This window comes from Rhinoderma darwinii, chromosome 4 (genome assembly GCF_050947455.1).
Source record: "Rhinoderma darwinii isolate aRhiDar2 chromosome 4, aRhiDar2.hap1, whole genome shotgun sequence".
Taxonomy (NCBI): domain Eukaryota; kingdom Metazoa; phylum Chordata; class Amphibia; order Anura; family Rhinodermatidae; genus Rhinoderma; species Rhinoderma darwinii.
In genome coordinates this window covers 42140523-42284701 of record NC_134690.1, presented here as the reverse complement: position 1 = coordinate 42284701, position 144179 = coordinate 42140523, and the positions used below count along the sequence as shown (strand labels likewise).

The following is a 144179-nucleotide window of genomic DNA, read 5'->3' as shown; positions in this document are numbered from 1 at the left end:
TCTCCTCCCTTCTTTCACCTCTCTCTGTGACTCCTCCTCCTCATAAGATAATGTAGTAGGTTTGCCGGCAGTCCAATGAGAAGGCACAAAAACACATTTTAATATTACAACACAAAAGACAAACTTGGCCTTCTTCCTGCGATTTAATCAGCTCTGCTACATCTGTACCACCCCCTCTCATGTGTTACGATCACTAGTCAGACATGTTTTTGTAAAGAAATAGGACGTCTTTCTTCTCGCCATCTGCGAGCGGTATATACATACCAGCTACAGGCGTATCTGTTGTTGGGATGTTTGTGTTGGCTCCATATTTTGTGTATACCGCAGAGAGGCTGGTAAGAGGCAAAATGAGATGACTTTATCATGTTAATAATAATAATCCAGGTAACCTTAGAGGGAGCCAAGGATAAGTCCAGGGTGAGGTTTCTTTCCACCGTGCCTCCCTGCTTCACATTGAATCATTGGGTCGTAAATATAATAAATTCAGAATTACAAACATTTCAGGCAGTGGTTGCTTTTGCACACAATTCTTATTCGCTTTCCATAGGGTTAGTGGGATTTCCAGATGCCCTGCCCGGGGGCAAGTGTCCCATCTGCACCATATTTGGTTTCAAGGCTGGAGAACGGCCCGACTCGAGGAGCAATGCCCAGAATAATCCAATTCAAACTAATGTTAAGTCGTTAAAGTTAGAAAACCACAATCCTGAAACATTACATATTTAGCTATTTAGTGTGACTGCCATGGATATTGTTTTCAAGTTACGAGACCACATCTGTCGTAACTTTTCTACCATAAATAGTAAGTGAAGCCTGGAGCACAAGGAATGTACTTCTTGTTAATCTGCTTTCTGTGTACTGGGCTCCCACCTCAGCTCTACACAGATTTTTGGAGGCTTCTGCAACAGCTGCCTAATACTACATTTATTAACCACCTCACTGCCAGGCGTATACTGATTGGTTGGTTAAAGGGGTTTATGGGACATATCCAAATTTTTTTATTTTATTTTTCAAAAAATTGCATAAAATAAAAAAGAAGATACCAGTATGATCCCGGCAGGGATTCTCCCCTGCTTCCCAGTTAAGGTGCACTTTAGCAAAGGCCCATCAAACTAAGGCCTAATGCACTGCGGTCTGCAAAACCACAGATTTGCTGCGGTCCATTTGTCCATAGTGCTTCCGTGTGCCATCAGTATTCATGGATTCGCAAAAAAAAACGCAGAGACGGCCATGCTCGACGGGCGAGTCCATGCCGCAAATACAGACCATAGAATTACTTGTCCTGATTTTTTGCAGCCCGGATTCGTGGCACTCAAACGGATTGGTGAACATTACCGTCGTGAGCATGGAGCCACATAAATTAATAGGCCCGTGTGCTATCTGCAAAATTTTGGATAGCACACGGATAAAAAAACACAGTCGCTTGCATTAGGTCTAATTGTAAAATGTCCTTTTCGAGAAACAGAGACACTCTTGTCTATAGACTATGCCTGGTATTGTAACTCCATTGACTGAATGTGGATGAGCTGCAATACCAGACACAGCCCATGGACATGAGTGGCGCTGTTTCTGGCAAAAATGAAAACCTTTTTTGTTCTTTTTATGGACAACTTCTTTAAAGCCGAGCATCCATCAACCTTCCTTCCGCTTCCACCTGCTCCTTTATGCAACACTATGGCGGTAATCTCCCCTGTATTATGGGAAAGTTGTAGCCACGAGAACGCCTGTGAAATAATGTACATGCTCGAACACAACACCCAGTGTCTCGGCTGCCATGAGAACAGGGGTCTTGTTGGCAGAAGTAACAGGGAATGAAAATCAGAGCATGAACTTGTGCCAGAGCCCAGGACTGATTCTCTATACAATATACAAACCTCGGCTGTGTTCTGTGTTATGTCAGGCCGCAGACAAGACTGTGGGAAGATTCTTGTAGGTACAATGTTATGACTGGAAAATCACACGTAGAAAATCTGCATTGTGTGATCGGGAGGTGCAGCCAAATTTACTGACATAATATTTTTCTATAAAGTCTTATCTAATACTTGCATTAAAATGATGCTGCAGGCAATCGAAGCCTCGCTCACCTGACCTGATCCTCCGCTCGCTCTGGATTATCCCACACTATATTGTTTATGTGACTTCAATCCAGGCACAGAAGACTGCGGAGACAAAGTCGCTGACCTCCAGAATGAAGGAGAGATCTGAGAAGCCTCCTACTGTATTGTATCAATATATATGGCAATATGATCAGCGCCTCTTGTCATGGGGGACTAGACCAGAGACCAGATATCGTATAATAACAATATTATATAACAAGAAAGAAAGGCGGGCACCACAATTACATGAAAGTGCCTGTTCACATCAGCGTTGGGCTTCCGTTTGGCTTTCCGTTCATCTGTTCCGTCAGAGGAACAGATGGACGGAATGTATTGTTTCCATTTGCATTACCATTGATTTCAATGGTATTTTTTTGGTTTCAGTTAGCCTACGTTCCGCTAGCTTTTTTTTTTACACGGAAACAATAGCGCAGCTGATGTGAACAGGTCCTTATGGAGTGCACATCTATGTGTAAGGGTATGCTCACACGCAGTGTTTTCAGATGTAATTCGGACGTTTTACGCCTCCAATCACGCCTGAAAAAACGGCTCCATTACGCCTACAAACATCTGCCCATTGCTTGCAATGGGAATTACGATGTTCTGCTCCCACGAGCCTTTATTTTACGCGTCGCTGTCAGATTACGGAGTGTAAAATGACGGCTCGTCAAAAGAAGTGCAGGACACTTCTTGGGACGTTTTCGGAGGCGTTTTTCTTTGACTCCATTGAAAAACCACTCTAGAAACGGCCGTAAAAAACGCAGCGAAAAACGCGAGTTGTTAAAAAAACCTCTGAAAATCAGTAGCTGTTTTCGCCTGAAAACAGCTCCGTATTTTCAGACTTTTTGGTCACTACGTGTGAACATACCCTAACACATCACAGCATCCTACACTAAAGAAAAGGAATCATGTATCTAAGGGTCAGTCCACACAGTTTTTTTACAAAAAACGGCCGAAAATGCCCCCCATTGATATCAATGGGAGGCCGAGGCATTTTTTCCCGCGAGCGGAAAAAAACGGCTTACGGGAGAGAGAAGTGACATGCCCTATCTTCGGGCGTTTACGTCTCTGTTCTCCTATTGACATCAATGGGTGGCAGAGAAAGCGTATTTCGCAGCGTTTTTTGCCCATCGGCGCTCAATGGCCGTGTACGAAAAACGCTGCGAAAAACTCTGTGTGAACCCAGCCAAGACTGTCCTCCAATATAGTAAAATATCTTTATCCAAATCAAAACAAACAGACAAATTCAAAAACAATAAAAAAAAACAAAAGACAAACACGTACAAAGATGAGGTTCCCCCCCCCCCCTGGTTAAGTCAAGGAACCAGACACACTTGGATAAGTATAATATAACCAAAGAACACACTATAAATGTATTAAAAAAAATATAAAATACACATTTGATGTGAAAAATGTATAATCCTGTCTACTACATAAAGTGCAAATATGGAAAAAAAAACTCAAATAATACATTATCAAATCAAAAGTTACATGAATAATACGTTTCATAGTATCCATAGGAAAAAAATAGCTATACAAAGTGCTCCTGCGCTAACCATGTGGGTGTCATAGACCGACACGTGTTGCCGTACGTATAACTTTATTAGGGGTATTATTTGAATTTTTGCACATTTTGTAGAATTTTGGATTATACAAATAATTTTTGCATCATATGAGCTGACAATTATGGGGGGACGACGACGTGGGTGACAATTATAAGGGGAAATGTGGGTGACAATTATTGGGGGACAGTGGGTGACTTTTATAGGGGGGAACTTTGGGTGACTATTATAGGGGGGAAGTGTGGGTAACAATTATAGGGGGAACTGTTGGTGACAATTATACGGGGAGCTTCGGCTGACAATTATAGGGGGAGCTGTGGCTGACAATTATGGGGGGAACTGTGGGTGACAATTATGGGGGGAGCTGTGGGTGACAATTATAGGGGGAGCTGTGGGTGATAATTATAGGGGGAACTGTGTCTCACAATTATAGGGGAACTGTGTCTCACAATTATAGGGGGGATCTGTAGGTGACAATTATAGGGGAAACTGTGTCTCACAATTATAGGGGGAACTGTTCCTGACAATTATAGGGGGAACTGTGTCTCACAATTATAGGGGGAACTGTGTCTCACAATTATAGGGGGAACTGTGTCTCCCAATTATAGGGGGATCTGTGTCTCCCAATTATAGGGGGAACTGTGTCTCACAATTATAGGGGGAACTGTGTCTCACAATTATAGGGGGATCTGTGTCTCACAATTATAGGGGGAACTGTGGCTGACAATTATAGGGGGAACTGTGTCTCACAATTATAGGGGGAACTCTGGGTAACAATTATAGGGGGGAAATGTGTCTCACAATTATAGGGGGGAACTGTGTCTGACAATTATCTTGGGAACTGTGGGTGACGATTGTATTGGGAACTGTGGCTGACAATTATAGGGGAACTGTGGCTGACAATTATAGGGGGAACTGTGGATGGTAAATATAGGGGAACTGCGTCTAACAATTATAGTGGGAACTGTGGCTGACAATTATAGAGGGAACTGTGGCTAAGGGCTTATTCAGACGAACGTATAATACGTCCGTGCAACGCGCGTGATTTTCACGCGCGTCGCACGGACCTATGTTAGTCAATGGGGCCGTTCAGACTGTCCGTGATTTTCACGCAGCGTGTGTCCGCTGCGTAAAACTCACAACATGTCCTATCTTTGCCCGTTTTTCGCGCATCACGCAACCATTGAAGTCAATGGGTGCGTGAAAACCGCGCACGGCACACGGACGCACTTGCGTGTGCTGTGCGTGATGCGCGCTACAGTAGTCAAAACTACGAATGAAAACAGAAAAGCACCATGTGCTTTTCTGTTTACAAGCATAAAAACAGAGTGTCATAATGATGGCGGCTGTGCGAAAATCACACAGCCACACACCATACGCTGATGACACACAGAGCTTTTATGGATTTTTTGCGCGCGCAAAACGCACACGCTCGTGTGAATCCCCCCTAACAATTATATGGTGAATTATGGTGAACTGATGCAAAATATAGGAGGATCTGTGGATCTTAACCCCTTCCCCCTACTTGCATTCTGGGCCCTAATGACCAAGCCATTTTTTACGTTTTTCCATTGTCACATTCGAAGAGCTATAACTTTTTTATTTTTTGCGTCGACATAGCTGTATAAGGTCTTGTTTTTTGCGGGACAAGTTGTACTTTTTAATAGCACCATTTTGGGGTACATATAATTTATTCATGAACGTTTATTAACTTTTTTTGGGGGGATAGAAGAAAACCTGAAATTTCGCCACTCTTTTGTTGCACCCTAAATCTACACCGTTTACCGTGTGCTATAAATAACACAATAACTTTATTCAGCGGGTTGTTACGATTGACAAGATACCAAATTTGTATAGATTTTGTATGTTTTACTACTTTTACACAGTAAAAACACTTTTTTTTCAAAATTGCGGGACGACTTGTAGTTTTTATTGGTACCATGTTGGAGTTGTTGCAGTAGATGCGACTTTTTGATCGCTTTTTATCACATTTTTTTAAAGTCAGGATTAACAGAAAACAGCAATTTTTCCATTCTTTTTTATTTTATTTTTTACGGCGTTCGACGTGCGGGTTAAATAATGTAACAGCTTTATAGTCAGGGTCGTTACGGACTCAGCGATACAAAATATGTGTAACTTTTTTGCTTTATTGTGGGTTTTTTTAATAGTAAAGCATTTGGTAAGGGGAAAAAGTGGGTTTTTCATTTTTTTTTTTCTCACATTTTTTTTTATTAACTTTATTCAACTTTTTTTTACTTTTTTACTAGTCCCACTAGGGGACTTCACTATGCGATCCTCCGATCGCTTTTATAATACACTGCAATACTTCTGTACCTTTATTAGGCCCCCGGCTGCCAAGAGAGACACTGACACTCGGTGATCTTATCACCGGGTGTCAGTGGGATGAGAGGGAGCTCCCTCCCTCTCTCCAAAACCACTCAGATGCGGTGCTCGCTATTGAGCACCGCATCTGAGGGGTTAAAAGGGTGAGAACGAGCAGGGATGCCCCCAGCCCTCTGCTACCTCTGGCAGCTGAGAGCAGGGAGATTTGACAGCTCCCTGCTCTGTTTACTTTATTCTAATGCAGCGCCGTGAAAAGGCTAATCGGCGGTCATTAAGGGGTTAATTATAGGGGAGAATTGTGGCTGACAATTATAGGGAGAACCATTGGTGACAATTATACGAATAACTGTGGGTGGTAAATATAGGGGGAACTGTGGATGTTAATTATAGGGCTACCTATGGCTTAACCCGTTAGTGACCGGCCCATCGTGTTTCTACGTCGGTCACTAACGGGCCTTATTCCGATGCCATAGACTTTTTACGTCGCGGCATCGGAATAACTAAACAGAGCAGGGAGCTGTCAAATCTCCCTGCTCTTAGCTGCCAGAGGCAGCTGAGGGCTGGGGGCGTCCCTGCTCTGCCGGGTGAGATCGATATTAGTATCGATCTCACCCGTTTAACCCCTCAGATGCGGTGCTCAATAGCGAGCACCGCATCTGAGTTGTTTTGGAGAGAGGGAGGGAGCTCCCTCTCTCTCTCACCGACACCCGGCGATAAGATCGCCGAGTGTCTGTGTCTCTAATGGCAGCCGGGGGCCTAATAAAGGTCCCCAGGTCTGCCAGTGATGAATGCCTGCTAGATCATGCCGCAGGCATGACCTAGCAGATGCCTGTCCGTTTTAAACGGACAGGCATAATACACTGCAATACAGAAGTATTGCAGTGTATTATAATAGCGATCGGAAGATCGCATAGTGAAGTCCCTTAGTGGGACTAGTAAAAAAGTTAAAAAAAAAGTTTAATAAAGTTAATAAAAAAAAATGTGAAAAAAAAAATTAAAAACCCACTTTTCCCCTTACAAACTGCTTTACTATTAAAAAACCAAAATACAGTTAAAAAGTTACACATATTTGGTATCGCCGCGTCCGTAACGACCCCGATTATAAATCTATTACATTACTTAACCCACACGGTGAACGTCGTAAAAAATTAAGTTAAAAACAACGGAAAAATTGCTGTTTTCTGTGAATCCTGACTTTAAAAAAATGTGATTAAAAAGTGATCAAAAAGTCGCATCTACTCCAAAATGGTACCAATAAAAACTACAAGTCTTCCTGCAAAAAAAAAGCCCTCATACAACTGCATCGGCGAAAAAATAAAAACGTTACGGCTCTTCAAATATGGAGACACAAAAACAAATAATTTTGAAAAAAAAGCGTTTTTACTGTGTAAAAGTAGTAAAACATACAAAAACGATACAAATTTGGTATCGTTGCAATCGTAACAACCCGCTGAATAAACTTATTGTGTTATTTATACTACACGGTAAACGGCGCAGATTTAGGATGCAAAAAAGAGTGGCGAAATGTCAGATTTTTTTCTATTCCCTCCCCCAAAAAAGTTAATAAAAGTTAATCAATAAATTCTATGTACCTCAAAATGGTGCTATAAAAAAGTACAACTTGTCCCGCAAAAAACAAGACCTTATACAGCTATGTCGACGCAAAAATAAAAACGTTATAGCTCTTGGAATGCGACGATGGAAAAACGTAAAAAATAGCTTGGTCATTAGGGTCTAAAATAGGCTGGTCATTAAGGGGTTAAAGGCTATGTAAACGTTTGAGAGTGTTTTTTGTTTTTATAAAAATGTGTATTAGTGTGTGTGATTACAATTTGTAAATACATTTTATTAAAAATTATTTTTATTTTTTAAGATAGAGCTGTATTCCCTATAGCAGCTGTATTATTCGCTAAATCCTGTTCCTATCAGGTCCACGGGACTGACGGGTTCAGTGACAGCGGGTCCTGCATGTCTCCAACATGCAGGATCCAACTGTGATCTATTACATTTATAGGGGTTGTCCACTACCGGACAACTGATGACGTATCCACCGCATAGGTCATCAGTACATGATCTGTGGGGATCCGACACCCGGACGCTGCACCGTTAAGCCGCTCTAGCTGCCTCCGGGCACCGGATGTACATGCCGGAAGCAGCAGGCTCTGACCATAGTGCCACGCAGCCCCCCCCCCCTTGTATATAGTGCCACACAGCCCTCTCCCCTGTATAGTGCAACACAGCCCGCCATAGTAGATAGTGCCACACAGCCCGCCCCCTTGTATATAGTGCTATGCAGCCCCCACCCTTGCATATAGTGCCATACAGCCCCCCTTAGTAGATAGTGCCACACAGCCCTCAGCTTGTATATAGTGCCAAACAGCCCCCCCATGTATATAGTGCCACACAGCCCCCCTTGTATATAGTGCCACACAGCCCCCCCTTGTATATGGTGCCACACCTAGTCCCGTTCCCACGTGGGATGGAGCGCTTCACAGCCTCCAGGCGGGACTCTTGCGTAGGCTAGCGAGGTGTCATCACGCCGGCCTGCGCAGGGATTCCTCCCGAGGCCTTATAGGCTGCAGTCCTAACATGGCCTGCAGCCTATAGTATTCAATTTTATCTGCGTCCAGAGGATGCAGATACAATTGAATGTGACAGTCACTAGCACTGTCCCCCCCCCCTGGTGGTAGCGATGCCACCGGCACAAGGAGGCCCGTGCCACCCAGCCCATAAATGTTATGTGCTGGGCGGTGTGGGCCCCCTCATGCCTCGGTCCCCGTAGCAGCCGCTATAGCTGCTATAGTGGGCAGGGGGTCCTGAAAGTATGGGGGCCCTGGGCAATTGCCCAGTTTGCCCCCCACCCCCTAACGCCAGCCTTGTATGTTTTTTAAAAGTACACCTCTGCTGTATGGTCTGAGCATGCTTTGTCATTGTATCCCCTCTCTCCAGTGGTAAAAAGGTGATTCTGATAACACCCCCTGGCCTGCTCAGCACAGGTAAAAACTGAGCTAGCTAACAGTTTGTGCATTGTGAATGCTCTAGTGGCCAGAGTGAAAACTACAATATTTAAAAAATGTTTGTGTATAGGTAGTGACATGAAAAAAAATAAATGGGAAAGATTTAAAAAAAATGTTTCACCTAAAAACGTGGCTCAATTAATATGGAATTTTCTGATGATACATTAACTTTAACCCCTTACCGATATTTGATGTAAATATGTCATATTCGATTGGTGGGGAGTAAGTAGATTCCTATGAAATTAACCGTAGTATTTTGTTTGTTGTGTCTGTAATAGGGAAATTTGATTGGGAGATCCATTGGGGACAGGGACTGGTGCGAGTGATAAAAATCTCTGTACAGCATATAAAAAAAATCCACAACACTCCAATGCAAAAATAAGTTGTGAGTGTTTATTCACCCCATGGTCTTTATCAAGCAATAATAAAGTGCACAATGCCAAGTATATGCTGCACAGTCAAACATGTAGTGACAACACTTACTCAAATAACACATCCATAATAAATATGACAAGTGATTTTATATATAGGCAAATCATTACATTGGTAACAGTATATCAAATCATATATATATTTGGCAAGGACGTGGTGTCCGAGGCAGAGTTAGCTCCGCCCACAGACCGACCTGCAAGAAGCCTGTGAGGAAGGAGACGTGAGTGCTCAGTCTATCTGTTGTTTGTGATTGTGCCCCTATTTGTCTGTCACTGTGTTTATGTGCATAAGTTCCAGTATGTATGTCTTTGTGTGGGTATTTGTGTCTAAGTGCCAATATATGTCTCTGTACAATGGCGTAGCTATAGGGGTCGCAACGGTCGCAGTCATTTGCGCTATTGATTCCGTCCAAAATGACAGAACCCTGTCACAACTGTGACAGACGGAAAACATTAGCTAGGTTTCCGTCACCATTGAGTTCAATGGTGAGAGAAACGGAAGCTGAGGTTTCCGTTTGACTTTTCGCTGAGGGGTTAACTCGACGGAAACCTCCGGTGGAACCTCTCAGTGGAAACTAACGCTGATGTGAACAGGCCCTTACATCTACTACATTATCTGTACTCAGAGAGTTATCACTGTGTTATCTGTGGTATTACATAGGACTGCAGGTAACATCTACATTATCTGTACTCAGAGAGTTATCACTGTGTTATCTGTGGTATTACATAGGACTACAGGTAACATCTACTACAGTATCTGTACTCAGAGAGTTATCACTGTGTTATCTGTGGTGTTACATAGGACTGCAGGTAACACTACTACATTATCTGTACTCAGAAAGTTATCACTGTGTTATCCGTGGTGTTACATAGGACTGCAGGTAACATCTACATTATCTGTACTCAGAGCGTTATCACTGTGTTATCCGTGGTGTTACATAGGACTGCAGGTGACATCTACTACATTATCTGTACTCAGAGAGTTATCACTGCGTTATCTGTGGTGTTACATAGGACTGCAGGTAACACTACTACATTATCTGTAATCAGAGAGTTACCACTGCGTTATCTGTGGTGTTACATAGGACTGCAGGTAACATCTACATTATCTGTACTCAGAGAGTTATCACTGTGTTATCCGTGGTGTTACATAGGACTGCAGGTAACACTACTACATTATCTGTAATCAGAGAGTTACCACTGCGTTATCTGTGGTGTTACATAGGACTGCAGGTAACACTACTACATTATCTGTACTCAGAGAGTTATCACTGTGTTATCTGTGGTGTTACATAGGACTGCAGGTAAGGCCGGATTTACACGAGCGTGTGCTTTTTGCGTGCGCAAAAAGCGCAGCGTTTTGCGCACACAAAAGGCACTTAACAGCTCCGTGTGTCAGCAGCGTATGATTTGTGGCTGCGTGATTTTCGTGCAGCCGCCATCATTAGGACACTGTTATGTTTGTAAACAGAAAAGCACGTGGTGCTTTTCTGTTTTCATTCATAGTTTTTACTGCTATTGCGCGAATCACGCGCGTCACACGGAAGTGCTTCCGTGTGCTGCGTGTGATTTTCACGTACCCATTGACTTCAATGGGTGCGTGATGCGCGAACAACACACAAATATAGGACATGTGCGTTTCACGCAGCGGACACACGCTGCGTGAAAATCAGGGACGGTCTGCATGGTCCCATAGACTAACATAGGTCCGTGCGACGCCCTTGAAAATCACGCGCGTTGCACGGACGTATTACACGCTCGTGTAAATCCGCCCTACATCTACATTATCTGTACTCAGAGAGTTATATCTGTCTTATCTGTGGTATTACATAGGACTGCAGGTAACATCTACTACATTATCTGTACTCAGAGAGTTATCACTGTGTGTGATCTGTGGTGTTACATAGGACTGCAGGTAAAGCTACTACATTATCTGTACTTAGATCACTGTGTGTAGGGCTGGGCAATTTAGCAAAAAAAAAATCTCGATTTTTCTCAATTCTATGGATGATTTTTGATTTGATTCGCGATTTTCTTATTTTTAGGAGTAATTAAGGAATTACTATGCATACAATTCCCTTATCTCAAAAAAATACCAAGACACAATTATTTTGCATTAGAGAATTGCAGGCAGAGTTATCCAAGAATATATATTGATTATCAGGATTGTCCCTCAGCTGCTACGTGTGATCATGCTCACTTATAAAAGGCACAATGCTGATAATCATCATATATATATATATATTTGGCTCAGAGAATAAGAAGAGCAACTATGAGTGCAGAGGAACGCCAGGAACAACGAGAAACCACTTCCCAAAACAAGGCGTTAAGAAGGCAAAACCCTGAAGTAAGACGACCCTGTAATGAAGAACGTCGTTCTCAAAGAGCACAATTATAAATACTTATCATTCCTTTTACTAGCAAACCCGTGTAACGAGCTTTCTATACTAGTATATATATATAATGATTATAAGAATGCTAATATTAGGCTTCTAACATAGCGGCATCGCAATCCTGCACTAGAGTACTCACAATGTCTGGTGTCTGGAAATCCTATACTGCGCATGTCAAATAATAAACTAGCGTACTGGTCTTCAAGCGACCGCCGTTGCTATTATAAACTTACTGTACAGCTGTGCAGCGCTATGGAATATGTTGGCGCTATGAATAACAGTTCTGCTTTTATAGATTTTGGACAGCTGGAGCTACATTTTTGTGAGGGTATGTTCACACGGCCTATTTTCAGCTGCTTAAAGTCCAACTGGGCGTGTATTGTGTGTGTAACATCTGGGCGTTTTTACTTCTTTTACTAGCTGGGCGTGGTGAATAGAAGTGTATGATGCTGACGAATCAGCATCATCCACTTCTCTTCGTTAACCCCCAGCTTCTGGCAGTGCACAGACACAGCGTGTTCTCGAGAGATCACACTGTGACGTCACTTCCTGCCCCAGGTCCTGCATCGTGTCGGACGAGCGAGGACACATCGGCACCAGAGGCTACAGATGATTCTGCAGCAGCATCGGCGTTTGCAGGTAAGTCGATGTAGCTACTTACCTGCAAACGCTGATGCTGCTGCAGAATCAACTGTAGCCTCTGGTGCCGATGTGTCCTCGCTCGTTCGACATGATGCAGGACCTGGGGCAGGAAGTGAGTGACGTCACAGCGTGATCTCTCGAGAACACGCTGTGTCTGTGCACTGCCAGAAGCTGGGTGTTAACGAAGAGAAGTGGATGATGCTGATTCGTCAGCATCATACACTTCTAGTCACAACGCCCAGCTAGTAAAAGAAGTAAAAACGCCCAGATGTACACACATAATACACGCCCACTTGTACTTAACTTTAAACACGCCCAGTTGGACTTTTGCAAGCCTCATTTGCATAAATATAAAAATGGTCATAACTTGGCCAAAAATGCTCGTTTTTAAAAAAAAAACACGTTACTCTTATCTACATTGCAGCGCCGATCTGCTGCAATAGGAGATAGGGGATGCAAAATCTGGTGACAGAGCCTCTTTAAAGAGGTAGTCCACGCATAGACAACTAATGACCTATCCACAGGATAGGTCATCAGTATACGATCGGTGGGGGTCAGACACCTGGGCCCCACACCGATCAGCTGCTTCAGCTGTCTCCGGACACCGGATGTCCATGCCAGAAGCAGATGGCTCTGTTCATAGAATAGCGGCCGGGCCGGTTTCCACAATCAGTGCATGACCCAGGAGCCTGGACCACAGAAAGACTGGACATGTCTTAATACGGCCGTGTTCTGCGGTCCAGGCTCGTAGGAAATAATGGACGCGGCCATGTGCACGGCCCGCGATTTGACACTCCGCGGCCGTCTGACCTGAAAATCACGGCCGTGCACATGGCTACGGTCGTGTGCATGAGGCCTTAATATCAACTGGATTGAAAAACGACTGCAAGGATATTTCACCAATCTTAAATTTTTGCCCAGGATCTCAAAACCATTAACTATAATTACAAAGACGACTCAGACACCTTTTATGGAAAAATGGAAGTGGCCACAGCTTTATTATTTACATATATCTTAAAACTCAGAACGTCGGTATGAAGACTTTATTATCTCTTTCCCCCTCTTATTCCTGTGATGCCAACGGACGCGGTTATCCAGCAGGCATGTAGGGTTCACAACCCGGCCTTCATAACCGCAAACAACCGCCAGCTGTGACAGCTGCAAAAGAAAACCAAGAAAAAAACGTGGAGAAACCGAGCAGAAAAAACACATCAATCCCAGCAAAAATAAAAAAGGGGGAAAAGAGCGGGTGTACCTCACGCTGGAGCTGAAAGTAAGAGGGCGTTCAGCCCAAGACCCCTTACTTTTATCAACTTTACTACGCCCCCTACGATGAAAATAGGCCGTGTGAACATACCCTTACAGTCCCTGACACTTTCCCTAATCGGTGCAGTGTCTACAAAATCTCATGTGGGAGCTGCTGACTGTCTCCCAACAACAGATGCACAGTCCCTGCAGAAGATAAGCAACTACCAGAGGGGTCTGACAGCAGCTTATTCACCTCTCGCTCTGCCGAGTTTAGTAAGCATTTGGTTCTTACCATTAACCAGTTTGGGATCAGGTAAGAAACGAGAAGATGGACACCAAATTCAAGTGTAAATAAAGGACACAGAAGAAAACCTTTGCTGTACATTAAAAATATTTTACTTCTACTCGGAGGATCATTTGAATTTACTGGCCCCAAGCTGGAGGCTGAACTACTACGAGATTCTGATGGCCACGGACGCTGTTGAGCTCCACTTTTAATGATCAGGCAGAGCGGTCCTAGAAAGCTCTGCCCGATCACAGGGAGATCACATCCTCTCTATCACCTCCTCGCACTCATCTCTATGATCAGTGCAGGAAGAGAACAGGAAACTGAACGATCAATGATCAGCTTCCTCTTACAGCCTGGACAATGCTGGAGGGGTGAGGTTCCAATGTACCCCCCCTATGAAAGATTAACCCCTTCACTGTCCTCCACCAGGGATCCCAAAATTAACCCCTTCACTGCCTTAGACCAGCACGAATACTGACATTAACCCCTACACAGCCCTATACCACCAGGGATTCTGATATGAACAAATTTACTACCCTAGACCACCAGTTATATTGACATTAATCCCCTCACTACCATAGATCAACAAATAAAACCCCTTTACTGCTACAGACCAGCTAATTCTTAGGGTATGTTCACATGGCCTATTTTCAGACGTAATTCGGGCATTTTACGCCTCGAATTACGCCTGAAAAGATGGCTCTATTACACCAGCAAACATCTGCCCATTGTTTGCAATGGGTTTTACGATGTTCTGTGCAGACGAGGTCTAATTTTACGCGTCACTGTCAAAAGACGGCGCGTTAAAACATGCCCGCATCAAAGAAGTGCATGTCACTTCTTGGGACGTTTTTGGAGCCGTTTTTCATTTACTCCATTGAAAAACAGCTCCAATAACGTCCATAAAAGACGCCGCGAAAAACACGAGTACTTGCAAAAACATCTGAAATTCAGGAGCTGTTTTAGCCTGAAAGTAGCTCCGTAATTTCACATGTATTTTGCTACTGCGTGTGAACATACCCTTAGGGTGCTGTGAATTAATATTTATTTGATGTTGTTCTGTGTCGCCTGGCTTAAGCTCGGTTCACATCACATCACAGCCTTCCCTTAGAGGTACACGTCAGGAATATTTCCAGACATTTACCTCCAATGGTAAGTCTCCAACATATGCCAGTGTATAGTCATCCTAAGGCCCCTTTGTGAAAAAACGTATACCGCTTGGTATACATTTTTTACTGGATGCCTCTGCGAAAAATAGACAAATCTAGTACGCTACTCCATACAGTTAAGAAAAAACGTTTCCAAGGGTCCCAAAGCAGCTGCATGGTCTGCCCCTATGGTATGTATGCCCTTGATCTATGCGGGTTCTCCGTTGTGCTGAAGATCTGATATACAACACTACCATCCATGAGGCTCAATGAATTCTAGCTCCGCTGCTGGGTGTGATCTGAATTTTAGGGGAGTGGTCAATAAACATTTTGGACACCGCGCTACATGCGACACTAAGGCCCGTCACATTAAAAAAAATGCCTACATTTGATATATAAGTCGGGAAAAGCTTCCAACATATATGATAAACATAGACTGACAAATGCCTAACAGTGGCAACCGTCACCATAGGCGATAATAGTGTGAGTTTAATGGATACGTCATGAACTCTCATGATCGTTTTCATGACGTATCCATTAAATGGATACCATTATTGTCTATGGGTGATGGATGCCATTATAATCTATAGGTGAATGATACCACTATTAGGCATCCGTTTAACGCATCCGTCACCCTAGACTATAAAGTTTAACAGATTCGTCAAGAAAAGCTATTCATAAGCACATGGCGTATCCATTGAACGGATGCCTGTGGTGGATGCCACAGATAATATTTAAAAAAATGTATACATTTTATTGCTGGACACTGCGGGATGGAATAGAGGAGTCTACTACACTATCCCGTACCTCTATTTTTGCGGCATACTGACATATATACCGGCCGGATAATTTTTGGTCTTCCATCTGACAATTAAGCCTTATGGACACATTTAGTACGTATGTCGGAAGCTTTCTTACACGCTAAACGTGAACACAAAATGTGATGTAATCAGGGCCAAATAAGCATCTCTGATTACTGGAAGTCGTAACGGCGTTTTACCTATAAAAGCATAACTTAACTTTTTAGCTATAGATACGCGTTTCAAGAAATGCTATGTCTAAGGCTGAAACGCGTCTGCTGCAGTAGTCTGATGTTATATTGTAAAAGGAATATCGGACCGTCACAGATTTGCAGAGAGGATTTTTTTTCCCCCATCATACGAGGAAAATCTCCCCCTATTCACATACACCGTATCCTATCTCGCTGCGTTTGATTGATTTGTTAACTACTCTGGATATTAACTGGCAGATACAAAAAAAAAGTCATTATCTAGGAGTACATCTCAGGAACACTTGTTTCTATCTTTACCACAACAATTCTACGAGGCTATAATCATTACATATTTCCTCATGTCCCTGACATCCCGCAACTTCTCAGTCTGTTCCTGATATATCGCCGTCATTGCGAAACACACAGCGCGGTTCAGTTTTCCACGTTCAGAAGAGTAATGGTCCGACTGAGAAAAATGCAGAAAAAAATTACAAGCCTTTCATCTTCCCTGCCAAGGGAGCTTCTTCCCCACTGCTGGCCGGCAGCCATTTTGTATGTCGTTGTGAGCATACCACAAACGAGGCCACTTTCCTACAGACCTTTACATGTCGCTATAAATGAGCTTGAAAAACCACAAGACAACAGATGTTCGCATTCATTGGCTGCGGTGACCGCAGAGGTAATAGATGTTGTTAGACATGCCTATCCGAGACCACAAGGATCACGTTGCTGGATGTGAAGAAAGCTGTGCAATGTTTCCCAGACATGAGAAGTCAAAATAAAGGTAAGGACATTCGGACTGCGTTATCTGCAGGGACTACTTTCTTCTCGACAACATAGTTTATGGACTTGACTTATTTCTGTCTACTGGGGGTTTCCAGGCCTTTCTGATTCCGGCCCCCTCCAATAAATAATATGGGGAACATAAATATTGCAGCTGTGCTTGAGTTGCAGTATAGAGGCCTGACACCGGCTGGAGCCTTGCCACCATGTGTAGTAGATATTGTGAGAAGTTTCTCATGTCAATAAGACCATAGGGGAGAACCCACCCTGGAAAAAGTGAGATAACTCAGCGCTGACATGATCAAATCCATACATTAAAAACATAACATTTGGGGGTATCGCATTTTTTGTAAAAAAAAAAAAGTTTTATCAATGTATAACGAAAAGATCTGCAACTTTCTATAATACCTTGTCTTTCGGTTCCTCCATGTTGGCAGTCAGTGAATAGAAACATACTTGTTTACATCCAGAGTCTGAAAGACTGTCCTGAACAAGTCCAAGATAAACAGCTGCAGATAGTGGAGTAAGGCTGGGTTCACACGAGCATGTTCGGTCTGTAAAGGACGGAACGTATTTCGGCCGCAAGTCCCGGACCGAACACAGTGCAGAGAGCCGGGCTCCTAGAATCATAGTTATGTACGGTGCTAGGAGTCCCTGCCTCTCCGTGGAACTACTGTCCCGTACTGAAAACATGATTACAGTACGGGACAGTTGTCCCGCAGAGAGGCAGGGACTCCTAGCGTCGTACATAACTATGATGCTAGGAGCCCGGCTCCCTGCACTGTGTTCGGTCCGGGCCTTGCAAGCGAAATACGTTCCGTCCTTTACGGACCGAACATGCTCGTGTGAACCCAGCCTTACTCATTTTTGCAGGAGCAGACTACAAAGGTTTTGTTTGTTGTCTGTAACCATGGAAACAAATACACTATATGGACAAAAGTATTGGGACATACCACTTAATCACTGCATCCAGGTGTTTCATTCAGTCCCATTACCACAGGTGTATAAAATCCAGCACTAGCCCTGCAGTCGTCTCTACAATCATTTGTGATAGAATGGGTCGGTGTAAGGCCGGATTTACACGAGCGTGTGCGTTTTGCCTACGCAAAAAACGCGGCGTTTTGCATGTGCAAAAGGCACTTGACAGCTCCGTGTGTCAGCCCCGTATAATGCGCGGCTGCGTGCTTTTCGTGCAGCCGCCATCATTATGACACTCTGTTTGGATGTTTGTAAACAGAAAAGCACGTGGTGATTTTCTGTTTTCATTCATCCTTTTCACAGCTGTTGCGCGAATCACATACGTCACACGGAAGTGCTTCCGTGTGGTGCGCGTGATTTTCACGCACCCATTGACTTCAATGAGTGCGTGATGCGCGAAATATGCCCAAAGAATGGACATGTCGTGACTTTTTCGCAGCGGACTCACGCAGCGTAAAAATCACGGACAGTCTGCACGGGCCCATAGACTAATATAGGTCCGTGCGTTGCACGGACGTATATCCCGTTCGTCTGAATAAGCCCTCAGGGTAAGGTTATGTTCACACGCCTTATTTTCGGCTGTTTTTCGGGCTGTAAACTGCCGAAAAACGGCTGAAAAATCGGAAGCAGAATGCCTCCAAACATCTGCCCATTGAATTCAATGGGAAAAACGACGCTCTGTTCCGACGGCCTTTTTTTTACGGTGGCGAAAAAGAAGTGCAGGTCACTTGGGACGTTTTTGGAGCCATAGACTCTATTGAAAACAGCTCCAAAAACGGCCGTAAAAAAACGCTGCGAAAAACGCGAGTTGCTTAAAAAACGTCCGAAAATCAGGAGCTGTTTTCCCTTGAAAACAGCTCCGTATTTTCAGACGTTTTTGACTCAGCGTGTGAACATACCCTAAGGTCTCACGGTGCAGTCACGGTGAGTTTATGTTGCATTTTTAAACTGCAGCAAGTAATTTTTCAATAGAAGTCAATGGGGAAATGTTTGTTATGGACAGACTGTTGCTATTATAGTACAATGTGTTTTTTGTGCGGTTGACTGCATCTTCATAACGTCTGACCGCATGCAGTTAATGACCGCGCTGCCAAAGATGTTGCTGAACTGCTTGCGTTTTTGCTAACAGTTCTGCAATGCATTGTAATGAACTATACGCAGGAAGCACGGGTGAAAACCATGTCCATCAATTATTTCCTTTAAAAACGCAACAGAACTGCAGCATTACAGAGACTAAAAACGCATGCAATTGACCGCATGCGGTTTTCAAACGCAACAAAACCGCGTCAACGACGCACCATGTGGCCTTACCCTAAAGAGATCACTGAATCCCAGCGTGGTCCTGTAATAGGACGCCACCGGTGTAAGGGTAGGGCCACACGGAGTGGCCATGACACGGTCGCAACGCGGCTAACAACCGCGCCGGCACCATGTTCTGTGCGGCTGTCAAACAGCCTGTTAGTGGCCACATGTTAACGCGGGTAAACCGTCCCATAATCTGAAAAATCGTGCGGCCATGAATTAATAAAAATACACCCTTTATGACTGCACGATTCTGCAAATTACAACAACTTACCCCCTATTCATTCTCTATGGCAGCGCCGGAAAAAGCTGAACACTGCACTCGTCTATCTCCGGCGCTCCCATAGAGAATGAATGGAGCGGCAGTGCGCATGTAACTGGAATACCCCTTAACGAGTTATTTGTCAGCCGCTCCTACATGGTGCCTGCGCGGTTGTTAGCCGCGTTGCGACCGTGTCAGAGCCGCTCCGTGTGGCAGTACCCTAATAAGTCAGTGCGTGAGTGGTATTTTTGCAGTGTTAAGGAACCAAAGCAACTCGGCCACAAAGTGCAGACCACGTAAGGTTTCAACGCGGGGTCGCCGAGTGCTGTGGCGCATTGTGCATAAAAGTAGCCAACGCTCTGCTGACTCAATAACTGCAGAATGACAAACCTCCTCTGGCATTACTATCACTATATTATATATAACTGTGAGTGATATTATTGAAAATGGAAGCGTTTAGGAACCAAAGCAACTCAGCCACGAAGTGACACCACGTAAAGTTACAGAGCGGGGTCGCAAAGTGCTGAGGCGCATAGTACATAAAAGTCGCCAACGCTCTGCTGACTCAATAACTGCAGAGTATAAACCTCCTCTGGTATTAACATCTGCACAAAAATTGTGCCCCGGGAGCTTCATGGCATGGGGGCTGAGCGGCTGCATGCCAGCCTTACATCACCAAGCACAATGCCAAGCATCGGTTGGTGTGGTGTAAAGCCACCGCCACTGAACTCTGGAGCAGTGGAAACATGTTCTGCGGAGTGATGAATCACGCTTCTCTATCTGGCAGTCTGATGGATGAGTCTGGGTTTGGTGAATGCCAGGAGAACGTTACCTGCCTGACTGCATTGTGCCAACTGTAAAGTTTGATGGAGGAGGGATAATACTATGGGGTTGTCTTTCAGGGTTCGGCCCCTTGGTTCCAGTGAAGAAGAATCTTAAAGCTTCAGCATACCAAGAGATTTTGGTCAATTATCGCTTCCAACTTTGTGGGAACAGTTTGGGGTTCGGCACTTTTCTCTTCCAGCCTGACTGCGCCCCAGTGCACAAGGTACATGAAGATATATATGGGTGAGTTTGGTGTGGAAGAACTTGGAAGAAAATATAGTTTGTAATTGGATTGAGAATTGGCTCAAGGACCGTATCCAGAGGGTTGTGGTCAATGATTCCTTCTCTGAATGGTCACCGGTTATAAGTGGTGTACCCCAGGGTTCAGTGCTGGGACCACTATTATTCAACTTATTTATTAATGATATAGAGGAAGGGATTAATAGCACTATTTCTATTTTTGCAGATGACACCAAGCTATGTAATATAGTTCAGACTATGGAAGATGTTCATGAATTACAGGCAGATTTAAACAAACTAAGTGTTTGGGTGTCCACTTGGCAAATGAAGTTTAATGTAGATAAATGTAAAGTTATGCATCTTGGTACCAACAACCTGCATGCATCATATGTCCTAGGGGGCGCTACACTGGCGGATTCACTTGTTGAGAAGGATCTGGGTGTACTTGTAAATCATAAACTCAATAACAGCATGCAGTGTCAATCAGCTGCTTCAAAGGCCAGCAGGATATTGTCGTGTATTAAAAGAGGCATGGACTCGCGGGACAGGGATGTAATAATGCCACTTTACAAAGCATTAGTGAGGCCTCATCTAGAATATGCAGTTGAGTTCTGGGCTCCAGTTCATAGAAAGGATGCCCTGGAGTTGGAAAAAATACAAAGAAGAGCAACGAAGCTAATTAGGGGCATGGAGAATTTAAGTTATGAGGAAAGATTGAAAGAATTAAACCTATTTAGCCTTGAAAAAAGAAGACTAAGGGGGGACATGATTAACCTATATAAATATATTAATGGCACATACAAAAAATATGGTGAAATCCTGTTCCTTGTAAAACCCCCTCAAAAAACAAGGGGGCACTCCCTCCGTCTGGAGAAAAAAAGGTTCAAGCTGCAGAGGCGACAAGGCTTCTTTACAGTGAGAACTGTGAATTTATGGAATAGCCTACCGCAGGAGCTGGTCACAGCAGGGACAGTAGATGGCTTTAAAAAAGGGTTAGATAATTTCCTAGAACCAAAAAATATTAGCTCCTATGTGTAGAAATTTTTCCTTCCCTTTTCCCTTCCCTTGGTTGAACTTGATGGACATGTGTCTTTTTTCAGCCGTACTAACTATGTACTATGTAACTATGTAACTTGACTGGCCGCACAGAGCCCTGATCTCAACCCCATCCAACACCTTTGGGATGAAGTAGAACGGAGATTACGAGCCAGACCCCCTCCTCCAACATCCGCGTCTGACCTCACAATTGCTCTTCTGGATGAATGGGCAAAAATTCCCACAGACGCTCCAAAATCTTGTATAAAGTCTTCCCAGAAGAGTGGAAGCTGTTTTAGCTGCAAAGGGGGAACCAGCGCCATATTAATGCCTATGGATTTAGAATGGGACGGCATAAAAGCTCCTGTAGGTGTAATGTGTAGCTGTCCCAATACTTTTGTCCATATAGTGCAGATCTGCATATGTGCTATACACACAAAACAGTTGGATACATTTAAGCAAAACCATTTGCCGAGCTACTTCTTTTTCTATTTTATATGCATTGGAGCAATGGAAAAACTTTTGCAACAGCTCACATCCCCTTATGTGGAAACTTTTTTTCAATTTCTGTTGGTCTCTTCATCGAACAAACAAGGACTCGGAGGCCGATGACAAACGTTCTATCATTGGGCTGTTACTGACAGGGAGCCTGCACTTTCTATAAGTAAAAAGAACTTTATCTCAACTTTTATGAAACTTTTCCTGGAATGATAGGACGGTAAGAACGCTCCAAAACAGGCTGAACGCACTTTCTGCCAATTTTTCCGAGGCGTTTATCAGATACTCCCAGCGTCCCACGCTGATCAGCACAACTTCATAGTGAAGGCTCACACTTGTACTTACTGTATGATGAAAGTCTATTCCCTATACATCTTTTGTGTTCTATAATAAATCATATCATTTATCCGGTATACCTGAATGCATACTAAAGTTTAGCACAACTGTTGTCTTCCAATGTCACCAAGTTCTGATCTTTTCTTACCCCTGTAATTGGATCCATAAAATAGCTAAGTTACAACCAATTTTAGCAGCTATGGAACTACGTATCGTTTAATCACATAGTCACTTAGTCACCCAGGCTTCATAGAAATGCATAGACCCTGCTCTCTCCTTTTCTTTTTGCACTAAATCAGAAAGAGTGTCTAATCTTCAGCATCTAGAAAAATCAGGTAAAGCTGGCCACAAATAGATTTTAGATATGATCTTTTCTTTCTCCCTGAAATAAGTGGTACTTGAGGTGGTGATATCTTATATTATTGTAATATTAAAATAACATGCTAGGGGTAACATGCATGAGTTGGGGGTTACTTCAGTCTAAACCCCTACTAATCCAGCAGCTGTTTATCATTTATTGCCAGCTGAAAGTTTATTTTTCCTGAGACTGAAGTATTGATGGACTATTCTTAGGATAGGCCAAAAATATTTGATCAGTGAGGATTTGACCCCTGGGACCTTCGTTGATTAAGTGGTCTACTTTATTGTTTACAAACTCACAGCGCCATACATAAGGTTGTGGCTGTGCCTGGTACTGCAGCTCAGTGCTATTACCTTGAACTGGACTGAGCCGCTGTGTCTGTGTAAACAATGAATGGGAAATGGCACCTTCATTCTGCTGATCGGCGTGGGGATCCATGGTCTGGACCCACTCCAATATAATATTGATAAGGATAAGCCATAAATATTGAAGTCCCAGAAAATTCCTTTAAAATGTATTTAAGCTTGATAGGCTGCATTTACACACACAGATTTCTGACCAATTTGTTTCCAATCAAACCAATATAAGTTTCAATTATAGGTAGTGAGTGGGGGCAATAATTATAGGTAGTGAGTGGGGGCAATAATTATAGGTAGTGAGTGGGGGCAATAATTATAGGTAGTGAGTGGGGGCAATAATTATAGGTAGTGAGTGGGGGCAATAATTATAGGTAGTGAGTGGGGGCAATAATTATAGGTAGTGAGTGGGGGCAATAATTTTTCTGATCTGGGAAAAGATGGGAATTATCCTAATCTGATATATCTGTAATCTGTATGTGTAAACCTGGTCATATATTTTGGGGAGATCTTACTTGGAGGTGAGACAGGAGGGTTTGTTCCACCCCCTTGGTGTTAATCTATAGATGGTCATCCTTGACTTTTTTTTGCGCACTTTGCGGTTTCTTTGGAGGTGGAGAGCCCTGTGGTGGTTCACGCTACCAATGGGAAAAGGGCATGGGCCAACGGGACCTGGGGTCTCCACTTGGACCTCATAGCAGCTACAGGGGCTCACTCTTTTGGACATATACGTTTTGGCAATTAGCACTGGTCTCTTTAACGTCTATTCATTTCAATGGAGAGTTGACCACGTCTGTATCCAGGTCTCCATGACCTCCTCATTCATAATAACTATGGTCAACCCTGCATTTAAGGACTATTTCTGACCTGCAGAACTTTGTGTGTCCACTTTTTATTATTTCTTTATTGGTCTTTAAATGTCCTGTTATAATATTCGTGTTTAATAATGACATCATGTTATGTTCTGGCCTTGCTGGTAATTGTGTAAGTGGCACACGTCTCTTCTACTTGTGAAGAATACACACAATACACAAATTCTCACTTTGTTTTTCAGCTTTTTTTCATTTATATTATTTCAATCAATACATTGTGCTCTGCTGCCACCTAGTGGCCAGATTTGTTGCCAGTTGTAACAGACCGTTTTACAGTATGTCATGCTTTAAGCTATGGCTCTAGTTGCAGTCATATTGCTGCAGCAGAGGGACAGTCTTCTGGTGTTTCAGCTACTCTAAAGCTTTATCATTGTATAATAAAAGCTTATGCAACTTTGTAACATATTTTGCACTTTAATTCCTCAACAGTGTCAAGTTCTCTGTTAACTGTCAGTGAATAGAGCCCTCAGGGGATAAGAATCCATACAGACCTAATATGTCTCATAGCCGAGTAGAAGATACATTTGTATCCAGTCTAGACAATCCTCTGTGAACAGCCTGGACTCCATACTGATACACTGCACTGATACACTGTAGCAAATTATCAGAGCAGGAGAGAGATTCGTGTGGCTGATGTAAATAGCTCACAGAGGATTGCATAGACTGGATACATGGTTTAGCTGTGAGAAGCATTTGGACCAGGTTTTAAGGTCCACATATGAAGGCATATTAGGGTATATAATGTCTCTTTTATATCCAAGCCACTGAGCACTCATGTATTCTAATCTGGTGAGGTCTCGGGTACCAATTTATAGCGCAATGGTCCCTGACCTTGAGTTGTCCTTGGCCACCATTACTGTTTTCTTGTTTTCAACAGTTCCAAGTTGTTGTTTGTCCAATTTCCAGCTCCTTTTCCATATCAGCCCTTTACTTGTTACCCAAACCTTGACAAGTGACCAAATTGTGCTCTAGTACCCAAATCCCTGATCTTGACAAGCGACCCAACTATGCTCTAATGCCCATGTCTCTGATCTCGGCTGGTGACCCAACCATACTTTAGTGCCCATGACCTTGATTTTGGCTAATGAACCAGCTATATTCCAGTGACCATGACCCTGATTTTTGACAAGAGAACCAACAATGCTCTGGTGTCCATTGTCCTTATTTCGAGAAATGACCTTAACTATGCTCCAGTGCCTTTGACCCTACTATGCTCTTTTATTAAAGAGGACCTGTCAACTCTCCTAACACATGTTTTATTAAGTCATTTTATCCCCCATAAAATAACAATTCTGGGGCATCTTTTCTTAGAATTCTACATTGTGCCGTTCCTCTGTTATTCTTCCTAGAAATTTATGAATAAATTGTCAACCGGGTGTTACTAATTGGGGATGCGTCCCTATATAGACTGACAATGTCCAATCAGTGCTGACAGAGTGAGACTGTGTAGGGATACGCCCCTTTGAAGAGGGGAATGGTAACACCCCTTGTCAAAAATTCTAGGAGGAATAACAGAGGAACGGCATAACGCAGAGTTCTAAGAAAAGATGCTCCAGAATTGTGATTTCATGGGGAATACAAGTATTTCGTAAAATAGACATGTCAGGAGAGGTGGCAGGTACTTCTTAATTGTACTATTCCTCAGTCACCAGAGACGTGATCAATTGCTTCATTGTCATCTCCAGCCACAACCTTGAGAAGTAGCCTAGGGGGCCACAAACTGGGGGGATAACCCGTACCCAAACATATTCCCATGCGTGAAAACCGGCTGCCCACCAAACTAGATTATGCCTTATGGTTACTGATCAATATGACAGGTAGGACGCGCAGTTCAACAGCGGTGAGCGTCGTGACAATGTGCATACAGCGCCTGCCTAATATTTCATGTAATATTTGGAAAAAGCTGTCGGAGCATGTGAGGAGTTGTAGTTTCGCAACAGCTAAAGAGCCACACGTCGCAGACACTGATGTAAGAAATACAAAGGCCGCCAAAAAAAAAGAATACAAAGAGACGCACAATACAGCAACGCTTCCTGATGGGACTTTCTAAGAGGATAAAATAAATTGTGTTATTCCAGTGATACGGTAATCCCGACCTCAAGACGCTGCATAAGAACTGCCAGCGATGGGGATTTCACTTATATTAAGAGCCGCTTTCCATAGCTCCTACATATTCTCCGTGTTGAGAGCATTTTTGGTGACGATTCAGTAAAGCCAATGTGTTTCTAATCTGCATGAAGCAAAGAGGAAAAAAAAAATCCTCAGCAAATACGGAATAAGTTAGTGGCTGACATGCAAAATGGCGGAGATCACATTTGTGGCGGCTGCTTCATTTCTCTTTTGACACAATTATCTGTGAACGTTTTATTGATTGTGTCACTAAATTCTGCCCTTGGATCGTCCCGCAGATTATGTTTTCAGTCTTGAACGGGATTGTTAGCGGACAATGCCAAAATGGCTCCGGTTGGGGATATCTGATGTATGACGCAATGCTAGAAACATATCAAGAACAGCTTAAACATTGTGTTTAATAACCTCGCAGTGATGCCAGCACCTCAGATCCACACGCTGAAGTCATCCCTGCTGCTTACAATCTATGTGTCAGGCTGAAACACTGACTAGAATAAAAATATATTAAATATACGCCTTATAATGTATCTGGATCACAATAGACGCTTGTGTATTTATTTTCTTAATGTGGTAACGCTTTTCTTCCTAATGGTCGGTGTATGTGTAATGTTCGGAGCGTGCGAGGTGCCAAGCTTGTGCCTGGATCATCAGACTACACGTAATGTTGACTGGCAGATGCCATGTAATCTGCTGTGACCCCAGTGTAACAGGGCAGACACAATGTTTGCCCTATTAATCTAGATTTTCTTAAAGGGTTTGTCTTTTGATAGGTGCCCTGACGACTAGCTGATTTTGAGGGTTGGAAGGGGTTCCCCTGCTCATGCCCATATTTGGCTGTTTAGACGTTGCAGGGGTACCCAGTACTTAGGTTTAGGGCTGGCAGGGGTACCTGGTGATTAGCGCTCATTTCCCATGCAGTATCCCATTGAAATCAATCGATTTCAGGGGATGCACCATGTGCTCCAGAGCAAGATCCACTATTTGCAGTGGCTCTCCCATTGTTACCGGTAATTTTACAAGGGGTTATTGGATCACAAATGTACGTGAACAGACAAACCCTTTGATTTTAGGGCATCTATTAAATACCCCAGTAAAGAGAAGCTAGCGGTTTTGATATGCAGTTTTCGCCCACATTGCAAAACCATTGAAACCATGTGCTTCACCTGTAGAGGCCGAGTGGCAGAAAACCGCACCCTAACTGGACTAATCCTTTTTTGTTTTCCAGTTATAGAAATCCCAATAAGTCCAGTTGCAGACAGCAGTAATACAGACTTATTTCACCATCCGTATTACAGCCACAACACCCGGCTGTAGTACGGATGATGCTTAATGTCTGTATTACAACCAAAATTATTTGACATGTCCGGCGGTTCTACTGAACTGAACTTAGATCACCATGGGGTTGTATGGTGATATCGGTCCGTTTCAGTAGAACTGCGGTGGCTCCAGTACTTTTGTAATACAAACATTAAACATCATCCGTTTTACAGCCAGGTGCAACAACGTAACAGGGATCAACGAGTGAATAGGGAATTTAGGGTGGTCCTGGGGAAGGCAACTCACCAATATAGAAAAATTCAAGTTCACTTTAATAATTATATAAAAGTGGAAAAAACTAAAACAAAACTTTGATCATGTCACTCGGACAGTGTTCTAATAAAGCTAAGATAAAGTTAATATTCTGGACAAAAGTGCCTGGAGTAGGGCTTCTCTCCTCACCAGACATGGCAGCCGCCTCCTATACGGTCTTCTCCATGTGGCCTGACCTGGCGCCTCACCGCATAGTGCTTAGGGCTGGTTGAAAGGCATTGTGTCGTGCTCTCCTCTTCTTGCTCTGTATGCGGCGCATGAAACAGTTACTTGGTAAGGTTGCATATAGATCTTCATACTTGAGCCACCAATAAGAAAGATGGTGAGGGGAGAACCACTACCCAAATTTGTTTTCTTAATTTATGCTTTGGTTGTCACTAATGATCATGTCCTTAAAATGTAGAGTTCACAACGCTCGGCTAGTCAAAGCACGAAGAGCCCTCATGGCCAACACATGATCACAAAACTAATAGGCAACCTTGGAGTTATGGAGCCTGATCCAGCCATTAACGGTGTGGTGAGCTTTAGATGATTCACTGCAGTCAATTGATGTTCACTATGGTCAAAGAAGCCAATGTCATGTAACATAGTTTGGTACAAAGAGGATCACATGCTGACAAGTGCCATTATAAACCTCTACTATACACAGATACAAAGTCACTTAAGAAACATCACGTTCATCTAGTGTCAACACGGAATACCCACCGGCTGGTCCTACATCAACTCTTTGCTACTCACAAAGCCAGTAGTTGCCTTTTATTGACATGAACGATTATAATACCTAATAACAATACTGCCACCGAAAATCTAGAGTTATCAACGTGAAGCCCTGAGGTTCCTAAAGTCTTAGAATCACAACGTATTTTGGTCGATGGATTCTACACTGTGCCTACAGAAGACCTTCGTCTCTTTCAATGGGACCTGAAGGTCTCCCCAATTCGACTACCACTGTAGTGGAGATTATACATAGAAGCAAGATAGGAAAAAAACACAGCATGGCACAAAGAGTCACACTCCAAATACAACTATTGTTTAGGTACTCGGAGATCCACAATGTCATTCATCATGGAGTCCTTCAAGCCCTAATGTAGGACATTTTCAAGAATTCAGTATCCAAGGTGGAGATCTCAAATGATACCAGTAGGAGCCATGGCCTGTAGGTTCCTCCATCTATGGAGACCTGCATAGATAGCCACGATGCTTGAAACAGGCTCATGGTACATACTGATGATTCATCATCAACACTTCTGACGGCCACCAGAGGAAAATACAGAAGTCTCCAACAAAAATTGGATTCCTATAGGATGCAACAGATTAAAGCCTATCTGATCTTGTAATAGTTGAATATAGATGAAGTATCCCTTTAACAAGATGTTTCCAGCTACAGAACCCGGATGTTGTGTTCATGAGTCCCATGGAAGAACGCATAGAAAAGAGCAGTCCCTTTTATTGTAAACTGATCTCATCCTGTAGAAGCGGGCAGTGTAGTCACCATATCGCAGCTGTAAAATGTCAGAAATGGGTTTCTCCACGCTGCGCTTCTTTGAAGTGGGGTAGTAGCAGGTGTTCAAAAATGGGATGAAATTGGAAAGTACTGAATAGACTTTCTTTATCTGTGGGGTCAATGAAGAGAGAGAAAGAGGACAGGCCACACGGCATATCTTATACTGCACTGAAAGAAAAATTTATTTCTTAAAAGGCATTTGGTGGGTCAGATGCAATGGGGACTTCACCTTAGTAGGGTATTTCCTAGATGCCCCAACAACGAGCACTCTTTCTTCTAATATTATACACCCCTGGAAGTTGGGTGTAGACATGAGATATTAGTTGGCAGATCCAGCTATTTGTACAGGGATCTGCAATCTAATGTCTATGGTGGGCAGTATAGATTACTGCTGACATGTCCACGGGGTTGGAATTGCACTATCCACGTCTCCGGACATAATCACGACAACCAGAATGAAACCATCTATTGCCTGCATGGCCAGCTGCATTCAGAGAACTAGACAAGGTTGCATGAAGACAACCAGAGACCGCAGTGTTATATGTAGCCGTTTCCCAGACCAACTGCGGGTGTAATGCCCGGAACTAACAGCATAGCAGGGATCTACGACGTATTGTCGGGATTTGCAGCCGTAATATAGGTGATAATTCCGATAATTGCATGCAATACGCTCGTGTCAAACCGGCCTATGTAACTTTGGGGTTGCACCTCTCAATCCCACCGGTTTTCCTGTAGGACAGACGACCAGTCTATAGGTTGCTCTACCCAGACCTGAATTTCATTTTTTTTTTTAGTTGCCTTATATTTAATGTAAATCTCTAATGAACAAGTCGAACTTAGGACGGGGATTAGTATAACAGGAGAACAGATCTACCATGAAAATGTGTATTTACCTGAATTAAAAATATATTAATTTGCAATAAATGAATAGTTGTTATCATTTTTCTTTACTTATGTAAAACAAGGCAGACATGAGCAGACCGCAGAAGCCAAGATCATACAGACATCTGTGCCGAAAATCTTCTGGTGGTAACTATACAGTTGGACATGGATATAACATGTGCTAAAAAAGCTGGGGCTGTTCACTAATACTAAAGAGTTAAACAATGTATACAACGGGGCACATTTATAAAACCTAGAAGTGTTTTTTGTGTACACCTGGAGCTATATTATATGGAATCAAATTTAAAAAACAACATTTTATTTTGTGTATACAGCTCCTATGCAGACCTATGTTTCCATGGTTACAGACTATAAATAAACCCTGTCAAGTCTTATCCTGAAGTCCTACTCCATTCCACTCGTTCCCTAAGGGTATGCTCACACGGCTTCTTTTCAGACGTTTTTCGGGCCGTAAACGCCCCCGAAAAACGTCTGAAAAGACGGAAGCTGAACGCCTCCAAACATCTGCCCATTGATTTCAATGGGAAAAACGTTGTTTCGTTCAGATGGGGCAGTTTGTCACGCAGCCGTTTGAAAACACGGCGCATAAAAAAAGGTGCGGAAAAAGAAGTGCATGTTACTTCTTGAGCTGTTTTTCATTGTCTCAATAGAAAAAACAGCTCCAAAAACGTCTGTAAAAAACACATAAAAAAAAGTTTGATGCTTAAAAAGCGGCTGAAAATTAGAGGTCGTTTTCCCTTGAATACAGCGCCGTATTCTACAGCTGTTTTTTTGCATAGTGTGTAGTCTTGGTAACATCCCAAATATACGTTACCCAGAAGTGGGGGACAGATGGCAGTGCAATTACAAAAGCAGACTCCACAGGGTTTGTTTATAGTCTGTAACCATGGAAACCAACAGAACGCCGGCCCCTGCGCCAATCTGGGCGGCCTGTGCCAACCTAGTGTCGCTCACATCGAGCAACATCTTAAAAAGGGGTAGGCACTTGTCAGCTGGCTGGTGCTTTGATTAATTAAAGGGGCTAATTTAAAATATGGCCACTTTTTAGTCATACTTCTAAATACCCCCATTGCCTAGCCCTGCGATTCATAGCCCCTGCTCCGCCTGGATCAGCTGTGTAAACCGTGGACGGTGGCAGTGATCCGGTCTATAGCTCTCCAGATGGCGGTCACGTTCTTTACCCACGTGACCACCTGCCCCATTGCCTGCTCCTCGGCAACGTCGTTGAATGTGTTCAGCGCAAAACGCCCGTTATAATCAGTCAGGTCTCCTGCAGGTACGTCCTATGCAGGTCTATCTATAGCGGAATTAGGTGGCACTTCCTCAGTACTGGCAAGAATGGCTGATACCAGCGAATGATCCCAGTAATTGAGGTAATAGTATGGAGAAGTGTGAACAACGCGGCTTCTCAGAAATAATCACAGCTCTGGGTCTCAAATGTCAATTGTCCTCAATTCACACCTGATTCAGAGATCTTCCCCCTCTCTTCCTTGTCCACAACACTTTGTTGTAAGCTGATCTTGGCGTCTTCAAATTTAGGGTTCAGCTGTAACACTTTTTGGAAATCCTTAATTGCGTCGTCAAAGAACCCTGTGGTAGAAATATGTTTTATATAAGAACAGCGCTACTATGTAAGAGACGCATCATGTATTGTATGTATATATATATATATATATATATATATATAGGTGTAGCAGTGATGAATTTCTCATTTAACACACTACGCTATTGAAAAACAAAAATTGGCCTTCTATCCATTACAGGCTTAAAGGCTTGACATTCACATTTACAATCATTTTTATTTTTGCTCAAATGCATCTTAAAGAGGCTCTGTCACCAGATTTTGCAACCCCTATCTGTTATTGCAGCAGATCGGCGCTGCAATGTAGATAAGAGTAACGTTTTTGTTTTTTCAAAAACGAGCATTTTTGGCCAAGTTATGACCATTTTTATATTTATGCAAATGAGCCTTTCTTAAGTACAACTGGGCGTGTTTAAAGTTATGTCCAACTGGGCGTGTATTGTGTGTGTACATCTGGTCGTTTTTACTTGTTTTACTAGCTGGGCGTTGTGAATGGAAGTGTATGATGCTGACGAATCAGCATCATCCACTTCTCTTCGTTACCACCCAGCTTCTGGCAGTGCACAGACACAGCGTGTCCTCGCTCGTCCGACGCGATGAAGTTCCTGTGGGAAGAAGTGAGTGACGTCACAGCGTGATCTCTGGAGAACACGCTGTGTGTCTGTGCACTGCCAGAAGCTGGGTGGTAACGAAGAGAAGTGGATGATGCTGATTCGTCAGCATCATACACTTCCATTCACAACGCCCAGCTAGTAAAACAAGTAAAAACGCCCAGATGTACACACACAATACACGCCCAGTTGGACATAACTTTAAACACGCCCAGTTGTACTTAAGAAAGGCTCATTTGCATAAATATAAAAATGCTCATAACTTGGCCAAAAATGCTCGTTTTTGAAAAAAAAAAAAACGTTACTGTAATCTACATTGCAGCGCCTATCTGCTGCAATACGAGATAGGGGTTTGAAAATCTGGTGACAGAGCCTCTTTAAATAAAAAATGAAGCAAAAAATCTCTTAGGCGATGTTCACACACTGTGTTTTCAGGCGTTTTTCAGGGCGTAAACGCCTCTAAAAACTCCTGAAAAAAAACAGAAGCTGAACGCCTCCAAACATCTGCCCATTGATTTCAATGGGAAAAACTGCGTTTCGTTCAGACAGGGCGTTTTTTTACATGGCCATTTGAAAAAAAATGCCCCGTAAAAAGGAGCATGTCACTTCTTGAGCCGTTTTTCAAAAAAACGCTTAAAAAAACGTTTGATGCTTTAAAAACGGCTGAAAATCCGAGGCGGTTTTTAATTGAAAGCAGCTCCGTATTTTACAGCCGTTTTTACTTTAGCGTGTGAACATAGCCTTACGTTTTGTCTATAGTTCCAATGAAAACCTGTGTCTCCATGGTTACAGACTACAAACAAATCCTGTGTAGTCTGATCCTGCAGTCATACTTACTGGCATGTATCCTTTACTTCTGGCTAACTCACCAAATGTATGTTCTTAATTAGAAGAGAGTATGACTGCAGGATCAGGTTACACAGGGCTTGTTTAATTTGTAACTTTGGAGACACATAGCTCTGCATAGGAGCTGTAGACGTGAAAATATAAGTCAAGATTATTTTAAAACTTGCTTAATTTTTTTGTATTTTAGATGTATTGGAGCAAAAATAAATTAATGGATATTTGATCTGTCACTATAATATGTCTCTTATTCCTGCTTACCTTCACACAAGCTAACATTCTGCCTGCCCATAGGGAGAGCTTCGAAGCGAACTGATGGAATTATTTTTGAGTTTAATGGTAGCTATATAAATCTGTACGCAATGAGCTCCCCCTAGTGGCAGCTGAAGGTAGCGAAAATATTATAATTAAACTGTGGCTGCGTGAAAGAAACGGGATTTGGACATCTGGATCGGAAATATAGACCCTTTAGGACTCTAAATTCCTATAGTATCTTTATTAAAATACAAGGACAGGAGCACTCACCAAGTCGATACAAGATCAAGCCTCTGTTGTAATATGGAACCTCAAAAATTGGGTTTACTCGTATGGCCTCTGTGTAGTCAGCCATCGCCTCATAGAAGTCAACTCGGAAATATTTAATCTGTCCCCTGTTATTGTAGGCGACGGAGAGCTCTTCTGTGCTGCATTTTCTTCAGGACACAAGGACACGGCATTATCTTATTTTATTATTCAGTATTAGATTTCTGGTTTTATTCATCGGCGACAGATACAAATATACAGAAGATGAAGAATGCGACGAGTCACAGAGGTCTTTCATGTTGACGATTACGGAGGGAGAGAGCGATGAATAAAGGATTAGGCAGATTTATAACAGTGTGAAAAATGTGCCGTCCTCCCACCCGCCATAAATCTGCGCATATCATGTCAGCAGGGCGACGCTGCGAGGATATTGGCCTTACATGACTGGACATACGTTAAATATGTAACCGCAGATAAGAAAACAGCCGACGTTCTCACAGATAACACTGCGCGGTCTGTAAGTTTACATCGGCGCGGACCTCAGGAGAGAATGACAGAATTGATATATAATGATTCCCTTATATACCTGAATAACCGTAATGGCCTCTGGATCTATGGCTGGGTTCTCACTGTGCGAACCGTGGCAAAATGGAACCATTTTACGAAAATCGTGGGAAAATAGTGCGGTTTAGCTGCCATTCGCAAAAAAAACACATTTATGTCAAATTCGCACGATGCCTATTACACGCGTATTTTTGTGCGGCAAATCCGCAGCGTAATGCAGTACCAGCAAAGTAAATGAGATTTCAAGAAATCTTATGTACGCGCTGCGGGGTTTTTTTCTGCGCGTAAATTGACCTGCGGTGCGTAATTTTAATAAATGAACTATTAGGTGCGGATTTTACCTGCGGAACTACCGGTGGTTTACCTGCAGTATTTCTGCACCAAATTCCACAACGTGTGTATTTAGCCTGAACCGGTGATGTGAGAACCAGCCTAAAGAGGAACTACTTTCAAAAAAACGTTTGATATGTCATAGAGACATATCAGAAGTTTCGATCAGTGGGGGCACGGCTGCTGAAACTCCTGCCATCACAGAAAAGAAGGGGCAGAAGGACTCGGCTGAGCACCCTGCACTTTCGGCTGTGATTTGCGCACCTTCTCGGGCTGAAGACGGCTCACATAGAACGTCTATGAGCCAATCAAAGCTGAAGGGGTGGAGCGCTTCTGCACCTTCGTTTCAGCGACGTTGGGGGTCTCAGCACCCGGACCCACCCACCAATCAAAACTTCTGATATGTCTCTAGGAGATCTCCACAGGGATCACCAGGCAGGGTATATGATAACACCAGGCAATGTTTGCTGCCAGTTTATGGGCAATGGGACACACTTGGAAGAGGTTGAAGACATGACAATGTGGTTTGTATGTACTGTACATATCACCTCATCTTTCACATTGATGTATAACAGCGCTGTACGGAAAGTTTAGAAGCCCGTACACCTAGTACTCGGCTTTCCAAGAAAAGCTGATCAGAAACTAAGCGGCACAGCGCTCACCCGTTTCTGCCTCTTTGTTATAGCGATCGGTGGAGGTCTCCGTGCTCAGGACCCCACCGATCAAAACTTCTGACGTCATCGTTTTTTGAAAGTTTAGTTACCCTTTAAAGAGAGAATCCCGGTGTCATGCTCCGCCCACTCAGGACCTGCTCTAGGCATCAGAGCATCAGTTTTGCCCAGTGTGCTCCTTTAACTTCCAATCCTTCCAGATATATCACGGTACCCGACAACAGCCTGGTGACATCCATAGCCCTAACACTGCTGGCTGTCATGCCATATGGCCTTCATAGATGATACAAAAATAAAGTAGAAAACCCACTCGGGGGCTTTCAGGCAGCCGGCAAAGAGCAATCCTAGTAATAACTAGACTTCACTGACCCCCTCCCATATAAGTAGATAGCAAGTTATTAAGAAGCCTGGTCCCTGACAGTAAGGACAAGGCTGGAGCGGGGACACTCTTCCTGTGCAATGTAGGCGTGTGCCGTATATTTCCACAGACAGGGAAGGAGGGGGAGGGGCACCATGTACGGCCTTAAGTGCCACTGCAATGTTTACATGCAGCGCTGTTCAGTTCTGTAGGGAATTTTTTTTATTTTTTTTATTAAGTCCTCTTATAATGATCTAAAAAAAAAAAAACGGAAAGGCCATTTTGGATGTTTTTACAGGGTACTTTTGCCACAATTTGTGCAAAAATGTGACAAATAGAAACACATAGCAGACGTGTAAAAATGCACCCATGAGCTGGGCATAGAAGGGAGGGTTTCCGCTTTGCCAATATCTACTTGATAGAAGGGTCCCGTGACAATAAGCTTGTTACAAAGTGTCCCCCTGCTAGGCCTGACAGTAAGGCCTTATTCACACGAGCGCATTTCACGTCAGTGTGCATCCTTTTTTTTCCCAGGCACCACATGGACCTATGGAAATCCATGGGGATATTCAGACATTCCGTGTTCTTCACGCAGGGCGTGTCCGTTGCGTGAAACTCACTGCATGTCCTATTTTGGTGCGTTTTTTTAAAGTCAATGGGTGCGTGAAAAAAATGAACAGCACACGGACGTCATCTGCGTGGTGTCCGTGTTTTTCACTCACCAGTTGCTAAAGAAATGATGAGAAAAAAATAAAACACCTCCTTCAGTTTTTTGCTGACGTGAAAAACGCGTGACACACGGAACTGCAACGCAGAAAAACCGCTGCGATTTTTACACGTGCAAAACAAACACGCTCGTGTTCAATTTTCCTGCAGCGCCACCACAGCAGAAATTAAGTATTACACAGTGCCCCTTCATATCAGAGGGTGCAGGACAGGACAGGTCCTCCAGAGAGAGAGACGCTCTTTGTAATCGCTCTCCACTCTCGCCAAGAGATGTGGATCCTGTACAGGGGACCTCCTCTATTAACTCAGAATTCCCTAGTAGGGTGTAAGAAAATTGTGTTCCTAAATTAGACAACCCCTTTAAGTGTAGGTTAACAACTCGTATATGAAAGATCTATGAGACATTTTTTTTTTTTTACGTGACCAGCTCCTCTATATCTCTGGAGCAGACTTTGGACATTCTTGAAGCGAACATATAACACTAACCTCATGATGATCCCACTAACCAGCACCCTATAGCACATTCAGGTGAGCCCCAATAATGTATGATGATGGGGTCATATGGCTGCTCCCCCCTCATTTGTGATTCCTTTAAGTCAATCAGAGAAGAGATCACATGACATGCCTCCTGGAATTCCCGTACAACTTCTAAGAAATTACAAAGGGTGTCAGGTGATCTCTGTCAGAGCTTCTTATTGGCTGAGGAAGATCCCCAAGAAGGAAGAAGCAGCCATAGTCATCATTAAACGTGCCGCGCCTTATAGCAGAAGTCATCATTTTAGGGATGTTCTGCGGATCAAAGTGTATTATCAAGTGGGTTCTCCGGGCATTTTAGATTTATGGTTTGACCTTAGGATAGTTTATCAATATCAGATCGGTGGGGGTCCAACTATCGTTACACCTACCGATCAGCTGATTAAAGTGGCCGCGCTCTTCAATGTTTACCACACATAGCACCGTAAATATCCGTAGTGGCTGTGCCCGGGATTGCAGCTCAGTCCCATTCTATTGAATGCTGCAATACCAGTCACAGCCTATGGACAAGAGTGGCGCCGTTTCTAGAAAGTGAGCAGTTTTACCTAAACTCATATGACATTTCAACTGCAGCTGCGAAGTAACAGGTGCCATTCATCTATATTAGAGTGGGACTAAAATGCGTCTGTGAAATGGGAGCGAGTGTTGTGATGTAGCCCTGTCCTAACAATGAGGCCTTATTCACACGGACATGTCCGTTTTGCACGCGCAAGAAAAGCGGCATTTTGTGCGCGCAAAAGGTCCATGTATCATCATGAAAGAGGTGCGCGGCTGCGTGATTTTCGCGCAGCCGGCATCATGATGACACTCTGGTTTTATGTTTACAAACAGAAAAGCACGAGGTGCTTTTCTGTTTTCATTCATTTATTTATTTTACTACTGTAGCGCGCATCACGCGCGGCACCCGGAAGTGCTTCGGTGTGCCGTGCGCGATTTGCACGCACCCATTGACTTCAATGGGTGCGTGCTGCGCGAAACACGGGCAAGTATAGGACATGTCGTGAGTTTTACGCAGCGCACATATGCTGCGTGAAATATACTGACAGTCTGAACGGCCCCATTCACTGACATAGGTCCCTGCGACGCGCGTGAAAATCACGGACGTATAACACGTTCGTGTGAATAAGGCCTGAGGGACAGGAGTGGAGTGGGAAGGTTTGGTAGCAGGTCCAGCAGTCGTTCTCACCTGTTCTGCTCACATCTCTCTATAATCTTCCCGTAAAGCTCCTCAGCCGCCTCCAGGTGGCGCTTCTCCAGCTCAGTATTAGCGGCGTGCAGCAGGGAGCGCTCCATCCTACAACTAGAGGACAACGAACAGGATAAACACAACGCAAACACCACAAATATCCTCATCATTAGGCCCCACACACACGACCGTATATTTCATCAGTAATTAGAGACCCATTCGTTTCTATTGGCCACGGACACCCAGTATTTTTACTGATCCGTGTCCGTGCAGAACAAATGATAGGACCGGTCCTATTCTTGTCAGTAATTACGGCAAGGACTCTCCCATTGAAGTGTATGGGAGCTTCTGTATATACGGAAGGCTACGGATGTGCATCAGTAAACCGTCTGTATTTACGGAAGCGTTGCTAGGCAACATGCTGATGACATCATTTGCATCTTCCATCTGTTTTTACAAATCCGTATATACTGATGGAATACGGACAGTATTTCGGGATAGACGAAAAGACGGTCATGTGCATGGGGCCTTACTCTGCGCTCATCAGTTCTACAAGACGGCTGACACCGAGACTAATGGCAGCTGAAACTGATGATTTGATGTTTTTTGGTCACCTTGCCTCCCACAAAAAATGTGACTGAAAAGTCACATGTACCCCAAAATGGTACCAATAAAAACTACAGCTCGCCCCGCAAAAAATAAGTCCTCGCACCAAACAATCAACGGAAACATTAAAAAAAAGTCATGGCTCTCAGAATTGTTTTATTTTTAGCAATTCGTTTTTTCCTTGTAAAAGTAGAAAATATAAAACACAACTATATCAATTTGGTATCGCCATAATTGTATTGACCCACAGAATAAAGTTAACATGCCGTCTTTATTGTACGGTGAACGCCATAAAAACCAAACCAAAATAATAATGTTATTCCCAAAACTCAAAAACGTTTGCAAAATCGTGAAACAAAACGCATTTTGAACACGAAGTGTGAACGCAGCCTTAATATGAACGCGAACTACTGATAATCTCATAAGTTACTGCAACATCCAGCATGCTGGGACTTGTAGTTCCACACCAGGAGTACCACATTATAACAACCTGTATGTATCTGCCCTTCCAGACACGAAGCTCATATATATATATGTGTATATTTTCTACTGCTCGCCCCTCCCCCACCTTACATTACACCCCGGACCCTGTATACACAGATACACCCCAAACTTACAGCACATCCGGGAATCCGCCGGGTCATGTGATGCACCTGAGCGCGTTCACACACCGCGCTCGCGTTGATTGACAGCCTATGACGTCACCGTAAGGCGGGGCCGACAGCTCCCCTGTTTTATCCCATCTGAAGTACAGCGCGCTCTCTTCCGCCACCTTCTGGGAGATGACGTTACTACGATAGTACTGCTGTAATGAGCCACAATGTGGAGACGCTGCAGGGACGTCTTTCCAGTGATTGTACAGAACTTGATATCCACAATTAAAGGGGAACTCCAGAAATGAGAACATGAAGTGCTTACAGCCTATATACAATTCCTGCAGTAATTCATTCAGAGTTAGGAGACAGCAGTGTAAGGGGCACGTCGAGTGCTTTGGTATGAGGGCACTAACTGTGAATGGCCTCTGTGTATAATCCTGAACCCCTGGAGCAGACACAGCTACTCACCTGTCCCTTTCTCTTCACCGCACCATTCACAAGAGCGTTCATGTTTCTTCATACTTGCCAAATTTTGGAAATAGCCTTGTGGGAGAGGTTGGCGCCCCGGTGTGGTGCAATTGTTTTCACAGTAAGGGAAGTCCATTTGGAAGACACCTCCTTTTGTAGACCACACCCGCTTTTCAGACCCAGGTCCCCTAAATAGAGACTCCCAGAAATAATACAAATTCCCCTAAATAGACTCCAGCCCAGACTCTCCCTAAAGACCCCAGACCAGACCACTGTCCGCTATACAGACCCCAGACCGGACTACTGTCCCCTATACAGACCCCAGACCGGACTACTCTCCCCTATACAGACCACAGACTGGACCACTGTCCCCTATGCAGACCGCAGACCGGACCACTGTACGCTATACAGACCCCAGACCGGACTACTGTCCCCTATACAGACCACAGACCGGACCACTGTCCCCTATACAGACCACAGACCGGACCACTGTCCCCTATACCAGTGGCGTAACTACCGCCGTAGCAGCAGTAGCGGCTGCTACGGGGCCCGCGGCATGAGGGGGCCCGTGTCGCCCGCCGACACGGGCCCCCACCATGGCCGGAGGCTCCGCTAGCAGCCGATATGGCTGCTACAGCGGGACCCCACTGAACACTACGGCAGAGCAGGGAGGTATCTCCCCGCTCTGCCATTAACTGGTTCCCGACCGCTGGCTGTATTTTTACGGCCAGAGGTCAGGGTCCTTAAAACCCGAGCCATAGACTTTCTACGGCTCGGGTTTTAACTTGCTGCCCGCGCGATCGGGCAGCTGAATGTCGGGTCTCCGGCTGTCAGTGACTGCCGGGGACCCTGAGGAGAGGATAGAAGCAGCTTTCACTGCTTCTGTCTTCTCTGATCACTTGTACACCGCGCTGAATGCGCGCTGTGTACAGGAATAGAGACAGCAGCAGCGGCGCTGTCTCTATTCCTCCCAGTGATCATGTGACAGGTCACATGATCGCCGGGTGCCGATAGTGGCAGACTGTTGCTGGGTCTTACTAGACCCAGCACAGCCCTATTAGTGACAATCGTCACTATGAGAGGGCTGATTTCCCCTGTAACTGGGGCTGCTGTGCAGCTCCAGTTACAGTGGAAAAACATGGTGTAAAAGAAAGAAAAAAAATATATAAAGTTCCCCAAAGGTCTTCTTTGACCTTTGGCGGACAGACCATAGTAATAAAAAAAAAAAAAAAGTAAAGTGCAAAAAAAATGTAAATAATAAATACACATAAAATACCCACCCCCCAAAATAAAACGTTCCCCCCCCCCGCCAATCATTGTTGTAACGCTAGCGCTGACCCAATTACCCTAATATAGACATGTAATATATAAAAATTTACGGTAGACAATGAAGATCACAAATAAAAGGTCTATTTTAGGGTAAAACTATTTTATTACCAAAAAAAAAAATAGCTGAAGTGTAAAAAAAAATATTTTTTTACTATTATTTTCAAACTTTATGAATAAAAATTCTAAAATAGCAAAAAAGGTGTGTATAAAAACGATAAAAAATTAAACCTGCATTGTCTACGGAAAAAACGTCGTTAGCCCAACAAATAAAAAAGTTATAGCCATTTAACTAACGCGTGCTAAAAAGGGCTAAACGGTGTCTGGTCCTGGAGGCGCAAAATAGAGCAAAAGACATGTATCCCCTCTCCACAGGACATGTATCCCCTCTCCACAGGATATCCACAGGATAGGGGATACATGTGTGATCGCTGGCATTGATAGGGAGAACGGGGGACTGAAAGTCCCCTGAAGTTCTCCATCACAAACCTCGGACTTCCGGGGTCTGTGTCGGCAGCTCCGTAGAAATGAATGGAGCGCCGGTCGTGCTTGTGCGCATGCGTGACCAGCGCTCCTTTCATTTTTATTGAGCTGCGCAGACGCCGGAAGTCAGAGGTTTGTCATGGAGAAGTTCAGGGGACTTTCAGTCCCCCGTTCTCCCTATTGCTGCCAGCGATCACTCATGTATCCCCTATCCTGTGGAGATCCAGTGGAGAGGGGATACATGTATTTTGTAGGACACACTGTAGGTCACATTTTTTGGGAGGGGGGACGCTGTATGGCGTTCCCTACAGGGGGGGAACGCTGTATGGCGTTCCCTACAGGGGGGGAGCTGTATGGCGTTCCCTACAGGGGGGGGGCTGTATGGCGTTCCCTACAGGGGGGCTGTATGGCGTTCTCTGCAGGGGGGGCTGTATGGCGTTATCTACAGGGAGGCTGTAATGCGTTATCTACAGGGGGATGTATGGCGCTATCTACAGAGGGGGGGCTGTATAGCGTTATCTACAGAGGGGGCTGTAAGAAAGGCACCAGATGCAAGGGGGGGGGTTGTGTGACACCCAGGGGAGGGGGGGCCCCAGTCAAAAGTTTGCTATGGGGCCCAGTCTTTCCTAGTTACGCCCCTGCCCTATACAGACCCCAGATCGGACTACTGTCCCCTATACAGACCACAGACCGGACCACTGTCCCCTATACAGACCCCAGATCGGACAACTGTCCCCTATACAGACCCCAGACTACTGTCCGCTATACAGATCCCAGACTGGACCACTGTCCCCTATACAGACCCCAGATCGGACCACTGTCCCCTATACAGACTCAGGGGCGTAGCTAGGGGGGGGGCATGTGCCCCGGGCGCAGTTCAGATGGGGGCGCCAGCGCCCCCTCCTCCTGCACTATAATTGTACCTGTGTCGCAAGGACACAGGTACAATTAGAAGCAATGAATGACAGGGCACGTTCCGTGCCCGGCCATTCAGCGCCTTTCCATGAATGAAGCGACTGGTACCTTTTGTACCAGTGACGCTTCCGTCGATGAAAGGCACTGACAGGGAAAGTCATCCTGCCCAGCCAATCAGCGCCTTTCATAGACGCCGCGTTCAACCCCCTGGAGACCTGCGCAGAAAAGAGCAGGTCTCCATGGCTGCCGGACGGCGTGGGAGCGGGATTAAGGTGAGTTTGAATATTTTTTTAATTGTAATAAACGTGTGGCTGTATCTGCGGGGGGGACTTTGTCTACACGGGGGACTTTATCTACGGGGGGTGTCTATCTACAGGGGGACTATATCTACAGGGCTGGGCTATATACAGGGGGACTATATCTGCTGGGCTATATACAGGGGGGCTATATACAGGAGGACTATATCTCCAGGGGGGCTATATACAGGGGGACTATATCTACAGGGGGGCTATAATCAAGGGGTCTATATCTACAGGGGGCTATATACAGGGGGACTATCTACAGGGGGGCTATATACTGGAGTGGGCTGTCTATATAGCCCCCTGTAGATATAGCCCACCCCTGTATATGGTGCTCCATAGATAGCCCACCCCAGTATATAGCCCCCCCTGTAGATAGTCGCCCTGTAGATATATTCCCCCTGTATATAGCCCCCCTTTGTATAGCCCACCCCTGTAGATATAGCCCCCCTGTGTATAGCCCACCCCTGTAGATATAGCCCCCCTGTGTATAGCCCAGCCCTGTAGATATGGTCCCCCTGTAGATATGGTCCCCCTGTAGATATAGCCCACCCCTGTATATAGTCCCCCTGTAGATATAGCCCACCCCTGTATATAGTATCCCACAAATAGCTCCCCCTATAGTGCTCCACAGAAAGCCCACCCCTGCATATAGCCCCCTTGTACATATAGTCCACCCCTGTATATAGTGCTCCACAGATAGCCCACCCTTGTATATAGTATATACAGGGGTGGGCTATCTGTGGAGCACTATATACAGGGGTGGGCTATCTGTGGAGCACTATATACAGGGGTGGACTATCTAGTGGAGCACTATATACAGGGGTGGACTATATGTACAAGGGGGGCTATATACAGTGGTGGGCTATCTGTGAAACACTATATACAGGGGTGGACTATATGTGGAGCACTATATACAGGGGTGGGCTATATCTACAGGGGGCTACATACATGGTTGGGCTATCTGTAGAGCTCTATATACAGGGGTGGGCTATATCTACAGGGGGCTATATACAGGGGTGGGCTATCTGTAGAGCACTATAGGGGGAGTTATTTGTGGGACACTATATACAGGGGTGGTCTATATGGGGGCACTATCTACAGGGGCTCTATGGCAGGCACTATCTACAGGGGGCTCTATGGCAGGCACTATCTACAGGGGGCACAGTGTGTGTGTGGGACACGGTGTATGGTGCTATTATAATTAGAGGTGCAGTGTATGGCTCTATTATATTTAGGGGCGTAGTGTGTGGTATAATGATAACTTTATATTTATTTATAGGTGCAGAAATGTTGGTAAAGTGAGAAGCTGAAGACATGTGAGCGGCAAACTGCAGAAATGGGCTGTGACCGGGAGAAGTCATCATAGAGGTCTGGACCAAATGGAGAAAAATAACTAGAATCTGAGACGTCACCGGTGAGTCACCTAATGTAAATGTTTATTCTGCCTCTAATCAGCACTGTAGTCACTGTATGATCTGCAGCGAGATGATGGGTGGTATGATTATGATAGGATTTATTTTTTGTGAAACGGCATCTCCCAGCATATCCTTGTCATTGTTCGGGCCATGCTGGGGGCTGTAGTTTTACGCCGTACAAACCTATACGGCAGGGGTTGCACTAAATTGAGCTGTATTTGTGCTGGTGTTGTATATATGTACTGAGCTTGGTTCTGGTGTTGTGTATAGAACCATATTGCTTGTGAAATGTACAAATAATTTTATGCTCGCGTTACATAAAAAGAAATGACACGTCGATTGGTAGAGAAAACAAACACGGCGAGGGGGAAGATGTCGGGAAAGAGGTTGGGGGGGGGGGCGCCAAACTGAATCTTTGCCCCGGGTGCTGGAGAACCTAGCCACTCCTCTGCCCAGACAAGACCACTGTCCGCTATACAGATCCCAGACCGGACCACTGTCCCCTATACAGACCCCAGATCGGACCACTGTCCCCTATACAGACCACAGACCAGACCACTGTCCGCTATACAAACCCCAGACCAGACTACTATCCCCCATACAGACCCCAGACCGGACCACTGCCCCCTATACAGACCCCAGACCAGACCACTGTCCGCTATACAGATCCCAGACCGGACCACTGTCCCCTATACAAACCCCAGACCGGACCACTGTACGCTATACAGACCCCAGATCGGACCACTGTCCCCTATACAGACCCCAGATCGGACCACTGTCCCCTATACAGACCCCAGACCGGACCACTGTCCGCTATACAAACCCCAGACCGGACCACTGTCCGCTATACAAACCCCAGACCGGACCACTGTCCGCTATACAAACCCCAGACCGGACTACTATCCCCCATACAGACCCCAGACCAGACTACTATCCCCTATACAGACCACAGACCAGACTACTATCCCCTATACAGACCCCAGACCAGACTACTATCCCCTATACAGACCCCAGACCAGACTACTATCCCGTATACAGACCCCAGACCAGACTATCCCGTATACAAACCTCAGACCTGAATACAATCTCCTATACAGACCCCAGACCAGACCACAATCCCTTATACAGATCCCAGACCAGACTATTATCCCCTATACAGACCCCAGGCCAGACTACTATCCCCCTATACAGACCCCAGACCAGACTACTATCCCCTATACAGACCCCAGACCAGACTACTATCCCCTATACAGACCCCAGACCAGACTACTATCCCCTATACAGACCCCAGACCAGACTACTATCCCCTATACAGACAACTATCCCCGATACAAACACCAGACCACTTTCCCCTATACAGACCCCAGACTACTATCCCGTATACAAACGCCTGACCTGAATACAATCTCCTATGCAGACCCCAGACCAGACCACAATCCCTTATACAGAAGCCAGACCTGAATACTATCCCCTATACAGACCAGACTATCCCCTATACAGATCAGACGACTATCCCCTATACAGACCCCAGACCATACTACTATCCCCTATACAGACCACAGACCTGAATACTAACCCCTATATAAACCCCAGACCATACTACTATCCCCTATACAGACCACAGACCAGACTATTCCCTATACAGATTAGACTACTATCCCCTATACAGACCCCAGACCCGACTACTATCCCCTATACAGACCCCACATCAGACAACTATCCCCTATACAAACACCAGACCACTTTCCCCTATACAGACCCCAGACCAGACTACTATCCCGTATACAAACGCCTGACCCGAATACAATCTCCTATACAGACCCCAGACCAGACCACAATCCCTTATACAGATCCCAGACCAGACTACTATCCCCTATACAGACCCCAGACCAGACTACTATCCCCTATACAGACCCCAGACCATACTACTATCCCCTATAGACCCCCAGACATACTACTATCCCCTATACAGACCAGACTATCCCCTAAACAGATCAGACTACTATCCCCTATACAGACCCCAGACCATACTACTATCCCCTATACAGACCACAGACCTGAATACTAACCCCTATATAAACCCCCCAGACCATACTACTATCCCCTATACAGACCACAGACCAGACTATTCCCTATACAGATCAGACTACTATCCCCTATACAGATCAGACTATCCCCTATACAGACCACAGACCAGACTACAATCCCCTATACAGACCACAGACCTGAATACTATCCCATATACAGACCCAAATACAATCTTGTATACAGACCCCAGACCACAATCCCCTAGACAGACCCCAAACCGGAATACTATCCCCTATACAGATCAGACTATCCCCTATACAGACCACACTACTATCTGAGTATTTGCGGTGCCCGGGAGATTTGGCTTCTCTTCTGGGAGTCCCCCGGCCGTTTCAGGAGAGTTGACAAGCCTGTTTATTTCACTTGAACCCTAACTTCCAGGAGGCCTCTTTTTCAGAAGACACCCCGATAATCCAGAAGGGCTGTCATGTATGGTTTCTATCCAGTAGTAAAGTTCTCTACATACAAATCCCTTTAGAAGAAAGCAGAAAACCCTTTCTTATAATGGAATCTGCTACTGGAGGACTGTCTTGACGGAATACAAGTATTAGATCTGTACAGGTCTTCAGACTCTGGACGTAAGAATCTAATGTTCCCTTTCACTGACAGCAAGCAGAGATATTTAAATAGCACGACATTAAATCACAAAGTAGGTTAGAAAGGGGAAGAAAAGCTCATTATATAGGATAACTCACCTCATACTATAAATTATAAGAACGTCAATCAGCAAGTAGTTTCGTGACCATATAAAAGCACAAGGCCGCAGCCTGAGCAGAATTGTGCCGGTCACGGAGAAGTCTAACGTCCTTTATAATCTATAGTCCGGCACATTCGTGCTTATAATGTACACCTCAGCTGCTGCTAAAAAGGGGGGATAATTCCTTTCCCTCATTGATTAATATGAAACATCATCAACTTTTTCCTAAAAAAGGTCTGCAGCACCTGAGGTGTTTAATGATGTTCTGCAGCAGCTGGGACACAGACTTGTATACTACACACAGCAGCTGCTGAAGGACCGCACTCTTTGATGAGACAGGGAGCGCTACATGTCAGTGATTGGCGCAGCAAAAGGACATTTCTGCAAAAGTGATGTGGGAGCGGCAGCTTCTGTAGGGAGGGATGATCAGTGTCTATGCGGCGCTGCTTATCTCTGTATCATCGTCAGGTTCTGACATCAGTATGTGCAGTATATACAAATATTATTTACAGAGATGTTATTGGAACATTTTACATTGACATAAACTATATAAAATTATAAAATAAAACCAGAAAACTTTTACTGTAACCCCAGAGAGGCAGGGACTCCTAGCGCCGTACATAACTATGATGCTAGGAGCCCGACTCCCTGCAGTGTGTTCGGTCCGGGACTTGCGGCCGAAATACGTTCCGTCCATTACGGACCGAACATGCTCATGTGAATCCAGCCTAAGGCTACATGCACACATTGCGGAATTTGATGCAGAAAATCTGGATCACAACCGCAGGTAAAATCCACACCTAATAAGTTTTTTATGCGTTTTTAGTTTCGGATTTTACATTTTGATGCAGAAATAGGTGCGATTTTATGCTGTGGATTTTGTGGCATTTCTTTATAAACTCGTCAGATACAATTTGCAAGCGGAAACGCAAGATAAATTCACGTACTGCGGATTTATACGCACCGCAGGTCAATTTACGGGCGGAAAAATTCTGCAACATGTAGATGAGATTACTTGAAATCTCATTTACTTGGCTGGTACTGTATTACGCTGCGGATTTGCCGCATGAACATACACGTGGCAAATCTGAAGGTAAAATGCATCGTGTGCATTTGACCTAAGGCTGCCACATGTTGCGGATTTGCTCAGAAAATCTGCAGAGTCGCAGGGAAATCTGCAGCGGCAAATACGCACCAAATCTTGAAGATTTTGGTGTGACTTTTTCTGCGGAAAAACAGTTGAGAGTCTGCAAAACGAAAAAAATATTATACTCACCTCTCCTGGTGCTCTTCACTTCCCTGGTCTCTGTACACCCGGCGCCCAGTAATGACGCGTTGTCACATGTGACTGTCGCAGCAGTCATGTATTGTCACATGGGTGCCAAATATACAGAGAACAGCGTGGTACCTGGGAAACAGCCACGGGAGCGCGAAGAGAAGTGAGTATAGAATTTTTTTATATTATTTTTAACTTATTCTAAACTGTTTGGACTTGGGAGATTTTGCTGCGGATCCGCAGGTAACCCACAAAAATAGGATTTGAGTGCAATTTTTTTTTCTCCATTGAATTCAATAGAGAAAATCTGCAACAAATCCGTGCACCTTCCGCAGCAGAAATTGACATTTTAAGATCTGCACCGCAGCGCGAAAATGTCGGCAGCGAGTTCAAGAGCGCTGTTCGAATGTCCACTTTGCTGGTACAGTATACCGCTGCAAATCTTCCGTCTGAAAATTTAGATAAAAAATCTGCAGCAAATCCGTAGCGGATTTGCTGCAGATTTTTCGTCTAGATTTTCAGACGGAAAATTCGCAACCTCAATGGTGCGTCACCTGCTGAACAAGCGTTTGGGGCGCCTTTTAAAAATGCATGTCATATGCCAATAACCGGGGTTTACTGGTTTGTTGAGTCACCACGTGAACACGGCAACAACGCATTGTGCTGGAAAGGGTTGCAGCCACGGCCAGGCGGCGACTCTCTGCCGATGAGGCTGGAGAATACCGTAATTAGCATATTGAACATGAATGGTGCCTGGGGTGTTCGGGTGGCATTTATTGGGTACAATAGCACCAGCTGAAGATCAATACTATGGACATCTTATAGCTGCTATTTAGGGAAGGTCTGTCTGGCAATGGATTCCCTTTAAGAAAATAAGACGTATAACCCTTTGAGTCCACTCTTCCCCGCACTCATACACAGGAACAGTCTGTAAACTGTCATGTCTGGCAAACACGTGTGTAATATAACAACGGCAATGACAGAATACGAAAAAATAGTTTATTTTTGGAAATTTGTCAAAAAAAATGGTTATTTGTGAAAATGTTCCTTTTCTCATGAGTAATTTCAGTAATTACACATGTTTTTAATGCGCTGCGGAGAGGATTTGGATCCAGTTCTTCATTTACAAAGTGACAAGAAGATTTCAAGCAACACAAGACATGTTTATTACAGAAATCTAATAGAAAACAATGGCTGGTATGAAGAAATAGATGAAATAATGATTTACAGCGTGTTATTGGTCATTCCAGAAAAATTGCGCAGTGATGAAGTCACTGGCACCTAACAGGTTACAGTCTCAAAAAACTCTCTGAAGTTTGTTTAGGACGGCTGTGCTGAATTATCACCAGATTTACATCGTTATAACACATATTAATGGGAATTTTTGTAAATATCACATTCTGATGCTCAGAGATAAGCGGCTGTACATAGGCGCTGCTCATCTCTTCTTGCAGAATCAGTCTGTCACAGATCACATTTAGGCCGGATTTACACGAGCGTGTGCGTTTTGCGTGGGCAAAAGGCACTTAACAGCTGCGTGTGTCATCAGTGTATGATGCGCGGCTGCGAGATTTTCTCGCAGCCGCCATCATTTTGACACTCCGTTTGGATGTTTGTAAACAGAAAAGCACGTGGTGCTTTTCTGTTTACATTCAGAGAATGACAGCAGTTGTGCGAACCACGCAGTTCGCACGGAAGTGCTTCCGTGCGACCTGCGTGGTTTTCACGCACCCATTGACTTCAATGGGTGCGTGATGCGCAAAAAACGCAGAAATATAGAACATGTCGTGAGTTTTACGCAGCAGACTCACACTGCGCAAAACTCACGGACTGTCTGCACTGCCCCATAGCCTAATATAGGTGCGTACGACACGCGTGAAAAGCACGCGCGTATATTACGCTCGTCTAAATGATGCCTTAGTCCATACGTGGATGATTATTTCCACCATAGATCTCGTCACAAAATCTGCACGGCTTTTGCCGTAAATTGTGCTGCGGATTCACTGCGCATTTCACCCTTTACATTGAAAATGTGAAACTTTTTTCACAACATATTGATTATCCTCATATTTCTGTGCTGAAATTTTCTGCTACGTGTAGATGGTTATGAAAACCCCATGCACATGTATTGTACCGTAAATTGCCACGGATTTTGAAGTGTGGAATATGTACCACCAATCCGCAGCAAAGGTGGCTCTAGTTAGATTCTTCAGCAGCTGCATAAATGGACAGTGACGTCAGGATCTCTTCCAGTCCTGGTGTCCCCGACTAGAGCACTCTGGCCGGGAACTCCCCAGTTGAGAGCCCCTGACATCACTGTCCATATATGGACTGTGACCTTAGGGGCTTTCCCAGGGTCAGAATCCCCGGGCCTGGCGCTACTTGACGTTTTTCCTGTGGATTTACTGACGTATACCAGCCCGACAGAGGCTAAAAGGACACTCCTATGGACACATTTAGTGTATATGTTGAGAGTCTCTCTGACGTACGCGCTATACGTAGGGCAAAAAAGCGATGTGAATCAGGCCTTACTCTTAAAGTGAGTAAGAGTAAACACGCTGCAGGATTTATTTGATGCGGATTTCACCCTATGCATTGCAAGGGGTGCAATCCCTGACATAATAAACATGCTGCAAAACAGAAAATATGCAGTATGCCCTCAATTCCACGATTATGTTTTTCCGCTACATGTGGATGGGGTTTTTAAAATCTCATCCATATGTACTATAAATCTCTGTGGATATTCAGTGCGGAATCTGCACTCAAACTCTGCAGCAATTCCGCAGCATGTGAACTGACCCTTAAAAAGTTGTCTTGCAGCAGATGAGGTGTGTATTATAAAAAATAATGTACTTATTGCTATAGAAAGAATATTAGAATACTCCAAAAAATGTAAAAGTGTTGTTTTTTTTTCTTCCAGAAACAGCGCCACTTTTGTCCAGAGGCTGTGTCTGGTTTTGCAGCTCAGCCCCATTAATTTAAAGCGTACCTCACTTTTCAGATGACTTTTCAATAAGCTGTCAAATAAGTGTACATGAGGAATAATACTATTTCTGGCTGTTATGACTTGAATTCTGCATTTTTAGCAGTTTTCCCCTCTGCGGGCTCTCTCTAACTCTCAGTTTTCTCTGAGCAACTGGGCGGAGCCTAACTGCTATCATGTCTTCTATACACAGTACAGCTAGAAGAGGGGAATCCTGATCTCCTATCTCTATTACATATATAGAAGCAGCAGCAACATGTAGGAGATTATACAGCAGTAATGATCAGTGTAGCAGTGCGCAATGGGGTAAGAAATAACACTTACCAGAAGCTGCAGCAGCATGAAGGAGGTTATACAGCAGTAATGAGCAGTGTAGCTGAGAATCCAGCACTGGGGTGAGATATAACACTTACTAGAAACTGAAACAGAGTCTCTGTGCCTCTCACTCTGCTCCTGCTCTTCTCCCCCTCTCCAGAGACTTCTATAGGCAGTTGTAACTTGATCACTCATTGAGCTGATAGTTCTCGAGGAGACAGATTTAGCAATAAACTCAGAGTGAGTGAAGAGTAGGGGTGAAGAAAAGTACCCTGATAAGTGGAGAAAGAGGCATTTTTCTCTAATAAGATATATTACAAAGTTTCTTATATTCGCCTGTGGTATTGATTTATACAAAGTCTGTCGAAAAGTTAGTGACCATTTAAGTCGTTTAAAACCAGACACAGACCATGGACAAGAGTGATGCTGATCTGGGAGAAAAAAAGGCCAACCGCTTTCATTTGTCTCGGTACATTAAAGACAAGCGGTATTTCCAAACTTATTGTCTGTCGGATTTAATGATGAGGAGACCAGTATAAGACTGTCAGGTACAGGACTATAAGAATTCCTAGGTTTTATGTTTTGCTTTTTTTTTTTGCTTTGTTTTTTTAATATTGAAACCTGTGTTTCCCTTAATAAACAGTGAATATATTATAACTATTTACATGATAAAATGATAGGCTCGGAGATTATCATATGGAGCTATGGCACAGAGGACAGAAACTATAAGCGGTGATTTCCCGGTCTTGCACACCATGTTTACAGACGCTGCACATCCAGAACTGATATTCGGTGATTGGTCTTCCTGAAGCAATGCATGTTGGGAGCTTACCTTCCCCACTGTTGGGAGTGAAAAGAAAACGGAATTAATATTTATGAAAAATATTTGCCACCAAGTATTTATCAGGCTTGGGGTCCGCAGCGACTTTTGGTTGTGGTACAATTGTGCGACTTTTTCTCCCAATAGGGACATACTGAAAGTGCATGATGGCGACTTTTATGCACAATGCGCCTCAGCACTCGGCGGCCCTGCTCTGTAACTTTACGTAGTCTCCACTTCGTGGCTGAGTTGTCGTGGTTCCTAACTGCTTCCACTTTACCATAACACCACTCACAGGTGATTGTGGAATATTTAGGAGGGAAGAAATTTTAGGAACTGACTTGTTACAACAGTGGCATCTTATTACAGGACCACGCTGGAAATCAGTGATCTCTTTACAACAACCCATTCTATTACAAATGTTTGTAAAGGCGACTACATGGCTAGTACTGGACTTTATACACCAGTGGTAATGGGACCGTAGTCAATGAGTAAGAGGTCTCCATGTTACCCCGTGTACTCACCCATCAGGGAAGACATCCGCGTCAGACTTCCTGCTGTCCTTCGGGCTGTGTTTGGTGAAGATTTCCAGGGCGAGATCTTCATACTGCTGCCTCTGCTCAGGGCTCAATGTCTCTAAAGATTCCAGTTTAATGAAGGCCTTGGACGATGTACCGAATGCTCTGTTAGAGCAAGCACAAAGTGATACAAGGGAGTAGATCTCTAGAGCAGGAATGATATCCTCATAGTCTCGTAGATGCAGCGCTGAAAAATGACAAAGATAGAAATGAAGATTTCCTTTAAATTAGTTTTGATAAATAGCCTTAAGACAGGCAATCAATGTGCAATCCGTGGGAGTCTGACCTCTAGGACTGTGTGTCGGTAAGGCTAGGGCTACACGGGGACGTTGGCCGCAACACAAGTCACACCGCCAAAGATCGCTGTAACGCACTTTATGCATCGCAAGTAATGAAGGTGAATGTGGACGTGTTGTGACCTGCACATTGCCGCAGGACAGCAGTCTAAAAAAATCCAACAGGTTTGGATTTATTAGGACTGTTGCGTAGCGGTAACTTGTGGCTCGCAACGCAGTCCCATTCACTTTCATTACCGGTGATGCAGGCTGAGCGTTAAAGTGATCTTTGGCGGTGCAACTTGTGTCGCGGCCAACGTCCCCGTGTAGCCCTAGCCTAATGTGTCACTGTGTTGGTAATGTAGTGAAGGGGCTGCAGCACTCCATCAAGCACTGCTACCCTAATTGGTGGTGGTCCCGCCTATTACACATTGATGGCCTATCCTAAAGCCAGACTGCTCCCGACCATCCAGAGGATCGTCCCATTCCCTATGACAGTTCTCCTTCACAGTCAAACACAGTGAGAGAACCTTCACCCCATCCCCCTGACTGTGGAGAGACATTAAGGTAAGAGACAGAGGTAAGCTCGGATTTAAAAATGTTACTAAAACTGGATGTGCATTTAGGGGTTCAGTAATAAAATAACTCAGTACCTTATAGCTAGCAATCAGGATGGGATACAACTTCTAATATACACTTTCCCAATTCTTGATTGGCCAGCAAACTCGCCTGACCTATACCCCATAGAGAATCTATGGGTTATTGTCAAGAGGAAGATGAGAGACCCCAGACCCAACAATGCAGACGAGCTGAAGGCCGCTATCAAAGCAACCTGGGCTTCCATAACACCTCAGCAGTGCCACAGGCTGATCGCCTCCATGCCACGCCGCATTGATAACACCTCAGTAGTGCCACAGGCTGATCGCCTCCATGCCACGCTGCATTGATAACACCTCAGTAGTGCCACAGGCTGATCGCCTCCATGCCACGCCGCATTGATAACACCTCAGCAGTGCCACAGGCTGATCGCCTCCATGCCACGCCGCATTGATAACACCTCAGCAGTGCCACAGGCTGATCGCCTCCATGCCACGCCGCATTGATAACACCTCAGTAGTGCCACAGGCTGATCACCTCCATGCCACGCCGCATTGATAACACCTCAGCAGTGCCACAGGCTGATCGCCTCCATGCCACGCCGCATTGACGCAGTAATTCATGCAAAAGGAGCCCCGACCAAGTATTGACTGCATATACTGTACATACCTTTCAGCAGGACAACATTTCGGCATTAAAAATCATTTTTAAATTGGGCTTACTTAATATTCTAATTTTCTGAAAGACTAAATTTTGGGTTTTCATTAAAGGGGTTTTCCAACATCGTTTTTGTAATTTTATATACCTTAATATCTGTTACCTATGTTCAGACTATGTTCCCCACCTGTTTTTACGGGTCATTTCCTTCATTAGATGCTCCCTGCGTGTATTATCTCGTTTGTTTACCTTGCTCTTTTGTTGTGAACGTCCGTTTCCTGTTCTGAATAAACACTACAAATCCCATGATGCCAAGCGATTCTCCCAAAACCTCTCCTTCATCTATCTTGGAATCGGCACTTATGACGTAACCGTCCATTCTGATAGCCGGAAACCGGAAGTTACAGCATGTACGTGGCTGAGCAGGAAGTTCGGATTTTGGGTTAGCGAGGCATCACGTGACCAAAGAAGAAATATACAGTTACGAACATCTGATGAAACGCAAGTACATTAAAAAAATATTTGGTTGTACATGTTTAGTTAGGCAGAAGAGGATTTATTGGTCCCGGAAAACCCCTTTAACTGTTACCATAATCATCAACATTAAAATAAAAAAATGCTGGAAATAGATCAGTGTGTGTGTAATGAATCTATATAATATATGAGTTTCACTTTTTGTTTGAATTTAATTACTGAAATAAATTAAGTTTTTGATGAGATTCTAATTCATTGAAAAGGACTGGTAGGTCAAATGTAGGTGCAAAAACGTGATGTGAACATAGCCTTACATTTATAAACACCCATTCTAGAACTTCTGTCTTCCTGGACAAGACATTCAGGACGCGCTCTCCTACAACTCTACTGCTAACCCCGGCCGGCCCCACAATTGCTGTGGTGACAAAGTATCAGGGAGAGGTGCATGTTAGACGGTTGCCCGCCATCCAGATCAATGACTATGGGGGCACAGTTCTATGCAAGTATAGGACCCATATAAAGCTTCTTCAAAATATATATATAACGTATAAAGTTTGGATAACTACATATTTGGGTGGACAAGGTAGTAGAGTTGGCTGGTGGTTCCTGTGCGATCTCTTTATACCTGTCCTCATGGCGGCATCGACATATCCCTCGTAGAGCTGTCTCTGAGCCAGCAGGAAGAAGTGGTACGCCTCAGCTCCTCGCCAGGGGTTGTCAACTATCCGATTATCAGACAAACTGTCCTCCTCCAGCAGACCAGCTATCGCAGATGTAGCCTGCAAAGCAAGACACGTTTATACGACTGGCGTCATCAAATTCCTGGATATGGGGACAGCCGCTTTCAAAGCTGTGGCTATAATTTCAATAGTTGTTCAATTCAAAACTATCTAATTAAAAGTGGAAGGACTAATAATTATATGTAAAGGGGTTGTCCAGGTTGGGGGCTGTTTTTTATACGAACGACCTATCTACAGGATAGGTCATCAGTATATGATCGTGGGAGTCTGAAACCGGGACCCCGCACTGATCATCTGTAACGGCTGCCTCTGGGCATCGAAAGCTATGCAGGGGTCGGTGCCAGCAGCAGACGGCTCCGGTCACAGTATAGCGGCCGTGCTTCAGCTATGCTCCTATTCAAGTAAATAGTAGAGCTGCAGTAACCCAGCACGGCCGCTATGCAGTGTATGGAGCCTTCTTCTAGTGCCCGGAGACAGCCGATACAGCTGATCTGTGCGGGATTCGCGTGTCAGACCCCCACGATCATATACTGATGACCTACGAATCCTGTGGATAGGTCGTCAGTATAAAAAACAGCCCCGAAACTGGACAACCCCTTTAAGCCAAGGACCCATGTGAGTCACGCTTACCTACTTTTATCTTCTTTAGTGTTGGCTACTTTTTATCTTTATTCCATTAGTGCACAGGTATGATCTGTGTTTACTACTTAGCGGCAAAGGAAGTCTGAAGTTGTCTAACAAACCCCTACTGTCTCATCAGTCGCTCATGCTGTTGCTCTATACCTCCCCCATGCTTTATACTGCCGCTCTGTGTGCTAAGATTGGCTCACCAGGAAGCCTAAACCTGAGACTAAACCTTCATAGAGGAAAATGATTATAAGGTACCGTAATTGCCATATAGATTGAGCCCAAGGTAGCATGTATTCCTACTAAGAACTGTTAGGAAAACACCTGTTCCCTTAAGGTCGCTATGACAACCTATGTGGCTTCTGGGCGGTTCTTCTTTTACCTTGAACCTATCTCTCTTCTCTGTTCTTCTGCCAATCAGCTGTGGGGTTGTATTTATACCTGTCTCTTCCCACTGTCTTTGCTTGTAAATTTTCCAATCTCCTGGTTCCTGATCAAGCTCCTGACTGCTCCTGCACTCCTGTTTTCTGGTCCTCATGTATACTGACCTCGGCTTGTCTCTCGTTAACCCTTTTCCTACTGATTCTGATTATGTGCTCCAGGCTGGTTTTGACCGTGGCTTGTCTGATTACCTCTACTCCATTTCTGGACTTTCAGTTAAGCTATTGGCTGTCTGGTTTCCAGCTCAGGTTTGCCTGCATTGCACCTCTTATCCAAAACTACACTCTGTTAAGACAACCTGGGTTCTAAGCAGCAAAGTCAATCCCACAATGCGGTCGGTTCTGGCGAACACTTTAGAGTCACCTTAAATATAAACAAGGATAGGAGGATCACTGTGGCAAGAAAATGAGGAGGTGAAACGTGGCATTTGCTTGGTGAATAAATTCCTCCTTTTTTTTTTGAGTGCTGCTTCTTTGCTCTTTATATTTAGAGTCACCTTAGATACTGTCGATCAGAGTGGTTACGGATTTGGGGTTGCGGGTTTACATGCACGCTCTCTCCCGGCTGACTCCAGTATCTCTGCACTTGCATTTCCATAACAGATTCACAAGCCTTATATATCATTCTTTTTCCACGATGGAACCCATGCAAGCTCTAGTGGAACAGATGCAAGATTTGACTCAGCTGGTGCAAGGTCTGGCTGTAAAAGTTCAACAGCAGGAAACTGCGTAGGCCCGAGCACTCGCTCCAGCGGCATCTCCTGTGGAGCCGAAAGTGAACTTACCTGATAGTTTCTCTGGAGGTCGTAAGTCTTTTGTTAATTTTCGGGACAGTTGTAAATAATATTTTCCTCTGAGACCTATCTCCTCTGGAGCTGAGCAGCAGCGAGTGGGGATCGTTATTTTGCTCTTGAAGGGTGATCCTCAAACCTGGGCCTTTTCATTGGGACCTGATGCCCCTGAACACATTTCTGTGGAATCCTTTTTTGCAGCTCCCGGTTTAATTTATGGAGAACAAGATGTCATCTCTCCAGCAGGGACTACGACCAGTCGAGGATTATTGTTCGGAGTTCAGACGATGGTCTATTTATTCTCAGTGGAATAATGCTGCACTCCGATGCCAATTCCGCCGAGGCCTTTCAGAAAACTTAAAGGATCTCTTAATTAATTATCCTCGACCCCTTACTATAGGGGATACTATGATCCTGGTGGTAGGTCTGGACTGTGTGAGCGAAAAAAGGAAAAATGTGTTATGGCTGCTCCCCTTCCCTGCGCTGAGAGCCCCCCTCATGATGCACAAGAACCCATGCAGTTGGGCTCCACTAGGTCTTCTCCGGAACAGAGACTTTTTTGCAAGGGGCTGTGTTATTGTGGGGACGCTGGTCATACACTTAAGAACTGTTCCAAACGCCCAGAATGCCCGGCTCTAGAAAACTGCAGAGCCTAGATGCTCATCGGTAATGCCATCGAGGCAGTCAGGTTTTCCCCACATTTTCTAAAAAAATCCTTCTGCCTGTTGATTTGTGTTTTGATAATGTTTGTGTTTCTGGACAAGCTTTTGTAGATTGTGGTTCTGCAGCAAATTTCTTTGATTTTCAGGTTGCTAAACAATTGGCTACCCCTCTTGTTCAGTTGAGTACCCCAGTCAAGGTCCCTCAGGGGTCGGTGAAGTTCTCTACTCCATCTGTTACATTGAATGTGGGTACTTTGGATACTGAACTAATCTCTTTCTTTATTTTAGAAAAATTGGCCTATGAAATAATATTGGGTATCCCATGGTGGCAGACACATAATCCAGTTATTGATTAGGTGAAAGACGATTTGATTAAGTCGAATTCTAAATGTTATGAATCTTGTATATCTTTGTCCACTACTAATATCTCTTGCAACGCACCATCATTACCGGAGTATATTCAAGATTTTGAGGATGTCTTTTCTGAAATGGGTTGTGAATCTCTCACTCCTCATAGACCGTACGACTGTCCTATCATTCTCCTCACTAATGCTAAGCTGCCCAAGGGGCGGATTTATAATCTTTCTGCTTCAGAAAGACAAGCCAAGAAAGATTATAATAAAGATAGTCTCCATGAGTGTCATATTCGTCCGTCTACTTCTCCAGTGGGTGCAGGTTTTTTTCTTTGTTGAAAAAAAAAGATGGCGATTTAAGACCCTGTATCGACTATTGTGAATTGAATAAAATGACTGTTAAGAATCAATATCGCCTTCCACTCATCCCAGACCTGTTTAATCAGATCTCAGGAGCCAGGTGGTTCTCTAAACTAGATTTACGCGGGGCCAACAATTTGGTCCGTATCCGTAAAGGGGTTGAGTGGAAGACAGGATTTAATACTCCTGATGGTCATTATGAGTATTTGGTCATGCCTTTTGGTTTAACTAATGCTCCAGCAGTTTTTCAAAACCCGGTTAATGATATTTTCAGAAATTGTATTGGATGATTTGTGGTTGTGTATCTGAACGATATTCTTGTGTTTTCTTCCGATTGGTCCTCTCATGTCCAACATTTAAGGTCCGTCCTTCAAATACTGAGGGAAGATTGTCTTTACGCAAAATTTGAAAAGTTTATTTTTGGAGTTCAGGAAGTTAATTTCTTAGGATATCTGCAGTCTCCTCATGATTTTCGTATGGACTCCGCTAAGGTTCAGGCAATTCTTCATTGGGTTCAACCCACTTCATTAAAAGCTCTGCAAAGGTTCTTGGGTTTTGCTAATTATTACTGAAAATGTATTTATAATTTTTCCTCCATTGCCAAACCTTTGACGGACCTTACTAAAGTGGGTTCTGGTCTTGTTAATTGGAACCCTAGTGCGGTCTCCGCCTTCGAAAACTTAAAACAGTGTTTTATAGAAGTGCCTGTACAACCTGACCTCTCTAGCCCCTTTATTGTTGAGGTTGATGCCTCAGAAATAGGTGTGGGGGGCTGTGTTGTCTCAAGGATCTTCTGTATTAACCAACTTACACCCCTGCACTTTTTTTTCTCATACATTTTCTCTGAAAACAGCTGATATAGGTAATTGTGAGCTTCTTGCTATTAAGTGGGCGTTTGAAGAGTGGCGCCACTTTCTAGAAGGGGCCAGACATCAAATTACTGTACTGACTGATCATAAAAACCTGACTTTTTTAGAATCTGCCAAAAGACTCAATCCCAGACAGGCTAGGTGGGCCTTGTTCTTTACCAGGTTTGACATTATTGTAACCTACAGACCCAGTTCTAAATATGTCAGGGCCGACGCATTATCTCGAAGTTTCTGTTCCTCACAGGTCCCCGACAACTGAAATTAAAGAATGTCAGCAACTCGCTCCACACACCATCCCTGCAGGACGTTGTTTGTACAGCCTCAGTTTAGATTTCGTTTGCTCAATGAGTTACATGATTCTGTTTTGTGTGGTCATCCAGGGATAACTGGTACTAAAAAATTAGTCTCACGGCTCTATTGGCGGCCATCTTTGTCTCGTGATGTGAGTTCCTATGTCTCTGCTTGTGATGTCTGTGCTCGCGCTAAGACTCCTCGAACTCGTCCTATGGGTGAATTGCTGCCATTGCCTGTTCCACAGAAACCTTGGTCTCATCAGTCTATGGATTTCATCACTGATTTACCTCCCTCCGAGGGGAAAACTGTCATATAGGTTGTGATGGACCATTTCAGTAAAATGTGTCATTGCGTCCGGTTGCCTCATCTCCCTGATTCCAAAACCTTGTCTAAACTATTTATTGATCCGGTGGTTTATCTGCATGGTATTCCGGAAAATATTGTCTCTGATAGATGTGTACAATTTGTGGCTAACTTCTGGAGAGATTTCTGTAAGAAACTTGGGGTACAGTTATCTTTCTCTTCTGCATTTCACCCTGAGACTAATGTTCAAACCGAGCGCTTTAATCAATCCTTGGAACAATATCTTAGGTGTTATATTGCTGATAACCAGGTTGAATGGGTCTCGTATCTTCCATTAGCGGAATTTGCCATAAATAATCGTCACCATGTGTCTCTTGATACCTCGCCGTTTTTCTGTAATTATGGTTTTCATCCTCGTTTTGGTTCATTTTCCGCCTCTTCTAGCGATAACCCTGAGGTGGAAGTTGAATCAAATAAACTGTGCACAGTTTGGGCTCAGGTTCAATTGAACCTGAAGAACTCCCAAGTTATTCAAAGGAAAAATGCTGACAAAAAACGTACGGTGGGTCCTGTGTTTTGTGTGGGTCAAAAAGTCTGGCTTTCTACGAAAAATCTGCGACTGAAAGTGCAGTCTCGTATTTAACCCTGTGTCGTTTCGTCTGGCTCTTTCTGCATCCTTTAGAATTCATAATGTATTTCACAAATCTCTCTTAAAAACTTTTTTACCCATCATCTGGTCCACTCAAGAAAACCTCCTCCTCCAGTTCTGGTAGAAGGAGATATGGAATTTGAGGTTCAGAGAATTGTGGATTCTAGACAGCTCAGGGGTACTCTACAGTACTTGGTGCACTGGAAGGGGTATGGGCCAAAAGAACGAACTTGGGTTCCTTGACATTCAGTACATGCTAGTCGATTGGTCACAATTTTTCACTTAAAGTTTCCTTTGAAACCTTGGCCAGGGCTTAAGTGTCCGGAGGCCCCTTGTAGAAGGGGGGGGGGTACTGTTAGGAAAGCGCCTGTTCCCTTAAGGTCGCTATGACAACCTGTGTGGCTTCTGGGCGGTTCTTCTTTTGCTTTGAACCTATCTCTCTTCTCTGTCCTTCTGCCAATCAGCTGTGGGCTTGTATTTATACCCGTCTCTTCCCACTGTCTTTGCTTGTGAATTTTCCTATCTCCTGTTTGTGATCAAGCTCCTGACTGCTCCTGCACTCCTGTTTTCTGGACCTCGTGTATACTGACCTCGACTTGTCTCTTGTTAACCCTTTGCCTACCGATTCTGATTATCCGCTCCTGGCTGGTTTTGACCGTGGCTTGTCTGATTACTCAGTTTCTGGACTTTCAGTTAACCTATTGGCTGTCTGGTTTCCAGCTCAGGTTTGCCTGCATTGCACCTCTTATCCAAAACTACACTCTGTTAAGACAACCTGGGTTCTAAGCAGCAAAGTCCATCCCACCATGCGGTCGGCTTTGGCGAACACCTTAGAGTCACCTTAGATACTGTCGATCAGAGTGGTTATGAATTTGAGGTTGCGGGTTTGTGTGCACGCTCTCTCCCGGCTGAGTCCAGCAGCCTTGAGGTATCGCTCCACTTGCATTTCCATAACAAGGACAATAATAACCCCAGCATTGGAGAAAAAGATCCCGAAGTATTACTAAATGATTGGGATGATATAAAGGTGACTATTTTTCATACACACATTACATTCTGCGGAGCGTGAGGTCTCGTCTTACCTCCGTCTGTTTCCCTTTGAGTTTTCCTTTCTGTGTGTTCTTCACGTGTGTGTGATATTGCTCCACCAGTAAAGCAGCCAGGACATACAACTTCTTCACACGCAATGGCTTTGTGCGCTTTTTAGCCTCCTCATCAGCAATCTGAAACCGCAGAAATGACAGGTTATTCTTTGAAATGAAGCCTGTAACATATGTGGATAAGGCCTCATGCACACTTCAGTTTTTTTCGTCAGGGTGCTATCCGTTTTTTTAACTGATAGTACCCGGACACATTCATTTCAATGGGGCCACGCACACTTTTGTTGTTTTAACGGAATTGTGCGGCCGTTCCGTCAAAAATAGGGCAGGTCCTACTCCTGCCCGTTTTTGACGGAACAGTCTCGGCATTTGCATTGATTTGGTCTGTGAAACAACGGACTGCACACGGAAGCCATGGAACACGGAACCGTCATTAGCGGTTATTTTTACACCATTTACCGATCACCGGAAGTAATGTAATAGATTTATTGAACAGGTTTTTACTGTTATGGTGATACCCAATATGTATTTGTTGTTTTTGTAACCGTTACATAATAAAATGTATTATTTGTAAAAATAATGTTTTTGTTTTTTTCTAACTTTAGATATTTTTAATCAATTTTTATTAACATTTTTGTTAATTCTTTAATGGGATTTTTATTAATTATTTATGAATTTACATAATAATGTATTTTCATACATACAAGTATATTAGCTTGTGTACTTAAGCTGTTAGGGCATGAGTATAGATTGCATCAGAGGGAATCCCTATGACACATTCAAAGAAGGATCACTCCTTTGCTTTCCCCTTGTATGCCACAATCTGCTTTGACTGCTCCTGATCGCACGGCACAGCGGCAGTTCCCACGCGATCGGAGAACTGTAACAGTACAGCACGGATACTCTGCAGACTCCTGCCTGCCACATACTATTGCGGCACAGGTTTTCAAGGGGTTAAAAGAACACTCAGGGCAAAATTGTCTTGAGGGGGCGGAGCATGACACAGGGATTCTCTCTTCGGTGTTAAAGATACAGATCCTACTCCGCTGAGTCCATTAGCATTTATAGCACTCTATTTTCTCCCTTTAATCAGGAAATTTTGGCGTTAAAGACGCACCACATTTTTTCGTTTTGCCTTATTACGGCCACAACTTTTTTAGTTTTTTCCTTTGAAGTAGCATCGGCACCGTCTTATGGTACATATTACCTAGCGTTTAACTTTTATAACTTTTTCTGCACATACTGTAAATAACACAGGTTATTTTTAAGGGTTTTATCAATTACAGGAATGCCAAATATGTATTTTTTTTATGTTTTATTACTTTCATTTAAAAGCATTCCTAGTGGAAAAAAGTGTTTTGTTTTTTTTGTCCCACTTCTGGACTGTTACTGATTTATCTCACTTTCAAAAGATAATGCATTGGAATAACGAAAACTGACCGACGCCAAGTTGCCATATAAAACAGTCGGCTATCGGATTTTGTCAACCTAGTTGCTGCAGTCACTATTGACCTCAGAATCTAAAGGGTTAAGCAGTGGACATTGGAGTACTTTCAGATTATGGCAGTTCCGCAGCAGGGCAGCCGTCATCACAGTAATCCTTCCCTGGGTACAGACACAGATCCTGTTCCCGTGTCATCACTGTACGGGACAGTGTGTTAAAGCATCGCAGTCTGTGGCATACATTTACAGCGCAGTGCATGAAGGAGTTAACCAGCTCTTACCCATATACACACCATTATCGCATTCTCGTTTTTGTACCAGGCTCTTAAGACAAACAATATGAAATGCAAACACCACAGAACACAACTTAGATTTCATGAACCTCGGTAAAACGTATGTAACAGAAATAATCAGTAGATGGCAGCACTCGCTCACTTTATGGCATTTATATGTGTTGACAGTAAGACACTGTGCACATTGGAAATAAACAAATCTCGTTTCTGTCAAAAATAAGTTGGCGGCATGTTAAGCATTACTGGCCCGTAGAGTGAAGAACAGCTGGTACACCTGGAAATCCTAAACACCATCTACCATCAAGACAGACTGCTGTAAATGACGGCATTTTTAAGGGAATAATAACTCCCACTATCACTAACCAAACAGCCCCCTCCCCCATTACTTTTCCGATTAGGGGGAAAAAAGGGGGTATTATTGCCAGAGAAGGAATAACCTGCTGGGAAAATCTACTGCACTTTCCAGTTTTTTTTAAAAGTTTTTATTAAGACTTTTGAAACAGAAAATCCTTACTAAGTGACGCAGGTAAAGGGAAACTAAACTTTCAAAAAACTTTTGACATGTCCTAGACTTTCTATTGAACTTATACACTACTTGCTCGGCTTTCCGAGAAAGGCCGATCAGAAAAGCAGCACAGTGATCACACGAGCCTTTCTGCAGCATCGGTTTAGCGATCAGTGGGGGTCTCAGTGCTTGGACCCCCACCAATCAAAACTTCTAACATGTCACTATGACATGTTAAAAGTTTTTTAAATGTTTAGTTTAAGGCTCTGTTCACAGCGCTGGATCGGTCATACAACAAATATCACTGACACCTGATGGACCCACAGACCAACAATGGCGTCAGTCGGGGTTTTGTCGTCCTATCCGTCGTTTTGACAAGAATAGCGCTGCATGAGGAACCTGAAGTAATTTGGGACGCAGCCTCCAACACAAGAGAACATAGCCTAAGTTGTAAATAAGTAGTGCAGCCATTTTTTTTCAGCTGCCCATGAAGGACCACTAAAAGTAGAACTTAATGGGGTAGTCTCATCACAGACAACCCCTTTAATATGAGAGTAGCAGCTCCAGCTTCTGAGACAAAGGTCGATTTCCTGTCAGAGAAGTTCATTGTGGGAGCTCAAAGGACAGTTGCACAGCTGAAGATGAACCGATAAGTTACATGTCTGACAATGGGGTGGAGCTAAACTGCTGTCTGTTTCCAAGGGCAACCAGCAGAATTTTGAAAGCAGCAATAAAAACAAATGGAAAATATAACATAAATTAATGTGGTTCGAGGACTGTAAATCATAGTATGTGCAAAGTTACTCCACTTCTTATGCAGATTTAAAGTGTTAGTGATATTAATGATGGGATATGGCAAAATGTTTGATCGGTGGGGTTCCAGTTGACTCCATTTCCCCCATCAGCATATTTAAATAGCATTTCTCAGTGGGGATTACAGATTACTACATGAGCCTTATTTCTGCAGCAAAGCCTGGAAGCACAATATGACCAAAGACCACCCTGTGAGCAGCCATACCGCAGCAAGGTTCTGATCATGGTCATACTTACTGTCGGAACCCGTATCAGGCATTATGGCTTTATATTGCACCCTTACCTTGAATAGGAGTTTTGCCGCCTCCAGGAAGTAGTTGGCTTTCCGGTAAAGCTCAATAGCGTCCAGCGTTTTATCCTTTTCTAACAAATGAGAGGCATACTTCGCAAGTAGAGATCCAATTTCTTTCATGTTGTGGTTCTTGGCGAGCTCGACAGCTTTGTTCCACTGCAATACAACGACTTTTGGTCACTTCCATTGGATTCGATTGTTGTTTGCCATTTAGAATTATTATAGACTTGATATATCCCATTCAGAGAACCAGTATAGACAATATGGAGATGAGAACAGCAAAAAAGATTGATTTCATTCATTGAGTGGAATGGGGGTCTTTACTGCTCCAAAGAAAAGTTACTCTTACAACTGTAGTAATAAAAGGGGTTATGATCAGGGGGCTGCCTCTCTATTCATTTAAGGGCTCATGCACCGTGTTTGTCTTCATTTTTTGCTGATAGCACACTGACCCATTCATTTCTATAAAGCCATGCACACATCAGTATTATCCCTGTCCGTTTTTTCCGGATCTGTGCCACTATTTGAGTCTATGGGTCCACAAAAATAATGGTCAGCGCACAGAAGCCATCTGAATGCTGTACATATTTTGGGGATATGTTGCTAGAAAGTGCCTGGAAAATCCAATCACGTGACCATCCTATGGGTGCGGACTGTGAAATATGGATGACATACAGAATCAACACGTCTGTAATACATGGACATCTGGAACGGTTGCGGATGCAACTCAGAGGCATTACGAACCCAAATACGGACACTAGGATCTGTCGTTTGCGGCCCGATCAACATTTAATGACCAGGCAATTTTTTTTTTTCATTCTCCCCTTCCTTGCCTTCCAAGAGCCATAGCTTTTTATTTTTCTAATGACATAGCCGTATGATGGCTTTTTTTGCGGGACGAGTTGTAGTCTTTATTGGCACAATTAAATGTACCAAATAATCTGCTGGGAAACTTTATAATAGTAGCACACAGATGTCAGACATGGGGGCCTTCATTAGGCCCCGAGGACGACAATCAGCACCCCAACATCACGTTGCGGGGGAGTGGTCTAGTAGAGGGGGTCCGGCTTAAATGCCGCGATCGCTATTGACCATGGCATTTCAGTGGTTAAACAGTGGGATCGAAGTTGTCTCTGATCCCGGCTGCTGGAGCAGGGTGTCAGCTGTAATATACAGCTGACACCCGCAGCATATGGAGCGTACTCAGCCGATGAGCACGCTCCATACAACCCCTTTCCCCCTATGACGTATATGTACCATGCTTGGTTGGATACAGGTTATCATGCACTATTAAGGAATAGGAGAACTGGTTGTCTGAAAAAAATCATTTTTATTGTTGCTCCAGGTATCAAATCATATGTCTACAGCCAGACTAATAGCTATTAATACTTCCCAAAGCACTGCCGGCACTCCGGTGAGAGTTATGATTCAGCCAACAACATGACTGTCTACTGTATGTAGGTTAGAGGTGCGGAAGACAGATTCTAGTTTATGAGGGGACATGGGACCTTTAAGAAGAATTTCACACAGCCTACAATGTTTGAAATGAATAGCTCGCTTATTCCTATAGAAAACCAGCTGTTCTGCCATACCCCAGGCCTGCAGACCGAAACGCAGGAAAAACATTCTCTGAAAGTCAGGAATGCGGAGTGCTGCTAACATATACCGTGACATATAGAAGGACTCAGGGTCAGGTCGTCCGTCATGTGTGAAGACCCCAAACTTTCACCCCTGGTGTTTGCAAACAATACTAGAGGTGCTTGCAAAATACAGTGCAAAGCATGTACACATTGCACGCTAATGTCAGATTCATGTCAAATGTTCTGGAATGCAAGTCAGGGAGGTCATCATTACCCTCTTATGTGTTGTTTATAAGCTGAAAGAGTCCACTGGGGTCAACCAGACAAAACTGGATATGGGCCAAGTTCGGATGACTCTGTAAACCTAATTGGCTCATCATGTACCGTTTCGGATTTGCGCTATGGAAATGATGAATCTTCTAAAAAGCAGAAAAGAAAAAGCCCTTTACTGTACATTAAAAATGTGAAAACCGTTTCTTAATATTTTCCTTCCATTTAGAGATATAATCGATTGAATTTACAGGCCAAAAGCCTGAGGCTGCACTATTGAGAGATTCTGATGACATCATGTTCACTTTGGATTTCTGTCACCATCCACAACAATGTTCTCACATATACACACTTATTTGCTGCTATTTAATCCATGTAGGAAATAGTCATTGATGTAGAAGGGGATTTGGATCCACACAAGTTCTTCATGATAACATTGCATAAGTCGGAAGGGCAAATTTTATATCTTAAGGGAAAATGCTCTTTAAATAATTAAATAGGCACTGCATTTTGAACAAACTTTGCATAAATAAATAATACAAGCGAACATAAAAAAACAACAACTTTGCAATATATCTTATTAGAGAAAATGCCTCTCTTTCTCCACTAATCAGGCACCCTCCTCCTCCTAACTGATCACCCACTCTGAATGTAATGCTTTTCCATCTCCTCAAGACAAGACAGACTCTCAGCTCACTAAAGGATCAGGTTACAGCTGCCCATAGAAGTCTATAGAGGGGGAGGAGGGAGCTGGAGACTAAGAGGCAGAGAGCTACACAGAGATGCTGCTGCAGCTTCTAGTGAGTGTTCGGGTATGTTCACACGGCCTATTTTCAGACGTAATTCGGGCGTTTTATGCCTCGAATTACGCCTGAAAAACGGCCCTAATACGCCTACAAACATCTGCCCATTGCTCTCAATGGGTTTTACGATGTTCTGTTCCCACGAGGTGTAATTGTACGCGTTGCTGTCAAAAGACAGCGCGTAAAAATACGCCCGCGTCAAACAAGTGCATGTCACTTCTTGGGACGTTTTTGGAGCCGTTTTTCATTGACTCCATTGAAAAACAGCTCCAATAACGTTCGTAAGATACGCCGCGAAAAATGCGAGCAGTTACAAAAACGTCTGAAAATCAGGAGCTGTTTTCAGGCGAAAACAGCTCCGTATTTTCAGACGTATTTTGCTACTGCGTGTGAACATACCCTTATATGTCACCCAAGTGCTGGATTCACACCTACACTGCTCAATACTGCTGTATAATCTCCTCCATGCTGCTTATATACGTGATAGATAAAGATAGAGGAGCAGGATTCCCCTCTTCTCTAGGTGTGCAGCGTATGGCAGACATGATACAGTGCTGAGAAAAAGTATTTTCCCCCCACCCAATTTCTTCTTCTTTTTTTTGCTGATTTGTCACATTTAACTGTTTTTAGAAAACACAAAATGCAGCTTTTAAAAGATCATTCCGTTTATTGAGGATAAAGATTTATTCAAAACCTAAGTCATCCATGTGAAAACGTAATTGCCCCTAAACCTAACCTGCACTCAAATGTTTGCGATTACTTGTGATGAGACTTTTACATTGAGAGGAAATTTGGCTCACTCTTTGAAGAATTATTTGAATTCGGCTACATACCCTTTTCACAGAACTCTAGCAGTTAGACCCGATGCACTTGACCCTAGTTTTCATCTGTGATTACAGATCTGTAATTAGGGATGAAATTGCAGACCCATTCATTTCTATGGGTCACTGACGCCTTTCCGTATATTTACGGATGTGTGCCCGGGCCGTACAATTGATCTGCAAAATATAGAACATGTCCTATTCTTGTCCGTAATTACAGCATAGACTCCAACATAGAAGTCTATGGGCGCTTCCGTAATTGCGGACGGCTACGGATGTGCATCCGTAGCCGTCTGTTATTGCGGAACTGTTTAACCCCTTTACATTTAACCCCTTTTCGACATCCGCCGTATATATACGGCGCACGCCGGGTGGGGGAGTATGGAGCGGGCTCACGTGCTGAGCCCGCTCCATAGAGTGAGTGTGTCGGCTGTGTGTTAGAGCCGACATTTCTGGGTAACGAGCGGGATCCTGCTCGAGCGCGATCCCGCTTGTTTAACCCGTTAAATGCCACGGTCAATAACGACCGCTGCATTTAAATGACCAAAAACCGGGGGGCGACCCCCTGTAAAGTTGCAACGCCCCCCCCCCCCCCCCGCGGTGAGATCGGGGGGTGCTGTTGGTTGGCGTGGCAGGCTGGGGTCCTGATGAAGGGCCCCAGGTCCGCCATCTTTGTACACCTATGAGCAGAGCTTCATAGGAGACTGTCAGGATCACGATATACTGGAATACATTAGTATTGAAGTATATCGTGCAAGCAATCCAACGATCGCTAGTTAAAGTCCCCTAGGGGGACAGGTAACAAAAAAGTTAAATACAGTAAAACAACGTTTTTTTTTAATAAATAAAAAAAAAATTAAAAAATTAAAAGTAAAAAAAAAAAAACATTTCCTATTTTCCCTTAAGCACAATGTAAAAAAAAAAATAAATTAACATAACTGGTATCGACGCGTCCGTAAAAGTCTGAACTATTACAATATATTATTATTTAGTCCACACGGTGAACGCCGTAAAAAATAGAAAATTTAAAACATCAGAATTGCTGTTTTTTGGTCACTTCATCTCCCACAAAAAAAAAAAAAAAAGTGATCAAAAAGTCTCATTTACCCCAAATCGGTACCAATATAAACTACAGCTCGCCCTGCAAAAAATAAGCCTTCATACCGCTTAAATTCTATTTTTAACAATCAGTTTTTTCCTTGTAAAAGTAGTAAAACATTAAAAAAACGATATAAATTTGGTATCGCTGTCATCGTATTGACCCGCATAATAAAGTTAACATGCCGTTTTTACCGTACGGTGAACGCCGTAAAAACAAAACCACCCAAAAGATTGAGAAATCGCTGTTTTTTTCCTATTCCATCCCACATATATTTTTTTTCTCGTTTCCCACTACATTATATGGTACAATAAATAGTGCCATACAAATCCACAACTCATCCCGCAAAAAAAAGCTCTCATACGGCATATATTGATGGAAAAATAAAAAAAAGTTACGGCTTTTGGAAGATGGGAAGGAAAAACAAAAGTGAAAATCCGAAAAATGACTGCAACGGGAAAGGGTTAATGCCACTGACTACTGCTTACCTGATTTAAGTGCATGCAGGCATCCACTGCTGCTTTCGGCATGTTGCACTTCAAAAACGCTGCCACAGCCTGCTCACACATACCCACGGTCACAAACATGCGGGCGATATCCTGCACACAAATAGAGTTTATTGTTAATGGTGCCAGGCTTATGAACTTTAGGTTCCCATACACATAATCATTGACTAAAAGGCAGAACAGAAATACAAGATCAATCTATGTCATATCTAGCTAGCTATAGATTTATTAGGCAACTACAGTAAAATGCTATAATCAGCATCAATGGGACTTGATAGTTGCTGAATTATGAGATATTCTGAATTATAAATCACAAAATGAATGTATGTATGTGTGTGTGTGTGTATGTGTGTGTGTGTGTGTGTGTGTGTGTGTGTATGTATATGTATGTATGTATGTATGTATGTGTGTGTGTATGTATGTGTGTATGTATGTATGTGTGTATGTATATGTATGTATGTATGTATGTATGTGTGTGTGTATGTATGTATGTATGTATGTGTGTATGTTTCACTTGGAAGTTTAGAGAATATGCAAAAACAAAGCCCAAAATAAAATGTTATGTAGAATTTTCTACTATAACTTTCTGGAATATTTTGTCAATAATTCTCTCTGCTTTTGGACTTGAAAATTTGACATCATATCGCACGCCTGGACTTGAAACAAGTGCCAGATTATCAGACTTTCTGAATTATGGGAATGCATAGTAAAGGAATTTAACTGTAGAAACGTAATGTTTCTGTGCTGTCATCCAGCAGTTGGGAGTTCAGTCACCATGTTTATAACGTTTTCTTCTAAAGTGCAGTTGCACACGGCCGAGTGCCACTCGCGCCGTTTTTCACGGCATCCGAGTGGCACCTGATAGTTTTCACGGACCCATTCACTTTAGCGGGTGGATTGGGTCCGTGAAAACTGACCCAATTCTCCGATCCGTGGAAAGATAGGACATGTCCTATCATTCCACGGATCACTGACGGGACCCGGCCGGCACACAACCTGTCGTATGCATGAGGCGTTAAAGGGTTATTCATATCCCAGAAAGTGATGTCATATCACTATCTGATCCGTTTTTTCCTGCACAGCAGCGCTCCCGGGCCGCATTCACTTGAGCAGAGCTGCAGTTTCCTGCACAGCCGGTGACCACGAGTGTTGTACTGCAGGAAAAACAGTGAGAGGGCCACAACGCTAGTTCTCCCCACCGATCAGAAAGTGATGGCATATCCTATTAATATTACATCCCTTCAACTTCAATGGCAGGACGCAGGACGCACGCACGCACGCACAGTTATTGTAATGGTTTTATTCCATAATAAGGTTCAGAGCTTTATACCTAAAACCTCCGTAACCCCTAGATATGTCCCAAAAGACATAAACAGCAGAGAGAACTTACGGGAAGCAGTTTATTGTTTTCAGGCAAGGAATTAGCCAGAATCTCAAGTCCATCATAGTCCTCCAGCATGTAGTAGCATTCTGCCAAGCGCTCCTGATTTCTGCCCTGTACATAGTACTGCACTGCATTCACCCTACAAGTAAATAACAGGTTAATAGGGAGATCACATATGGCACCATTATAACCTAGATTAATGGGAATCCAAGAAAGACAGCAGCCTGTAAAGCGGGCCATACACATTGGATAATGTAAAGTGTAGTGGAGCAGCAGACTGCCCCCCGATACCTGCAGTTTGGGGAAATAAGGTTCAGGCATGTTGGATTTCAAAATGCCAATCCGTTGTTCCCCCAAGTGATAAGCAATCAGGGGTATCTGGCAGCTACTTATCCCTTTCTTCCTGTGGCAGTAAAAATGCATGATCATGGAGACAGCAGTAAGCCGGACCAGTGTTCTGCCAATAGCTATCTCCTGCGCGTGCGCGCGGCCCTGTCCATTGAAGTCTATGAGAGATACGGAAAGAGCCGAGCGCTCTTATCAGGCATTTATGGCATATCCTATGGATAGGTCATAAATGCTTAAGCTGCAAGCGCCACTTTTATTATCATTCATTAAAGAGGCTCTGTCACCAGATTTTCAAACCCCTATCTCCTATTGCAGCAGATCGGCGCTGCAATGTAGATTACAGTAACGTTTTTATTTTTCAAAAACGAGCATTTTTGGCCAAGTTATGACCATTTCTATATTTATGCAAATGAGGCTTTCTTAAGTACAACTGGGCGTGTTTAAAGTTAAGTACAACTGGGCGTGTATTGTGTGTATAACATCTGGGCGTTTTTACTTCTTTTACTAGCTGGGCGTTGTGAATGGAAGTGTATGATGCTGACGAATCAGCATCATCCACCTCTCTTCGTTACCACCGAGCTTCTGGCAGTGCACAGACACACAGCGTGTTCTCGAAAGATCACGCTGTGACGTCACTTCCTGCCCCAGGTCCTGCATCGTGTCGGACGAGCGAGGACACATCGGCACCAGAGGCTACAGAGGCTACAGTTGATTCTGCAGCAGCATCGGCATTTGCAGGTAAGTCGATGTAGTCTCTGTCGCCTGGTGCCGATGTGTCCTCGCTTGTCCCACACGATGCAGGACCTGAGGCAGGAAGTGACGTCACAGCGTGATCCCTGGAGAACACGCTGTGTCTGTGCACTGCCAGAAGCTGGGTGGTAACGAAGAGAAGTGGATGATGCGGATTCGTCAGCATCATACACTTCTATTCACAACGCCCAGCTAGTAAAAGAAGTAAAAACGCCCAGATGTACACACACAATACACGCCCAGATGTACTTAACCTCTTCCCACGCTGCGCCGCAATAGTACGTCCTGCAGAGGGGTTAGTTCCCGCATCCAGACGTACTATTGCGGAGTAGTTCCCGGCGCACACTGTCCTAACGGACAGTGTCCGGGAATCGGGAGGTCAGCTGTCCCTGACAGCTGACACTCCAGCCTTGCCGGTCAGCGGACCATCGCCGCTGATTTTGGCAATTAACCCCATAAATGCGGATTGCCGTTGCCGCATTTAAGGGGTTTGAAGCACATCGGCAGCCCCCACGAAGTGATCGTGGGGGCTACCGATGCTTGTCACGGCAATCGGAGGTCAGACAATGACCTCCGGGTTGCCATGTATGGAAGCCTCGGAGGAGCAGCCTCCACCGGTCCTCCTCTGCTTCCTGTCAGTGTGACAGTCACATCACAATGACAGTTAGTGTACATTACACTATGTGTGTAGTGTAATGCATTCCAGCAGCGATCAAAGCTGCAAGTCTAAGTGTCCCCTAGTGGGACAAGTGAAAAAAGTAAAAAAAAGAATAAAAATGTTTTAAAAAAAGTGTAAAAAGAAAAGTTATAAGTGATATAAACAAGCACTGCATTTTTTTCCTATAATAAGTCTTTCATTATAGGAAAAAAATGAACACGTTAAAAAAAGTACACATATCTGGTATCACCGCGTTTGTAACAACCCCAGCTATAAAGCTATAATGTTATTTTTCCCGCACGATGAACACCCCAAAAAAAATCTATAAAAAACTACACCAGAATCGCTATTTTTTGGTCACCACCCCTCCCAAAATAGAGAATAAAAAGTGATCAAAAAGTCGCATGTACCCGAAAATAATACCGATAAAAACTACTACCCGTCCCGCAAAAAACAAGCCCTTACACAGCTTTTTTGAATGAAAAATAAAAAAGTTACGGCTCTCAGAATATGGTGACACAGAAAATAAATGATTTTATAAAAAAGTGATTTTATTGCGCAAACGCTGCAAAACATAAAAAAACCTATATACATATGGTATCGCCGTAATCGTACCGACCCGCAGAATAAAATATAATGGTCATTTATAGTGCACGGTGAACGCCGCAAAAAATAAACTAAAAAACATTGTCAGAATTGCTTGTTTTTGGTCACCCGGCTTGCAAAAAAATTTAATAAAAAGTGATCAAAAAAAATCGCATGTACCCCAAAATGGTACCAATGAAAAGTACAGATTGTCCCGCAACAAATAAGCCCTCACACAGCTCCGGTGGTGAAAAAATAAAGAAGTTCTGGCTCCCAGGAATATGGCGATGCAAAACGTGCAGTGTTTTCTAAAAGCAGATAAGATCCGACACCATTTATCAGTGCGACACCGGCCACATATCTATGAATTATTATTTATTTAACGCATTTTTATACCCTCTTATTATGCCCTGATGTTCTCCGCACAGATTACATATACCCCCACATTATAAACTGAAATACCAGCGAAACCCAAAACACAAAAACTACCAAGCAAAATCTGCGCTCCAAAAGCAAAATGGCGCTCCCTCCCTTCTGAGCACTGCAGCGTGCCCAAACAGCTATTTGCGTCCACATATATGGTATCGCCATACCCGGGAGAACCCGCTTAAAGCTTTATGAGGTATTTGTCTTCAGGGGCACAAACTGGGCACGACAAATGCACTAAAATGGCATATCAGTGGAAAATTGCAATATTCACACCATCCGCTGTGCATTAACCCCTTTGCGCACTATGACTTAATAGCACGTCATGGTGCGGGGGTTGATGTATGGAGCGGGCTCACGTGCTGAGCCCGCTCCATACGCTGCGGGTGTCGGCTGTGTATTACAGCTGACACCCGGGACTAACGGACAGGAACAGCAATCGCTCTGTTACAGGAGTCTGTAAAAATAACAATATACTGCAATACATTAGTATCGCAGCATATTGTACCCGCGATCCAATGATCGCTGGTACAAGTCCCCTAAGGGGACTAATAAAATGTGTAGAAGAATTAAAGTTATTAGTAGTAAGAAAGAAAAAAGCTTAGTTAAAAAAAAAAAACTTTTCCCATTTTTCTTCAAAAGTAATGTAAAAAAATAAACAGAATTGATATCGCTACGTCCGTAAAAGGCCGAACTATTACAATATGCCATTATTTAACTCGCACGGTGAACACCGTAAAAGACTTAAATAATTGAAACCACCAAAATCGTTGTAGTTTTCGGTTTTACCGCACGGCGAAAGCTGTAAAAACGAAAACCCCAAAAAATGGAATCAGATTTTCTTCCTATATTCCTAGATTTTCCTATTTTTTTTCAGTTTCCCAGTACTTTTTATGGCACTTTAAATGGTACCAATAGAAACTACAATTCCTCCCGCAAGAAATAAGCCCTCACATCACTCTACTGACGGAAAAAGAAAAAAGTTATGGCTCTTGGAAGGCGGGTAGTGAAAAACGAAAATAAGAAAGCAAAAAATGGATCAGTCCTGAAAGGGTTAATTCATTTCTAATGAAAAAAATGTATGACCACATGTGGGGTATTTCCGTACTCGGGAGAAATTGGTTTATAAAAATTGGTTGTTTATTTCTCCTTTATCCCTTGTGAAAATGAGAAAATGCAACATTTTAGTGGACAAAAATTGTGATATTCATTCTCTCCGCCTAATTCTAATAAATTCTGCAAAAGACCCGTGGAGTCTAAATGCTCACTATACCCCTAGAAAAATTCCTTGAGGGGTGTTTCCAAAATGGGGAAACTTGGGGGGCTTCCACTGTTTTGGTCCCTCCAGGGCGTTGCAAAGGCGGCATGGCACCGAAAAACAATCCAGCAAAATCCGTGCTCCAAAATCCAAATGGCGCTACTTCCCTTCTGAGCGCTGCCATGGGTCCAATCAGCAGTTTATTACCACATATGGGGTATTGCCATAATCAGGAGAAAATGCTTTACAAATGTTGTGGTTCTTTTTTCCTTTATTCCTTGTAAAAATTTAACATTTCTATGCTTTTTCAGAAAAAAAGTAGATTTTCATTTTTACAGACTAATTCTGATAAATTTAGCGAAAAACCTGTGCGGTCAAAATGCTAACTATACACCTAGATAAATTCCTTGAGGGGTGTAGTTTCCAAAATGGGGTCACTTTTGGGGAGTTTCCACTGTTTTGACACCACAAGACCTATTAAAATCTGACATGGTGCCTAACATATATTCTAAAAAAAAAAAGGAGGCCCAAAATCCACTAGGTGCTCCTTTGCTTCTGAGGCCGGTGCTTCAGTCCATTATCACACTAAGGCCACATGTGGGGTATTTCTAAAAACTGCAGAATCTGGGCAATAAAATATTGAGTTGCATTTCTCTGGTAAAACTTTCTGTTACAATTATTTTTTTATTAGAAATGAATTTCGGCAAAAAAAAATTAATTTTTGCTTTAATTCCTGTGAAACGCCTAAAGGGTTAAAACACTTTGTGAATGCTGATTCGAATACCTTGAGGGGTGCAGTTTTCAAAATGGGGTGACTTCTGGCGATTTTCTAATATATAAGGCCCTCAAAGCCACCTCAGAACTGAACTGGTCCCTGAAAAAATAGCCTTTTTAAATTTTCTTGAAAATATGAGAAATTGCTGCTAAAGTTCTAAGCCTTGTAACGTCCTAGAAAAATAAAAGGATGTTCAAAAAACGATGCAAACATAAAGTAGACATATGGGGGATGTTAACTAGTCACTATTTTGTGTGGTATTACTATCTGTTTTACAAGCAGATACGCTTAAATTTAGAAAAATGCAAATTTTTGCAATTTTTTTCTAAATTGTGGTGTTTTTCAGAAATAAATACCAAAATTATCGACAACATTTTTTCACTAAAATAAAGTACAACATGTCACGAGAAAACAATCTCAGAATCGCTCGGATAGGTAAAAGCATTCCAACGTTATTACCACATAAAGTAACACATGTCAGATTTGAAAAATTTGGCTGGGTCCTGAAGGCCAAAACAGGCTGGGTCTTGAAGGGGTTAAGAAAGGCTAATTTGCATAAATATAAAAATGCTCATAACTTGGCCAAAAATGCTCGTTTTTGAAAAAAAAAAAACGTTACTGTTATCTACATTGCAGCGCCGATCTGCTGCAATACGAGATAGGGGTTTGAAAATCTGGTGACAGAGCCTCTTTAACCCCTTAGTGTCTAAGCCTGTTTTGGCCTTCAGGACCAGCCCCATTTTTGCAAATCTGACATGTGTCACTTTATGTGGTAATAACTCCAAAATGCTTTTACCCATCCAAGCGATTCTGGGATTGTTTTCTCGTGACATGTTGAACTTTATGATACTGAAAAAAGTTCGTCGTTAAATTCAATATTTATTTGTAAGAAACGCCAAGATTTAGAGAAAATTAGCAAAAATTAGCATTTTTCTAAATTTTAATGTATTTACTTGTAAAACAGATAGTAATACCACACAAAATACCCTACTAGTTTATATTTCCCATATGTCTACTTTATGTTTGCATCGTTTTTTGAACATTCTTTTATTTTTCTGGGACGTTACAAGGCTTAGAACTTTAGCAGCAATTTCTCATATTTTTAAGAAAATTTCAAAAGGCTATTTTTTCAGGGACCAGTTCAGTTCTGAAATGGCTTTGAGGGCCTTATATATTAGAAAATCCCCAGAAGTCACCCCATTTTGAAAACTGCACCCATCAAAGTATTCAAAACAGCATTCACAAAGTGTTTTAGCCCTTTAGGCGTTTCACAGGAATTAAAGCAAAGTAGAGGTGAAATTTACAAATTTCATTTTTTTCTTCAAAAATTCATTTCTAATACATTTTTTATGTACCGCAGAAGGTTTTACCCAAGAAATGCAACTCAATATTTATTGCCCAGATTCTGCAGTTTTTAGAAATATCCCACATGTGGCGCTGGTGTGATAATGGACTGAAATACCGGCCTCAGAAGCAAAGGAGCACCCAGTGGATTTTGGGCCTCCTTTTTTTAGAATATATTTTAGGTACCATGTCAGGTTTGAGGAGGTCTTGTGCTGCCAAAACAGTGGAAACCCCGCAAAAGTGACCCCATTTTGGAAACTATACCCCTCAATGAATTTATCTATGGGTATAGTTAGCATTTTGAACCCACAGTTTTTTTGCTAAATTTATTTGAATTAGTATGTGAAGGTGAAAATCTACTTTTTTTGTGAAAAAACGTAGAAATTTTAAATTTTTACAAGGAATAAAGTAGAAAAAACACCCGAACAATATGTAAAGCAATTTCTTCCGATTATAGCAATACCCCATATGTGGTAATAAACTGCTGTTTGGACCCACAGCAGGCCTCAGAAGATAAGGAGCACCATTTGGATTTTGGATTTCTGATTTTGCTGGAATAGTTTTCAGTGCCGTGTCGCGTTTGCAATGCACTGGAGGGATGAAAACCGTGGAAACCCCCCCCAATAGTGACCCCATTTTGGAAGCTACACCCCTCAGGGCATTTTTCTAGGGGTAAAGTTAGCATTTTGACCCCACAGTTGTTTTGCTGAATTCATTGGAATTAGTCTGTAAAGGTAAAAATCTACTTTTTTTCTGAAAAAAGGTAGCCATTTTTGATTTTTACAAGGAATAAAGGAGAAAAAGCACCCCAACATTTGTAAAAAATTTTCTCCTGATTACGTAAATACCCCATATGTGGTAATAAACTGCTGTTTGGACCCACACCGGGGCTTAGAAGGGAAGGAGCGCTATTTGGCTTTTGGAGCTCAAATTTAGCTGAAATGGTTTTCGGGTGCCATGTCGAATTTGCAAAGCCCCTGAGAGACCGAAACAGTGGAAACCCCCCAAAAGTAACCCCATTTGGGAAACTACAACACTTAAGGAATCTATCTAGGGGTATAGTGAGCATTTAGGCCCCACACGTCTTTTGCAGAATTTATTAGAATTAGGGCGTGAAAATTAATATCAACATTATTTCCACTAAAATGTTGATTTTTTTCAATTTCACAAAGGATAAAGGAGGAAAAAGCACCCCAACATTTGTAAAGCAATTTCTCCCAAGTACGGCAATACCCCACATGTGGTCATAAAAGTTTTTTCATTCGAAAGTAATTAACCCTTTACGAACTGATTCATGTTTTGCTTTTTCGTTTTTCCTCCCCGCTTTCTGAGAGCCACTACTTTTTTATTTTTCTGTCAATAGAGTGGTGTGAGGGCATATTTTTTGCGGCACGAGCTGTAGTTTTCATTGGTACCATTTTGGGGTACATGAGATTTTGTTGATCACTTTTTATTCAATTTTTCGGCAAGCCAGGTGACCAAAAACCATCAATTCTGACAATGATTTTATTTATTTTTTATAGCGTTCACCCTGGGCTATAAATGACTATTAGGCGGGATTCACACGACCGGGTCGGGTCCGAGCCCGAGTGCCGGCCGGTAAAATCGGCCATTCTGCCCGGCCGGTTTGCATAAAGTTATGCATCCGTGCCGGGCCGGGCAGATCCGGACAGTGACATCAGCGGCAGCTCCTGAAGGGGAATCCCCATGTGTTCGGGGATTCCGCTTCAGGAGTTTCCCCTGATGTCACTGCCCAGATATGGACAGAGACATCAAGCGCTCTGTCCAGGAGCGGAATCCCCGAACACACGGGGATTCCGCTCCTTCAAGGAGCTAAAGTGCGGCTAGCACATAGCAGAGCGGGGAGATACCTCCCTGCTCTGCTATAGTGGCGTCGCTGCAGTAGTAGCAGCCGCAGCAGCTGCTGCTACTAGCGGCGCCATCTAAGGTGTCGCCGAGCCAGGGTGCTTTTAACAAGCAGGGGAAGGGAGCCAGCGCAGCGCTCCCTCCACCTGCTGTACACCCCGGCCCTGCAACACAGTGTGCAGCGATGCCATTCGTCAGAATGGCATCAACTCCTCCTCCTCACATGCACTCTGCGCTGTGAGGAGGAGGAGATAGAGCGCAAGCGCCGGGAAACCCGGCCATCACTCGGAACACATTCCGGTGATGGCCGTGTAATACCCGGCCCCATAGACTTCTATGGGAGCCGGGCGGCCGGGTGCCCGGGCAAAGATAGAGCATGTCCTATTTTTTGACGGCCGGATTTTCCGGCCGTCAAAAAATCGGTCGTGTGAATAGCCCCATTAGGGGTCTATCATTCCTAATGCAGCCGGGTGCCGGCCGATTTATGAACGGCCGGCACCCGGACGGGAAACCCTGCCGTGTGAATGAGGCCTTATACTTTATTCTGCGGGTCGGTACGATTACGGCGATACCATTTGTATATAAGTTTTTTTATGTTTTGCAGCGTTTGCGCAATAAAATCACTTATTTAGAAAAGAATTTATTTTCTGTGTCACCATATTCTGAGAGCCGTAACTTTTTTACTTTTCAGTCAAAAAAGCTGTGTAAGGGCTTGTTTTTTGCGGGACGGGTTGTAGTTTTTATCGGTATTATTTTCGGGTACATGCGACTTTTTGATCACTTTTTATTGTATATTTTGGGAGGGGTGGTGACCAAAAAATAGTGATTCTGGCATTGTTTTTCGTTTATTTTTTTTGCAGTGTTTACCGTGCGGGAAAAATAATATTATAGTTTTATAGTTGGGGTCGTTACGAACGCGGTGATACCAAATATGTGTACTTTTTTTTTACGTATTCATTTTTTTTCCTATAATAAGACTTATAATAGGAAAAAAAGCAGTTCTTGTTTATGTCACTTATAACTTTTATTTTTACACTTTTTTTAAAACATTTTTATTCTTTTTTTTACTTTTTTCACTTGTCCCACTAGGGGACACTTAGACTTGCAGCTCTGATCGCTGCTGGAATACATTACACTACACACGTAGTGTAATGCATTTCAACTGTCATTGTGACGTGACAGTCACACTGACAGGAAGCCTACGACGACCACCCTCGGGGTGGTCCTCATAGGCTTCTGTACATGGCAACCCGGAAGCCATTGTCTGGCGTCCGGTTGCCGTGATTTCCGTGATTGCCGTGATTCCCGTGATTTCACATGGGGGCTGCCGATCGGCGCTAAACACCTTAATTGTGGCGTTCAAAATCGAGCGCCGCAATTAAGGGGTTAACTGCCGATATCAGCGGCGACAGGCCACTGATCGGCAACGGGGAGAGCAGGGCTGACACCCTACACAGTTAACCGCCGCTGCGGTGTAGCGCCGCGCGGCGGTTAACTGTCAAAGCACTGACGTAACTGTACGTCAAGGTGCGCGAACTTACTGCTCACCTTGACGTACAGTTACGTCATGGTGCGTTAAGGGGTTAACCTCAAGCCAATTAATTGAAGTGACGATTGTAAACGTTTATACCATTTCTGTCTGTCTGCAAAGTAGTCACCAATGGCATTGTACGCCTGCTCCAGCAGAGAATCATCCGAGTCCCCAGAACCAGTCCTCAGCAGCTGCAACACCCGGAACCAGTCTCCCAGCTTTATACGCAGACTGATAGCAAGATCTCTGTAACAGTGATTACAGGCAGGAGTTAGCCGGACACATGGACGCTGCAGATGTACTAGCTATTTACTTATATACATCTACTGTATACCAAGCCCCCATACAGAATAACAGCGGTCCTTAACTATTTGTCTTCGGACAACCCCGTATATTCTATGGTTTTTTTTGTTTTAAACTGTAAAAGTCCACAAATATGATCCCCAAATACTGTATTTCTATGTTCCCCAAAGACCTAAATAAATCCCAGATTTTTATTAACTACACAATTTTATAGCTGTTTTCTTTACAGCTGTACATGATTGGACCCCTTGCCCATCATCTCACTGGCACACCGTTTGGTGGGATTGGTGGTCATAAGGGTATGTGCACACGACAACGCCAATTACGTCTGAAATTACGGAGCTGTTTTCAGGAGACAACAGCTCCTGAATTTCAGACGTTTTTACAAGTGCACGCGTTTTTCGCGGCATCCATTACGGATGTAATTGGAGCTGTTTTCCATTGGAGTCAATGAAAAAACGGCTCCAATTACATCCCAAGAAGTGTCCTGCACTTCTTTTGACGAGGCTGTGATTTTACGCACCGTCTTTTGACAGCGACACGTAAAATGACAGCTCGTCTGCACAGAACATCGTAAGACCTACTGCAAGCAATGGGCAGATGTTTGCCGACGTATTGGAGCCGTCTTTTCAGGCGTAATTCGAGGCGTAAAACACCTTTATTACGTCTGAAAAGAGGTCATGTGCACATTATACCCTTACACCTTAAAAGGGTTTTCCCATCAGAGACATTTATGACATATCCACAGGATACGTTATTAATGTCAGATAGATGTGGGTAGCTCACATAGTAGTGAATAGTAGTTACAGAAGCAGCGTAGGATACGAGCTACGCTGTTTCCGTAACTACCATTCAGTTCTATGGGATTTATGGAAACAGCGTAGCACAGTTTTCTTTTTCATGGTCGGAAATCAGCCGGAACACAAAGCGGTGGAACAGGGTTTAGGGGCCCCGTTCTAGAGATAGGTGCGGGTCCCAGAGGTGGGACCCGCAACTATCTGACATTTATGACGTATACTGTGGATATGTCATAAATGTCTCTGATGGGAAAACCCCTTTAAGGTGTAACGACCACCAAGCCCCCCAAACTGTGTGCCAGTGAGATGATGGGGAAGGGGTCCAATCATGTACAGCTGTAAAGAAAACCGCTATAAAGCCACCTGCTACATTCTCTTTCCAATCTACACCCCAATTGACTGACCACTGACCTCCTTGCTGATCATGCCTAGTAACACAAGTGGCACCCAATGGAAGATTGGCAAATGAAACTTGATGCACAGGACATGAAAATGAACCATATGATGTAAATATATAATCAGTGTTCAATTTTCTAAAACACACCCTAATATACGCTGCAGGGAGGCCGAACAGCACAGAGTGTATATTATAAGATGTGATGGATAAAAGACCCCGGCTATATAATAATACACAAACTTCAGTTAACCTCTTACCTCCTGTCCATATCTAAATACATCCTCTCTGCTTCTTCAAACCTGCCAAAATACGCTGAGACCTCGGCTTGTTTCATGGGCTCACTCTGCAGATTGCCCAGCCGTTTCACAAATTCTATGCCCTGGTAATCCTTACAACGGACGAACGCTTGCTCCGCAGTCGGAAGGTCTAGCTTCTGGAGGGCGGCTTCAGCAAGTAGTCGCCTATGGAGGGAAAAAAATGGCAATAACTTATTTTAGGGAATATTATGAGTACATATGATAATCCGCTACCCACTTCAACACTCACAAATGAACTAGACTTTTGATCAATTTTGATAGATACAGGGGCATAATGTATATTCACGGGTCTCTACTGGCGAGACTCTCCTGGAGTAGTATGGTTGCTTCGGCAACGCAATTAAAGTCACACTTTAAAGGGAATGTATCACCCATATTTTTTTTTCATTATTAAAACTACATAGTGAAATATAATTTTTTTTCTGATATATTTTTATTTTTGAATTGTAGATTTTTTCATTCTATTTTCTGTACTTGAGTATTGGGGCAGCCATCTTGCCTGGGTTGCTGTTTACAGCATTTAGAGATATGCTTTACAGCAGCCACATGGACCATAGAAACCTCTGAACAGGAGGGGACCTATTGACTTTTATATGAGTTTTCTAGACATGTTCTGTGACCTGTGCAGAGATCATTGAGCAGGGAGGGGGAGGAGGGGAGCTGTGTCCATCACCTATTGTCAATAGTGGATCCTGTGTTATCTATATATAGGTGTTACCTGTCAGTGTAATCCTGCCTGTGAGGCTGGATTCACACGAACGTTGCGTTTTTGCGCGCGTGAAAAACGCGCCGTTTCGGTTGCGTTGGAGTTGCGTGTGGCATCCGTTTGGGCAGCGTGATAGCGTATTTAACGCGCGTATGGCATGCGTTTTTTACGCGCGTCAAAACAACGGAGGGTGGAGTAATGGAGAGGGCAGCCTACAAAAAGACACCTTCTCCAACACCTGCTTGCTGTGAGCACATGTTCGCATCAAGATTTCACGTTACCTCACACTTTGGCCCGTGTTTGTTGTTTTTGGGTGGTTTTACAGGTTAAAAAACTACTATTGCTGCAGATGTCCGTTTAAACTGTGCGCATGTGCTCAGAAAGTGAAAAGCCACTTCCTGGTTTGTAGTTGTTTTGTCTAGTCTGCTCAACTCATTTAGACTTAACAAGTGTTGCGTGAAAAACGCTGTGCGTACGGAGGTGCTTCCGTGTGCCCTGCGTTGTTTTCACGCACCCATTGACTTCAATGGGTGCATGATGCGTTGAAAACGCTGAATCAACGGACATGTCGTGCCTTTTTGGCAACGGAGCAACGCTGTGCAAAAACCATGCACATGTCTGCACGGCCCCATAGACTAATATAGGTCCGGGCAACGCGCGTGACAATCACGCGCGTTGCACGCGCGTATTTTACGTTCGTCTGAATAAAGCCTGATGATGAGATGACTGCTGAGAACTGATCACTACAGAACAGGAAGGGATGTCTATTGTGAATAGTGGATCCTGTCTTATCTATATAGGTGCCATTGTAATCCTATATATACACCTATATATATATATATATATATATATATATATATAGGTGTCAGTGTAATCCTACCTGTGATGATAATGAGATGACTGCTAAGAAGTGATCTCTAAAGAAAAGGAAGGGTCAGTCTATTGTGAGGCTCAGTGGCCAGAGTGATAACTGCACGATTTTAAGATAATTTTTTAAAATAGATAATAACAAAGAAAATAAAAACTCACTGAAATTTAAAAAATATATATATTGAACATAAAAACGTGATTTACTTTTATTTTGTACATCTCTAGTTATATGTCAGAACGCATACTGTACTTCAATACATGGTGGAGTTTGGTTAGCCACCATTGCTTGCATATTCTCTGCATGTACTTGAAACAATAAAAAGTTCATATTTAAAAAAAAAACAAAACGTGATTTAAACAATAGGTAGGTTTTTTTTATGACACATTCCCTTTAATTCTGTCATATTGTGCAGACATGCATAGCTTAAAATATACCTTAAAGAGATTACCCAAAGATCAACATTTATCAACTATCCACAAGATAGTTAGTAAATGTCTAATCGCTGGGGGGCCCACTAGAACAGGGGTCCCGAGCCCCCATTCCTCCTCACTGCACAACTGCAGTGAGTAGGACATTGAATGGAACGGTGGTCGAGAATGTTTGGTGCCGCTCCAGCCAAAGTCTATGTGATTTATGGAGACAGCCGAGCACAACACTTGACTGTTTCCGTCAGTCCCATAGACATTGAATGGAGCGGCAGGGTGCATGATCGACCGCCGCTCCATTCAAGCTCCTCCTCACTGTAGGGGGTCCAGTGAGGAGAAACCCCCATTCTAGTGATCTGCAGTTGTCCCAGCGGTGGGGCCCAATCGATCAGACATTTATTACCCATCCTGTAGATATGTGATGAATGTTGACCTTGGGACTGCCCTTTTAAAGTCTTCCTTCCAGAATACAGATATCACATAACTAACAATGTTTCTTCTTTCTAAACCTTTAACCCCCTTTGTTTTGCCTGTTTTTATCCTGATGTCTTGTATAATCATCTCATTCTTTCTGCTATCGGAGCGGGTGGGACCTAAAAAAAAGTCTTGGAATCATGGAGAAAAACATGGAACTTCCAATATTCAAAAGGTGGTCACCCAGACATTCCTTAATTAGTTGCTAGGCAACCTGATTTATTATGGCCTATAGGAGTACGAAATACTAATTAAATTATTTGTATGTCGTCATCTCAATGGCATTGAGGTTTAATTCCCATATTTTTTCAAACCTTTTCCATTTTAAAACAAGATGCAAAATATCAGTGCACACATTTTGCAAATCAATGCATTCCGGTAAGTACAAGAATCCCAGGACTCGCTGCTGCAACATCATCCCATGTCCAAAGAAACCCACCAGAGCCTAGTAGGAAATAAAGCGTTCAGCAATACCCAGCGCAGTACTATGCCTGAGAAATGACACATCTGTAACAACAACCACCAACCATAATTCTATATAGCCCTGTTCAAAAAGGTCCTGGGCAGAAGTAGAGGGGTTAAAAAAAAAAATCATGTTTATTTTTCCCCTGTCTAATACAGGGCGAGAGTCCCGGGCTGAACTATCCGTATATTACGGTGATGGGTTTATTGGCTGTGTAACACCTGGGCAGGAGGTGTCCCTGTAACAGAAAGCAGCCTTGTTGCAGCGTTTATTTTCAATAAATACATTGCTCCATATGATGGCTGTTTCCATCCGTCCGGCTTCACGTGGCATTCCTGCTGCAGTCTAGACCTCAATGTATCTCACATTCCACACCGCTCTGCTGGAAGTCACACATACAGTACAAATCCCCTCTATTGCCATCACACTATAAATCATCTCCTTAATCTGAAAACAATCCCATAAATTATTCTTTACATAGAAGAAAAAAAAACAAAAAACTTCAAGTCAAAAGATCACCCTAAGTGGTTTATATTTCTAATCAGCTATGATATTCATTCAGAAGGGATTTTATGCCTCGGGATAGAAACAAAATATAGGTTTCAGTCACTGACAGCAAGCAGAGATCTTGAAGATCTTGAGAGAATTAAATAATAAGTTATACAAAACAGGGTCAATATTGGCTTTCATTGAAGAGACCTAGCTGGCGTATGGAGACTTATTTACAGGCAATGCTCTATGGGAAAAAGAGTATGCAAATTAGGGAACTCTCTTGTTGACTGACGTGAACTAGTTTACATATTGTTATACAATGCAAAATATCAAGTAAATGTATCATGTTAAAGCGCATGTTCCTCATGGAAAGCAAGGTGAAGGTAATCAGTATATATATATCTTAGATGTAAACTGGAATATGGTGTTTGATAGTGGACCTACACTTCAAGGTATTTGCTCTTCATTCAAGCAGAAACTACTCTGGTCTTAAAGGGATTGTCCACGTTCTATTAAATAAAGTTTCGTAGACCTCAATCACAATGTTGTAGAGATCTGCACCAGTTTTTGCATCTGGGACTACTCGAGGAGAAACAAACATCCTTGCGTGCCGCCCATGGCCTGAGAAGATGAGGGTTTGCGTAATGTTTTACAGTTCTGCCAAATGCATGTTCTCACATCACAGGACCGTGGCCCCAAAGGATCGGTTGATGTTAGAGCAGAGCTGTCAATCACACTATAGCCCCGCCCACATTTAACAGTGGGAACAACACAGGGTGTTTCCTTTAACCAAATGCATGTAAGTCCTATAACATTTTTATGAATGGCAAATAAATTGTCCCCTCTCAGCAAATCTCTTTTGTTAGTAGGTGCCCCTGACCATAAGGAGGTCTCGTTTCTGTGACCCCCAAGTATTCAATTCTCCTGCAGGAGCACCACAGGGGGAATGAGGCATTACAAAGTTCCCACTGAACTCAATGGGCTGTCCAGGTAATGCATGGACCTACTAGGTCTTCTAAAGCATCTGCTCTTTGCTATGGCTAATAGATGAGGGTCCTGAACATGGGACCCCATCTATTAAAGAGGTTTACCAGTTTTATATAAACAATGCTTAAATAACTACATAAAATAAAAAGTTCTACTACTTTATATAATATACTTTGTGTTTCAATTCCCCAGCATTATAAAGATATTCGTTTGCTGTCAACGAACAAGAAACACACTGACTGATTCGGCTTACAGCGGCATTATGCAGCTTCTATGTAAAGCAGGGGTCTCAAACTCGGCCGGGTAAGTGGGCCGCATATAGAAAAAATGGGAAGTTGACGGGCCGCATTACTTTCAAATTTGATACAATACAAAATTATTGTTAATCAATTAGTTATTTGAACTACTATAACACTATATTGCTATAATAATAGCGCTAGGTTTAAAATTTGAGATATTTCTCCACGTGCTTATTTCAACAATCCAGCTTTCCAGTTTAAGTGTCGCTAAATGCAGTCCGGCGGCTCAGTTAGCACACATGTCAAGATTGGGCAGCCCCTTTTTAGATAGTGCCGCAGTGCCCTCTGTGGATGCTGCCGCAGTGCCCTCTGTGGATGCTGCCGCAGTGCCCTCTGTGGATAATGCAACACACCCCTAGATAAGGCCACAGTGCCCTCTGTAGATAAGGCCACAGTGCCCGCTGTAGATAAGGCCACAGTGCCCGCTGTAGATAAGGCCACAGTGCCCTCTGTAGATAATGCAACACACCCCTAGATAATGCCAGTGTCCTCTTCAGATACTGTCACACACCCACTTGTAGATAACGCCACAGTGCCCTCTGTAGAGGCTGCCACAGTGCCCTCTGTAGAGGCTGCCACAGTGCCCTCTGTAGAGGCTGCCACAGTGCCCTCTGTAGAGGCTGCCACAGTGCCCTCTGTAGAGGATGCCCCAGTGCCCTCTGTAGAGGCTGCCCCAGTGCCCTCTGTAGAGGCTGCCCCAGTCCCCTCTGTAGAGGCTGCCCCAGTCCCCTCTGTAGAGGCTGCCCCAGTGCCCTCTGTAGAGGCTGCCCCAGTGCCCTCTGTAGAGGCTGCCCCAGTGCCCTCTGTAGAGGCTGCCCCAGTGCCCTCTGTAGAGGCTGCCCCAGTGATGTCAGGGGCTTGCCCAGAGCTGGAGTCCCAGGCAGAGCGCTAGTAGGCTCTTCCTGGGACTCCAGCTGTGCTCCTGACATCACCGGGACTCCTGCTCTGGGGAAGCCCCTGACATCATTGTCGATGTATGGACAGCGATGTCAGAGGCTTCCCCAGAGTCCCGGAGCAGAGCCGATAATAGCGCTCTGCCCGGGACTCCGCTCTGGGGAAGACCCTGACACACTGTCCATATATGGGCAGCGATGTCAGGGAATTCCACAGAGTCCCGGAGCAGAGCCGACACCAGCGCTCTGCTCGGGACTCCGGCTCTGGGGAAGCCCCAGACATCGCTGTTCATATGTGGACAGCGATGTCAGGGAATTCCACAGAGTCCAGGAGCAGAGCCGACACCAGCGCTCTGCTCCGCTCTGGGCAAGACCCTGACACACTGTCCATATATGGGCAGCGATGTCAGGGAATTCCACAGAGTCCCGGAGCAGAGCCAACACCAGCGCTCTGCTCGGGACTCCGGCTCTGGGGAAGCCCCAGACATCGCTGTTCATATGTGGACAGCGATGTCAGGGAATTCCACAGAGTCCAGGAGCAGAGCCGACACCAGCGCTCTGCTCCGCTCTGGGCAAGACCCTGACACACTGTCCATATATGGGCAGCGATGTCAGGGAATTCCACAGAGTCCCGGAGCAGAGCCGACACCAGCGCTCTGCTCGGGACTCCAGCTCTGGGGAAGCCCCAGACATCGCTGTTCATATGTGGACAGCGATGTCAGGGAATTCCACAGAGTCCAGGAGCAGAGCCGACACCAGCGCTCTGCTCCGCTCTGGGCAAGACCCTGACACACTGTCCATATATGGGCAGTGATGTCAGGGAATTCCACAGAGTCCCGGAGCAGAGCCGACACCAGCGCTCTGCTCGGGACTCCGGCTCTGGGGGAAGCCCCAGACATCGCTGTTCATATGTGGACAGCGATGTCAGGGAATTCCGGAGTCTCGGAGCAGAGCCGATACTAGCGGCTCTGTGTCCCGCGGGCCGCAGATGACAGCTCCAGGGGCCGCATGCGGCCCGCGGGCCGCGTGCTTGAGACCCCTGATGTAAAGTGAATACATAGAATCTGCAGCGTTAAAAAAGAAGCAATATTTTTAATAAATGCATATGACAAAAAAGTGCTTATAATCAAAATATGCATACAATAAAAAAAAAACAAAAAACATTTCACCAAAAGTTTACATGGCCTTTGACCTTTTCGCGGCCATGGGCTATTTGGACATTTTGCACCTCTGGTAGCCAGGACAATTTTCACACTTTTAAAAATAAAACCTGAATTACAATATAAAGAATCGTACTAAAGCCCAATACCTATATATTTTCTGAAAGTAGACAACTGGCTCATTGTCAAAATGCCATACAGAACTTAAAAAACACAGGTACCGTCATGCAATTTTGCGTTAAAGTGCTATTTTTCATTAAAAAAAAATGCATAAAAATTTATATTTGTAGCTAAAGTTATGACCCAAGCAGAAAATTAGATCAAAGGTCAATATGGGCAGAGTTCATGCAAACCACTTAGGCCTAAGTCTACATGCACATATCTTGATAAAATCACCAGAATTGAAGACATTTTGGAAATGTTAAAAAAATAACAACCTATAAAATGCAGGGATTATACTCTGATTATACTCGCTAAAAAGTGAGAGGACCCCAAACCCTATATATTTCCTCAATGCCGACAACCTGACGATTGCATCTGTCTTGACGTGCTGTTGGCTGCCATGTCAAACTTGGTTACAAATCGGAAAAACGTTAGAATAAATAAATGCATTATAAAATACAGTGCATTCAGAAAGTCTGCAGACCCTTTCAATATTTTCACATTTTATGTTGTGGCCTTGTGCTAAAATAAAGAAAAATTCACGTTTTCCCCCATCATTCTGCACTCAATACCCCATAATGACAAAGTGAAAACAGAGTGTTCGTAATATTTGCTAATTTATTGAAAAGGAAAAACTAAAATATTGCATTGACATAAGTATTCAGACCCTTTACTCAGAACTTAGATGAAGCCCCTTTGGCAGTGATAACGGCCTCCAGTCTTCTTGGGTTTGATGCCACAAGGTTTACACACCTGGATTTGGGGATTTTCTGCCATTCTTCTCTGCAGATCCTCTCAAGCTCTGTCAGGTTGGATGGGGACCGTCGGTGGACAGTCGTTTCCAGTTCTCTCCAGAGATGTTTGATTGGGTACAAGTCAGAGCTCTGGCTGGGCCGCTCAAGGACATTCATAGAGTTGTCCCTAAGCCACTCCTGTGTTGTCTTGGCTCTGTGCTTAGGGTCATTGTCTTGTTGGAAGGTGAACCTTCGGCCCAGTCTGAGGTCCAGAGCACTCTGGATCAGGTTTTCATTAAGAATATCTCTGTACTTTGCTTCATTCATCTTTCCCTCAACCCTGACCAGTCTCCCTGTCCCATCCGCTTATAAACATCCCCACAGCATGATGCTGCCACCACCATGATTCACTGTAGAGATGGTATTAGGCAGGTGATGAGCAGTGCCGGGTTTCCTCCAGGCATGACGCTTAGAATTAAGGCCAAATAGTTAAATCTTGGTTTCATCAGGCTACAGAATTTTGTTTCTCACTGTCTGAGAGTCCTTTAGGTGCTTTTTTGCAAACTCCCAGGACTTTCATGTGTCTTTTACTGAGGGAAGGCTTCTTTATGGCCACTTTGCCATAAAGCCCAGATTGGTGGAGTGCTGCAGTGATGGTTGACCTTCTGGAAGTTTCTCCCATCTAAACACAGGATCTTTGGAGCTCAGCCAGAGTTACCATTGGGTTCTTGGTCACATCTCTTACTAAGGCCCTTCTCCCCCGATTACTTAGTTTTTTGGGGCGGTCAGCTCTAGGGAGTCCTGGTTGTTCCAAATTTCTTCCATTTAAGAATTATGGAGGCCACTGTGCTCTTGGGAACTTTCAGTGCAGCAGACATTTTTTGCAGCCTTCTCCAGATCTGTGTCTCCACACAATCCTGTCTCTGAGCTCTACTTGCAGTTCTATCCTCCTCATGGCTTGGTTTTTGCTCTGATATGCATTGTCAGCTGTGATACCTTATATAGACAGGGGTGTGTCTTTCCAAATCATGTCCAATCAAATGAATTTACCACAGGTGGACTCCAATCAAGGTGTAGAAACATTTCAAAGATCTAGAGAAATGGGAGGCCCCCAGAGCTAAATGTCAAGAGTCAAAGCAAAGGGTCTGAATACTTATGTCCATGCAAAATTTTAGGTTTTTATTTTTAATACATTTGCAAAAATCTCTAACATTCTGTTTTCACTTTGTCATTATGGGGTATTGAATGCTGAATGATGGGGGAAACCTTGAATTTTTCTTTATTTTAGTACAAGGCCTCAACATAACAGAATGTGAAAAAAGTGAAAAGGTCTGAAGACTTTCCAAATGCACTGTATATACAAGCAGAAGTTTATACACAAAAACAATGTTAAAATAATAGATCAAGGAGTGCAAAATTCATATATACCGCATACGTTTACATCAACAAGAGCTTGTGCTCTCAAAAACACTGAATAGAAGCCAAGTAATATTTGGCCATCATCCATAAATGTGTTAAAAATATATACTGTAAATGACAAACAGCGCACAGCATATCCATGTATAAAAATTAAAATTGATTTATACAAACAACCACCTTCCCACAACTTTGAATCAAACAGTGATTATAAGAAAAATTGAAAAAATTCAACTTCAACAGCTACTGCTCATCTACTCGCATGTCTGGAAAAAAACAACAAAAAAAAGTCCCCTATAAGTGGCAGAAAGAAAGTATGCTCTATGACTGATGAGGGGAGGGGGTAATAAAATGAAGAAAAGTTAATGTTACCCCTCCCCCTTGGGTCATCTACAGCCATACAGGGACAGGAGGAGGATGACAGCTTCTCCGCCTCTCCCAGTCTGCTGCCAGCACGCCCCCCACCCCCTTCATCTCCTCCACACAGGCTGAAATGGGAGCTGCAAATATATGCAGTTCCCACTTCAACCTGGTCTAACTCAGGCTGGATTGCAGCTGGAGCAGCGACCCAGGGCATGTTTGAAAGCTAAGAATCTCTAGCTATGATCCAGCCTCAGTATAGCCGTTAGAAGAATGGGTTGAAGTGAGAGCTGAAAGAATATTCAACCTTCTCTAGCTCCACCTGGATCGTAGATAAAGCTGAGATCCCGGGTTTCTTTGAAAGCTAAGATATTAGCTGCGACCTGGCCTGAGTTTCAGCTGTTAGTAGCAAGGACGTATCAGATACGTCCTTGCCTACTGAAGCGCCCTTCTGACTTATGAGATAGGTCCTTGGCAGGAAAAACGTTAAAAGCTATGGACACCTTTGGGGCAATTTATTTTTGTCTTTTGTTGGATGTATTTTCTGATTTAAATGATTTTTGTAATTGTTTTTTTATTAAAAATGTGAAATTTGAAAGCTAATCTGTCCGATAGGCTGATCTCCAGTGGCTCATGTGATCTCCTAAATGCTGATCTTAGCTGTAGTCAAATCAAAGTCGATCACTGTTTCCTGTGCATACAACTATATTGCACATCTAGAAAGTTATCCCTATTATCACACTGTGTGATTACGTAATGACGATATAAACTGTATCTCATTACCATAGTCGAGGGTGGGGGTTGTCCTCTATAAACTGAGAGGCGTCTTCAATCCCAACTTTTTCAATTAACGCTCGGCTGTCCCGTAGTGAACGAATTTCAAAGTTTATGATGTAATCCTTGTTAGGGTGTTCAGGATCCTGCATGGGAACAAAATCATTGATGTCCTATTCCGAATATACTGTCTACAACACTTCCAGGGTCTTGTAAATATACTGTAATCATATGGATAACATAATGCAGCTTCACGCATACAAACTGCACGTACCTTTAACAGTTCATCCAAAAGAACAGACTTGATCTCCAAGTCTTCAAAATTGCAGATATATCCGGATGTTTGAATAGGTTCCTGAAATCAATAATAATGGGAGATCAACTAAATCAACAGCTCTTCCCTCTCAGCTGAATGACCAGGAAGGATCACATGACCAACTCCATGGATTTGCAGAGCTGATCCCACAATGCCTCTGGGTGTATATACAGTACAGTAGGCATGTGAGGGGTTACTTGTTATAAATACCTCTGGATCCGAGTTCCTGAACACGTACATCCTAGTCTTCTCCATCATGGCAAACAGGTCTGGGTTGTCGTTGGCCCACTTCATGTCCCAGACATCCTTACGCTCAAATTTAATCTGCTCACCAACAATCTGCTGTCCAGACTCATCTGTGTACCGGGCTTCCAAGTCTAGAAATGTGAGAACTCCGGAAATATCTATAATAGCTAGACGGCTGGAAAAGACACGTGCAACCTTGTTAATGGACGGACGCGATACGCTAATGAAGGTCATTATATGTCTGCAGGGGGTTAGCGTTCCCACTATAAAGTCCACTTAACTGCTGCACGGCGCCCACCAGCTGCGGTTTTTGGGGTTTGTGTACTAGCCGCAGTTCTGTTCATAGGTCTATCCATATTTATCATACAGAAAATCCGTGCCCATATGTCCTATTGGGGCATATAAACATCATGGGTTTATGATCCAGGAGAGAAAGGCAGATGCAGGGGAAATTAGGGGCCAGACCCGACTTCCAATACAGCTGATCGCCGGGGTCTAGAGAAGCTGAACTTGGTCAGACAACCCATTACATCATTGGCTGTATAACAGGTCCACCGGTCGTTGCAGTTTTATTTTCCATTTTTTAACAAAAAAAGGTCACGGTATAGTGGGCAGTTATGCAATTTTACTTTGCAATATAGTTTGAATCCCTCACCATTTTCAAGATCTCAGTTTGGAGTCAGTGAATGGGAACACTCTTGATTACATCCAGAGGCTGAAGTCCCATTGTTATCATGTTCCCCTAACAAAGGTACACAGGTTTAACAAGAGAGAGCTCTGATGTGCCGATGCAGGACATGATTAGGATCGGTTTTCAGCCTCTGGATGTAAACAAGAATATTTTAACAGCAAGCAGTAAAGTGCAAGAGTGAGGAATTGCATTACAAAGTAAATAAGAAATGTGACATTATTAGATAATAATTGAACTTAGTCCTGGTACTATGGGTAAATGTCTTTTGCGCTGCACAAATAAGCAAATCACCATTCGTGACCCACTGAAGATTCACCTCTACCTTACCTACACTACATACTGCAGCCTTAGAATCCAGTTATGAAAAAGCAATGTGTGTTTTGTGCAACTTTCTAATTACTTTTTATTAAAAATGATTTTTTTACTTTTTGAGGAACAGCTGCTTTGTATCCTTTATACAGAGCAGCTATATCTTGCGCTGAGGCCTGAATCCGTCAGGTCAGCGGCACTGACAGGTTCAATGTCAGCAGCTCCTGTGTGTGATCGAGCTGTTACCATCACATCTAAGCTCATAACTTAGATGTGATCGATAATAGGTGGATCCTGTGTGTCAGAGACCAGCTAGACCCGCTGACACTGAACCCGTCAGTCCCACAGACCTGACGGATTCAGGTCTTAGCGCAAGATATAGCTGCTCTGTATACAAGATACAAAGCAGCTGTGTCTCACAAAGTAAAATTCATTTAAAAAAAAAAAAGGATTTAGAAAATTGCACTAAACACACTGATAGACATTTTTTATAAAATAAATAAATAAACGATTTCAAAGGAGTACGTAGCTTTTAACCTTTCAGGTGACTGATTTTTCTGAATAAGCCGTCATATGTGTGTACATGAGGAATAACACTGTTTATGAGCAATATATGACTTGTATATGGCATTTGTTAACAGTTTTCCCCTCTGCAGGCTCTCTCTCTCCAATTCTCAGTTGTCCCTGAGTTAGTGGGCGGAGCCTAACTGCTATCATATCTTATATACACAGCACACATAGAGAAGAGGAGAATCCTGCTCTCCTATCTCTATCTATCACATATAAAGAAGCTGCAGCAGCATGGAGGAGATTATACAGCAGTAATGAGCAGTATAGCTGAGAATCCAGCACTGGGGTGACATAAAAATCTTACTGTGAGCAGCCAGTGGCTCCTCTTTGCTCCCCCTCCCCTCTTCACTTCTATTGAAAGCTGTAACCTGATCCCTTAGTAAACTAATAATTTATGTTGTCTTGAGGAGACAGATTTAGCAGCAAATTAAGAGTGAGTGAACAGTTGGGGGGGACGGGACATTATAAGTGGAGATAGCAAAATTTTTCTCTAATAAGATATACTGTATTACGGAGTTTCTTATATTTGCTTGTGCGATTGATTTATGCAAAGTTTGTTGCAAAGTTAGTGACCACCACCACAGCATCATTATAATGCACTGGTTTGGGTACTAAATTACTATAGGGAATTGAAGAGGAAAAGCTTTCCTACAGTTTACATAAACATCACAGCAGTACTATTTTCCCTGGAATACGACCATTAATAACTATCGCTCTGTGATCTAAAACTACTTAAATGTCAGAAAATGTTTACATGTGCAGCCCATGAGGGGGAGGGGGATGTTGGGTGACCACTATATCTCATAATATATTTAAGTGTCCATGGGTTGTATTCTTTTGAACCATTTATTATTTTGGTCTTACAGATGCTTTACTTTTATAAACTAATAGAGTTATCACTCAACCCTAATTCAGGCGAGCAGTGGTAGTATTTCTCCATTACAAAGCATTCAAGGCCTGTGAAAAGCTAGGTGCCAACCCCTATGGACTATGTAATAACTGCCTTTAGAGGTTGTCACCCGGCATCAGTTACTTCTCACCCTCTCTGTTAGCCACAGCAGAGACGATTGAGTACGGGGGGTGGGGGGGGGGGCCTCATGTATTTGAATGAGCCCCATGTAATACATTTATATCAATGTTTGCGTCTTCCCCAGGAAGCCTCCCTGGCCACAAACAGACAATCACATGGCGGCTTGCTTTTGAGAAGGGTTGTTTGGGTGTTTAGAAAAGTTTTTAAATTTTATTGTACATTTTGCCTTTTTATGCTCATTCATATTTCTGATCAGTATGTCTAGATCTCCATGAATATGTCAATGACTCACAAAGATTTAGGTCAAGCAATGCGCAAATTTACCTGGATTTGCAGTTCATGCTCAAGTGGTACGCGCGACAGCTCGTGTCGTACTTCTGTACTAGAACCATGTTTGGTAAACTGTATCTGTGTACTGCTCCCGACTCACGTGCCTACAGAATATGGAGAGAACAGTCCAGACTATTATAAAGCTAGATGACAAGGTGTCTCATACATTAGGATATCACAGTAACCCTTTCATGACTGTGGCGCTTTTGAGCCTTAGTAACTATAGATTTTTTTTTTTATACCTTATGTATCTCTTTTACCTTTAACCAATTAAATTTACCCCAAAATTTAATTCTGTAATCCCAAAGTATAACAATGACTAATATTTGTAGTGAATTGAACATCATTAATCAGATAGGGCTGGAGTAGGAAACCCAAAAAATGGGGGCCAGAAAAAACACTTGGATGATTGGGGTAGTGTAATGGATTTGCCTGACACAGCTTCTTTGTCGACGCCCGTGGTTAATCAGCCTGCATCTGTGCCTAGGTCTGTAAGAGTGACTCGATCTGCTACCACTCAGGCTGGGAGGCTGAGGAGTGGGAGAACCTATCACAGCCTGGCCAGACGGAGCTAGCTCCCGCCCTCTGTCTATTTATAACTTCATTTCCTTCTCCTCCTTTGCCTGTGATTCTGTCTGTTTCCTGGCTCTGCTGCTCCTGCTAATATTATTGACCTCTGCTTCAAATTGACCCTGGCTTTACTGACTACTCTCCTGCTCTGCGTTTGGTACCTCGTACACTCCTGGTTTGATTCGGCTCGTTCACTACTCTTGTTGCTCACGGTGTTGCCGTGGGCAACTGCCCCATTTCCCTTAGCTTCTGTGTACCCTTGTCTGTTGTGCACTTATTAAGCGTAGGGACAGCCGCCCAGTTGTACGCCGTCGCCTAGGACGGGCCGTGCAAGTAGGCAGGGACTGAGTGGCGGGTAGGTTAGGGCTCACCTGTCTGTCTCCCTACCCCGGCATTACAGGTAGTCATACAAACACATTCATGTCCAGACCGATGTTTGAGGACTGCATAGATAAGCTTAGATGTGTATACTATGGGTCTCAGGGAATACACGATCTGTGTCTTACCTGCATTTCCCTATATACAGATCACAGGTAACTCTCCATTAGTTCAATATTACCAATGATCTGTATATATTAATGAATCCCAACCTCTTTACCATGAGGGAACCCCAGGAACCTGGTTGGGACATATTGGCATATACAGATTTGCTGGGAACACACAGATTACCTCCTGTTCCTATCTCTACTGGAAACCTATAGATGACATTACAAGGACTCCGCAGCTTCCGAACTCGGGGACAAAGTACATAGATCTAGGATTTAAAGGCCTGCTGCCTCCTCTTTGTTCCAGCCCTTTGTAGGAGAGAAAGGTGGTGTGACTCTTGCATTGTCCCCCCTTCCTTTTTATACTTTAATATTGTACTGCCTGTGGACATAAGAGTCTCCTATGAGCGAGCCTGGGGTCCCCTTTCTACAAGTCCTACAGAAGCTGCGCTGTCTGCCTCTACAATATATGCGTCTTGGAATTAGACCCTAATGTACAATAATGTGAACACTTACCACAATTAAGACTCGATCAGATGCTGTTATGGAGCAGATAAGATCTCTTATCTAAAATGAAAAAAACAAAAACATTTATACAACTAATTTGGAGGAAGAGAGCGCAGTTAGGAGACCGAACTGAAAAACACATGCCACATAACCAGGCTGATAGCTATATTAACTTCTACTGCAATCCAAGAAGGAGAAGCTAGCTACTTCCTCCCTCACTGATATCCCTATTAAATGACACTTAAATAAAGTCTGTCAGTGGGATCAGAGGACAATCTTATGTTTGCAGAGGCAAACGGACTATCCCCAACGGCAGAAAATACGCCTCGTCTGAACTAAATGCTGTATTTCCCATTGATTTCAATGAGAAGCCATTTGTAGGCGTTTCGCACCGAAATATGCCTGAAAACACTGCGCGTGAACATATCCTCAGATACACAAGATTTTTTTATAGTAACGAAATTAAAACCAGCAAAAAAAAATGTTTAAATAGAAACCAGATTTAAATAATAAGTCATGTCTGTTAATACATGCCTTTAAATGGATTTTATTGTAAACTTGCTTACCGCTGAGGCTTTATTGAAATCCATAAGCCCCTCCCCAGCTCCAGATGGCGCTTCATCAATGTGAAACATCCTGCAAAACAGGGAGGGAAAGAGAATAACTTATCCATGAACTGTCTACGCTGAATTAATACTTCAATAATAATAATATAACTGTTACCGTTCTCGCCCCTCTTTTCTAGTCCGCAGAAGTTGATTTATCTCCATTGCTGTCAGCTTCTTTGCTACTCGATATTGCCACACATAAAAGGCTTCCTTAGATGCCGCTATGACGTGTGTTTTTGTCATGGTGACAAACAAAGGTACTGTAGAAAAAAAACGGTAACAAAAAATACAATAAAACTAAACAAAGAGGGATATGACTTTAACTGGATTTCATTGACCTTTAAAAAGGACATACAGCACAAATCACTCGCTGAGATGTGACGTCAGTATCACTCAAGATACTGACTAACCTATGAATAATGTAAAGAATTTACATTGCATCCCCTATAGTTCTGGTCTGCAGATTTAACATGCAAATCTGTTCTAAATTTGTCCCCCTTTACATAAATCATTGTATCCAGAAACTGCAATTTCTGTTTAGAAAATTCTCTTGTGAACTTAATCTCAGGATAAATAGTGTTGATGAAGGACAAAAAAACTCATCCAGCACCAATGCATCACCTTTCCAGATGAGGAAGGCGTCGTCGATGTATCGCAACTACCTCAACACAAAGTTGAAGTGGTGGGATACATACAGAGGAGGAAATAAGTATTTGATCCCTTGCTGATTTTGTAAGTTTGCCCACTGTCAAAGTCATGAACAGTCTAGAATTTTTAGGCTAGGTTAATTTTACCAGTGAAAGATAGATTATATATAAAAAAAAAAAAAGAAAACCACATAGTCAAAATGATATATATTTATTTGCATTGTGCACAGAGAAATAAGTATTTGATCCCCTACCAACCATTAAGAGTTCAGCCTCCTCCAGACTAGTTACACGCTCCAAATCAACTTGGTGCCTGCATTAAAGACAGCTGTCTTACATGGTCACCTGTATAAAAGACTCCTGTCCACAGACCCAATTAATCAGTCTGACTCTAACCTCTACAACATGGGCAAGACTAAAGAGCTTTCTAAGGATGTCAGGGACAAGATCATAGACCTGCACAAGGCTGGAATGGGCTACAAAACCATAAGTAAGACGCTGGGTGAGAAGGAGACAACTGTTGGTGCAATAGTAAGAAAATGGAAGACATACAAAATGACTGTCAATCGACATCGATCTGGGGCTCCATGCAAAATCTCACCTCGTGGGGTATCCTTGATCCTGAGGAAGGTGGGAGCTAAGCCGAAAACTACACGGGGGGAACTTGTTAATGATCTCAAGGCAGCTGGGACCACAGTCACCAAGAAAACCATTGGTAACACATTACGCCGTAATGGATTAAAATCCTGCAGTGCCCGCAAGGTCCCCCTGCTCAAGAAGGCACATGTACAGGCCCATCTGAAGTTTGCAAATGAACATCTGGATGATTCTGAGAGTGATTGGGAGAAGGTGCTGTGGTCAGATGAGACTAAAAGTGAGCTCTTTGGCATTAACTCAACTCGCAGTGTTTGGAGGAAGAGAAATGCTGCCTATGACCCAAAGAACACCGTCCCCACTGTCAAGCATGGAGGTGGAAACATTATGTTTTGGGGGTGTTTCTCTGCTAAGGGCACAGGACTACTTCACCGCATCAACGGGAGAATGGATGGAGCCATGTACCGTCAAATCCTGAGTGACAACCTCCTTCCCTCCACCAGGACATTAAAAATGGCTCGGGTCTTCCAGCACGACAATGACCCGAAACATACAGCCAAGGCAACAAAGGAGTGGCTCAAAAAGAAGCACATTAAGGTCATGGAGTGGCCTAGCCAGTCTCCAGACCTTAATCCCATCTAAAACTTATGGAGGGAGCTGAAGATCCGAGTTGCCAAGCGACAGCCTCGATATCTTAATGATTTACAGATGATCTGCAAAGAGGAGTGGGCCAAAATTCCATCTAACATGTGTGCAAATCTCATCATCAACTACTAAAAACGTCTGACTGCTGTGCTTGCCAACAAGGGTTTTGCCACCAAGTATTAAGAGTCTTGTTTGCCAAAGGGATCAAATACTTATTTCTATGTGCACAATGCAAATAAATATATATCATTTTGACTATGTGATTTTCTTTTTTTTTTTTTTATATATAATCTATCTCTCACTGGTAAAATTAACCTAGCCTAAAAATTCTAGACTGTTCATGTCTTTGACAGTGGGCAAACTTACAAAATCAGCAAGGGATCAAATACTTATTTCCTTCACTGTAGATCAACGTCTCCTTAAGATCTGCCATAACAATATTGGCATATGTGGGGGCCACATTGGACCCCATGGCGGTTCCCATCAACTGAATACAGTAGTTGTCATCAAAAAGAAAAAAATTACAGGTCAAAACGATTTCCAAGAGACCCCGACTTGCTTTCTTTTTGATGACAACTACTTACTGTCTCTAGCCATTTATGACAGTGTCAATACACTATGGGACTTTAGTTAATATACTTAAACACCTAATTCCCAAATCGATTAGACGTAATTTGTACCTATGTATCTATATATATTCCATGGTTGGGAGCTTAAGGATTAGTGTTCCTAATGTTTACTCCTTCCCTCAATCAATATCTTTATGACATGATGATTTCCGTTTATTAGAACAAGAATGGGCAGAATTCCCTGAACTAATATGGTACTGCGGTGCTGAGTATCTCTAGTTGTCATGTGCCGACTTTCAAGATCGTGTGACGTAACATAATTACCTCTACGCATTCGCAAGATTTTTAGACTCTCACGATATCATGTGTGGTCCATCTGATCCTGATCACATGGTCTATTTGATCCAATGAACATCTTTGTTTATTGGACATGTGCAGTATAGCGGTGAAGACGCCGCTATTTACTGTACCTACTATATGCGGTAGGACCCAGAGGTGGGACCCGCATCTATCTGACATTTATGACATATCCTGCGGATATGTCATAAATGCCCCTCATGGGAATACCCCTTTAAATGGCACTGTGATTACTGCAATAAACAGTGGAATCCAGCATTAAAATATCACAAAAACTCTAAAAATGGAAAAAAAAGTTATATATATATATATATATATATATATATATATATATATATATATAATATTATTTCTTTTTGATATTTTTTCACTTTTGTGACATGGTGATTAAGTTCTATATTTTTAATGAAATTCTGATTTATATTTTTCAAAAAACACCTTGAGAGACGGTTTCTTTACACCCAAAAAATCTGAAACGCTAACCTGATTTATGGTGTTTATACCCTCTAGAAATGAAATGATCCATAGGCGTCTCTTGCGTTCATGTTTGCATTCCGAGGAGCTGCAGAAGCTTCTTGCCTATGTCTACAGAGGAGCTTCTGAAGCCGCCATCTCAGTGAAGAAGGAATGTTACAGGCGGAGGATAAAATAGACAAACGCTCTACATTTGGCCGTGTTTACCGTGGAGCTATGAAAGGTCCGTTTGTTGGATGTAAGAGAAGAACTGGGAGACTACCGGAGGCCAATGAATGTACATACTGCTGTCTACTGCTGCGGAAAGTGACGGATTTAATGTATAAATTCTCACTTGTGAAAGACGCTACCAAAGTAGCACCTAGTGAATATAAATAAAACCGCAAGAAACTAGCTGGTGATTTATTTTATGTTCCGGTTCAAGAAGCCCCGGGTAATGTTATGCAATGGTCTGCGATGGATTCCATACGCTAGCAAGGTATATTACTGTACACAGCCCCACATCCATACAGAATAACACAGCAATGAGCACTCACAGGCACAGTGAACGACAGCATTATATCTGACAGATGGAGCAGAGCCGAGTATGTCAAGTCCCACAGCTTAAGGCAAAATCACAATGCGTTATATGTATTTTTACATAGGACTGCAGGCAAACTTGTATTCTCTTAAACCAGACAGAGTGCATACAACATGCACCCACAAAGAGTTCCATGACGCATTCAGCTCTGCTACATCTGTTTATACATTACATTTTTACTTCAGCAGAGAATAAGCAGAAGCACAAATGACCCGGCTGAAGCTTTATATTATTTCGGACATTTTATATAAAGACAGTTCCCTGGAGAAGACAATAAATCTCAGAAGAGTTGAAAGAAAAAGAGGACGAAATAATACTGGTCAACACAAGCTAAAACCAAAAGGAACTTTTTTGGTTTGATGTAAAAGCTTAAAGGGGTCGTCCAGTTTATAAAAACTATTTTTAAAGTAATTCTGAGGTAATAGACGGAGGTCTCTCAATAAGGACCTCTATTAAATAGTTGGGGTGGAGATTCAGCTACAAGGATCGCCTTCCTCTCTCTGGAGGACCCAGCTTGTTTGTGCATTACATGGTCAGCAATTAATTTTAATAGCAACTGTGTAATGCTTCATTTCTCCTGTGGTGGTGCTGCAGGGGAACCGAAGACTTGTTTTCAGGTTCCTTCACAGACTGCAGCTGATCTCTGGGGTGAGCAGCATATTTTTAGGGGACCCTTTTAACAAAAAGCAATCATCAAAAGTGGGCAACTGCTTTAACCCCTTCCCGACATCTAACCCCTTCGGGACGGAGACATTTTTTTCTTTTTTCTTTTTGTTTTTCACTCTGCTCCTTCCAAGAGTCATACATTTTTTATTTGTCTGTCAATAGAGGGGTATGAGGGCTTATTTTTGCGGGAGGAGTTGTAGTTTCTAATGGCACCATTTAAAGTACTGGGAAACTGAAAAAAAAAGATTTGCGGGCTGAAATTGGAAAAAAAAAGTGATTTCTCCATGGTTCTTTGGGTTTCGTTTTACGGCTTTCACTGTGCGGTAAAAATGACAACTTAACTTTGTTCTGCGGCTCAATACGATTAATGTGATACCAAATTTATATCGGTTTTTTTTTTATATACATTTTACTACTTTTAAAAAGAAAAAAACGATTTGTTAAAAAAAAAAATTTTTTTTGCTTCACCACATTCTGAAAAACATAACTTCTTTATTTTTTGGTCGATTGGGCGGTGTGAGGGCTTATTTTTTCGGGACGAGCTGTAGTTTTTAATAGTACCATTTTTTGGTACATCCAACTTTTTAATCACTTTATTAAAAAATTTTTGGACCGCTAAGTTGACCAATAAACAGAGATTTTGTCATTTCATTTTTTTATTTATTTACGGCGTTCACCGTGCAACTTAAATAATGGTATATTGTAATAGTTCAGACTTTTACGGACGCATTACCAATTTTGTTTGTTTTTTATATTACTTTAGAGGAAAAATTAGAAACGGGGGGGGGTTTATGGTACTTTTAATATTTTTTTTTTCTTTACTAATAACTTTATTTAAAAGGGTTATCCAGGGACTAAAAATTGCTTTGCATTCATATTTTTATGTAAAAAGAAGTCACTTACTAATATACTTTAGTTAACAATTCAGTACTAAATGGTGGCATTCAAACCCGGTGAACTGTTCGAGGAAGTCCTCTAGCTTTTCTAATATTGATGACATGCCGACACGGCCCCACGTGACTGAGGGCTCGCTACCTGTGCTGTTCGTGTCGGAGTGTTATCAATGGCATGACCGCAAGGGGCTGTCACACTGACCATTGCTGGAGTCCCCGGGCAGAGCGTCAGCTAGCACTTTGCTCGGAACTCCAGCACTGCTCCCAACATTTGGTCAGTGACTTCAGGTGTCTTCTACTCGGGGACTCCAGCGATAGGAAACACCTGAAGTCACTGTCCATATATGTCGGCAGCAGTACGGGAGTCTCCAGGCAGATCATCTGTGGAAGCTCTGCTCGGGGATTCCCCTACTGCTGCCAATGACACTGTCCATATATGGACAGTGACTTAAGAGTCCCCGAGTAGAGCATCAGCTGATGTTCTGCCTGGGGACTCCAGCATTGCTGCCAACGTCACTGTCCATATATGGGCAGTGACGTCGGCAGCAGTACGGGAGTCCCCAGGCAGAGCATCAGCTGATACTCTGCTCACGGATTCCACTACTACTGTCGACGTCACCATCCATATATGGACAGTGACTTCAGGTGTTTCCTATCGCTGGAGTCCCCGAGCAGGACATCATCTGATGCTCTGCCCAGGGACTGCAGCATTGCTGCCAAGGTCACTGTCACTGTCCACATATGGACAGCGACGTCGGCAGCAGTAGTGGAATGCTGGAGCAGAGTATCAGCTGATGCTCTACCTGGGGACTCCCGAACTGCTGCCGACGTCACTGTCCATATATAGACAGTGACGTTAGCAGCCGTGCTGGAGTTCCAGAGCGGAGCATCGGCTGATGCTTTACCCGGGAACTCCAGCGATAGGAAACCCCTGAAGTCACTGACCAAGTGTCGGGTGCAGGGCTGAAGTCCCTAGCAAAGCGCTAACTGATGCTCTGCTCGGAGACTCCAGCAATAGGCAATGTGACTGCCCCTTGCGGTCATGCCACTGATAACACGCCGACACGAACAGCACAGGAAGCAAGCCCTCAGTCACGTGGGGCCGTGTCGGCGCGTCATCAATATTAGAAAAGCTACAGGACTTCCGAGAACAGTTCACCGGGTTTGAACGGCACCATTTAGTACCGAATTTTTAATTAAAGTATATTAGTAACTTACTTCTTTTTACATAAAAATATGAATGCAAAGCAATTTTTGGTCCCCCGGATAACCCCTTTAACTTTTTCTTAAACATTTTATTAGCCCGTCTAGGAGACTTGAACCAGCGATCGTTAGATCGCTGGTACAATATACTGCAACACTAATGTATTGCAGTATATTGTCATTTTTACAAGCTTCTGTTAAACAGTGGCAGAGTGAAGGAAGATCTGGGGGCCTTCATGAAGCCCCTGGGCTGCCATAACAACCATTGGCACCTTAGGATCGCGTTGTGGGGGGCGCCGATAAGCTGTCAGAGGGGACCAGCCCCCTCTTTTTAATACCTCAGATTCTGTAGTCGTGATTGACCATAGCATTTGAGGGGCGATCGCGTGGTTCCTGGCTGTAAGTCCCTGTGTCAGCTGTAAAACACAGCTGACACCCGCAGCGTATGGAGCGTGCTCCAAACATCACCCCCCCCGCACCATGACGTCCTATTACATTGTGGTGTGCAAAGGGGTTAACATTATTGTATGTCGTAGTTGGGAGCAGGGTATTGAGCTGGCTCAGGATATTACAGCTGACATCTTGCTCGAATGATTGGATGGGACATAACTCCAATCTTGGAAGTTTAATCACTTCAAAAGCGGGCAACAGCGACCACAGCATTTAAAGAGAACCTTTCACCTCCCCATACATGTGCAGCTGAGTGCAGTATGTAATGGGCAGGGCTGAATAAACCCTGGGGCACTTTACATTTATTTTCTACCCTCCGTTATTTAGATATTGGTGCCGTTATATTTGGCACCCGATATTTAAATAACCCCCTGAACAGTCAAAGGGGCGTGTACTTGCAAGGGGGCGTGTTACTATGGCTGTGACACTGTCCAATAAGATATGGATAGTGTTACAGCAAGAGCAAGGAGAGAGAGACTGTGCGCGCGTGCGCACACGCTCTCACTCTTCAGCTTTCAAGATTAGTCTTCTGTCGAACTGGCAAGGGGGCGTGTCATTGCTACGGACAGTGTAAGAGCTGTGGAGAGGAGAGCGCACTCTCACCTCTTCAGCTCTTGCGAGAGATCAGTCTTGTATTGTCTGCCGAACTGGCAAGGGGGCGTGTCTCTGCTACGGACAGTGAAAGCGCTCCCCAGCTCTTACACCGTCCGTAGCAGTGACACGCCCTCTTCCCAGTTCGGCAGACAAAGTACAAGACTGATCTCTCGCAAGAGCTGAAGAGGTGAGAGCGCGCTCTCCTCTCCACAGCTCTTACACTGTCCGTAGCAGTGACACGCCACCTTGACAGTTCGGGTGAAAAGACTGCAATCGCACATTCTCTCTCCTCGCTCTTGCTGTGGCACTGTCCATATCTGATTGGACAGTGTCACAGCCATAGTAACACGCCCCCTTGCCAGTACACGCCCCGTATCGGGCGCCAAATATAACGACAGTGATATCTAAATAATGGAGGGAGGTAGAAAAAAAATGTCAAGTGCCCCAGGGTTTGTGCAGCCCTCCCCATTACATGCTGCACTCAGATGGACATGTATGGGGAGGTGAAAGGTTCTCTTTAAGCCGTTAGACGAGGGGGCAAATTTATCATCCCATCATCTCTCCGCGACGCAATCGCAGGGTGCCGATGGGTTGTCCTGGCAGCCGAAGGCCTAATAAAGTCCCCCAGGTCTGCCATATTGGTCCGCCTATTAAGTCCTACAGGCAGGACTTAGTGGAACGTTGTAAGCACAATATACTGCAATACAGAAGTATTGCAGTGAATTGTACAAGCGATCCAATGATCGCATGTTCGAGTCCTAGTGGGATTAAAAAAAAATATTTTAAATTAGTTGAATTAAGTTTTTAATAATATATATGGTTTTTTGTTCACATTGCCTTCCCTAAAAACAAAATGGTACCAATAAAAACTTCAGCTCGCCCCATAAAAGACAAGCCCTCACAAAACTCCATTGATGGAAAAATAAAAAAAGAGTCTCTGAATAAGGGGACACAAAATAATTTTTATTTGGTAAAAGTAGTAAAACATAAAAAAAAATAGCTATATAAATCTGGTATCTCCTTGATCGGATTGACCCAGAGTTACCATGTAATTTTTACTTAACAGCGAAACCCAAAAAATTATGGAGTTGCTGTTTTTGCTTTGTTTTTAAATTCAACCCCATAAAATAATTTTTAAAGGTTTCTCAGTACATGATATGGTAAAATGAATGGTGTCATTAAAAACTACAACTCATCCAACAAAAAAAATCATCATGTGGCCATTTTGACAGTAAATTAAAAAGTTAAAGGTTTGTCCACCTTCTGACAGATGATGACCTATCCGCATGCACGGAGGCACCAGACCAGCTGATCTCTGTGGGGTTTGGGTGTCGGACCTTCACAGATCGTGTACTAATGACCTATCCGGTGGATAGGTCATCAGTTGTCAGAAGGTGCAAAACCCCTTTAAGGCTCTTGAAGGGACGGGAGATAAAAACTAAAAGGAAAAACGAAAACTGGCTGCAGCAAGAAGAGGTTAATCATTGAATGATGACAAATTTTACAATGTTTATAATCTTTTTTTTTTTTAAATCTGATAAGAGGCTCTAATAAAAATTATAAAGAAATCTGGTTGACATGGCTAGATAGATCTGGATATGCTTCGTACCATCACTCATGGACGTGTACTGGGGAGATAATGCTGGAAGCGATAAGGTGGCTGATGCTTTATATGTACTTTATTGTATGTGCCTTGTAGATGATAGATGTCTTATCCTCTTTCTTGTTGCAGCTTTTCGGTCAGTGAGTTCACACGGGGCGTATAAGCTGCGTAAAAGCACGGAGAGAATCCGCCCTGTGCGCCGCAGGGAATTCTGGGTGAAAAAAGCGCACCATCCCAGGAGTCCGCTGCAGCGGCGGTCACATGGGATGAAGCGTCATCTAAGGAGGCCTGCCCTCTGATGTCATCCAGGCCAGCCTCTTGGGTTGATGTTTCATCCCATGTGACCGCCGCTACAGCCTGGGATTGGCTGCAGCGGTCACATGGGATGAAACGTCAACCCAGGGGGCCGTCCTGGAGGAGGAAACACAGACTCCTGGGTAAGTGTAAGATAAAAAAAAATTCTGAGTTGCATTTTTTTGCAGCGGAATTACTGCAAATCCGCCGCAACAAAAAAGCAACAACTGCTATTTGTTGCGGGTTTTACCTCCCCATTGAATTCAATCCCGCAACAAATAAGCAGCGTTTACTCAAATACAATTGACATACTCCGGAATAAAATTCCGAATTTTCTGAGCGTTTTTTCTGCTCAGTATTTACGTAGCGTGTGGATGACATTTGTTTTATCTCATCCACTTTGCTGCTACACTATTTGCTGCGAATTTTTCACAACAAATTCCGTTGCAGAACATCCACAGTATTTACGCAACGTGTGAACTGACCCTTATAACGAAGTAGCCTCCCTATAATTCTATGGTGATTACAATGTTATCATACCAGATTTCCTTTTTTTTTTTTTTTTTTTTTTTTAATAAACTCGATTTTGTCTATTAAGTTCTGGCTATTTTGACTTTCCAATGAATTACATGTTGTATACATGGAGGTGGGAGTGGGAATTGGGCTTACGCTTCTATTTGCTTTTGTTTTAAAGAAAATGCAAAAAAAAATTCAATAAAAGTTGTACCCGATTAAAAAAATATATATTTTCGTGTTTCCTTTAGTCGCCATTTTCAACATCTCATCTTGTAGTAAGTGACACCTTTCATGACCTAGTCCTGGACACAGACGTGTGCTACGGTGTATCTGGTACCTGTGTGAACAGCACATTTTCAGGACAATTTCCCAGCCTCTGGACATTAACCAGATTGTCGACACCCACTGACAGAATGCAGAGATCTTGAAATGGGTGAGGAATGGAAACACAAAGTATATTAGAAAGTTGCTGAACTTTTTAATATATAATGACTAAGACCCCTAAACTATAGTTTTTGATGTGTTTTTTTCTATTCCAGCATAGAAGTCCATTTTCCATCTTCTCATGCAGAGTTCAGGAGTGGAAATGTTGGTGACATTCGAGTCTGCAGTACAGACAGAGGCTGATCTGCATAGGATAGTGAAGATCTAGCGGGGTCACCTTGGATACTACCTTACCCAAAATCAGTCCGATGCTGCCAGGGAAGAACATACAAAGCTTATAGGTTGTCGGAGGACTTCCTAATGAACAATTACAATACCTAACAAAACCTAGTAAAACACACCTTATTCCTTGGCTTATTAAAGGGGTATTCCCACCTTGAACATTTACGGCATAAACACATGTAAACACCCTAAAGGTCTGGTAGGTGGGGATCTCCTGACCCCTCGTCCGCATGGGGAGACGGCCACAGCATCCAGATGTGGATGTCTTGTCTAGGAGCTCACTGCATACTGCTTATACATTGAACTCAATAAAAGAGTATGCCGTAAGCCCCTGAGCACCCCCTAGTGCTGACTGTAGGAAACCAGAACTTTATCATTTAACTCTATATAGGGGTTTGGAGATTTGTACCAGAAAAATGGAGCTCCAACCGCTATAAAGATATATTAAGAAATTAAACACCATGACCTAAAAATGATATGGTGTTAAAAAGTGGAGAATCACTTTACAATTATACAGTCTGGTTGGAGCCCTTCCTTATAAGATTTCTGATTGACAGGCGGAAAATACAACCGACAACAACAGATTAAGGAAAAGCTGTAACTGTAAATGTTTATTTTCAAGGAAGATTCGGACTAAAGGAAATCTATTAAGCTACAGGTATCCATGTTCAAAATGGCACGGGGTCTCCTTACCTATATCTATGTATTTAGAGTCCAATGGGGTTCCAATGGAATTGCACAAAACAAGCACAAACTAGAAAGAATTCAAACAATAGGGAAATTAGAAAACAGAAAAATACAAAGCGTAGACACGATAACGTCATGTACCGTACAGTATATCACTTCTCTGGACATGCAATAAACAAAGTGACATCAATGTCAATTATGTTACCTATTAAAAAGTCACCCATATGTCTGTAGAATGGTAAAAACTGTTTGAAGTCTATATCTCATGTTGTAGAATAGAACTGCTATATTTGTTTCATATACTACATTTCTTTTATTGCAGTTATATCCCACGGCCACCAGCTCTATGGATTTCTATGTAAACTCAAGTAGGAGGAGAAGCTAGCTACTTCCTCCGTTACTGATGTCACTACTAAACTACACTTCCTAGCATCCATATTTTTGTAAATTGTAAAAAAATATATATATTGTAGCTTTATAGGCTGTAAACTTGGGTGAATGATCTGGTCTGTCTGCTCGATCAGTGATATCAGGTCATATTTCACATTCTACAGACATAGATTCGATCAAGCATATCTTTGCACAGTGGAAGGGACGGGAAATTAGCCCCATGAGAGTTAATATGGCTGACAATGCTCGCTTGTAAAAGCCTCTCCCAGAAACTGACGCCATGAGAAGTCGAGAGCACAAATACATTTCACTCTTTTTTTCCTCCTACAAACAGAAAGAAATCTGTCATTCAGAGAACAGAGGATGGGGTCAGGCAGAGGGAAGCGGCCAGTAAGCTACTCAGCAAATCTGTACGGAAAATCCGCAGAAAATTTGCTGCGTGTAAACGTGAAGGCATAAAGCAAATAGAGCCGGCATAGAGCAGCTACAAGTTTGTAGTTTAGAGGTAATTATTTAATGTTTGGGGTAACGCACATTACGTGTACCAGGAAAAAAATAAACCACAACCCAAAAAGTTAGCAGCAATTTTTAGGAGCAACGACCGTCTGGCTCTGGGCCATCCACAGGATATCCCATAAATGTCGGTAAGATGTGGGTCCCACCTCTGGCACCGATGCCCAGAATGGGGGTGCCCGAAACCCAGACCCGCCTGGTGGGGTGGCTGACTGCCAGATCCAGGCGGAGAACAAATGGAGAGGTGGGTGAGCATGTATCCGGCTCTCTCCGTTCACTTCTATGGAAGTTATGGCAATAGCCGAGCATGCTTAGTCCTTTGACTGTGATGGCAACATGGATAAATAACATTGCATGGAAAATAAGCAAGAGGAAAAATAAAACCATCTTACCTGTGCTCCAGAGGCTGACACTCCCTAAAGACAAAACAGGAATCAAATATTGAAGATTTTGCAAATAATAAGAAAAAAATATCAAAGTATCTGTGAAAGTGATATAAAAGGGTCTTCATTAGGACACCTAATACAGGGTTGTACAGGATTAAAAAAACATGGCAGTGTTTTACCAAAAACAGTGCCACACCTGTTTACAGGTTGTATATGGTATTGCAGCTCAGCCTCTTTTAAGTTGTTTTGACATGAGAGATTCTATTTAGTGAAACTAGAAGTAGGGACTAATACTTGGAACATATAGACGGATGTTACACTGAACAGATAAAAGACAATATAAAACAATGAGTTCTCAGAAGCAAAGGTTGGTGGTCGCTGGAGTTGGACCACCACTGATCGTACATTTATGGCATATCTTGTTAATACGCCATAAATGTTAGTAGGGGGGTAACGTTTAAATATGTTGATTAATTCAAACAAGAGGAAAAGTTTCAAGCACGGTCATGAACGTTTCTGATCGATTATTTTATATTTTATTAGTCTACATTAGTCATTTTCATTTAATAAATCCTCGCAATTATCGGTGTTAACCATTATATCTCTCAAGGACCAAAGATCTCCACGTCTACAGGACTTCATTTGATACACAAAATATCCATTTCAGAAACTCATTGAGAATATACAGACTTCATAGAGTAAATGGATCTTGTACCCGGCTGGTGGCGCTTGCGGGGTAATTCGTAATTCTGCCCAGTCTCGGAGAATGATATCATTCCCAAATATAATCACTGGAGTGACTCCATTCAGACACGACATGGTAACATATGACTCTCTAAAAGCAGCACTACAGAGCATGAGATACATGACAGAGAGAAGGAGGAATATTACCTTTACCCTGCTAGTCTCGGATTCACTGTCATCCTGAAAAGAAGGAAACGTGTTACAACAATGTCTCCAAATACCTTGAATAAGTGTGCCCACGCACCTAGTGGTAGTGTGCCCATGCACCTAGTGGTAGTGCGCCCATGCACCTAGTGGTAGTGCGCCCATGCACCTAGTGGTAGTGCGCCCATGCACCTAGTGGTAGTGCGCCCATGCACCTAGTGGTAGTGCGCCCATGCACCTAGTGGTAGTGCGCCCATGCACCTAGTGGTAGTGCGCCCATGCACCTAGTGGTAGTGCGCCCATGCACCTAGTGGTAGTGCGCCCATGCACCTAGTGGTAGTGTGCCGCATGGCAAAAAAAAAAAAAAACACCTGCGCTTTTGTGATGTTTTTAAACCAGCACCCCTAGGGATGTCCTACAACTGCAGAGGGGTATTTTGTATATCGCCATTTCATGATCCGGATAAAACAGTAAGATGATCTAAGGTCTTTGTAAGGCTTCGTTCACATCTGCGTCGGGACTCCGTTCGTGGGTTCTGTCGGAGCTTTCCATCAGGGGAACTCATGAACGGAATCCAAACTGAACGAAACGGAAACCGTAGGTTTCCGTTTTCATCACCATTGATTTCAATGGTGACGGATCTGGTGCAAATGGGTTCCATTTGTCACCGTTGTTTAAGTTACATAGTAAAAACAAAATACGTAGACAAAGGCATTAGCGCCGAAACGCACATTGGGGCGGACGTCCGCTGTGTTTCGTCTCCTATAACATTCATGATGCTATTGGGATCGCACCCCAGGATCAGCCCATATACATTGTATATATTCATTTCTTTATTATATGTTCAGGGCTTTTGGTGATGCTGCAATTTTGGTTTGTTTAATTGTTAGAGGGTAAACGCCCCTGTCTTTGATACAGGTCAATTCAGGTGAAACTATTTACTCATCATGTTCAAAAATATCGAAAAGCAAGAATTTATTAGACAAACCTGTGGATGGTTCTCGTCAGCTTTAGTCGCTAATATACAGAAATCGCCACACGTTGTAACGGAGATCAAGCTTTTGACGTATTTCACAAATTTCTCATTGTTTTTGGTGTCCCAGAAGACGACGCAATATTCGGGGCGATCCGGCCTTGTGTAAGCGTACACCACTGTGTTTGAGCAATATCCCCACTGCAAAAACACAAGACGAAGCATTTACAATGGCGATTGTTTGTGTCATACCTTTGTACAAGCTGCTTCCATAATGTTCACCGGATCTGATGTGTCTATAGCCACTCGAGTGAAACGCGTACATTATGCATTTTGTCTGCCTGACATGGAGGAAAAATGATGCTTACCTGACAAGATTGGTTTTTTTGAGCAGATGATCAAATGTCAATTTGGCCCTACCCAAAAAATGAATGCATTGATAACGTACACGGTTACGAGCTGGCTAAATGGTGATGGCGACTTTGGATGTGTGTGTCAAAGACTGAGGTTGAAGTTCACTACAGCTGAATGCCAGTCACACCACAATATAAAATGAAGAGAGTCTCAAGATCGTTGTGCAACGTCCCCTCATTCCACGTCATATCCAGCAAACAGGTTCATGTGATCTGGCCAAGGCAAGGTCTAGAAAAGTCATCTAGCGCTGTCCTAATATAGCGCCGGTTTATAAGACGTCCTACCTTGTAATCGGGCCTGATGTTTGCAAAGTAAATAAAGGAATCCACAGCCAGTCCAATTCTCAGCCCACCGCCTTCCCACGACACGGCTGACATCTGTTTCCCAGGAACCTTCAATGTGCGCAGGTGCTTAAAAGACAAATTGCTTCTTAATATTCTTATTACGTAACATTGACATGTATGTGAACCCCTCTCTAAACTCTAATGTTAAGCGAATCAGTCACCAGGAAAGCAACATGTGCCTTGATACCCTACTAAACCGGCTCTCATTTGTGCCGCTCTGCCAACTGTGCCCACACGAGCCCTCTTGGCCAACCAGAAGCAATAAGGAGGGGTGCTCTTGGGGGCTTCTTCCCTCCAGAGAAGTATCTGAAGCAAGAAGTGAGCGGGAAGTCTCCCATACAACCTCTTTCCTTATGGCATATGGACATCGTAGAGAGAGGTTTCCCATTTCGGACCCCTCCATGAACCAAGGCAGAACAGAACGATAAATGACAGTTCAGCTCCGTTGTCCTCAATAACATGAACATCTGGCAAAGACATGCATGTTGTTTTACTACAGCCGGGAGGTGATCCGCTTCAAGGCTTCCATAGGAACAATCGGATCAGACAGTAAAAAACTAGCTTGTCCGACATATGCATAAGGCCTATAGTCTAATTTAGACAACCCCTATCCATACGCCCATACAAATCTAAAAAGACATACCTCTCCAAATGGGGTGTAGAACTGGACGATATTAATGTCTTTATCCTGATTGGTTGTTCTCTGGGATCCAGCCACAGCCAGCACACTGCCACAATGATTCCACTGCGTGCTGACCACGTTCATACCCGTGTCAATCAGAACTGGATCTGTAAAACCAAAGTACGTATTACGTGGTCTTTATTGTGGAATTGTGAAAGCTGTAGAAAGAAAGCTGCAGAAATGACTACAACTGCCCTGATGCCCTGCAGCCATCTATGGATACGTCTATCTGCGGGTACATGTTAAGTCTGACTGTCAGATACTTCTGGTGCCAAAAGAGTAATACAATATAACTGCACCGGAAAATAGGAAAGCGTCTGCTGAAATCATAGGTCTGCACCAACGTGGTCTATGAGAGATCTGCACCCTGGAAGTCCTGGTCTGCCCCGATCTATTCACATAGTTCAAAAGTAAATGATAAAGAAAACAAAAGACTTACTTTCATCATTCTCATGTCTCATTATCTGGCACCGGCCATTGTCAAAACATATAGCCAGACAGGGGCAATCTGGTTCCACGTATCCTTTACTGCCGGGATACCAATGCATGCCAGCTATACTCAGAGGACCAGTCACATTGACCAAACAGCTCAGCGACATTTTTACCTAGACAAAGACAAACCATGAAGTTGAGTTCACAACTGAACGACTGATGAGTTAGATGTATCCAATATAGAAATATACACAGTCCAGTCACATTATTATGACCAGCAGGTAATATCCAGAGTAACCGCCGTGTTCAGCACGGACAGCAGCTAGACGGGCTGGGAGTGATCAATAAGGTGCTGGTCGGGGGGCTCCGGTATCAGGCGCCATGATGACTGCAGAGCACCCCACATTTGCTGGATGGTGCGTGGGGGAGGATACATAGAGTGAATATGATGATCGCGGTCCCACAGATGCTCAATTGGGTTCCAGTCTGGTGAATTAGGGGCTAGGGAAGTACTTGGACGTCTTGGTCGTGCTCTTCCAGCCACTGTCGGACATTTCTAGCCGTCTGACATGTCGCATTTTCTTGCTGGAAGATTTCATCCGCCCCAGGGAAGACAAACAGCATGTATGGGTGGACGTGATGGGCAACGATGGATTCATACCCAAATACATTCAGAGTGCCTTCCACATGGATGAGTGGCCCAGAGAATGCCATGAAAAAATTCCCAAGACCATAACGCTGCCGCCACAGCTTATGTTCTTCCAACAATGGTTGCAGGGTGTTTGTTCTCTGACGTTTCTCGCCTGACACACCAACATCCATCCGTTTCATGAAGCAAAAAATGTGACTCATAGGAGAAGACAACCCTTTGCCAGTCATCGCTGGTCCAATTCCGATACTGTCGTGCAAATTTAAGCCTTTTTTCCGATGCGCCTTTGTTGGCATAGGAGCAGTGACCATCCGTCTGCTTCAGAGCTTCATGCACAGTAGGGTTCACTGAACTGTTGTTTTAGACACACGTCTGGTAGCCCCCTGGTTGATTTTCACGGTGAGCTGCTCCACTGTAGTGTGTGGTTCAGCCCTGGCGCACCTTCGTAGCCGACGTTCACCTCTCACATCAATGGCATGAGGTTCTCTGCAGTTTCCACGTCTGTTATTCCCAATGGTGCCATTTGTCCACTCACGATACACCTTCACCACAGCAGCACGCGAACGGTTCATAAACTGCGCTGTTTGAGAAATACTGACACCCCCGGACCGAAAGCCAATAATCATCCCTTCTTGCAACTCTGATAAATCATCCCTTTCACCCATAGCAATAACGAGTGATATGTGTTCAGATAGCCTATCGCACACCTTATATACCCACCAAGCCAGCCCATGTCACATCGCTTACTCCATGGGCTACGCGCTGCCGACGTCGAAAGTAGGAGGTGGTCATAATAATGTGACTCCACTGTGTAAATAGAAAGAAAAGAAAGGAAGAAAACGACTATTTCTAATTCTGCAAAACTTACAATGAAGTTGCCCTGGTTGTCATAAAGGTGGATTTCTCCATTTGCCATCCCAAAAAGAAGAATTTTGCTGTCTGGTGACCAAGCGACATGGCACAGTTGTATGCCTTTCAGTTCCTTGCCCCAAATACGATTGCCTAGAAAATATTAAGGATAAGAAACACAAATGATAAGATTGTTAAAAATGAACTTGATATCATACAACAAACACTATGAAGTTCATAGAAAAACCTCTAATAAAATACAGGAGCTGGATACATCAAGACTTCTTAAAGGGGAAATCTGGGAGTTAATGTCAAAAATCCTTAAATGAGCTGAAGGAAAAACATTACACGTTTTATTATTCTTGTGTTTATTCGTTTTTAAGCTTTGTTTTACTGCATAGGAGTTGATATAAAAAAGTTAGTTAGTTGTATAACGTAGTCTGGACCGCCCCCCATAGCTGTTACAAGGCAATTAAAGGAACACTTCAACCAAAGCTAAAGTTTGTGTTTCATTATGAAATTCCATGTGTCAGTCTCTTGGGGCCTGTTCACACCTGCATTGGTGTTTTTTTGTTCTGCTCCGGAAGTGCCAAATTTCTTATATGACGAACACCATCGGTGACCGACAGAAACCATTCACTGTAATAGGGTCTGTCAGGTTTCCATCAGGGTGTCTGTGGTTTTACTGGAAACAATAGTGTGCTGCGCTACTGTTTCTGGTATTTTCGGCATGATCTGTGACATAGGCCCCTAATGGAGCCTCCAACTTAAATGTGAACAGGCCCTTACCTGTTCTTTTTCTTGCTGATTCTAACACTATATATCACAAGTAGCAAGAGTCTAAATTTAAGCTTTGGTGACACACTTGAGTAAATGGGAATAAGCATGTGTCACTCATACAGGCACCAGAACTTCCAGGCCTCTGTCTCACAGTTATAATAAAGAAGATTACTGTTCAGCTTCCCTGACTGTTTACTTATGAGCTCTTATCTTATATAGGAGAATATTGAGAAAAAAATAAATCGCACTGCCCTCCCTAGCAGGCAGAGATGGTACTGGCACACCTGCTCATGGGATGTTGTGCTGAGGCATGATGGGATTGATAGAATAGCAGAGAAGAGAAAGCAGGGGAGGATCTAAAATCTGAGATGGAGCCTGACCAGAAGTAAACTGTACTACAGGGAAATGACTACAATATACATAACAGTCCACAGCTTGAGGGTGGGGGTGAAGTGATAGAAAGCTGTGTTTCTGCTGGAGGTCTCCTATAAGTGGTGGTCCAATAGATAGATAGTTAGATGGATGAAAACATATGTTAACTTCTCTCCCCTGCTTCTCCTGGTCAGACGAAGCTCAAAAGTTACCAAAACGTTTTTTTCTAAAATAAACCTTCAATAGCTTGGTCTTATTGGCTTGAGCCTGTAGTGCTAAACATTTCTTATAGTTATTATATATATCTTCATAGCAGCCAGGATGATGGAGGTCACTTTGTAAGTGTCTATGTAAGCAAAACATCCATAGAATAATAAAACACACACATCAACACACAACGGTTCCCAAAATCTTGTTTCACATACACACATAGCCATAGACGTCATCAATATGGCATCACACACTGTGAGGTCAAGTGGACGTGCCATCCATGGGCTCGGGCTCCATACCTATGTGCGCATTGAGCAGTATAAGTGCACGTGCAGACGAGGGTATGGCGCCTGAGCCCATAGACAGAGCAGTCACATGACTGCTTATCATGTGATGTGATATGGAGGGAGTTTACTGGTGACCCCACTGTGGTCGTGGGTATTATCGGATGCCATCTGTAGACTTTTTCATATGTCTTTTCCTGGGTTAGTAAACGCTTAGAGTACCCAACAGGGATATTAATAATAATACAAATAATATGTGCCGGCAGATACAAACCTGCTTGTTTGCACTTTTCAAATGTTGTTCTATGCTAGAGTAAAAACTAGTTAAAATATGTAAAAACAGTAGAAAAAGCAATAAAGGCAAAGTACATAGAGGCTCGATTTCACATCTGATGAATATGTAGAGAATATAAATCAAAGGTGAAGTTATTTCTCCTCCAAAAAACAAACAATGTCAACAAGTAAAAAGTACAATGGTGGAAGGAGGCGGCTAGAAGGCAAAACTGTCCTCACCATCCACTGAGCCAACGATGACAGCTCCGTCCTCATACACAATACAGATCTTCTGGCCGTCCGCGTTCCAACTCATGCTGCGAACAACCGATTTGTTTCTGTTGTTGATCATCTCTTCGTACCACGAGCCTAAGGAGTTTTATCAGATCAATAAATGGTCAACTACAAGAAACATAAAGAGAAGTCGTTCTCCACATACAAGAGAGATCATTTCTATGTTATGTAATAGATAAGTGAGGAAGCAGCACTGGGTTTTACAAATGGGTCAAAACCCAACAGAACTCAGGCTCCAGATCATCAATAAAGCATGAAAAAAGGAAATACTCCAAGAATAGGTGAAAACGTGGGACCTTTTGTATGTGCAATGTCTGGGCAATCCCTGTAGGGACGTCTATGGGGGTCCGGGGAGATAGTCGGCTCTACTGTGAATGTCCAGCATAAGTCTCCCTTGCAAGGCTCGGATTCAGGGCAGACTGGCACAACTAAATGGCACAGTTCTAAAAAATGCTTGTTAAACTAATAATCGCTAAGCGCGCTCACTATACAGAACCAGAGTTTTGAGGCTCAGTATATAGCCCCCTAAACACTGGTTCTTAGAGGTCCATTAAATGCCAGGCTCAGTCTATAGCCCCCTAAACACTGGCTCTTAGAGGTCCTTTAAATGCCAGGCTCAGTATATAGCCCCTAAACACTGGCTCTTAGAGGTCACTTGAATGCCAGGCTTAGTATATAGCCCCCTAATGACTGGTTCTTAGAGGTCCTTTAAATGCCAGGCTCAGTATATAGCCCCCTAAAACTGGTTCTTAGAGGTCAGTTGAATGCCAGGCTCAGTATATAGCCCCCTAAACACTGGCTCTTAGAGGTCCGTTAAATGCCAGGCTCAGTATATAGCCCCCTAAAACTGGTTCTTAGAGGTCAGTTGAATGCCAGGCTCAGTATATAGCCCCTAAACACTGACTCTTAGAGGTCCGTTAAATGCCAGGCTCAATATATAGCCCCCTAAACACAGGTTCTTAGAGGTCAGTTGAATGCCAGGCTCAGTATATAGCCCCCTAAACACTGGTTCTTAGAGGTCTATCATGCAAGTTCTTATTGGCCACTACTTTAAACAAGGGAATGTATAAGATGCCAAAAAAGTATCTCTGTCTTATAACAGTGTCATAATAAAGTGTGTAGTAACTGGGTTTATGGATTTTTATATATGGGATAAACTTCTGTTGCAAAAACAATTATTGAATGACATCTGCTAAAGGAAAAAAACATGACAAGCATTTTATTCTGTGGAGCTTTAAGAGATGTGAGTGGTCACCATAACGGTCCAGTAAATCATATACATGATCAGACATGTAGTAAATGAACCCTAATGTATGGGGAGGGGAGGGGAGGATTACCCTTGTACAGCATCCAAACGATAATCAGTCCATTCTGATCACTCGTGGTCAACTTCTGAAAATGTTCATTCCACGTCACCACTTGCACTGATCCTGGAGAAGAAACAAGGGATTATTACCTTCTTTATAACATCATATACAATCATCTTGCTGCACAGTTGAGACGTAACGCATCAGTTCCCCTCAAGAACACGTCCCTGGCCACACTTAGACCCTTCTTAGAAACACAGAATGTGATGGCAGAAGGTCCATTCGGGTTGCACATGAGTAGACTGGTCACTGCCTGCCACAAAATAAGCACACTCGTCCCCTGCTGCTGCTCACATTGCCAGAGTATTCTATTCTATCACTGCTCACTTCACGACCATGCTGTTGGCACATGCAGTCCTGCCAGGAGTTAAAATTGCCAGGTTCAGGGCTGACTGTAGTGTTTCCATATAGAGTTCTAACAAGACGTCCAGAAAAATTCCTCCCCCCACAATCACTTCTTTCTTTATTTTATATATCTCCAGATGTATACAGGTGAATGTTATTTGCAGCTCCTTTTACCGTTAGGGTATGTTCACACTGCAAACTGAAAACGGCTGTAAAATACGGAGCTGTTTTCAAGGGAAAACAGCCTCTGATTTACAGCCGTTTTTTTATGCATCAGACGTTTTTTGAATGGCAGATGTTTTGGGGCGTTCAGCCTCTGTATTTTTAGCCATTTTTCAGGGTGGTTACGGCCAGAAAAACGGCTGAAAATAGGTTGTGTGAACATATCCTTACTTTTATAAACAGACTTTTGGCCCTTTAAGAGTATGGACACACACAGCGTAAACACTGCGAATTTTCCGCAACAGATTTCATTGCAGAAAATCCGCAGCGTATTACAGTAGCAGCAGAGTGGATGAGATTTCAACAAATTTCATCTACACACAGCAGAAAAAATCTGCCAAGAAATCGTTCATAAATCAAACTGTTGTGCGTTTTTTTAATCCACAGCATGTCAACTTATACTGCGGAATTGCTGCTTTTCTGTTGCGGGTCAAACCTGCAACAAATAGGCAAATGTTGCGATTTTTGCAGCAAAAAAGATGTGATTCTGCCAGGAAAAATCGCAATTAAAAAATATATATATATGTTGCTTGAAAAATAATAAAAAGATTCTTATTTCACCCCGACGATTGTCATAGCAACGGGATCCCAGGTCTGCCTCCTGGGATGACGTTTCATCCCATATGACTGCTTCAGCCAATCATAGGCTGCAGCAGTCACATGGACTACAACGTCATCCTAGGAAGCCGGGCTGTACTCACACGACCACACCCGGGTGGTGAGTATAAACTTTTTTTGTCTGCAGTATTTACGCACCGGATATTCCGCCCGAAAAACTGCACCACGATTTGGTGTGTTTTTTCCGATGGAATTCCCTGCGGCTTCCAGGATGGATACGCTGTGTACTGTTACGAAGCATATCCACCCTGTGTGTCCTTATCCTAATACTGTATGTCCGTTAGGGCATGCTGAACTAATAGAGCCGAGAGCCATGTTGCAAGTGGCTTTCGGCTCTGGAGGATTGAAGGCAGCTATAGAAATGAATAGAATAGTCTATTGATTGAATGGGCGACCTACACAAAGCGTGTCTGGTAACCGGCATCTCGGCCCCTGTGATCACAGCTCCCCTGGCCCTTCCAAACCAGCCAGCGCATTTAAAAAGCTAAAAAAAATAAGAGTTTGGACCATAAAAGTACAATCTACCCAAATATAAATGACATAAAGATGTTTCATTCACAGGAATCTTACCACTGTGTCCCTCAAGGGTCTGATTCATGGAAAGATTACTGGGTGCGGCGAGCCCTTTCAGCTTGGCATCATCTGGAAGAAGAAATCAGATGTTCAGGCCAACAAGTTTTAGAATATGGGAGAATAAAGAGAGGATTGTTATTTTATTTACAATAATCATGGATCAACTAGAAACCACAGCAGGAAATAAACAATGAAGCATAAAATAAAATATTTCATGTTAATTACTGGGATCATTCCCTGCCCATGAGATAAAAGAAGCTGTCCCGATGTTACCCCTAGAGCCATGACGCAGAAGATCAGTTGTGTAACACCACAGAACCTCTTTTTTTCTTTCCCCTGGGCTATGTGGCACCGAGCCTATTCCCATAATACGGCATATTGTGCTTTTCTCCTTTCCAGTTCCTGGCGGACAGCCCTGAGCCCATTCTTAAAGAGCAATTGCAGTACAACTTGCGAGTCCAGTGGGCGGTCCTACCCAGTGATTGACAGTTATCTCTGTATGCAGTTATACAGGGAAGGCTGTCAATCACGGAGTAGGACCGCCCACTGGACTCATAAACTGAGAATGAGCAGGGTCTTAAATGAATAAGTCACAAAGAAGCTTTTCCCCAAAGACTATACATCAGTGTGCTCAGCGCCTCCTGCTCTGTAACACGCTGCCCGAAAAATGTCTTAGAGGAGAACGAACCTGTCAACACCTTCTGCTCCTCAGGAGCCTGGTTATTATGCTGCCGGTGTGTAATCTACAGAGCCCCAACCCAGATACCATGAGCAGGTCTGAAAATATTGACTTTTCTAGAACGGCCTACAAAAAGGAAGCCTCACGTGAAATTTTTCCTTCCTTGCCTTGAAGATAATCATCAGTCTTCACCTACAAGCTAAAGAAAAGCTCAAGGATCCACTTTGTGTCCCTGTCCTGGCATCAGCTCATATAAACATCCCCCGGCAGACAGGTATGTGTGAGATTAAGCAAACTGAAATACGTCCAAAATGTAAGTGAAAAATCCACCAGGAAGAAAACGGCCATTCATTTACCTGTTTGCATTTCCAGTTTTAACACTTTGAGCAGTCCCAATTCTCCTCCGCATGCAATGTAACCCTGGTCCTTGTTCCATGATATGCATTTTAACCGGATATTGTTGGGAATGGCAATCTGCGATGAAACATAAATTCAACATGAATTCATTTACATGGAAGACACGGCGTTACATACACTTACATGGAAGACTCGGCGTTACATACACTTACATGGAAGACTCGGCGTTACATACACTTACATGGAAGACTCGGCGTTACATACATTTACATGGAGGACTCGGCGTTACATACACTTACATGGAAGACCCGGCGTTACATACTTTTACATGGAGGACTCGGCGTTACACACATTTACATGGAAGACTCGGCGTTACATACATTTACATGGAAGACACGGCGTTACATACACTTACATGGAAGACACGGCGTTACACACATTTACATGGAAGACTCGGCGTTACATACATTTACATGGAAGACACGGCGTTACATACACTTACATGGAAGACTCGGCGTTACATACATTTACATGGAAGACTCGGCGTTACACACATTTACATGGAAGACACGGCGTTACATACATTTACATGGAAGACTCGGCGTTACACACATTTACATGGAAGACTCGGCGTTACATACACTTACATGGAAGACCCGGCGTTACACACACTTACATGGAAGACACGGCGTTACATACATTTACATGGAAGACTCGGCGTTACATACATTTACATGGAAGACTCGGCGTTACATACATTTACATGGAAGCCCTGGCGTTACATACATTTACATGGAAGACTCGGCGTTACATACATTTACATGGAAGACTCGGCGTTACACACATTTACATGGAAGACTCGGCGTTACATACACTTACATGGAAGACTCGGCGTTACATACATTTACATGGAAGACTCGGCGTTACATACATTTACATGGAAGACTCAGCGTTACATACATTTACATGGAAGACTCGGCGTTACATACACTTACATGGAAGACTCGGCGTTACATACATTTACATGGAAGACTCGGCGTTACATACACTTACATGGAAGACTCGGCGTTACATACATTTACATGGAAGCCCTGGCGTTACATACATTTACATGGAAGACTCGGCGTTACATACATTTACATGGAAGACTCGGCGTTACATACATTTACATGGAAGACTCGGCGTTACATACATTTACATGGAAGACTCGGCGTTACATACACTTACATGGAAGACACGGCGTTACATACACTTACATGGAAGACCCGGCGTTACATACTTTTACATGGAGGACTCGGCGTTACATACACTTACATGGAAGACTCGGCGTTACACACATTTACATGGAAGACTCGGCGTTACATACATTTACATGGAAGACACGGCGTTACATACACTTACATGGAAGACCCGGCGTTACATACATTTACATGGAAGACTCGGCGTTACATACACTTACATGGAAGACTCGGGGTTACACACATTTACATGGAAGACCCGGCGTTACATACACTTACATGGAAGACTCGGCGTTACATACACTTACATGGAAGACTCGGCGTTACATACACTTACATGGAAGACTCGGGGTTACACACATTTACATGGAAGACTCGGCGTTACATACACTTACATGGAAGACTCGGCGTTACATACATTTACATGGAAGACTCGGCGTTACATACACTTACATGGAAGACACGGCGTTACATACACTTACATGGAAGACTCGGCGTTACATACATTTACATGGAAAACTCGGCGTTACATACACTTACATGGAAGACTCGGCGTTACATACACTTACATGGAAGACTCGGCGTTACATACACTTACATGGTATGCGTTGTTATACCTTTTTTTGTAGGACGGAATAGCGTAGTAGGCCAAAAAAGTGTACCTTTAACATGGGAACCTACGTGTGACAGATGCCACTGTATGGTGTCCGTCTCGGGTATAGGTTAAAGGAGTTGTCTGGGCACCGAACGGTTTTTCATACTGATGACCTATCAACAGGATAGGTCATCAGTATATGATTGGTGGGGTTCTGACACCCGGACCCCGCATCAATCAGCTGTTGCCTCCGGGCACTGGATGTTATACAGTGGCCGGTGTTGGAAGCAGATGACTTTGCTTGTTTAGGAGCAGAGCTGCAGCGCGGCCGCTATACTGTGACCAGAGCCATCTGCTTCCGGAACGAAAGTTGCTGGACTTGCCTGCCGGGTACTCACCGATTATATACTGTGGATAGGTCATCAGTATGAAAAACCGCCCCATGGCCGGACAACCCCTTTAAATGTATGCCTTGGCTAGAGTCCCGGGAAGAGCATCAGGTAGCGTTCGTCCCAGAGATTCCGGCATCTGTACAGTGACGTCAGGAGCGTCCCCGGGTACCACGCCTCAGGTAGCGCTCTGCAAAGGAAATTCGGGCGACGTATCCCACTGTATGCCTATACGGTGGGATACGTTTTAGCCTTCCGTTGGAGCTATGCGTCCTCCCAACGTATACTTCTGATGGAAGGCTATAAACGTGATGTGAACAGGGCATAAGACAGATAGTCAAACCACACAAAATAGTAACAATTAACATTTCCCAAATGTCTTCTTTATGTTGGCGTCATTTTTTGAATGTCCTTTTATTTTTTTAGGACGTTAGAAGATATAAGTTGAGCGGTAATTTTTCACATTTTCAGTATTCAGCTGTTATTGATCGCATCTAAGTTTTTACACACCGACTCGCAGTAAAAATGCATGCGGGGTTTGGATGCGTTTCTTCATTGCGGTTTTAAACGAACATCGACCACAACGTGTAAATGGACCCTTAGGTTTCCTCTACACACTCTTTCTGTTTGGCTTTTTTTTTATAAAAAATGTACCCGCTTTTTTATAACGTTTATTAAAGTTTGTGCGTTTTCCAGATTGCCAACCATGCGATTCAAAGAGTCCTCTTTGCAACACAGGATTTTTTCTGACAAAAACGCTACCAAAAACGCCAAAGAAAAGCTACATATTGACACTGGGACAAGAACGCCACTTAGGGCTCATTCAGACGAGTGCTGTGCGGGGCAATAACTGACAGCACACGGACCCCTGCAAAACAATGGGGCTATTCAGACATGCAGGATTTTTCACGCAGCGTGTGTCCGTTGCGTGAAACTCACGGCATGTCCTATATTGGTCCGCTTTTGCCGCCCTAGTCGCCCATTGAAGTCTATGGGTGCGTGAAAACCACGGACAGCACACGGACGACATCCATGTGCTGTCTGTGTTTCACGCATCAGTTACAAAGAAATGCAGAGACATAAAAATAACAAAAAAAAGGAAGTGCTTGCAGAGGGTAACCACGGACGTGAAAAACGGGCGCCACACAGAAAGCTCACTGATGCCACACGGTCATGAAATGCAGGAAATACGGTCTGTTTTTTGTCAACGCAAATCAGACACCCTCGCGTGAATGTAGCTTAAACGCTTGGAAAAAAAAACGCCAAACCAGGTTTGCGGCAATTTTGAAAAACATCACAGAGCAAAAAACCACAAGATAAAAAAAAAAAAATGTAACATTTATAGTGCGTTTAAAGAGACTCTGTCACCACATTATAAGTGTCCTGTCTCTTACATAAGGAGATCAGCGCTGTAATGTAGGTGACAGCAGTGCTTTCTATTTAAATAAACGATCTGTTTTTACCACTTTATTATCGATTTTAGATTTATGCTAATGAGTCTTAATGCCCAAGTGGGCGTGTTTTTACTTTAGACCAAGTGGGCGTTGTACAGGGGAGTGTATGACGCTGACCAATCAGTGACCAATCAGCATCCTGCACTCCTCTCCATTCATTTCCTCAGCACATAGGGATCCTTTTGTGCTGTCTTATATTAACACATTAACGATACTGAAGTGTTTAGACAGTGAATAGACATTCCACGGGATGTCTATTCACAATCCCTGCACTTCGTTACGGTTTCTGTGGTAGTTACAGCAGAGGAAGCGTGATCTCGTTGTAACCTGTCATTTACAGCGTCATCTCGCGGGATTATGCTGTAGATGACAGGTTACAATGAGATTACGCTTCCTCTGCTGTAACTACCACAGAAACCGTAACGAAGTGCAGAGATTGTGAATAGACATCCCGTGGAATGTCTATTCACTGTCTAAACACCTCAGTATCATTAATGTGTTAGTATAAGACAGCGCATAGCGATCTAAAAGGATCCCATTGTGCTGACTAAATGAATGGAGAGGAGTGCATGATGCTGATTGGTCACTGATTGGTCAGCGTCTTACACTCCCCCTGTACAACGCCCACTTGGTCTAAAGTAAAAATACGCCCACTTGGGCATTAAGCAACTCATTAGCATAAATCTAAAAACGCTAATAAAGTGGTGAAAACAGATCGTTTATTTAAATAAAAAGCACTGCTGTCGCCTACATTATAGCGCCGATCTCCTTATGTAGGAGATAGGGCACTTATAGGGTATGTGCACACACACTATTTACGTCCGTAATTGACGGACGTATTTCGGCCGCAAGTCCCGGACCGAACACACTGCAGGGAGCCGGGCTCCTAGCCTCATACATATATACGATGCTAGGAGTCCCTGCCTCTCCGTGGAACTACTGTCCCGTACTGAAAACATGATTACAGTACGGGACAGTTGTCCTGCAGAGAGGCAGGGACTCCTAGCATCGTATATAACTATGATGCTAGGAGCCCGGCTCCCTGCAGTGTGTTCGGTCCGGTACTTGCGGCCGAAATACGTCCGTAAATTACGGACGTAATTAGTGTGTGTGCACATACCCATAATGTGGTGACAGAGCCTCTTTAATGACTCCCTATTGACTATTGGCCAAAAAAAGGCAGAACAAAATGCTAGAAAAAATTAGTGTTTTTTCCTAAAACACTGCGTGTGAAGTCGTCTTTACAGCAGATTACTTTAACCACCTTGCTGCCGTGACATAATAGTGAGTGGCCGCATTGGAAGGAGTTAAATTGACGGCCTCTCTTTCATTGTTTACTCAGGCACAGCTGCACGGTGCACACTGCTGTGGCTCTGTATCGAACGTTACTCGAATGGGACTCAGTTGCAGTACCAGGAATGGCCACAACTGCATGTGCAGCGCTGTGTCTGAGTAAACGATGACAGGACGTGGCACTTGCTTGAGCACCGTGGCGCTTTTATTCAGCTGATCAACGAGGGTACCAAAACCCACCGATCAAATATCGGTGACCCATTCTAAAGATATAATATAACAATTCTGGAAAACCTGAATTTTTCTCTAAATTACCCCTCATAAAATTTTTGGGGTGAGACAAGTTGCCTTTTTTTCGGTGCCATTTTAGGGTACCAATAGGCTAGCGGTTAAAGGGGTTGTCCGGTTTCAGCAAATTAATGTTATATATATATATATGTTTTATATAATTAAAAGTTATACACTTTTCCAATATTCTTTCTGTATTAATTCCTCAGTCTTCAAGATCTCTGCTTGTTGTTATTAAGTAGGAACATTCATTGTTTTCTTCAAGTGAATAAAATTCTGTCTGTGGTCATGTGATGGTCACACAGGTGCTGGGATCGTTACAGAGTCATGTGATGGTCACACAGGTGCTGGGATCGTTACAGGGTCATGTGATGGACACACAGGTACTGGGATCATTACAGGGTCATGTGATGTACACACAGGTACTGGGATCGTTACAGGGTCATGTGATGGACACACAGGTACTGGGATCGTTACAGAGTCATGTGATGGTCACACAGGTGCTGGGATCGTTACAGGGTCATGTGATGGACACACAGGTACTGGGATCGTTACAGGGTCATGTGATGGACACACAGGTACTGGGATCGTTACAGGGTCATGTGATGGACACACAGGTACTGGGATCGTTACAGGGTCATGTGATGGACACAGGTGCTGGGATCATTACAGGGTCATGTGATGGACACAGGTGCTGGGATCATTACAGGGTCATGTGATGGACACACAGGTACTGGGATCGTTACAGGGTCATGTGATGGACACACAGGTACTGGGATCGTTACAGGGTCATGTGATGGACACACAGGTACTGGGATCGTTACAGGGTCATGTGATGGACACACAGGTACTGGGATCGTTACAGGGTCATGTGATGGACACACAGGTACTGGGATCGTTACAGGGTCATGTGATGGACACAGGTACTGGGATCATTACAGGGTCATGTGATGGACACACAGGTACTGGGATCGTTACAGGGTCATGTGATGGACACACAGGTGCTGGGATCATTACAGGGTCATGTGATGGACACAGGTGCTGGGATCGTTACATGGTCATGTGATGTACACACAGGTGTTGGGATCGCTACCGGGTCATGTGATGGACACACAGGTGCTGGGATCGTTACAGGGTCATGTGATGTACAAACAGGTGCTGGGATCGTTACAGGGTCATGTGATGGACACACAGGAACTGGAATCATTACAGGGTCATGTGATGGACACACAGGTACTGGGATCGTTACAGGGTCATGTGATGGACACACAGGTGCTGGGATCGTTACAGGGTCATGTGATGGACACACAGGTACTGGGATCATTATAGGGTCATGTGATGGACACAGGTGCTGGGATCGTTACATGGTCATGTGATGTACACACAGGTGTTGGGATCGCTACAGGGTCATGTGATGGACACAGGTGCTGGGATCGTTACAGGGTCATGTGATGTACACACAGGTGTTGGGATCGCTACAGGGTCATGTGATGGACACACAGGTACTGGGATCGTTACAGGGTCATGTGATGGACACACAGGTACTGGGATCGTTACAGGGTCATGTGATGGACACAGGTACTGGGATCATTACAGGGTCATGTGATGGACACACAGGTACTGGGATCGTTACAGGGTCATGTGATGGACACACAGGTACTGGGATCATTACAGGGTCATGTGATGGACACAGGTGCTGGGATCGTTACATGGTCATGTGATGTACACACAGGTGTTGGAATCGCTACAGGGTCATGTGATGGACACACAGGTGCTGGGATCGTTACAGGGTCATGTGATGTACAAACTGGTGCTGGGATCGTTACAGGGTCATGTGATGGACACACAGGAACTGGAATCATTACAGGGTCATGTGATGGACACACAGGTACTGGGATCGTTACATGGTCATGTGATGTACACACAGGTGTTGGGATCGCTACAGGGTCATGTGATGGACACACAGGTACTGGGATCGTTACAGGGTCATGTGATGGACACAGGTGCTGGGATCATTACAGGGTCATGTGATGGACACACAGGAACTGGAATCATTACAGGGTCATGTGATGGACACAGGTGCTGGGATCATTACAGGGTCATGTGATGGACACACAGGTGCTGGGATCGTTACAGGGTCATGTGATGGACACAGGTACTGGGATCATTACAGGGTCATGTGATGGACACACAGGTGCTGGGATCGTTACAGGGTCATGTGATGAACACACAGGTACTGGGATCATTACAGGGTCATGTGATGGACACACAGGTGCTGGGATCGTTACATGGTCATGTGATGTACACACAGGTGTTGGGATCGCTACAGGGTCATGTGATGGACACAGGTGCTGGGATCGTTACAGGGTCATGTGATGTACACACAGGTGTTGGGATCGCTACAGGGTCATGTGATGGACACACAGGTGCTGGGATCGTTACATGGTCATGTGATGTACACACAGGTGTTGGGATCGCTACAGGGTCATGTGATGGACACACAGGTGCTGGGATCGTTACAGGGTCATGTGATGTACACACAGGTGCTGGGATCGTTACAGGGTCATGTGATGTACACACAGGTACTGGGATCGTTACAGGGTCATGTGATGGACACAGGTGCTAGGGTCGTTACATGGTCATTTTATGGACACACAGGTGCGCGGCTCGTTAGTTCCAGTAAATGTATCAGAGCTGTGTCTTGTAGTGATCCCAGCACCTGTGTGTCCATCACATGACCCTGTAACGATCCCAGCACCTGTGTGTCCATCACATGACCCTGTAACGATCCTAGCACCTGTGTGTCCATCACATGACCCTGTAACGATCCTAGCACCTGTGTGTCCATCACATGACACTGTAACGATCCCAGCACCTGTGTGTCCACCACATGACACTGTAACGATCCCAGCACCTGTATGTCCATCACATGACACTGTAACGATCCCAGCACCTGTGTGTCCATCACTTGACCATGTAACCATCCCAGCACCTGTGTGTCCATCACATGACACTGTAACGATCCCAGCACCTGTGTGTCCATCACTTGGGGGTGTTTCCCATCTTAGGCATTTATTGCACATCCCCAGGATATGCCATAAACACCAGATAGGTGCAGGTCCTTCTTCTGGTATAATGGGGGATGCTGATGAACGTTTGCCGATTCCCAGCGGCCGCTTTCGCAATACATTCGGGTAGGGGACGCGGCTGTGTTTGCATGTATCCCTATACATTGAAGTCTATGGGAGTTACGGAAAAAGCAGAGGTGGGGACCTGAACATAGATGCAGAAGTAAATACAATAGGGATTATTTTTCAATATGGTGGTCTTTTTTAGTGTCTGAAGACCCTTTTAATCTTGGTCAAACAAATTATAACGATAGTCGGCTTCTTTATAATAAAGGGTTGTCACAGCCCCGCCTCTATCACATCTATCACGTTGCTTAAAGGGGTTCTCAGTAAATTCAAGTACCTTTGGACATGTCATGTAAAAAGCTCAAGCATCGGTCCAACCGTGTGTAAATAATCTGTGAACGGGCAAAGTGTCGTCAGTTCAGCAGTCATGTGACCTAGTCACGTGACTGCACCCTCCAATGGTCCACGTACGTTATAGTCATTGAACGGTGCTGTCTCCTTACTCACAATGGACGTTATGTCATCGGTTTTTGGATTATTATTGCCAGCCATATTGCAATCACCCAGCTTTCCCAGGTACAGATATAATTAAAAAAAACAAGTGATTTATTTATGGGGGAGGGGGTGAATAAATGGCATCACTATCCTGACATGTTCTTTAGGCTTGTGGCTCAGACTGTGACTACTTAGACTGGGACTACAACTGCCAGCAAAACAGCATAGGATCTGTAAATGCAGAACAGCAAGGAAGCCTCTAGATTACTGCACTGGCCATCTCCCCGGCAGATCACTGCCATGGCGGACAAGAGGCAGCAGAGCCACTCACCTTCTTACTCAGGTATATAAACATATCGGTGGCGCCTGTTCCAGGTTACGATGGAGAATCCACAACTGGTATCAATGTTACTAAGATGCCGAATTCTCCCGTTACTAGGCAACCAAGAGCCCCGGCCATCAGCGCTGACGTCACTTCCTTTTTCTGAAACGGCGAGCTTCGGTAGACGCTGTAGAATGTATGCGCTCCTTGGAAGTTCTGACATCACGCGGTCACATGTCTCTGCGCTCACGTGACCGCCTTCATACTTTTTCCTGCTTCTTCCAGAGAGCGAGTGGGCGGCAGAGGATCCGCTGTGAATGGCTTGTGTTGGGAGGGAGGGGGTCTGAGTTGGAGCGGGATCTACTTGTGGGTCCGGAATGGGTTGGGGAGTTTGTGCTCTGCCCGATGACTCCAGCTCTGCTCCTGACGTCACTATCCAAAAATTGGGCAGTGACATCGAGTGTTTCCCAGCGCTGGATCCAGGAAATTGATATTTTTACAGGTTCGGTTGTTGGACTAGCCTTTCCCACGCTAATTAAGCACGGGAAAGCTACAAGCGGGGCTGTGACTAGTGAGTCGGACAGTCAAATCAGTCAATCACGTACACAGAATTGTACGATCATCAGAGGTATCAGAAGAGAAACCCAACGCACGAGGTCATTTTCAAACAAACATTTCAAAATGATGCAGAAAATCAAATTGACAAAGTAGCTCATGAAGGAACAAACAAAAAACATCACAGCTTTCCATTAGGCCCTGTTCACATCAGCGTTCACTTCCGTTCCAGGGTTCCGTCGGAGGTCTCAGTCGTGAAACCCCGCAACGTAAAGTCAAACGGAAACCTTCGCTTCCGTTTGCATCACCATTGATATCAATGGTGACGGAAACATTGCTAATGGTTTCAGTTTGTCACCGTTTCGGCAGGTTTCCGTTTTTTCGACGCAATCAATAGCAGAGTCGACTGATATCAATTGTGATGCAAACGGAAGCTAAGGTTTCCGTTTGACTTTACGTCGCTGGGTTCCACGACGGAAACCCTCAACGGAAAGCGAACGCTGATGTGAACCGGCCCTTATATATACAATAAAAGACAAGTCAGAGAATGGACGCAGTCTAAACAGAGAAAGTCCAAGGCCCTGTTCACACTTAGTTTTTTGTCGTGGAAACCGCAGCAAAAAACTGACGAAATTGACTCCCATTGATTTCAATGGGAGGTGGAGGCTTTTTTTTATTGCTAGCAGAAAAAATGCTTGCGGTAAAAAGAAGCGACATTCCCTATCTTGAGGTGTTTTCCGCCTCAAAAACACCATTTAAATCAATGGGAGACGTTTTTTTTGCCGCTTTTTCTACACAATTTTTGCCGCCTTTTTTTACGTGCAGCAGAAAACCACTCGCGGTTATTCCATCTTTCTGTTGAAGAGAGAGCTAAAAAAAAACGCAGCACAAACGCGTTAAAAATCGCGACACAAAACGTGTCAAAAAACACGTGTGGTGAAAAACCACTTAAAAAAAACCGGAGCTGATTTTTCCAAGCAGAATTTTCTGCCTGCAAAAAAACTCTGTGTGAACATTCCCATGGAGGATTGAGAGGATAAATACCTGTGTCTACTGCAAGTCAAATGATGACAAAATCATCCGGAACTAATAACTAACGAAATAAGAGCTAGAACTTTTATCATCATAGTTATGTACGATGCTAGGAGTCCCTGCCTCGCTGCGGGACAACTGTCCCGTACTTTAATCAGGTTCTTAGTACGGGACAGTAGTTCCACGGAGAGGCAGGGACTTCCAGCATCATACATAACTATGATGCTAGGAGCCCGGCTCCCTGCACTGTGTTCGGTCCGGGATTAGCGGCCAAAATACGTTCCGTCCTTTATGGACGTAATGACCTCGTGTGAATCCAGCCTTATTCTGGCATTGTTTTTTATTTTTTACGGCGTTCACCGTGCGGTTTTAATAATGTAATAGCTTTATAGGTGGAATAGTTACGGACGTGGTAATAATAAATGTGTAATTTTTTTACGGTTTTAATTTTTTTTTTCATAATAAAGCATTTTGTAAGGGGAAAAAGTGGGTTTTAAAAATGTTTAACTTGGGATTTTAATTTATTCTTAACTTTATTAAACTTTATTTTTAGTCCCACTAGGGGACTTCACTGTGCGATCATCTGACCGCTTTTATAATACACTACAATACTTCTGTATTGCAGGGTATTACTGCCTGTCCGAGTAAAACGGACAGGCATCTGCTAGGCCAGGCCTCCGGCATGGCCTAACAGGCATCAACTACAGGCAGACCAGGCGGCCTTTGTTAGGCCCCCAGCTGTCATAGAGGCCACCAGCAGAAAAGCCGGCGGTCTGATAAAAGCCCCCAGGTCTGCCCTGGATATATGCCTATTAGGTTGCGCTAATAGATTGCCTGTGAATTTTACACTGACCGGCAATAATGCTCTGGTATACGAAGTCTACCAAAGCCTTATAGCAGCGATCTAGAGATCGCATAGTAAAGCCCCCTAGTGGGACTAAAAAATAAGTAAGTAATGTGAAATAAAAAATTATTAATAAAAATTGGTTTTATTTAGTAAAAGTGTAAGAAATAAAAGTACACATATATGGCATCGCCGCGACCGTAATGACGCAAACAATATAGCTAGTATGTCATTAAAACCGCAAGGTGAACACCGTAAAAAAAACAACGGCGAAATTGCAATTTTTTTTTTTACTCAACAAGACAGTACCAATCAAAACTACGTCTCGTCCCGCAAAACACAAGCCCACATATCACTACATTGACGGAAAAATAAAAAAATTACGGCTCTTGGAAAGCGACGACGCAAAAACAAATAATTTTAGTTCTAAAGTGTTTTTATTGTGCAAAAGACGTAAAACATAAAAAAACCTCTACATATGTGGTATCGCCGTAATCGTACCGACCCATAGAATAAAGGTAGCATGTTATTTACGCCGCACAGTGAACGGCGTCAATTTAAAACGCATAGAACAATGGCGGAATTTCAGGTTCTTTTTCTATTCCCCCCCAAACAAAGTTAATAAAAGTGAATCAAAAAATGATATGTACCCCAAAATGGTGCCATTAAAAAGTACAACTGATCCCGCAAAAAACAAGTCCTCATACAGCTATGTAGATGAAAAAATAAAAAAAAGTTATAGCTCTCTGAATGCGACTATAGAAAAACAAAAAAATAGCTTGGTCTTTAGGGCATAAAATCGGCCGGTCACTAAGGGGTTAAAAGCTATGTGCACCTTTTTTTAATAAACCTGATACCGATCACATCTAAGTTATGAATTTAGATGTGATCGGTAACTGCTCGATCCTGCGTGTCAGAGGCACTCAGGAGCCGCTGACCTGACGGATAAAGGTCTCAGCGCTAGATACAGCTGCCCTGTATACAAAGCAGCTGTATCTCAAAAAGTAAAAATAATTTTTTCATAAAATGTAATTACCAAGCTGCACCAATGACATGAATACACATTTTTATTATAAAAAAAAAAAAGCCTTTAACCCCTTAGTGTCCAAGCAATTACATTTTTTTTTTTTTTTTACACTTCCCACCTTTTTTATTTTCCCATCAATGGAGTGGTGTGAAGGCTTGTTTAAGTTTCCATTGGCACCATTTAAAGTGCCATATAATGTACTGGGAAACTGAAAAAAAAAATCCCATATGGGGTGGAATTGGAAAAAAACTGATTCCTCCATTTTCTTTTGGGTTTCGTTTTTATGTCTTTCACCGTGCGGGAAAAATGACCCATTTCCTTCTGTTGGCGATAACAGATTTCTATAGGTTTTCTAATGTTAAACTCTTTTTACAAAGAAAAAACTATTCGTTAGAAAAAAAGTGGATTTTTTTCAATATTCTGAAAGCCATAACTTTTTTATTTTCTCATAGATTGAGCGATGTGAGGGCTCATTTTTTGCGGCACGAGCTGTGGTTTTTATTGGTACCGTTTTTGCGAACATACAACTCTTTGATCAATTTTTATTAAATGTTTTTCATTGCTAAGTTGACCAAAAAAGAGAGATTCCGGCGTATTATATATTTTTTCTTTTTACGGCGTTCACTGTGCGCATTAAATACCGATATATTGTAGTTCGGACTTTTATGTATATATATTTTTTTACATTACTTAGAGGGAAAAATTGGAAAAGGTTTTTTTTTTTTTAACTACATTTTTTTCAGTACTAAAATCTTTAACGTTTTTTTTTTTACACAATCTATTGGATTGTTGGATCGCTGATATAATACAATGCAATACTAACGTATTGCAGTATATTGTCATTTTTACTGGCTTCTGTTAAGTCCTGCCAGAGCCAGAACTTAACAGAGGCAGAGTGAAGGCAGACCTGGGGGCCTTCATTAGACCCCTGCGCTGCCATGACAACCATCTGCACACACCCCTATCTCGCTGCTCGGGTGGGATGATGAGCCGCCGGAGGTCGCCATTTTCGCCTCAGATGCTGCAGTTTGAGGTGATAAACGGCCAGGAACAGCGCAATTACTGTTCCTGGCCGTTAGTGCCGGGTGTCAGCTGTAATACACAGCTAAAACCCGCAGGGTATGGAGCGCGGCGCCATACATTCACCCCGCACCATGATGTGCAGGTGCGTTATGGGGTTAAAGGGTTTTTGACGAATTTGAGAAATAAAGGTATTCGATGTAAGTGCGGGATATGTGCATATACACTGTACAATGGCACCTGTCATGGGGTGGGATATATCAGGTGAAAAGTGAACAGTCAGTTCTTGAAGTTGATGTGTATAAAGCAAGAAAAATGGACAAGTGTAAGAATCTGAGAGACACTGACAAGGGCCAAATTGTGATGTCTAGACGACTTGGTCTTAGGGTGTTCCCGACATGCAGTGGTTAGTACCTACCAAAAGTGGTCCAAGGAACGACAACCGGTAAACTGGTGACAGGGTCATGGGAGCCCGAGGCTCTTTGATACGTGTGGGGAGCGAAGGCTAGCCCATCTGGTTCGATCCCACAGAAGAGCTACAGTAGCACAAATTGATGGAAAAAGTTACTGCTGACTATGATGAAAAGGTGTCAGAACCAAGGCCAGACTGGTAGTTCTGGCAAATGCCAGATGGGCTGGTGCAACAGTGGGCTGGTTGGCTGCCACCAACACAGTTTCTTATTTTATATACACTACCGTTCAAAAGTTTGGGTTCACCATGAAAACTCACACTTATATTTGTCAAATGAGCTGCAAAATGACTAGAAAATATAGTCAAGACATTGACAAGGTTAGAAATAATGATTTTTATTTGAAATAATAATTTTCTCCTTCAGACTTTGCTTTCGTCAAAGAATGCTCCATTTGCAGCAATTACAGCATTGCAGACCTTTGGCATTCTAGCTGTTAATTTACTGAGGTAATCGGGAGAAATTTCACCCCATGCTTCCAGAAGCCCCTCCCACAAGTTGGATTGGCTTGATGGGCACTTCTTGCGTACCATACGGTCAAGCTGCTCCCACAACAGCCTTATGGGGTTGAGATCTGGTGACTGTGCTGGCCACTCCATTACAGATAGAATACCAGCTGCCTGCTTCTTCCCTAAATAGTTCTTGCATAATTTGGAGGTGTGCTTTGGGTCATTGTCCTGTTGTAGGATGAAATTGGCTCCAATCAAGTGCTGTCCACAGGGTATGTCATGGCGTTGCAAAATGGAGTGATAGCCTTCCTTATTCAAAATCCCTTTTACCTTGTACAAATCTCCCACTTTACCAGCACCAAAGCAACCCCAGACCATCACACTACCTCCACCATGCTTGACAGATGGCGTCAGGCACTCTTCCAGCATCTTTTCAGTTGTTCTGCGTCTCACAAATGTTCTTCTGTGTGATCCAAACACCTCAAACTTCGATTCGTCTGTCCATAACACTTTTTTCCAATCTTCCTCTGCCCAATGTCTGTGTGCTTTTGCCCATATTAATCTTTTCCTTTTATTAGCCAGTCTCAGATATGGATTTTTCTTTGCCACTCTGCCCTGAAGGCCAGCACCCCGGAGTCGCCTCTTCACTGTACACGTTGACACTGGCGTTTTGCGGGTACTATTTCATGAAGCTGCCAGTTGAGGACCTGTGAGGCGTCTATTTCTCAAACTAGACTCTAATGTACTTGTCTTGTTGCTCAGTTGTGCAGCGGGGCCTCCCACTTCTCTTTCTACTCTGGTTAGAGCCTGTTTGTGCTGTCCTCTGAAGGGAGTAGTACACACCGTTGTAGGAAATCTTCAGTTTCTTGGCAATTTCTCGCATGGAATAGACTTAATTTCTAAGAACAAGAATAGACTGTCGAGTTTCACATTAAAGCTCTCTTTTTCTAGCCATTTGGAGAGTTTAATCGAACCCACAAATGTAATGCTCCAGATTCTCAACTAGCTCAAAGGAAGGTCAGTTTTATAGCTCCTCTAAGCAGCAAAACTGTTTACAGCAGTGCTAACATAATTGCACAAGGGTTTTCAAGTGTTTTCTAATCATCCATTAGCCTTCTAACACAGTTAGCAAACACAATGTACCATTAGAACACTGGAGTGATGGTTGCTGGAAATGGGCCTCTATACACCTATGTAGATATTGCATTAAAAACCAGACGTTTGCAGCTAGAATAGTCATTTAGCACATTAACAATGTACAGAGTGTATTTCTGATTAATTTAATGTTATCTTCATTGAAAAAAACTGCTTTTCTTTCAAAAATAAGGAAATTTCTAAGTGACCCTAAACTTTTGAACGGTAGTGTATATATACAGTGAAGGAAATAAGTATTTCATCCCTTGCTGATTTTGTAAGTTTACCCACTGTCAAAGACATGAACAGTCTAGAATTTTTAGGCTAGGTTAATTTTACCAATGAGAGATAGATTATATAAAAAAAAAAAAAAAAAGAAAATCACATAGTCAAAATTATATATATTTATTTGCATTGTGCACAGAGAAATAAGTATTTGATCCCTTTGGCAAACAAGACTTAATACTTTGTGGCAAAACCCTTGTTGGCAAGCACAGCAGTCAGACGTTTTTTGTAGTTGATGATGAAGTTTGCACACATGTTAGATGGAATTTTGGCCCACTCCTCTTTGCAGATCATCTGTAAATCATTAAGATTTCGAAGCTGTCGCTTGGCAACTTGGATCTTCAGCTCCCTCCATAAGTTTTCGATGGGATTAAGGTCTGGAGACTGGCTAGGCCACTCCATGACCTTAATGTGCTTCTTTTTGAGCCACTCTTTTGTTGCTTTGGCTGTATGTTTCGGGTCATTGTCGTGCTGGAATACCCAGCCACGAACCATTTTTAATGTCCTGGTGTAGGGAAGGAGGTTGTCACTCAGGATTTGACGGTACATGGCTCCATCCATTCTCCCTTTGATGCGGTGAAGTAGTCCTGTGCCCTTAGCAGAGAAACACCCCCAAAACATAATGTTTCCACCTCCATGCTTGACAGTGGGGACGCTGTTCTTTGGGTCATAGGCAGCATTTCTCTTCCTCCAAACACGGCGAGTTGAGTTAATGCCAAAGAGCTCAATTTTAGTTTCATCTGACCACAGCTCCTTCTCCCAATCACTCTCAGAATCATCCAGATGTTCATTTGCAAACTTCAGACGGGCCTGTACATGTGCCTTCTTGAGCAGGGGGACCTTGCGGGCACTGAAGGATTTTAATCCATTACGGCGTAATGTGTTACCAATGGTTTTCTTGGTGACTGTGGTCCCAGCTGCCTTGAGATCATTAACAAGTTCCCCCCGTGTAGTTTTCGGCTGAGCTCTCACCTTCCTCAGGATCAAGGATACCCCACGAGGTGATTTTGCTTCGAGCCCCAGATCGATGTCGATTGACAGTCATTTTGTATGTCTTCCATTTTCTTACTATTGCACCAACAGTTGTCTCCTTCTCACCCAGCGTCTTACTTATGGTTTTGTAGCCCATTCCAGCCTTGTGCAGGTCTATGATCTTGTCCCTGACATCCTTAGAAAGCTCTTTGGTCTTGCCCATGTTGTAGAGGTTAGAGTCAGACTGATTAATTGAGTCTGTGGACAGGAGTCTTTTATACAGGTGACCATGTAAGACAGCTGTCTTTAATGCAGGCACCAAGTTGATTTGGAGCGTGTAACTGGTCTGGAGGAGGCTGAACTCTTAATGGTTGGTAGGGGATCAAATACTTATTTCTCTGTGCACAATGCAAATAAATATATATAATTTTGACAATGTGATTTTTTTTTTTTTTTTTATATATAATCTATCTCTCACTGGTAAAATTAACCTAGCCTAAAAATTCTAGACTGTTCATGACTTTGACAGTGGGCAAACTTACAAAATCAGCAAGGGATCAAATACTTATTTCCTTCACTGTATATAGCCGCGGAATGAAGCCTGTTCACTTTGGGTGTCTGATCAAGTTTATCAGTAAGGGGCCACTGATCAGACACTCCGAGAGATGGCAAGCAGTAGAAGAGGGATGAGGTCGACTCCGTCTGTATCAGAGGTGTAGCTAGGGGTTTATCACACGGGGGGCCAAACATTCTAATTATAGTGGTCATTATTCTGAACGAGTAAGAGTGCTGTATATGCTGCTATATTATCCATTCTTACTAAAGTTTAATCTTTTCTCTGACAGGAGTTTGCATTAGTGTGTTGCAGACCTCTCTGAAACTAAATTAAAGAATATATAACCTCCATCATCCCTGTATATACCAGCCATGACCCCTGTATATAAACCCCATCATCCCTGTATCTACCCATCAAACCTACCAGCGATAATCTCCCTCGGGCACGAGGGGGTTTTTCACAATATTAGGCAGGTGGTTTCAATGTTATGGCTGATTGGTGTGTATACAGTCTATATGTTGTATATATGCATTATTTTTTTTTAGTTGGAGAACACCTATCTAGTATCTTAAAGGGTTATGCGGGGACCGAAAAGTATCAGCAGTGTACTAGACTTCATGGCGACTTCTCCCGGCCATGACCTATTTCTGCAGAATTTGCCACTCACATGTCTTTGGCTCCTCACTTTTTCAACATTTCCACACCTATAAACGAAGATAAAATTCTCATGGTGTCACACACTGTGCCCCTGAATATAATAGCACCATCCACTAGATAGCACCACACAGACCCCCTGTAGATACCATCACACAGACCCCTGGAGATAGTGCCACACACACCCCTCTGTAGATAGCGCCAAACACACCCCCTGTAAATAGCGCAGCCCCCTGTAGAAAGCACCACACAGACCCCCTGTAGATGCGCCATACAGCCACTCTTACCTGTCCCTATTCCATCGTCTGACTCTCCTACGATGAAGGCCTGGTCTCAGCGGTACGACGCAAGCGGCACGATTACGTCATCGCACCGCCTGCATAAAAAAAAGGATCCCTTGCCTTGACAGTGATATCAATTGTATCCGCATCCTTTGGACGCGGATACAATTGATTCCAGGGGCCTTGAGTTTTGTCCCGGTTTTTGCTGCGATTCGCGTCAAAAACGGGACAAAACTGTGATGTGGTTTTTGGGTGGCCATGGGCCCCCCGGGGAGCCTTGGGCGGCCACCAATTACAGACCTATGGGGATCTGCCACTGTGTGCAACTAGACTTCCAGTCCCCCGCCAGCACTATAAAAGTCCATTAAAATCTCATAATCTGCGTACTGCAATACACTGCTAATACTTTTCGTTCCCCACATAACCCCTTTAACTACACAGACTTTCTACATCCAATGTGAGCACACTCCACCCGAAACTTATTTGTAAAAAAAATCATATGGTCTGACTAGCCAAAGTACAATGGTTGGGAACCCAGTAACAGGGGTACCTTGAGGAATGACTTATATGACATGAGCTATAAAGTCTGATGGGTTGAGGGTTTTGCCCATTGGAAATGACACAGTTCTGGAAAACATAAGGGTTACATTCCCCGTTATTGAATGGCCATCGCCCCACCGTTACTGTAACTTACATCGATCTCAATAGAGAGTGACTGAGCATGTATTGCTACTTCTGTCCACCGAGTACGGAGAAATGGGACCACCTCATTCTGGGGATTGATGTGGGTCTCTACACCAACGACTTGTCCTTGTGAGTGTCATAAAATACATTTGTGGGGAAACCCTTTGAGCAGATAGTAGCTCTGCTGGAATGTGAGGAAATCGACATTGAAGTTTAAGAAAAGATGCCGAAAACACCATAACGGATATTCCAAAAAATAAAGTGATGTTTTAATGAATGAATCTACGCACATTTTTATATATTTGCATTTAAAGAATTGGAAGTGGTGGAACAAGCACAATATATCATTATAAGAAAGAGAAAAGTCATCATTTATCATCTATAAGGAACATTTAAGAAAAAAGTATGTCGTTTTTTTTTTTTTCAAAAGTATTTATTCATCTCCAAATAATCTCCAAATAATCACTTTATTCAGCACAGCATGAGATGATGAGCGGAGGGGGGAGAAGCCACATGTTGGTATAACTTGTCCTGTCTACAATATCACATTACATAGCACTCATTTGAAAATGGGTTCGAAATATTAGTAGCACCCGTCAAATTAAGAGACTCCTATAAGCCCCCCCCCCCCCTCCCACACACACCATGTCCCAATGTATTTAGATCTGCAGGTGGGTTAAATATTTAGGGGAGCAGAATATTAAAAAACTCAACTATAAGACATTAAAATGAATGCAAGCAATGGGATGATGGTAAAGTATGGTGGATCGTAGACAAAAATGGGTATAGAAAATGTCAAAAAGTCAACAAATAAAGCAAATGGTGGAATTGTCAAATAAGAAGCGAGCAAAAATAAAATGTGTTGCATGACAAAATACATAATATATAGAAGTTAAAGAGATCAATATAGGGTTGGGACTTATTAAGAAATCTACACATGGAGTCTCCCACCAGGATAGATCCTAAAGCATCTGTAAGAAACGAATTTAGCTCTATTAGAGTAACATACTTACACCCTAATTCAAAGGGATCTGACTGGTGACTGGGTCCCTTTAGCCTGGGTTTCCACGTTGCAATCAAAATGCGTTTGTTTGTTTTTTTGCTGCTGCAAAACCCGCAACGTTATGCCGCAATTCTGTGAATATTGCAGCAAAACAATAAGTGAACCCAGCCTTAAAGTGAATGCCCACCCTTGAACACCATTTTCTTCATTTAAATCGGTCCAATGGTCTGTGCTGATTAATTTTATATAGTGGTCAGAGCTCCAATTCCCCAGAATAGACAGTTCAATTATAAACAATTTACTACCTGCGGTCACCACTAGAGGGAGTTTATGAGCTTACTGTTAACTCTTTAGACATTGAACTCAATAATAACACAGCAAGCTCCTGAGCTCCTCCTAGTGGTCGCTGCTGTCAGCCAGTAGTTTATCATTTGTCTAGGTCTATGATTTGGAGCTGTTTTTCTGGGAAATGAAACTCCAACCCCTATAAAATATATTATGAAAGTAACCAGC

General features: G+C 43.4%; 2 protein-coding genes across 4 annotated transcripts; both read right to left on the bottom strand.

Annotated features, from left to right (window-relative positions):
- Positions 1 to 30160: 30160 nt before the first annotated feature.
- TTC32 (tetratricopeptide repeat domain 32) lies at positions 30161 to 39749 on the bottom strand. Of its 3 annotated transcripts, none has more exons than XM_075861066.1 (4): positions 39730 to 39749; positions 38060 to 38173; positions 33694 to 33860; positions 30161 to 31722 (listed from the first exon to the last, which is right to left on the bottom strand). In XM_075861066.1, exons 2-4 carry the CDS (start codon positions 38164 to 38166, stop codon positions 31583 to 31585), a joined length of 414 nt encoding a protein of 137 aa, XP_075717181.1. In that variant the 5' UTR covers positions 38167 to 38173; positions 39730 to 39749; the 3' UTR covers positions 30161 to 31582. The 3 variants fall into 3 exon arrangements, with proteins under 3 accessions (XP_075717181.1, XP_075717180.1, XP_075717179.1); XM_075861065.1 differs by lacking the exon at positions 39730 to 39749 and adding an exon at positions 39283 to 39380; XM_075861064.1 differs by lacking the exon at positions 39730 to 39749 and adding an exon at positions 39156 to 39230.
- A 9462-nt stretch (positions 39750 to 49211) lies between these two features.
- Positions 49212 to 133040, bottom strand: WDR35 (WD repeat domain 35). Its single transcript, XM_075861063.1, has 29 exons — positions 132710 to 133040; positions 123492 to 123609; positions 122454 to 122525; positions 120669 to 120761; positions 119278 to 119406; positions 117138 to 117271; positions 115628 to 115793; positions 115150 to 115295; positions 114447 to 114572; positions 113764 to 113949; positions 112779 to 112811; positions 111894 to 111917; positions 110605 to 110665; positions 99276 to 99420; positions 99119 to 99188; positions 98562 to 98612; positions 96985 to 97094; positions 94025 to 94235; positions 93773 to 93853; positions 93508 to 93644; positions 83223 to 83426; positions 81568 to 81714; positions 71934 to 72066; positions 70526 to 70636; positions 65456 to 65620; positions 62101 to 62241; positions 55556 to 55709; positions 52874 to 53114; positions 49212 to 52369 (listed from the first exon to the last, which is right to left on the bottom strand). Exons 1-29 carry the CDS (start codon positions 132731 to 132733, stop codon positions 52222 to 52224), a joined length of 3561 nt encoding a protein of 1186 aa, XP_075717178.1. The 5' UTR covers positions 132734 to 133040; the 3' UTR covers positions 49212 to 52221.
- Between the last annotated feature and the right edge of the window lie 11139 nt (positions 133041 to 144179).

What these genes read in the sequence shown, in the direction of transcription:
- WDR35 (XM_075861063.1), bottom strand. Translation starts at nt 132,733, where the DNA reads ATGTTTATATACCTGAGTAAGAAG. An exon ending in CGTTTGGATGCTGTACAAGG is followed by an intron (nt 119,407 to 120,668) that starts GTAATCCTCCCC and finishes AAAACTCCTTAG; the next exon opens with GCTCGTGGTACGAAGAGATG. An exon ending in ATTTCAATAAAGCCTCAGCG is followed by an intron (nt 98,613 to 99,118) that starts GTAAGCAAGTTT and finishes TTTTCATTTTAG; the next exon opens with ATAAGAGATCTTATCTGCTC.
- TTC32 (XM_075861064.1), bottom strand. Translation starts at nt 39,190, where the DNA reads ATGAGCTTCGTGTCTGGAAGGGCAGATACATACAG. An exon ending in GAGAGATGTGAGCAGAACAG is followed by an intron (nt 33,861 to 38,059) that starts GTGAGAACGACT and finishes TGTGTCCTGAAG; the next exon opens with AAAATGCAGCACAGAAGAGC. An exon ending in CTTGATCTTGTATCGACTTG is followed by an intron (nt 31,723 to 33,693) that starts GTGAGTGCTCCT and finishes TTTCTACCACAG; the next exon opens with GGTTCTTTGACGACGCAATT.